This window comes from Bos grunniens, chromosome 27 (genome assembly GCF_055505025.1).
Source record: "Bos grunniens cultivar Pamir isolate PY7600 chromosome 27, Bosgru_T2T1.0, whole genome shotgun sequence".
NCBI classification, from domain to species: Eukaryota; Metazoa; Chordata; class Mammalia; order Artiodactyla; family Bovidae; genus Bos; species Bos grunniens.
This window is the reverse complement of record NC_141191.1, coordinates 34,718,389-34,837,261: the sequence shown is the minus strand read 5'-3', so window position 1 is coordinate 34,837,261 and position 118,873 is coordinate 34,718,389. Positions and strand designations below refer to the sequence as shown.

Here is a 118,873-nt window from a genome sequence, read left to right as displayed (position 1 = left end):
GGGAAACTAACAGCAATCCAAGATCCGGGTTCTGAGGATCTGGGAGAAGCAAGGGATGCAGCAGACACACTGGATGAGAGTCAGACACCCTGGGCTCTAGTCCTGGCTCTGTTGTAGGGCCTTGAACAAATCACTTCTCTGCTCCTCTGGGCCTTTCCTTAACTCTAAAATCTAAAAACCTTCCTCGACCTCTGCAATCTGATGCTCAATAGATACTTGAGCCCCCAGGATATTGGAAATGAAGGGAATCGCCAGTCTAAAGGAAACTGCGAACCAGGAAGTGCCTGATGGAGAGCCCAGAGTTAAAGAGCGAGGAGAGACTGCAGAGGGTCCAGCGAGGAGAAATGGGGAACTCCGAGGGTGGGGGTGGGGGGAGGGCCTCTGCTCCCGAGGAGGTCCGTTTGGCAATCCCATTTCCAGGTCCTCCTTTAGTCCCCTTCCCTGACTTAGCCTCTCAGCCTCACCTTATTTGGTGAGGGTGGGGCAAAGTAGAAAGCTCCCAAGCCACCACAGGTGCCCCCTGCTTGTGCCTTCACCTTTTCTGGCCTTCAAAACATCCTCATCAATTGCCACCTACCTGGCACCTTCCCCGAACCGACTTTCCTCCGGAGTAACGGCCCCAGCGGCCAAAGTAGGAAGAGCAACGAATTTGGGATCGCCTTCGCAGTCACTCGCATTGTTTTTGTTCTTTAGTCGCTAAGTCGTGTCCGACTCTTTTGCGACCCCTTGGACTGTAGCCCACCAGTCTCCTCTGTCCATAGGATTTCCCAGGCAGGAATACTGAGTGGGTTGCCATTTCCTTCTCCAGGGGATCTTCCCTACCCAGGGATCGAACCTGGTCTCCTGCATTGCACGCGGATACTTTACCACTCATCCTCATAGCTACCATTTATTGAGAACGCACCCTGTGCCAGGTAACATGACATTTTTTTTTTACAGCAGTCTCTGAGGTGGTTGCTCTCTCATTTTACATATAAAGAAACTGAGACCCAAAGGTAACTAAGGAATCTGTACAAAGCCAAACACCTGCCAGAGGGCAAGACCAGTCTGGAAATGAGGTCTGACTCCCCTAATCGCTGCTCCGGCCAGATCCGGTTGGGCTGGGCGACCTTTGGCCGTTGGGGACATCTTTTTAGCATTTAGCATCACCTCTTGGCATCACCGACTGCATGGACATGAGTTGAGTAAGCTCCGGGAGTTGGTGATAGACAGGGAAGCCCGGGCTGCTGCAGTCCATGGGGTCGCAGAATCGGACACGACTGAGAGAGTGAACTGAACAAAACTGACCACCCCTTAGGGTAGAAGTCTCCAAGGCCCGCCCCCTAAGGGGCGGAGTCGGACAGGTCCTGCAGGTGGGGGCGGTGGGCGGGGACTGTCTGGGGGCGGGGCACAGAGGGGCGTGACCGGAAGGCTTAAAGAGGCTGCGGAGACTGGGGCGGGCGGTAGGGGCCGCCGGTCGCGGCGATCACCTCTACTTTTCGTTTGGGTAGCAGAACCGCCACCATGTCCCTGGCAGCCTCGGCGGGCCGGGGCCCCGGGGCCGTGTGGTCCCCGACGCACGTGCAGGTGACGGTACTGCAGGCGCGAGGCTTGAGGGCCAAGGGTCCCGGGGGCACGAGCGACGCGTATGCGGTGATCCAGGTGGGCAAGGAGAAGTACGCCACCTCGGTGTCGGAGCGCAGCCTGGGCGCGCCCGTGTGGCGCGAAGAGGCCACCTTCGAGCTGCCGCCGCTGCTGTCGGCTGAGGCCGCGCCCGCCGCCGCCGCCACCCTGCAGCTCACCGTGCTGCACCGCGCGCTGCTCGGCCTCGACAAGTTCCTCGGCCGCGCGGAGGTGGACCTGCGGGGGCTGCACCAGAATCAGGGCCGCCGGAGGACCCAGTGAGTGTGCGGACGGGTGGCCAGCGCGGGGAGACGGGCGGTGCGAGCACGAAGCCTGGCAGGAGCGCCGAGACCCTTGGAGAATGTGTCTCTCCAAGGGGACGGCCGGGGCCACGCCTTTGCGGAGGGGGACCCTCCTCAATCCCCCCCTCGCTCGGCCGGTTCTAGTATTCTCGCCTAGCTTCTCCTTGGGCTGTACTGCCCCGGCTCTCCCAGTAGGTGGGTTCCGGTACCTGGGGATTTTTTTTTTTTAATCTACGGGACGGCGCTCAGCGCCTGGCATTTAGTAATCACTTCATGAATTTTTGATGAATTGAAACTATGTGTGGGCTGATGAATTCCTCTTATTCGCTGAGTAGCTGTGTATATTTGATGTAGGGTTCAGCTTACGTGTAAAGCCTCCTGGGTATTTCATTGTACTGGACATCGAGCTGTGAATGGCTGGGCCGGAGCGCTGGGAAAACCAACTGGAGCAGTTAGATCCACTGACACCAAAGCCCTAGAGGCTCGCTCAGGGGCCGAGCTAGGGGTGGGTGTGGGTGTGGGGTGGGGAAAGGGGAACGCGGGCTGCTCAGCGAAGGCTATCCCCTACCCCCATCTCACCAACGCCTTAGGGGTTGATCGGGAGAATTTGCCCCTCCCTCCTTCCTTTCCTCCTCTAGGAATGCTAGAACAGCTTGGTCTTAACTTTCAGACCAAAATACCCTAACCATGTTTGCCCTCGGCCCCAAATTACTGAGGATTTCCCAGGGATGGCTGGAACCAGGGCCTGCGGTTAGCCAGGCTAAACTGAAAAGTAGGCCCTGTTTTCGCTCTGGAGTTTGCAAAGTTCTCTCTGGTCCTACTGAGCCGGGGGTTGGGAGGGGCAGGATGGCTGCCCACCTGTAGCTCCCCTCCCTCCTTAAGATGTTTCTCTTAGGGTAACACACTCCTGCAGGGAAAGCAAAGCAAACTCCTGTGCATTCTGAAGTGTTACCGGTTTGTTTTCTCTCAGTGTTTGGAATGGAACATTTGATTATGCTCATCTGTTATACCCAGAGCTAGCCTCCTTTAGGGCTTCCTCTCTGGTTCAGCAGTAAAGAATTCACCTGCCAATGCAGGAGACGCAGGTTCCATCCCTGGGTGGGGAAGATCCCTAGAGAAGGAAATGGTAACCCACTCCAGTATTCTTGCCCAGAAATCCATGGACAGAGGAGCCTGGTGGGCTACAGTCCATGGGGTCCCACAAGAGTTGGACATGACTGAGCAGGTTCACACACACAGCCTCGCTTAGCTTAATTGGTTACCTTGCTGGACCTTAAATATGCTAGTCATGTTATCACCTAACTCCTGTGGTTTATGAAGCACTCTGATTCACGCTGTATGTTTTAGATATACATGGTATTTTAACTTTCACTTGGGAAGGAAGCAGGAAGAGCCAGAGGATTTGATGTTACCAGACTCTCTTTTCTGTAGGTTCTTGCAAATGTTATAACTGCTTCCTTTATCCAGCCAAAGATGAACAGGCATTTCTGAGCTCGAATCAGATAAAAAGGGAGAGCCTAGAGGTGAGGATGGATGGGGTATCTTTGTGGCATCAGCTTACAAGCTGTAAGGTGAGCAGCAGCATCTTTGCTGACCAGGGGCTGGAGCAGTCCTAACTTTCTGCTTGATTAAATGACATTTGGGGCCTTGGATGTACTGTCCTTTGCCTTGTCCCGTCCAAGATGTGTGGATATCATGTCTGTCTCTACCATCTGTTTCTTCTTATTCCCTTGAAAAGTAGATTGGATCTCCCTGCTAGAGATAGGGATTCCAGATCTCTGGGTCTGGTGCCCACTCTGGCCCTGGCTCACTGTTGGGCTTCAGGATGCTCTGTCTCTAAATACCCAAGTTTCCCCATGTACCGATGGAGCTTGTGGCCAGATTTAGCTGATATTTATAAGATGTTTCCGGGTTCCTGGATTAATGGAGCCCCATGTATTGATTCAAAAGGTCCTGTTACTGGTTTGGGAGGAACAAAAACCTCCTCAAGTTCCCCTATTTCAGGAAAGGTTCAGTCTCTGCACCTTCATTTTTCCCATCCTCTCTGATGTAATTCTAAACCTTGGTAATTACTCCTGTCCCTATTATATAAGCTTGTGACCACTTAGTTACAATATCAGCTTGTAGGAAAACCATGCTTAGTTGATTTTTTAATAACTACAAAGGAAGCCTTCTTCACTCCTCCAGCAGTAGGCAAAATCTCAAGCTTTCCATCTGTCACTTCCTGGGACTTTCCAAGATGCTAGGGGAACTCAGTTAAACCAGGCCTGTCTGATGTCCTGGTACTTCACTTGGGTGCCCAAGATAGCTGTAATTTGCAGCATGAGACATACACTTTTAGGTGGAAGTTTAACAGAAAGAATCTGGTTGGGCTAGGAGGATCATTTGAACTGGTTATTAAGGGTTTGACTCCACCTTAGACATTAAAACCAAAATCAAAAGAAAAGCTCACATCTTGGCCTATAGTTTAATGTGTGTGTGCATGCATGTATGTTAATCTTTACAGAAAATAGTTGTGGTCCAGAAGTTAAAACTCAAAGTGTTAAGAGATAAATTTGCTGATATTTTCATTTGTTCTCTTAATAAGACCCCACATATCAAACATTTGGAATCAAGAGAATATGCTTTTTGTAATGACTCAGATTTTGCCGACCTCAGACTAGAGTGATGATCAGTTCAGTTCAGTTCAGTCTCTCAGTTGTGTCTGACTCTTTGCGACCCCATGGACTGCAGCACGCCAGGCTTCCCTGACTGTCACCAACTCCCAGAGCTTACTCAAACTCATGTCCACAGAGTCGGTGATGCCATCCAACCATCTCATCCTCTGTCATCCCCTTCTCCTCCCTCCTTCAATCTTTCCCAGCATCAGGGTCTTTCCATTGAGTCAGTTCTTCGCATGAGGTGGCCAAAGTATTGGAGTTTCAGCTTCAGCATCAGTCCTTCCAATGAATATTTAGGACTGATTTCCTTTAGGATGGACTGGTTGGATCTCCTTGCAGTCCAAGGGACTCTCAAGAGTCTTCTCCAACACCACAGTTTAAAAACATCAATTCTTTGGCGCTCAGCTTTTTTATAGTCCAGCTCTCACATCCATACATGACTACTGGAAAAACCATAGCTTTGACTAGACGGATCTTTGTTGACAAAATAATGTCTCTGCTTTTTAATATGCTGTCTAGGTTGGTCATAGCTTTTCTTCCAAGGAGCAAGTGTCTTTTAATTTCATGGCTGCAGTGTGATGATACATATCTTTAAAACACTAAACAGAGACGGACGTATAGATAGGATCCATTTAATAGGGAAGAGTGTGTGGCCCCTTTAGGTAAGAAGAAATTGAAAGGAACTGATTTTGCACTGCTATTAATGCAATTGTCCCTCATATCCAAGGGTGATTGGTTCCAGCTTCCCTCCCCCCTCAATGCCACAATCTGCAGATGCTGAAGCCCCTTATATAAAATGGCTTCATCTTTGTGTATAACCTTTGTACATCCTTGGAGAAGGAAATGGCACCCCACTCCAGTATCCTTGCCTGGAAAATCTCATGGACAGAGGAGTCTGGTAGGCTGCAGTCCATGGGGTCGCAAAGAGTCGGGCACGACTGAGTGACTAACACTTTTTGTACATCCTCCTGTATACTTTAAATCATCTCTAGATTACTTATAATACCTAATATGATATATATGCCACGTTGTTGTTCTGTGGCTCAGTTGTGTCTAACTCTTTACGAACCTATGGACTGCAGCATGCCAGGCTTCTTGTAAGTAGTTGTAAATACCATGGAAATGCTATATAAATAGTTGCCCGTGCATGAATCCAAGTTTTGCTTTTTGGAGTTTTCTGGAGGTTTTTTTTTTTTCTTGAATATTTTTGAGATATTTATATTTTGGTTGAATCTGAGGACCTGTGGATACAGAGGGCAGACTCATCCATACTTCTCTGTGGTCTCAGCTGAGCTTTGGTTAAATGGAAGTCAGTTAAGTCCCGTGATCATGAAACAGACGTGAATCTGAGAGGCAGAGTAAGGGGACCAACATGCGGGCTTCTCTGCTGTCTAGTCTTGAGTAGCTAGGGGTCCTAGATTGGACAAAAAAAACCAAACTCAAAACCAAGCATCTTTTAAGAATACCAACAGCAATAAAAATGGGGGCAGTAATTGCTTAAAGACAGATTAAAATAAATATTCAGGCTGGTGACTGGAAGGCCGTTGTGTAACCAGATAGGATGAAATTTGATACAATAGCCTTTCAGATATGGAGAGAGAGTGAATGATGGAGGGTCATTTTCTCATCTTTCTTGAAGATTCAAGAGAGCATTTGGCTGCATAGAAAGGATTTGGATGCTGGTAAAGGTTAGACATTTTGAAGAACTGTAAGTGTAGTAAGATGGTGTAATATGTTGCCAAAGGAAATTCAGGTGATTAAGAAGAAGGGTGAGACCATTGTTTTTCTGGGAGAGTGGGAGGCAGAGAAGTCACAGATGAGCACAGAGATCTCAACTTCACAAATCTGAGCCGTCGGCATTTGCGCTTGTAGAACACCTCTGGGTTTCCTAAGCACTTCTCGGCTTTTTGTAACGGACTGGAAAATTTGAGCAATGCTGTTACTGGTTAAGTATTTGTGTTTTTTTGAGATTCCTCTTAAAGATGACATTGAGGCTTTACTGGAAACCCTCCCATCTCCAAACTGGCAGAGGCCCCCTCCACCCAGTATAGGAAACTGATGGCTCAGTGTCCAGGATTGGTGATCTATGGGCTCTGGAAGAAGTAACCCCAGCCTGTTCACAGTGGGGGAATGGAGTGATTCAGAGGGGAGGGTGCATCAAAGTCACGGTTCCTGTGATGTGAAAGGTGTGCTTTATGTGATATGATTTGATGGTGATTTCATTTACAAGGCATTCAGTTAGCAATGCAGAAAGTTCTCACTGCCTTTCCCCCCGCTTGTTTTTAAAGTTCATCCATACTTTTAGTAATTATTTTTTAACACCTACTATTTTTGAGGCACTGGGTAGACAGCATAAACAATGATCCTTGCTTTCAGGAAGCCCAGAGCCTTGTGGGGAGATAGACAGTAAACACCATGAATATTCATTGGAAGGACTGATGCTGAAGCTGAAGCTTTAATACTTTGGCCACCTGATGCGACAAGCTGACTCATTGGAAAAGACCCTGATGCAGGGAAAGATTGAGAGCAAGAAGGTAGGGGGTGACAGAGGATGAGATGGTTGGATGGCATCACCGACTCAATGGACATGAATCGGAGCAAACTCTGGGAGATAGTGAAAGACAGAGGAGTCTGGTGTGCTGCAGTCCACAGGGTCTCAAAGAGTCGGACACAACTTAGCGACTGAACACAGATGAACACAAAGATGAGTAATCTTGTGCTGCGATGAGTGTGGTGGAGGAAGAGAACAGGGTATCATAAGAGAAAGAGCAAAGATTGCAGATGGCCTCTCTTGAGGCAGAGGCCTGGAAGATAAAGAGGAATTTTTCCAGTGAAAAGTAGAGGAAGGGGAGCAGCCTGTGCAAGGCCCTGAGGCAGGAAGACCTGGGAAGCTGGAGAGGTTGCCTAGATTGAGGCTGAAGACGAAGGCCGGGCTTCCTTCAAGAGCAATGGAAACTGCTGAGTGTTGAAAGCAGAGGGGTGACGTGATCCAGTTTGTGAAAGTCTGGCTGTCTGATGGAGAGCAGATTTGGAGCAGGTTTAGCCTGGAACCCGACAGGTGGGCTGGGAGGCTCTGGCAGGAGGAGGGTGACAGGCGTGGGCATGGACAGTGGTGGGTGGGTTTCAGAAATATTTCCAAGGTTCATTTGGCCTTACTGGTGGTGGATTGGATGTGGGTGGGGGAGAGCGAGAGGAAGTGATAAGAATGAACAAATAAAATAAGGAGAACTTGCTGTTGAATGTGAACCAGGAAACGGTGATGGCTTGCTTTCCCCAGCAGTCACTGTGATACAAGAGTGAGGTCAACATGTCTTGGCAAAGACAACATGGGCCATGATGCCTGTGTGTCGAGTCTTCTGTTGGAGCAAATGAGTAGGAAACACCATCGAAACCAGGGTGTGTACCTGTGCGTCCCCAAATGTTTGCACTTTTAGCACAGGCCGAGTCTTTGTTCTGTAATAGCCTAACTGATGTGACCTCACCGGTTGCGCCAACACGGCAGGTGGAGTCACTGCCACAAGGAACACAGGACCGAGAAAAGGAAAAATGATACACAACACGAGGGGAAGTAAATCCGTCAGTGAAAAACACAACTCTGGAGGCAAGTCAGTCAACCATTCCAACCATGTAAAGGTTTTTCGCATCAGGGGAAGGTGAACGTACAAAAGAGCCTTGTTTGGCTCAACTTCCCTTTGGTTACAAAGACCTCTGTTGTATTTCTACAACCACCATCAGAGGAAGGCTTTTATAAATAGTATCTCTGTCATTTTAATTGTAGTTATTAATTTAAAAATGTTATGATTACATTAAAAACAATACATGTGCTTATTAAACTGTCATTAGCTCTAACCTGTATTTGCTGACATCATCCTTCCGTCCCCCTGGACAATAATCTTTGGTCTCCTTTTCCCTGCTCTGGTTTTTAATTGCTCTATGTCTGAGGAAGCTGCTTCTCACCCTGTACATTGGGAAGGATGCTGGCCGTGGTTTAGCTCTAGAGGGTTCGGATGTCCTCCGTGAACGGAGGGAGTGATTCGAAGGCATTTAAGGCCTTATTTCATCTCACAGCCAGGCCCTGGGTGGCCTTTGGTTCACAGCCTACTTGGATCTCTAAGCCTCAGAGCCTTTGAATTCCAACAGAATTAACAACCAGAACCTTGATCAGCCTTTGAAGAAAACCGGCATCGGTGTGGAAAGACTCGGTGAGCGGGTTGTGCTTCCCTGAAGGTGTCCTAGGTCGGACCTTGTGCCGCAGCTGGAGACCAGGCCAGCTGACACTCTTTCCCCTTGTCCAGGGCCCACTTCCGTCTCTTCATTTGCTGTGTGACCTAGCCCAGGTGTTCCAACATCTCTGAATGGGCAAGTAAGTGGTTACAGTCCCTGGAGACATAGGGCAGGCGGTCATTTGCCAGTGGGATGTGGAGAACTGTTTAATCTTTGTTAAACACTTCTACCCCACAGACTGGAGCCCTGCCAGGCTCCTCCGTCCATGGGATTCTCCAGGCAAGAATACTGGAGTGGGTTGCCATTCCCTTCTCCAGGGGATCTTCCCGACCCAGGGATTGAACCTGGGTCTCCCGCATTGCAGGCAGAATCTTTACTGTCTGAGCCACCAGGGAAGACTCTGCTTCTTGGTGGGGAAGCAGAGCATCTGACTCATCTGGTTATCAAGGTGAGTCCCAAGGAGGAAAAAAGAAAACCCATATACCGAGAGCATTTCAAAATCCTATTCTAACAACAAACTTCAGTAAGAATGAAGAGTTCCTTTCATGTAAGAGGAAACCCCACAGCCTGATGCTGTGGGAGGCGGCACTCTTGAAGAAACGGCCTGTCCCTCACACAGAACACGGTACTCTGGATCACAAGAGGCCTTTTCAGACCAGGCCTTCTGGAGGCCGTGGTGGTTCTCCCTGGGGTAGCCACGTCTCTTTTCATAAACAAGAAGTTTAAAATTAGTGTTCTAATTTCAAAAATTTGTTGTTGTTGTTCAGTCACTCAGTCATGCCTGACTCGTTGCAACCCCATGGACTGCAGCACCCTGGGCCTCCCTGTCCATCGTCAACTCCCGGACTTTGCTCAGTTGCATGTCCATTCAGTTGGTGATGCCATCCAACCATCTCATCCTCTGTCTCCTTCTCCTCCCGCCTTCAATCTTTCCCAGCATCAGGGTCTTTTCCAATGAGTCAGCTCTTCACATCAGATGGCCAGAGTATTGGAGTTTCACCTTTAGCATCAATCCTTTCAATGAATATTCAGGGTTGATTTCCTTTAGGATTGACAAGTTTGATCTCCTTGCAGTTCAAAGGGACTCTCAAGAGTCTTCTCCAACACCACAGTTTGAAAGCATCAATTCTTTGGCCCTCATCCTTCTTTATGGTCCAACTCTCATGTCCATCCATACATGACTACTGGAAAATCCATAGCTTTAGCTATTCGGACCTTTGTTGGCAAAGTGATATCTCTGCTTTGTAATATGCTGTCTGGGTTTCTCATAACTTTTCTTCCAGGGAGCAAGCATCTTTTAATTTCATGGCTGCAGTCACCATCTGCAGTGATTCTGGAACCCAAGAAAATAAAATCTGTCACTGTTTCCACTTTTTCCCCTTCTGTTTTGCCATGAAGTGATGGAACCAGATGCCATGATCTTAGGTTTTTGAAAGTTGAGTTTTAAGCCATCTTACATTTAGCCGAGTGGATTAGAGAGGAAGGGTGGCCTCGGTGTGAACTTGGGGTCTGGCTTGCCCATCAGCACTGCTGCTCAGCACCGGAGAAGCAGGTCACCTGCCGCTCGGGGGCTCGCTGTTGCCTTTGGCAAAGGAGCCGCTTTTAGGCACTAATGAGATGAGAAATTCCTTTCCTGCAGAGAGAGGCGTGTAGATAATCTGTTAGAGAGAAATCAAGGGCTTTCATCTCCAGGGTGTCCCTGAGGGACACATTTAGGAATGTGCCCATGGGGAGAAAAAGGGCAGCTGGAATTAAGTGTCTTTTCCTGAACACTGCCCTCCCTAGTGGAGCCAAAGGAAAACGTTTTATAAGAAATGCCAGAAAAACTTTATAGAGGTGCGACGGCTGCACGCTTCATTTTTAAACTTCTTGTTTATTAAAAGAGATGTGGCTAGCCCAGGGAGAGCCACCACAGCCTCCAGAAGGCCTGGTCTGAAAAGGCCTCTTGTGATCCGGAGTACCATGTCCTGTGTGAGGGACAGGCGGGCCCCAGGGCTGTTTCTTCAAGGGTACCGCCTCCCACAGCACTGGGCTGTGGGGTCTCTTCTTATACCAAAGGAGCTCTTCATTCTTACTGAAGTTTGTTGTTAGAATAGGATTTTGAAATGCTCTCGGTATGTGGTTTTTTTTTTTCCCTCTTCCTTGGGACTCACCTTGATAACCAGATGAGTCAGATGCTCTGCTTCCCCACCAAGAAGCAGTCTTCCCTGGTGGCTCAGACGGTAAAGATTCTGCCTGCAATGTGGGAGACCCAGGTTCAATCCCTGGGTCGGGAAGATCCCCTGGAGAAGGGAATGGCAACCCACTCCAGTATTCTTGCCTGGAGAATCCCGTGGACGGAGGGGCCTGGAAAGGCCCCAGTCCGTGGGGTCACAAAGAGTCGTTGGACACAACTGAGTGACTAACACACACCCCCCACCAGGGGTTCCCGAAGAAAGAAGTGTGAGTCTGTCTGGGGGGCTGAGAGAGGACCGAAAGCGCTGTGATGTCTACCGGGCTGGTTTGTTTCCTTTGTCCTGGCCAGGAGGTGGTGAACCAGAACATCTCATTTCCTTTCTCCATCCTTAAGGTCTCTGTGCCTGAGTGACAAAGGACCCCACGGAGACCCTTCTTTGGCAGATCACATAAAATACATTACCTTGAGGCAAAAGGCAAGATACCAGATCTGGTGTTAGAATATTAATTTTTGTGGCTTTTTGAGATATGGTCAAATAAAACATTGGTAACTAGATGATAGGAAGAGTGGCAGACTTCCATGTTTATAAATGTGTTAATATTTCTAATTCTTAGCAAATCTTAAAATACTGATGCTTGGTTATTTCCTGTAGTCTTTACCTACACGGAGTTGAGTATTGCTTTCAACTTAGAAAATATGCCTTGATCCTTACACTTCAGCCAGTTATGTCATCTTGGCGTGTGCCTGAAATCATTTGGGGACCCTCTGTTTCTTGTCTCTCCCACCTCTGTAGAAGTTCTGAAGAGTTCTGAGGGTCATTGCATCTCATGATAAATTACAGAATTACATACTGATCACTTCACTTCACAAAGGACAGGGAAGCCTGGCATGCTGCAGAGTCCATGGGCTTGCAAAGAGTAGAACCCGACTGAGCGACTGAACAACAACATGATATTTCAAAATATCGTATCTGCTTTTTAATTTTGGAAATTGTATCATACAAACTAATTTTATAATTGAGTTTTTTCCCCACTCCCTTCAAATGCAAATCATTGTTATTTGTGTTTGATGGTGTCAGTTTGGATCCCTAGGAATACCGTCAGTCTGAACTGTTGGTATCTTACATTCCCTTCTGAGAACGACATGCATGGCTGAACAGTGGTATAAATGCACTCACCGAATATCATGCAGCCATTAAAAGTAGTGGATACGGGGACTGTACGACAGCTATATTTAACACACTACAAAGAGAATTGCATGTGTTCTCTGGTTATTACCAAGTCATGATCATAGCTAACACCAGGTGTTTATTAAGTGCCAGGCACTGTTGTAAGCTCTTTACATATATTAAACCATTTAAGCTCAGGTGGTAAAGAATCCACCTGCAATGTGGGAGACCTGGGTTCGATCCCTGGGTTGGGAAGATCCCCTGGAGGAGGGCATGGCAACCCACTCCAGTATTATTCCCTGGAGAATCCCCATGGCCCGAGGAGCCTGGTGGGCTACAGTCCCTGGGGTTGCAAAGAGTCGGGCAGTTCTGAGCGACTAAGCACGCACAATCTTTGTAACATCCTTTGTAAGCACCTTATCGTAGGTGCTTTTAACCTTGTTTCAGAGGAGGAGCCAGAGAAGTCAAGTAACTTGTCTGAAGTCTCTCAGTTAAAACATGCAGGAAAAATACTTCAAGAAAATACATCAAAAGGGAATGGTTGAATTAGCATTAGAGAGAGTCAGTTAAAACTTTTTTCCTATAACCTGCTTTAATTACTTTCTAAGGGACTTTCCATAGAGCAAATAGTATGGGAAGATCAAAAGCATTTTCAACCTGCTTTTTATACGATCTTTCCTTTCCTGTATCATTTTCTAACTTTTTAGGATTGAATTTGATGGCTACAGACAGCCTTTCAGTGGTGCAGAATGGCTGTTTCAGGGATTGGGGTCAAAAAGGAACCATTGGCAATCTTCATAATTTACCACCAAGTAGCTGGTGATGGGCAGATGGGAAAGTCCACCTGGGGAGGGGAGTGGGGCGGCAAGAATGGCTGATCGGTGACTCTGTATTCAGAGTTAGGTAACGAGGACCAGTTACCTTGGTCAGTAACAAAACCTGTTAAACCACTTAGCTTCTGCCGGGTATACCCCACAAGCGTTTTATAGGTCTTAAACGTCTTTGTCCCCGTTTGCTATGCATTGCCTCTATACTGCCAAGAGAAGAATCTAGACACTTCACCCACGTGGAGTCACTCCTTCTCACAACCCCTTTTAGATAGCCTCCTCTGCTGACCCTGTGAGATTCTCAGCCTTATTTTTCTTCCCCGGGGAAGACAGTGAAGGAACTGATTTTTAAAATTTTTCCATCAAGTGCATCCTCATCTCAAACACATGAAACTCAGGTGCTGTTCTGTCCTTCCTGCTTCTCCCCTCACCGGAGGCCATGATCCCCTGTGTCTTGAAGTTCAGTTCCCATGGGGATAACTCACGCTACAAGTCAGGGTGGAGACTTTGCACCGGAAGGGAACTAGGCAGTCCGTCCTTGACCCTGGAGCCCATGTAGACAGCATCCCTTGAAATGAACACTAACACATTAAAACAAGGAGCTAGTGGTCGTCCTTGCCTTTGTGTTTCCTGGAGCTTCGTGTGTCTGATGGGAGGGTAGAGCCTTAATTCATTTTTCTGGGTCCTCAAGTAGGTGGTTCTTATAGCCCCATGGGATTTCACTTAGCTGAGAAACTTTTTTGTGTATAAGTAAGTGTAAGTGTTAGTCGCCCAGCCATGCCCGACTCTTTGCGACCCCATGGACTGCAGCCCACCAGGCTCTTCTGTCCATGAGATTTTCCAGGCAAGGATACTGGAGTGGATTGCCATTTCCTTCTCTTTGTGTATGACAGTCCTTACTTGTGGGATTCCCTGGTAGTTCAAAGGGTCAAGAGTCTGCCGGCAATGCAGGAGACCCGGGTTCAAACCCTGGGCCAGGAAGATTCCCTGGAGAAGGAAATGGCACCCCACTCCAGTATTCTTGCCTGGAAAATCCCATGGACAGAGGAGTCTGGCAGGCTACAGTCCATGGGGTCACAAAGAGTCAGACACAACTGAGTGATTTCACACATGTCCTTATCTGAAATTGTATACGCTAGCAGGAATTTCTTTTCGTGTTAAATTATTTTCTCACGCTTCATAATCAGAAAGAAAAAACAGCCATTGATTCAGTGTAACAGACACTCCATGACCGTCGGGTGAGCCGGTCCCGTCTCCCACTGTCTGGCCTCTTGGTTCTGTGTTTCCAGCGCCCGCTGTGCCAGAGCGGGCATGGACCACATCTTTGTAGCCATTATTTCCCTGTCTCCGCCTTGAATCTCTGAAGCTGTCATTTTTTTTTTTTCTTCGTCTACCCTGTGGAATGTTTTAAAGGAAAAAACATGTCTGCTTCAGCTACAGACAGATTATTTTGGAGGCGTACCGGCCTGTCCTTTACACAACCGTAAGCCCGCACGTCGGCTGGGATGCACTGCGAGACCTTTCATTTCCCCAGAGCAGGAACCACACTGCCCACATTCCGATGGAGGGCCCCTGGGATCAGCTTTCCTTGTCCTGAGAAACCTACATGCTGAGGGAAACCAGCCCTGGGAATTGCGCGTGGTTGGGTTGTTTTAGCTGTTTCAAAACTTGAGTGTTTAAAAACCCAGGAGATTTGACAATGTGTATCTGGACTCTAGTCCCCCAGTCAGGCCCCTCGGGAGGCAGACCCTGTGTCCTGCATTCTGTACCCTGTTCATTCTCTTTTTTTACATTCCCTTGTTGCTTTCTTCATAAGACATCTTTTTGAAAGGGTAAAAGCCTTAAATGAACTTTTCTGTATTTTTAGCTGTTTAGCCTTGTCGTATGTTTGACCAAGAAGACCCCAAACCAAAAAATCCCCAAACAGTTGGGCAGCCTGTTTGGATAATAGGCATTTTTTGCTTGAATGTTTATTCCCAAAACCCTCGCCTGACTGAGGGACATGGAGATTAAAGTTTTCATTTTAGACCATTTTGTATGATTGGAATTTTTACCCTATGCCTGTTATTATTTTTTCATTTGTTTGTTTACAGAGGTATACTTTTTCGATTTGTTGTAGGTCATAGCATAGGAGAAAAGGTTTTTCTGCGAAACAAAGATTAAAGTTAGTATAGTTTCCACAAAGTCATAAAGTTGTAAACCACACTCATCAGTTCGTTCAGTTCCATGTAATTGATTCCTGTTGATCTGGATGAAGTAAACAGGTTTTTCAGTCGAGTTTTGTCATTTATTGGGCTTCCCAGGTGGTACAGTGATAAAAAATCTGCCTGCCAATGTAGGAGACGAGAATTTGATCCCTAGGTCAGGAAGATCCCCTGGAGTAGGAAATGGCAACCCATTCCAGTATTCTTGCCTGGAAAATTCCAGGGACAGAGGAGCCTGGAGGGCCACAGTCCGTGGTGTTGCAAAGAGTCAGACATGACTGAGCACAGCACAGCAAAATTTTTGTCATTTGTTATTTGGTTTAGTGGTATTATCTAAAGGCTATCAGAAACTTACATTTGTTAAGAAAAGTTCTTTTTACGAGTCTTCTTGAAAATCTTCATTTTGTAAAAGCATCATTGTAAAATAACAGTTGCTGTTATTACTTTACAATATAGTTTATGTACGTGTCCTGTCTCTTGCTGTATATTCAAAGATCTTCTTAACTTTGGAAGAACTAAATTTTAATTATAAGTAAAGATGACTGTTTATAGAGGGGATCCTTTTACTTTTCACTTTTTTGATGGGTTGCAGGATTTTTTTAAGAATAGAGGCTTAAAAATAAACCTTCTGCATTAGAATTATGGCTTTCTGTCTGTACTCTGCCCTTTGTACTGGGAAAACCCAGCCCTAATTTCTGAGATAACTCAAACTTTCTGGGCTGATGTGAAGGGTGGTGCTGGGTCCTACCCAGGCTGACATCACATGCTGTGTGGCCACGCTGGGACCTGATTATTTATGAACTACTTCCGTGACATGCTGGAATTAAGTACACTGGACATCAAACTCACAGAAACACTGAAAAACTGAACCGATGCTTCAGTGTTGAAACCCACAAATATGTCCTGGTTTGAAATTTTTTAGGGTGAGACATTTCTGGATCATGGTTTTCATGAACTATCAAATTATGCTTGTGTCAAAGCTCCCTTGCTTCAGCTGTGTGGATTTAATGATCAGGGTAATGTTGCTGAAACAGTTCCTGTCTTCCCTTCCAGCTTTGATAAATCCAGCACAGATTGAGAGGGGGCTGCCTCCCTGCCTGGGATTCAGCCTGCCTTTCCCATCCTTAAATATCCCAGTGGTTGTTCTTGGCTACCTGGCCTTTGGTTTGGGGTTTGCTGGTGAAAATAAGCGACAGGAACAGTCGGAGTGCATGTTCACACCTCCTGGTGGTGTTGGAAATTTCCAAAACAAATCCCACTCTTGTGCCCAGGGACTGAACCCATGCATCAGGTGGTAATAGGCCCTCGGGGAGGATCCTGGGGTTGGCTGCAGCTTCACTCAGAATAAACAGGCTTTGATGTTGATTCTTTGGGGAAGGCAGCCCCATCCGGGGGAAAGGGCAAGTGGTATTCTTTGAAGGTCAGGAGTCTTTGCATCCCCTGGGAGGGTGAGCAGAGAGGCTGTGAAAGAGCTGGGAGGAGGCCCTGGTGGAGAGGTGAGGTCTCCCCTTGTGGTCTGTGTTGTCATTTGAGCCTCCGAGTTCAGCTCTCAGCAACTTCTCCTTTTCAGGTGCCTACCCTTGGTATTTACTAAGGCTAGCCACTCCTCATCACCAAGGCTACCACGTCAGCACATGACTGTCAGGAGAAAAAGATACAAATAATCCTCTCAACATCTAAATGACAGATATGCAAACTGTTCTCCGTGAGGCCCTGGACGTGTAATGGAAAGACACCAGGCTGGCAGGCGAGGCTGTCTGTAAAGACCGTGCATCTCCCTTCTCCTCCAGCTGTGAACTATAGTTTTGAAAATCCTAAATGCTTTCTTCTAAAGATCCAAAACTGCAGCTCCCACCATGTTCTCAGGCCTTGGTTGTATTTTGCCAACCCAGTGTAAGTCTGGACTTTCCGTACAGCCTTGAGACTTAAGGCTGAGGTCAGCGATAGGGGCTTTCCCCCTTCTCGTCTTTTGACTTAGAACATTTAAATTGGAAGCTTAAGCCTCCTTCATAAAGAATGTTAATTCCAGCCCTTTTTTTCCTGTATATCATAAGAGATGGCCCATCCAGGATGAGTTCAGAGAGAGAGTGCTAAGTTGGAATCTTGGTGTAGAGAAAGGAGCTTTAGGGAAACTGCAGAGCTGGCTCAGAGTCCTGGCTGTGCCTTTTAACAATTGCAAGACCTTGTACAAGTTACCTAACTTGTGAGCCTCAATTTTCCTTATCTGTAAAGTGGGTATACTGTCTACTTCATGCCATTCTCATGAGACTTAGAGGACATTTCTCAGTATGTTTCTGCTTCCCTCTGCCCCTTTAAGTGCAGAATGAGCTAAGACAGTGGGGGCAGCAATACGCCGGGTGAGTAAGACAAGCTGAAGGTGAAAGAGGAAATTGTGTTTATTTGGGCAAAACCATCATTTCCTTAAAGTCCATAGCCCTCAGCTCTTAAATAGGTCACCGAGAAGAACATGAGAGTGTGGCTCTCAGTGTGTGAACGTGACCCCGGGGGTGGCTGTGGGGAGGCCCTGTATTTGGAGTTGTTTGTTCAGTGGAAGTCGTGCCACTCACCGGGCTCACATTTTTGCAATTCACCCGATGGAACATGCCAAGGAGAGGTTTCCTTTCTCTGCAGTTTGTCTTTCCTGGGCTGATAGGATGTCATTTGCCGTATCGTGAGGTTGTTTGCAAAGGACCAAGTGAAATACTTGAATCATGCTTGAAACATTCCTTTTTCTGATCATTAAGCTGGAGATGGGCGTCTCCTCTCAGTTTCTTGTTTTTTCCCCTTGTGGTAAAATACGTGTAACAGAAGTGACCATTTTAACCGTGTTTCTTGTTCTGTGGCATTACTTACTTTTACACTGTTGTGCAACTGTCCCCACCACCCAGGTCCCAAACTTTTTATCCTCCAGCTGATGCTCTGTACCCGTTAAATGCTAACTCCTCATTCACCCCCACCCCCAGCGCCTGGCACCCACCATTCTCTTTCCTGTCTCTGAATTTGACTCGTCTAGGGGCCTTAAGCTACCCTGGTGTCTCAGATGGTAAAGAATCTGCTTGTAATGCAGGAGACCCGGGTTCGATCCCTGGGTTGGGAAGATCCCCTGGAGAAGGGAATGGCAACCCACTCCAGTATTCTTGCCTGGAGAATCCCATGGACAGAGGAGCCTGACAGGGTGTAGACCACGGAATCGCAAAGAGTCAGACACAACGGAGCGAGGAACACTTTCATGCAGGGAAAGCCTCACATCCCTGGAATCATACAGTATTTGTCACTTTGTTTCTGGCTTATTTCACTCTTTTTTTTTTTTTTAAATAGATATTTTTTACTCTGTTTTGCAGTTTCCATTACTCCCTGGAAGGGACTGTTCTACAAACCCTTGCTTTTCTCTGAGATACTCTTGTAAATTTGCACTTTATCTTTGTAGCTGTTTTACCCCTTTGAAGGAAAAAACCAGTCAGAGCCAGTCATAGGAAATGATTTGATGGAATGTGTATATTATTCTTAAAAATAACTCTCTACTGAATCAGGATTTTAGGTGACTATACACTAAGTACCGCTGGAGAAGGAAATGGCAGCCCTCTCCAGTATTCTTGCCTGGAGAATTCCATGGACAAAGGAGCCTGGCAGGCTACAGTCTGTGGGGTTGTAAAGAGTCGGACGTGACTTAGTGACTATGACTTGTACACTAAGTACAGAATCAGATCCTGTACTGCCTAGTGGGTGTCTTCCCAGAAATAAAACTATGAGTTCTGCCCTCCCCTCCCCTCCCCTCTCCCCACGTTCCCCAAAGAAGGGAGCATAGGATGTGTTTCTATATGAGGCTGGCAGTAGCAGAGAGGAGACGCCAGATAAAGGACTGTGAGCATTGTTTTAGGCTCTTAAATTCAAAGTTAACCTCTCAGCCTTTCTCCTCCTAGGTGGTACACCTTGAAATCCAAACCCGGGAAGAAGGATAAAGAGCGAGGAGAAATTGAGGTTGACATCCAGTTTATGAGAAACAACATGACTGCGAGCATGTTTGACCTTTCCATGAAAGACAAGTCTCGGAACCCGTTTGGGAAACTGAAGGACAAGATCAAGGGCAAGAATAAGGACAGCGCGTCCGATACGGTGTCAGCCATCGTCCCCCACGTGACGCCCTCGGCTGACAGCGATGACGAGGCTCCTTCCAAAGACAAGAAGAAGAAGTCAAAGATCAAGACCTTGTTTTCCAAGTCCAACCTGCAGAGAACGCCGCTTTCCCAGTCCATGTCCGTCCTGCCAACCTCAAAGTCAGACAAAGTGATGCTTCGTCCTGGGGACTTCGAGTCCCGGTGGGAGGATGATGACGAGGACGAGTCCTCCTCTGCCTCGGATGGTGAGTCTCCTCCTCCTTCTCACTTGGCTTCTCCCCCTCCTTTGCTTTGGGAGAGAAGAAACGAACAAATCTTGGTGGTGGGGGTGGGGATGGTGTAGATGGTGGTGGTTACAGTAATGGTGATGGGGATGGTGTTGGGGGATGGTGTTGATGGCAGTGGTTACTGTAGTGGTGATGATGGTGGGGATGGTGTAGATGGTGGTGGTTATAGTAGTAGTGATGATGATGATGGTGGTGGTGCTTTTACTGATGGTGCTGGAAATGCTGGTGCCAGTGGTCATCGTAGTGGTGATGATGGTGGGTACTTAAGAGTACTAACTAAGGTTAGGAAGTCTTCTCTATTTCTAAGTCCTCTAGTTTCTGCTGCTGCTGCTGCTAAGTCACTTCAGTCATGTCCAACTCTGTGCGACCCCATAGTCAGCAGCCCACCAGGCTCCCCTGTCCCTGGGATTCTCCAGGCAAGAACACTGGAGTGGGTTGCCATTTCCTTCTCCAGTGGATGAAAGTGAAAAGCGAAAGTGAATTCACTCAGTCGTGTCCGACTCTTAGCGACCCCATGGACTGCAGCCTACCAGGCTCCTTCATCTATGGGATTCTCCAGGCAAGAGTACTGGAGTGGGTTGCCATTGCCTTCTCCCCTCTAGTTTCTAGGAATATGTAAATTCCTTTCTCATAATGTCTGGCTCTAAAACTGATGAGCATTCGTACAAGCTTTTGGGGCTAGCATGCAAGGTTTTTGTTTGCTTTTTTGTTTTTAGATTAAGGATAAAACCATAGAACCTTACAATAATTCTGATAGTTCATTAATTCATCAGGTATTATATTGAGTTCCCTTGAAATACGTTCCTAATGAAAGCTGAGGAATCCAATTCCCTTAACTCTGAATTAACTGGGTATTTTGAAATTCAGTGACCAGTTCCCTACCACTGGCCAGATTCTGCAACCCAGCCAAGAGCACTGCCCTTCTCCCTGGTCCTTGCAGAGTTTCTTGACCTCGGCACCATTGACATTTGGGGTGGGTAGCTCTTTGTTACGGGAGCCTTCCTGTATTCTGTGGCATCTCTAGCAACATCCTGGCCTCCGCCTGCTGGATGCCAGTAAACACCCCGCTCAGCTGTGACAACCAAAATAAGGACTCAGATGCTGCTTTCTCTTAATTTCTAACCCCCTTGGTTCTTGGGTCTTCTCCCCGCAGTCTTGTCTCACAAGAGGACAGCAAGCGCAGATCCTAAGCAGCTGAACCAGGTCAACTTCAGTCTCCCCAAGAAGGAAGGCCTCTCCTTCCTGGGCGGCCTCCGGTCTAAGAACGATGCCCTCTCCCGCTCGAACGTCTGTATCAATGGGAACCACGTCTACGTGGAGCCGCCCGAGGCCAAGACCGAGACCAAGGACATCTCCCCGTCCCCCTCCCCATCCCCCCAAGACCTCAGGAAGAAGCGGTGGTTCTCATCTACGGAAAACCTGGCCTCTCGGCCTTGGAGGGAGCCTGGGGAAGCAGGCGCGGTGCCTCCCGAGTCTTCCACAAAGGACGCCCTCAAGTCTATGTCCCTGCCGTCCTACCAGCCGCAAGTCAGCAGGGACCTTCGGGAGAACGCGGCCCCGGCGACCTTGGAGGCTGCAAAGGAAACCAAAGAGAGCAAGAAACAGGAGAACAAGAAGCCAGCTCTGCCCTTCCTAGTGCCGGGAAAGAAGGACACGGCCAAGGGCAACGAGGGTGAAAGCCCTCCTGCTGCCGCCTCAGGGAAGGAGAGGGAGGGAGCGCCCACCGCGCTCAGGGCCGGGGAGCACCAGCCGGGGCCTGCCGACGACCTTGTGAAGAAATTGGACAAAGAGGCTGCGCCTGTTGCCGCTGGACCGGGCCGAGCACTGAACCCCTTTGAAGATGAGCAGCTCCCAGAACCAGAAGCTGACCCAGAGCCCAAGGCTGCGCCTGTCCCACCTGTTTTCTCGCCCAGGGCTCCCCAGACCAGAGCCGTGAAACCCCGGTGAGTCTCGGCCCTCCCTGCGGGGACCCTGGCAGTCAGGCCTACTGTAGAGCGGGCCTTGCTTGTTGGTCTATGGTGGTCCCTGTAGCAGCCGGGGGTTTACTAGTCTAAGTCGCTCTTAGCCAGCCCCTCCGTGTCCCAGCCCAGGGCCTCTGCCAGCAGGCGTGGTCTGTCCCTTGTCCGGCATATCCCCAGTAAGTATCTTTGCCCCAGATATCTTAGCCACAAATGTTTCCCCTGCAAATATTTTTTGCTTCTGGCAAAAGTAGGCAGGACTGGTCTGTCCATCTCAGTGAGATAAGCAGAGCATAGTGGAGCGCCCAGATTTTGTAGCAGATTCTGAGTGTCAGGGTCTGGGAAAAACAACAGGTTTGCATGGTGGTGGTACGTGCAGAATTGGGGATCAGTCTGTTCTTCCTGCGTATTTCGTTGGAGGCAGATGTATTCTCTCCTTGCACTTTGGTGTGGGTTTGCTGACACAAGAGCCCCTTGGTCCCCTGTTGAGTGTGCCTGGGCGGTCCTCTGTGTGTTCACTCTGCACCTTGTTGCAAGAGCCTCGGGGGTTCTGCTTTTTGGCATGACTCATATTCACCGTCATGGTATTCCTACTGGCTGGGGTGGGAGAGACTTTTTTTTGAGATTCTGCCTATTTTGATTTCACAGACACAGACACACACAGACAGAGACACACACACACACAGAGTTCCCCTTCAAAATCTGCCTCTTGCCCTGTGGTGTGCCTCGAATGGCTCTGAGTTTTTTCAGATGGTTTTTTTATCACCAGAAGAGACTGCAGGCTGTTGCTTTCCCGGGACCTTTCTGTTTCTATTGCAACAGACCTTTCTGTAGCAGATGTGCTTGATGATAAAAGCATGCCTTTTATGGGTTAAGTATTGGTGTTCCTTCTTTAACTTCTGAAGGTACTGCCCCAATATATAGTTAAAAAAATATATTGGTGTTGCTTCTTTAACTTCTGAAGGTACTGCCCCAATATATATTAAAAAAATATATTGGTGTTCCTTCTTTAACTTCTGAAGGTACTGCCCCAATATATATTAAAAAAAATATATTGGTGTAACTTCTGAAGGTACTGCCCCAATATATATTTAAAAAAAAAAAAAAAGAGTTCTCATCTTTGGAAAGACTATAGTTTTACATATCTCTTGCCTCTCATGTTGCATCTGCAACTGACCTGCAGGTTTTATTTTGTCCTTTTTGCAGGCCGGAAGTGTCTCCAGAGGCTCGGCCCGCACCCAGGCCCCCTCCTTCCACTAACTCCCCCCTCTTTCTTTCCACTCTCGCTTCCGGCTCTGGGCAGGTACCTGTCTCTTCTAAAACGGGGCATGACTCAGAGACACCATCCTCTGAGTCCCCTTCGGGCTCCTCCTCTATCTCCTCTCCCATAGCGGCCCCCATCTCCACATCCACCCCAATTAAGAACTGGCCCTCTGCAGACCCGGGCCAAGCCAGCTCTGAAGAACCGCCTTCGCTCCTGGAACTAGAGTTGGAAAAGGAGACTCAGACCCGAGTTCCAAATATTGATCTCCACGCTGTGGGCTTGCTTTCCAAGCAGACACCCGTTCCGCTGACTGGAGGGAGGGAAGACTATTCACCAGAGAAGACCAGTACTAACGACCTGGCACAGTCTCTCCGGACACAGCCTGAAGAGGGACAAGAAGGAGGGCTTCTGGGGTCTCCCTGGCAGGAACAACAAAGTGATATCGCTTCATCGGACGAGGCCCGAGAAGTAGCATCTGCCCTTGCGCCCGGGAGAGGCAGGAGGGGCAGCCCCGCTGGAAAGCCCCCAAGCAGGGAGGACCCAGACTCTGCGAAGGATGCAGGTGGGGGTGGCAGGCTGAGTCCTGCAGTTAAAGAAATGGCGCCCCGCCTCCACACGGGGGAGTCGGCCCCCACACCCGACTCCGCGATGACGCAGGGACATGAAGAGATGGATCCGGATGCCCGTGGTGGCGGAAAGGATACCAAGAAGCAGGCGCTGTTTTCCAAGAAGCTCTCCACAGAAGAGGCTGGGGAGGAGGCCCCCAGGCTGGTTCATGGGGACAGAGGGGTCCCACAGGAGCCAACGCCACCAGGGGCCACTCTCAGAAACGCGATGGACATGGGAGACTCCCAGGAGGGGGCGGCCGTGACCAGACCGCGGCTCCCGGCCCTGGCGACTCACACTCCCTGCCCCTCCTCCAAGGGGAGCTTCTCAGGGGGTCCCCAGCCGACGATCGGCTCAGGGAGGGCTGGTCCCCTCTTCAGGAGTCAGGGAGACAACACCCGGATGGCATGGAACCAGAGCAAAGCCAGTGACCATGAAGGTCTGCTGTCCGACCCCCTTCGGGGCCTCCAGGCCCCCTGCGAGGCCAAGCCCCCAGGCGTGGCCCATCTGGACCTGACCCTGCCCTCCATCCCGGAGGTCGAGTCGGAGGACGAGAGAGGCGATCAGCCTGAAGGTGGCGGAGGGGCGGCCCTGGTGGCAGGCTGGGGAGGAGGGGCTCTGTCCTCCAGCACGGGGCCTGTCCAGCTTGAGGGGGAGAGGACGCCCAGTGAGGAGGCTGGCGGGTCAGCAGCAGGAAGCCTGCATGACCCCACGCCGGGAGCAACCGCCCCGGCTTCCGCAGAACAGACCCCAGGACCTGGCAGCAATGGCGGGAAGGCAGGACCAGCCGGAGATGGGAGCCCGCCTCGGCCTCCAGCCACTGCCCTGGGGTCCCCTGTGTCCAGCTCCTCCACCCCTCCCCCGCTTCCTGCCACACACTCCTTTACCCCCTCTGCACACTCTGACACCCCCCACACCAATACAGCAGAATCTCAAAAAAAAGCAACAGCCGAGGGCTCCGCGGGTAACGTGGAAAATCCCGGCAAGAGGAAGCCGCTTCTTCAGGCCCGGGTCTCCCCCTCAGAGACACAGCCGAGCACTGGAAGCAGGCCGGCCAAGCACAGGTGAGAGCCGGTGTGGACCGGGGGGAACTGTCCTCGGGAGTGTAAGCCAGCCCCCCTGCCCCGACTCCCCACCCCTGCTTCTGTCTCCAGGCGTGAGGGCCTGCTCATGCACAGCTGTCCTGGCAGTGCGTGTCCCCCTGGTGTTGACAGCAGAGCGTCTTTGGCAAGGCCGTCTCCTGGGCTGGGAGCCCCCCAGAGACGACACCCCTGTGTCTTGGAGCAAGAACGTCGCAGCAGCGGCCATCCTGAGACAGAGTGGGGATTGTCCTGCCCTGTCTGATATGGAGCTCTCCTTGCAGAGAAGCATCAGGAGCCGAGTTTTCTTTCCTGGTCTCAGAGGCCAGCTGAGACTTGAGTGGGAAAAACCAGCCGGGTGGACAGCTTACTCTATGAAAACCCCGCCCGGTGGGAAGCTGGCTTGTCTGTTGGAGCTCGGCAGGGCTCCACGGCTCTGCGCGTGTCTCCAGGCTCCCCTGCTGCCTGCCTCGCTGGTTGCCACCCACCCCCCCGCCCCCGAGAGAGGTGGTCCCTCGGTGTTGTGGTTCCCTCAGGTCTAAGGGTCCTTTCCCCCTTCTCTTCCAGACTTCATCCCGTGAAGCCGATGAACACGACAGCCCCCAAGGTCGCTAACTCCACCTCGGGAACTACCGCGATCGTGAGTGAGAACTTGATCAACGAAGCCGGGATGAAGGTATGTCTTTTCTGGGAGCAGGCAGGTTAGTCTGAGTCTCCGCGGCATACAGCTCCGGGGGTGGTGGGGAACCCCGGATGACTCAACCGCACGTCTCTGTCTTTGGACGATCTTTGGAAGCCCCTACACCTCCCATGGCATACTCAATTTTTCCCCTCATAGTCATTTGGCTGTTGTTGGATTTGTGTGTGTGTGTGTGTGTGTGTGTGTGTGTGAAGCAACACGATTGGCAACCAGTACTTCTTTTTAATGAGAAGAAAATGTCACCTCCCACCCCCCCACCCCGGGTCATGCAAACAGACATTCTCCTTTTCCCCATGCGTCCTTTCGTATCTTTTGGCAAGAAGGTAAAATTCTTGTAGTTGTAACTGTGGCACAGATAGCCTTTTCTTGTAACTTTATTCTGAAGTGATTTCAAACTTGAGAAAAGTTGCAAGCGTAGCACAAAGAACTCCTGTACGCCTTTCACCCCAATCCACCAGCTTATTGGCATTTCACCAGATTTGCTTTATCACGCTCACCCTCTCCTTCTCCATTCTCTTTGTATGTACATACACTTTTTCCCCCCTGAATTATTTGAGAGTAACTTGCCCACGTCATGCTCCTTTTACCCCTAAATACTTAACTGTGTAATTCCTAAGAATAAGGGTACTTATCAAAATGAAGAAATTTAACAGGCATATCACACTGTTTTCTCATCCATTGTCCATATTTCAGCGTCACCAGTTTGTCCCAGTGGTGGCCTTTCTTCTTTGTTTCCCAGTCCAGGGTCACCAAGAGACCCTGATATCTTGTCTCGAGGATCTCCTTTACTCTGGAACGGTTCCTCAGCTTTTTTTGTCTTTGGAGACGTTGACCTTTTTCAAGAGTTTAGAACAGTTGTTTGGTAGAATTTTCCCATTTGGCTTTGCCTGACGTCTACTCGTGGTTTGGTGGAGGCTGGGTCTTCTCGGCAGGTATTAACTACAGGAAAAACACGCCCTTCCCAGTGCGTCGTGTAAAGGGCCCATGGCACCCTGTCCTCTTAGTGGGGTGTTAACTTGGTGACTTAGGTTAGGTGGTATCCACTGGGTTCTTCAGTGCAGAGTAGCTGTTTTTTCCCCTTCACAGTTAGTAGGAAATATGTGAGGAATTCATTTCAGGCCATGCAACCTCCTGCTCTTTATCAACTTCTGGTTCATAGGCCTCAATGTCCACTGATGAATGTAAGATAGTAGCAGAAGGATGGGTCTCCAGCCCCATTGCCTGTGTGGAAACTCTCTGAAATCGTCTTGTTGGCTTAGTTTTTATCATGCACACTTCTGCACGTTGCTACTTAATTATTCTTTGAAATGGTTATGCTCGTCTGTACTTGCCCACTCCCCAGTTGGGTAATTGGCTATTTAGCTTGTTCTCTGTTTTTCGATATGAATAACACTGTAGTCCGTAGTTTCTTGCATAGGACTTTCCCCTTCTTGTAGTTGATTTCCTTAAGCTGAATTTCCAGGAAGACTATTGCTTGATGAGAGGATCTCTGCCCTGTAAAAAGCTTGAGTGGCTACCACTGAAAAAAGCAGCTCCTCCCCCCGAAACCAAAACCACCCCCCACCTCCCTCCCCCATGAGTTCTGCTGGGGAGAGTGTCTCCATCCTGCCCTTTCCGGTTCTAGAACCAGAGGGATTGAGTCCTGCCTTGCTACCAACCTCTTTGTCTTTGGCTCATTGTCACAGGGACGGAGGAGAATGATCTACTGAGTGACAGGGGACTGTTAATGAGAGGAGATGTGTTGTGTTTCAGGCACGTGGAAACACGTTGTGTTTCCTAACCGACCCTGCAGACTACAGTTGGGAGACATAAACTTCATTTCTGTTTTAATGCAGATGTCTAGAAGTTTCACTCAATCATAGATTGTACAGTCCCACGGACTCCAGGATGTCAAATAGTTTTTGTGGGTTTTTTTTTCTGTTTTTGGGGGCAATTCGGGGGCACACCACTTAGCATACAGGATCTAAGTTCCCTGATTAGGGATCGAACCTGTGCCCCTTGCAGTGGAAGCACGGACTCTAAACCACTGGACCACCAGGGAAGTCCCAGTTTTTGTGTTTTTTAAAAACAAAACTTTTGCTCACATCTCCTTCACTCCTGCAGGTATTTTTAAGTGCGGGGTGATGGCTGATGCCTCTGGCTCTGTTGCACCTTTGCCTCTAGGAACTGGGCTGAAGGTTGTCCACTGAAAGCCAGAGATCTGAGTTCTGGGTCAAGAGGCAGAGTGGTGATAAGGAACTGTTGCTGAAAACCACTTAGCATTTTCCAGCCGTCTTGCCGTCTCCTCCCTGTAGTCCGTGCTAACAGGGCATCAGCCTGAAAATGATCAGCTGTATCCAGAATTGTGTACCTATGGTCTTTCAGCCCGAGCCTAAAGATGGACTGGCTGTAACTTCCCCAGCCCGGCTTGGCTGGCTTCTTTGGCTGTGTTAGGAGAAGCAGCCCTTGTCTTCCTGGCATGCATGATATTTACCAGGAAATGGGGCAAAAGAACAGGACGAAAGGGACGATAACGAAAACCAGGGTCATTTCGCAGCTCCCCACCCCTCTTCCTTTAACAGTGGAATGCAGCTTGGCTCCAAAGAGAAACAAACACCTAGCTTTCGGGAAGTCAGCAAGACCCTTGGTCCCCTGCTCTGTTTACTCGTCCAAGCTCACTTAATCAGGGGCTTATCTCCGGGCCCCGACTGACAGTAACTTGCCTTAAAACCAAGGCAACTGTTACTTATGTTGCTCATGATCTGTAAGCCCCACTGCTGCCCCTCTGCCTGGCTGTAACAGAGCTGTTGGTCCCGGACCAGACCTGGTAACTCCTCTGAGTAAATATGGAAAGGTTCCTGGAGACTGCCATTGGCCGGCCATAGAATAGGTGCTTTGTACCAAGGCATAAACAGTACTTATGAAAATAACTACTCTTTGGAATGTTGCAAAGTGAGAGAGAGGTTAGGGAAAGAAACTGCATGGCTAAAGTTATGAAAACCTAGCTGAATCGTTACTATAATGGCTTTTTTCTTTTCTTTTTTGGTTATTGTGTTAGGGCCACCATCTTTTATAGATGATTAATAACTAGGAATGTATTATTTATTCAGGTGGCTTTCACACTTCCATTTAAAAATAACACAGCCAACTAGAGCCAAAAAGTCTTCTGTTAAATTATATGGAGAGAGTGGGAGACCAGCGTGAATATACGTCATTCTTGGTAAAACGATGGGGGAAAAGTCCAATGTGAAAGTCCTGGAAGGAAACATGTGCCAATGGGCACTATCGTTTCCTGAGTTGATGGGTGTTTTCTTTGCACCTCTTCCTCTGCATGGCCCTTGCTTACTTTCTGTGACTGCTGGATTGCTTTTTAATTTTTTTAGTCGTCACATAAATAGGAATTTCTGATGATTTCAAAGTCCTGCATCATTTCTTCTTCAGATTACAGAATCCAAATGGAAGAGCTGTTTGACATTTTGTAGGAGGTCCCGCTAGTCTTCCCTGGCGGCTTAGATGGAAGAGAGTCTGCCTGCAGTGGAGGAGACCTGGGTTTGATCCTTGGGTCAGGAAGATCCCTTGGAGAAGGGAATGGCAACCCTCTCCAATATTCTTGCCTCGAAAATCCCATGGACAGAAGAGCCTAGTGGGCTATAGTCCATGGGGTCACAAAGAGTCGGACACGACTAAGCGACTAACACTCAGGAGGTATCTTAAGTGTGCATGCCACTTCAGTTCTGTGCCTTGGTCTTAGGGAAGTGTGTAGGGATATGACCAAAGATTTATGTTCACGCCTTTAAATGTGTTCTTATATAATTGTGAAAACTGAAACCAACTTAAATGACCAGCAACAGAGAAATGGTTAAAATACAATTAAGTTTAAAACATCCATTTAAAAAGCAATTTTTCTAGAATTTAATGATGGGAAAATGCTCACAAAATACCCAATTTTCAAAAGCCATAAAACTTGATTCTGTATGAGGCTAAAGTTATCACAAAGAACGCCCATTACCAATGAGACCCAAGTGTTAAGTGTTGGAGTTATGGGTGATAATTTTTTCCCTTCTTCTGGATTTGAGATTTTCTATGATAAATAAATATATTTTTTTTCACAGTTCAAAACACGATTCTGTTATTGCGGGCAAAATTAATTTTTTAAAAAATTAATTTTTAATCGAAGGATAATTGCCTCACAGAACTTTGTTGTTTTCTGTCAAACATGAACAGAAAATTAATGTTAATTCATCTTCAGAGTCTGGGGCAGAGGTTACTACTCCATCTTTGAAGCTTGCCCCCATCACCCAGGCAGCCACGGCCTCTGGTTTGTCCAGCTCCTGGAGCACGTCCTGTCCCCCTGGTCCCTGACGCCCTGCACCTCAGGTGAAGCCCTGGGTGTGTCAGACCCTGTGGGGACCTGGCGCCTCCTCTCGAGGAGCACTCTCCCTCCAGGTGTCAGCCTCTGCTTCTATCTCCCAGACGCTCCTGCGAACGTCTTCTGTAATCAGTATGTTTTTTTTTTTTTTTTAAGAGGAGGTTACTTATTTATTTTCGGCTGCCCTGGGTCTTCGTTGCTGCCCGAGGGCTCTCTCTAGTTGCGGCGAGCAGGGGCTGCTCTTCCCTGTGGCTTCTCACTGCGGCGGCTTCTCTAGTGGGAGCACAGGTCTGGGGCGTGTGGGCTCCGGTGGTCGTGCCTGGCGGGGCCTAGGCCACGGGCTCAGCAGTTGCGGTATGCAGGTTCAGTCGCTCCACGGCATGTGGGATCTTCCCCGACCAGGGGTGGGACCCATGTCTCTGCATTGCCTTCCTATCCACTGTGCCACCCGGGAAGTCCTGTAATCAATATTGTTGAACAGATAAAATCTTTCTGTGACAGAGGTATAATCTAAAACTCCTTGAGGATATATTCTTGGCTGTTGTTTTTACAAAGACTACTTATATTCTTGGTAGGATATGTAAACAGACATGCCACTTTGAAAAAAAAATTGTGATAAAATAAACATAAAATTTACCCCCTCAACTGTATTTAAAGTGTCCATTTTCAGCAGTGTTAAGGGCATTCCTATTGTTGCACAACCAATCTCCAGAGTTCTTTCCCAGAAATGCAACTTTTTTGAAAGGGTTGTTTTGAAAGTCACAAATAGGATGATGGAGGTCCAGAGAGGGGGATCCTGTGAGTGTCTGCCTTCAAGCTAAAAAAAAAAAAAAAAGATTAAAAATGAGACACAGTTTTTGACAAGTAACTCAGGGGCTTCCCTAGTGGCTCAGTGGTAAAGAACCCACCTGCAATGCAGAAGACATGGGTTCGATCCCTGGGTCAGAAAGATCCCCTGGAGGAGGAAATGGCAACCCACTCCGGTATTCTTGCCTGGGAAATTCCATGGACAGAAGAGCCTGGCGGGCTACAGTCCATGGGGTCGCAAAAGAGTAAGACTCGACTTAGCAACTAAACAAACACCACCATCTCACCTATTTCTAGGCCTCCTGCTGCGTGTGTGGAAGCGTCAGGAGTTTCTAAGTTAGTAGCCATCATTGTGCTGTAGCCAGGACAAGAGGCACAGAATTTCTCTGGGACTCTGGCTGGCGTGCGGGCAGTTTGCATCACTGAACCGAACAGGGCCTTCTCTCATGCTGTGTCGAGGTTCGCCTGCTCCTGCCGTGACTGCTTCTTGGAGCAGGTAGTTCTAGGCCTTTCTCAGTAAAACTGTTCAACCCGCACGGTGGTGAAACCATGATTACCTCGGAGCTCCACAGGCAAAACTGTCTTGAGGTTGCCCCACAACCTCGTCTCTTTCAACTTTCGAACCTGAGTCACAGACTTCAGGAAAAGTTAGTTTGGTTTTTTTTTTTTATTTCCCCCATCTCTCTGGAGACTTGGTACCACGTGTTAGTTTACATAACGCTCATCTTGTGTCTCCTTGTGGTTGGGGCCTGAGCAGTGTGCAGTCAGACTCCAGGCCTCCCAGGTGATGATCGCAATCCCTGGGGCTCCTACTCCGGTCAGGAGGGGGGCAGCTGCTCAGCCCCGGCTGCGGCCACTGGACCCCGAGGGGGCGCCACCAGTGGCTGTGTGGTGGCCCTTGACTTTGACTCTGCATAGGTTTTGAGAGTGAGATGACTTAGACTGGGGTCTCCCAGGCCGTCCTCCTAATCGCAGGTCTCCTGAGCCTAGTGGAGGCAGTAGCAGACTGTCTGGGATAAACGTTCACGTATTGTACTGGGAGGAGAGTGTTTCCTAGCGTCGTCTGCCACTAGCGTTTCTTCACGGGTCCCCTCAGCCTGGGGCTCGGGTCCGCTTGGATACCTGGTTGTGCCAGTTCTGGTGTTCACAGACCTCCAGTCGTGACATCTCTAAACCCCAGGCCTAGAGGCTGGTCCAGGGGTCTGCAGCCTGTGACTCAAGTATGATTTTCACACTTTGAATCGGTCGTTCCCCAGCGGTCCAGTGGTTAGGACTCTGCACTTTCACTGCCGAGGGCCCGGGTTCAATCCCTGGGTGGGGAAATAAGATCCCACCAACCCCAGTTCAGTTCAGTTCAGTTGCTCAGTTGTGTCCAACTCTTTGCGACGGCATGGACTGCAGCATGCCAGGCCTCCCTGTCCATCACCAACTCCTGGAGTTTACCCAAACTCATGTCCATTGAGTCAGTGATGCCATCCAACTATCTCATCCTCTGTCACCCCCTTCTGCCTTCAATCTTTCCCAGCATTGGGGTCTTTTCCAATGAATCAGTTCTTCATATCAGGTAGCCAAAGTATCGGAGCTTCAGCTTCAGCATCAGTCCTTCCAATGAATTTTCAGGACTAATCTCCTTTAGGATGGACTGGTTGGATCTTGCAGTCCAAGGGACTCTCAAGAATCTTCTCCAACACCACAGTTCAAAGGCATCAATTCTTCTGTGCTCAGCTTTCTTTATAGTCCAACTTTCACATCCATACATGACTACTGGAAAAACCATAGCTTTGACTAGACGGACTTTGTTGGCAAAATAATGTCTTTGCTTTTTAATATGCTGTCTAGGTTGGTCATAACTTTTCTTCCAAGGAGCAAGCATCTTTTAATTTCATGGCTGCAGTCACCATCTGCAGTGATTTTGGAGCCCAAGAAAATAAAGTCTGTCACTGTTTCCATTGTTTCCCCATCTATTTGCCATGAAGTGATGGGACTGGATGCCATGATCTTAATTTTCTGAATGTTGAGTTTTAAGCCAATTTTTTCACTCTCCTCTTTCACTTTCATCAGGAGGCTCTTTAGTTCTTCACTTTCTGCCATAAGAGTGGTGTCATCTGCATATCTGAGGTTATTGATATTTCTCCCAGCAATCTTGATTCCAGCTTCTGCTTCATCTAGCCCAGCATTTCTCATGATGTACTCTGCATATAAGTGAAATATAAGTTAAATGTACCAACCTCATGGTAGGACCAAAAGGAAAAAAAAAAAAAAGAAAGAAAAAGTAATGAAACAAAAAACCAAACCAAAAGACGAACGTGCAGCAAAGGCCATCTGTGGCCTGTGCAGCCTGAGATACTGACTCTCTGGCCCTTTACAGAAAGCTTCATTGGTCATAGGTTTCCACGGAAATTGAAAACGAATTCCCAGGAGACTCAGATCACAGACTCAATCACTAAAAGCTGCCTCTTCTGTATTTCTTTTATTTACGTATAAATAGTTATTTGTTCATAAATATCTGTTTATTTGGCTATGCCAGGTTTTAGCTGTGCCACACAGGATCTTAGTTGTGGCATGCGAACTCTTAGTTGCAGATGTGGGCTCTAGTTCCTTGGCTGGGGACTGAACCTGGGTCCCCTGCACTGGGAACGTGGAGTCTTAACTACTGGATCACCAAGGGAGTCCCGGTATTTCTCTGAGATGTTTGACTTCTTGGCTGACTTTGTCAATTTTCTTGTTGTCCCCGCTTCCCGCCCCCCACCAAAGAAATACAAGCCCTCGGACCCCGCATTTGCCTACGCGCAGCTGACCCACGACGAGCTCATTCAGCTGGTCCTCAAACAGAAGGAAACGATCAGCAAGAAGGAATGTCAGGTGCGCCAACTGGAAGACTACATCGACAACCTGCTGGTCAGGGTCATGGAGGAGACGCCGAACATCCTCCGGGTTCCCTCTCAGGTTGGCAAAAAAGCAGGAAAGATGTGATCTGCCAGCCTCCAGCATCGAGACTCTGCCGTGGGTCTGTCTCCACCAGCTCCCGAGGCCGAGGACTCGCTGTGCCCGAGAGCCGGGCACAGATTGCCATCTTCCTTCCAGGTTATCTGGCAGGAGTCCCTCCCACCCATGGAAGCCAGGTCAATGACTACAACGGATCTTTTCACTGTCCATTCCCAGGGTTTTATTTTTAAATGCCACTGTGCCTTTAACCACGTTGTAAATATTTTATGGCCTGACCGGAGACATGGTCATAAGATCTGATGCTGGCCCGGAGGTTCAGATGGCACTGGGGGGTATTACTTAATGTATTTTAAACATTGGGATTTTCTTTCTTTGATTTTGAGATTTTTAAAGTACGTCTCCCCCCGGTCTTTAAAGCTGCAGGTGAGATAACAAGGACCAGGCGATCGGGGCTGTGTTGCACATACCTTCTTGGCATTTGAATAGCTCAGGCATGGCATTTTGGCTGCAGATGCTAAATTTTTGATACCATGTAAACCTACTTGACTCCTCGGACTTGGTCTTTTGTTTCGACTGGAGCAGAGGAGTGCAGAGTGTGCCTTTGAGATTTATAACAAGCTGCCTTTTCCAGACATCAGCCTCTACACCACAGTAGCCTTTAAAATATGCTCTTTATCAATGGAGAGTGTGTGTCTATGGAGGGAAGCAGACCAGGGGACTTAGAGTCACTTTGCACTCAAGGGAATTGGTCAAAACCCCTCCTCTGGTGATCGCAGGATCCCTGTGACTGGAGTGGCCAAGGCAGTGCCTTGATTAGCATCAAGTGCCCCAGGTGCTTGCTAAAATGGTTCTACCAGGGGAGGGGGTGGGGGGTGGGTGGGTGGAGCCACAGCAGGGGGTCCCTTGGCCCTCTCCCCCCATGCCTTCGCTTGGCTCCCTGGTTTCCTTGGCAGCGCTTCCTGGCATTTTCCCCCCTTAGTATAACATTGTGAAGAGCAAGATGATATCTATTTTTAGATGGCTGTGTTTTTAAAACTAGATTAACACACTTTTTTTTTTTTTAAAACTAGGACCCCTTTTTAACTAATATCACCGGTTCAGATTCTTCGGGGCTTCCCTGGTGGTTCAGCGGCAAAGAATCCTGCCAATGCAGGAGATGGGGGTTCAATCGCTGGGTTGGGAAGATCCCCTGGAGAAGGAAATGGCAGCCCACTCCAGTGTTCTTGCCTAGAGAATCCCATGGACAGAGGAGCCTGATGAGCTACAGTCCACGGGGTCACAAAGAGTCGGACATGACTTAGCAACTAAACAACTCAGACTCTTCAGGTAATTTCATTGTTAGTAACCCGATATGAGAATGTTTTCTATATTACTCATTTTTTGTTGTTGTTCCAGTTGAGACAGAATCTCATCAAATCCCGACATCTCTCCTCGGGAGAGAATGTCATAGGCCAAGGGCATGGGTAGGGCTTGAGGAGAGAGCAGTTATAAACACAGATCTCTCTGTGTTCATTCTTGTGTTGAAGTTAAGAGGCAAGATGACTGGCAGTGGGATTCCTTCTCAGGATCACATCTGCTGCCACATTAGTTAATACCAGAGCACTTTAATCTGAAGGATGATACTGTAACTTGATTGAACTGATTCACTTTTAATTATCGATAGCTGTTTTATTTAATACCCTCCTACATACTGGGGACCACTGTAAACCTCTCAGACGACTTGTATTTTTGTAGCGCTACGAGATTTATTTACATCCCTATAAAGAGAACTGGATGTTCGCTTGAACTCTGGAGATATACGTGTATGTATTTGATATGCAATGTTTTGTACTTGATGTCAGTGTACTTGGACTGTGATTAGCCCCGTGTACTGGGTGGCAGGGGCGCTGAGTGGTTTCTCCTGAGAAGAGCTCACGTGGAGACCCGAGTTCTTCCCGAAAGCTTTTCGTTGTGGGAGATCTGCTGCTAGGACCTCGGGAATGGGTCCCGGTCCGTGTTTAAGAGAGCGAATTCCTCTGCTCTGAGATGCCACTCGAGAACTCTGGAGAATGAAGGACAATCAACTTCAAGAGTGTCTGGTTTCTACCAGCTGCTGGAACAGAATTCCATGGGTAGCATTCCTGCGCCTCTCAAGGATGCCGGTTAACACCTGTCCTTGAGGACTCTACTGTAAGGGAGCACTCAGTTGGGAAAGCTGGAGTCAGCTCTGGGCTGTTCACAGGGGCAGGTGGACTGGAGGGCTGGAGCTTCTGCAGCCGGTATGGGTCTGAGGGCTTACACCCAGCTGTGTGCACCAGGAGAGTCTGGTTTAGCCTCTGGCTGCTGAGAATGCTCACTGAACTGATGGGTCCTTGGAGGAGGCCATGCCCTGCAGAAGCAGGAGCAGCTCTTTCTTGGCCCTGCCTGGCTGCCCACCCCCCACCCCCAGAAGACCAGTCAGTACTTCAGGGAAGCATCCAGTGAAATACCAAACAGCTTGTGATGAACTTCCACTGGAGGTCAGCATCTGGGGAAAAAAAGTCAATCCTTTGCCCAGTTGTTTCATACCGTCTCTGTCGTTGGGCTTTGACAGATGTCCTGCCCATCTCTTTTATTTCCTGTGGGTCAGCCTCCCCGGGTAGTGGGATGGAAGAGCAAGAAAGTCTGCCCTTCGCCACACGAACAGCCATTGACCCAGAGTGGAGGGTGTGTGGGCAGTGACTGGCATACGTGTGTGGTTTCCAGCTCAGCTGACAGTGGGGGCTCAGAAGGGCACGGAGTGGGGAGGGTCCACGACCCTTAGCCACCTGCCAGACTGAAGGCCAGAGGCAACTTGTAAAATTAGGCGCGATCTTCACTCCTCATGCCTTTTCTCTTTTAGACCCATTCACTGGTGAATGGTCCCTCAAGGCTGAAGGATCTGTTGCCATTGCGGGGAGGGCAGAGAGCTTACCCTCTAGTTTCTACACCAATCTCAACCCTGTGGTTTTCTCAGTATCTATTGTGTGAGCTACTGACGTGACCTCTTCCTCCCTCTGATTGAAAGCTCATCCAGCATTTCTGGATTGTAGAATTCTTATTTCTTGCCTTGTTATTTTGGGAATTTTTAATTTCTTTGCTTTTGTTTTTGAGAAGTAACCTAAAAACTTCCTACAACACTAAATAAAATGGTACTGGTACTACCTTTCAAAGTTTTGTGTCTGTGGTTTTGTATGGGTGTGATAAGAATTTCTGGCTTCCTGCAGAATCTCTCATAGGGGGTGACCAATGTTTCTCAGCCCATGATGGTCTCTCGCCTGGGTTCCTGCTGCTGCCACTCTATCTGGTGCCCAGGGGACCCAGTGCCCTTTCTCCTGTGGGGGTTGGGACATCTCTGATGACCTCCTTATGACACAACCCATATTTTGGGCTGAAAGGGACTCTGGCGTTTATCAGCTGAACATCGTTTGAATTTCCTGTCCCTAGTGATACAAGCTGCCACCTTTTCCTTAAGCTGAGCAGAGGAACAAGACACTTTCTTGATTTGCTTCCACCCTGCACCACCTCCCCCACCCCCCACCACACACACACACACCTCTTCACCCCTGCCCCACTGATTTCCCAGAGAGTGAAAGCCTGCCTTTTGGAGCTTCATTTGAATTCACCCTGCATTCAGGACTGCCCAGATCTAGGAGCCAGGTCTCTGGTTCCACAAATGTAGCTCATTCATTTCTGAGTAGAGGGGATTATGGCTGTAAAAGACTCCTCCTGAGCTCAATCTACTAATCTCCAACCCTTCCCCAAAGAAGTGAGAGGTCTGCTTGCCTCAACCAAGGGTCCCAAGCTGTCCGGATGGCGGAGATGCTCTTAGGGGTGAAAGTCACACTGTAGAGGGACAGACGCAGGTGGGGTGGGGGAAGCTTCCCGAGGGCCTCCCCGGTTTGGGTGGAGGGGTCTGGTTATCCAACCGGATGTAGATGGTGGAACCACCGTGTAAAGTGATACAAAGGCGGTTTCTCTTAAAACATACAACCTTCCAGGTTTGGTCCAAACAACCAAAAAGCTCTCTGGAAAGGGTCTCCAAGGAAGGAATGTTTGTACAAATGACCCCCAACTCTCCCCTGAGATTCATCTCCCTTGCTTTTTTTGTGGGGGGGCACCCTGCCCACCTCCCCATGGAAAACATCACAGGGTACCGTTCCCACTCTGACTACAGCCAAAGCATCAGCACCATGCACATTCCCAGCCCTCAGACCCTGCCTCTAAGCCGATCGGGGGTGCCATCTTTTGGATTCTGCAGTCTCCCCGTCCTGAGAAGGTGGGAACAATCTCTTTGCATTCAAGTTCCAAGCTCTAAGCTAAGCTCTGTGGGGCCAGCGGTTCCCAAAGCCACAAAACCTTCCGAGGGAAGATGTCCTCATGTGGCCTTGTGATATGATGTCTGACTATCTTACACACACCTGTATCCTGAGCCCTAGAAACAGTCACGCTGGTGACACCGGCAGGCCCTGGGAACTGAGAGGAAGCTGCTCCATCCTTGCACATCAAGTGCTCACTTCAGGCTGAAACTTGACCACAAAAGGAAGGCCTGTTTATTGAGTTCCTGCATTTCACTCAGCACTGCTGAGTGCTGTTTCCAGTTCTCATCAAGGTAGATAATATCTCCATTATGCAGATGAGGAAACGGAGACTTTCAGAGGCATCAGAACTGGAGTTTGCCTGGGGTCCCACAGCAGGTAGTTAAGAAAGGATTTGAAATCACCTATCCAACCTGGGGTTCTAGAACAGGTGTCAAACTATGGCTTCACTCTTGTTCATGTGGCCCTCAAACCAAGGGTGATTTTTCCTGGCGGTGCTCTAGTAGTCCAGGGGAAGAAAACTGCACTTTTACTCCTATGGTCCTGGATTTAATCCCTCATCAAGGAACTAAGATCCCATAAGCCATGCAGTGCAGCAAAAAAAAAAAAAAAAAAAAACAACACACAACCCCAACAACAACAAAGAAACAAGGATGATTTCTCCTCTTTTTTTTTTTTCTTAATGTGGGATGAACAAGTCTAGAGATCAAATGGCCAGAATGACCATAGTCAACAGCATTGCACTGAATACTGGAGATTTTTACATTTTTTTAAACAATCAAAATAACAATAATTCATGACATTCAAATTTCAGTGTCTCCACAATTTTATTGGGATACAGCTGAGTTCATCGTCTATGTCTGAGTAATTGTCTATGGCTGTGTCCATGCTGCAAAAGCAGACTTGAGCGGTTAAAACAAAAACTTTCACATCCACCAAACCTAAATATTTGCTTTCGGGCCCTTTTCAGAAAATGTCTGTGGACACCCAGTCTAGGATTAGTTTGGGGGGGGGCAAAGGGATAATATTCTGAGTGACCTGGAATACTGGAGGATGGGAGCAGGCAGGGAAAGTGGAGCCCACGTAACTCAGCCCCACTCAAGACAAGGCCCTATAAGCCATGGCTCCCGAGGAGGGATGTTCCGGCTATGATTGAGCTCTAGGCCTGTGGCCACCTCCTCAGAGTTGCCAGGTGCCTTTCTTCCTGGGAGATCAAGAAACCCAACACAGTGATCCTTAGCCAGGGGGAGGGACAGAATAAACTACAGGAAAGGGGAAAGTGAATATGAGCGAGGGCCCTGGTGGTGCCCTGGACTGAGGCCGTCACCACTGCTGTCAGAGGAGAATCAGCATCTGCTGAAAAGCTGAGATGAAGGGGACCCAGGCAGAAAAGCTCCAAGGCCCAGGGTGGTGAGGAGAGTGGGTCCTCCAGGCTCAGAGTGAAACTGGGTTAGAGAGTCTTCTGAGTTGGAAGAAGCCCGGGGTTAGGCCTTGAGAGAAGCCCAACTCCACCTCCCCCCAGTTACTCACTCCAGATTAGAAATGATCCTGCCGCTGAGGAATTCCATCTATGTGTGGCCTCTGACAGGCCTACCCAGGATGGGTGTCCACAGGAGCTAACAGCCTTGTGGTGTAACAGGCGCTCCTGGGACACAGGAATGAGACAGCCAGGTCATTCCCAGGGAGACTTGCAACAAAGACAGGCAGACCACCGATGAATACACACATGTAACCAGAGATGACTGGCCAGGGGCCGTCCATGGGGACATCTTCCATCGGCCTTTCTGTCTGGCCTCCTCTAGAGAAAGAACTCTGGCCTCGAGGTCAGAATTTCACATCTGGACCACGTCTGAGGCATCTTTTCTAATGGCCTTCCTTCCTCAGTAGCTTTCTGCTCTAATCCAGCCCATCTGGGCACTCAGCATTCCAAAAGCCGATGTGCCAAGTACCCCGTGGGCTCTGGCCTTAGGGACAAGAAACATGGCTCCAGCTTCACAGGCTTGGGGAGGAGCTGGGGAGAGGGCTTTGAGAAGCATCTGTTAAACAGATCATCACTGTCACTGAAGGACACTTAGTTCTTAACCCGGGTCGCCTGCATTGCAGGCAGAGTCTTTACTGTTTGAGCCACCAGGGAAGCCCTAAATCTTCGTAGAGTTTGTATCGGAAGGAAAGGCACCAAGGATGATGTGTATGTCCTGATTTCCCAGAGGAAGACAAATGAATTTCCTAAATAAATGGTTTTCTTCGTGAGAACGTGAGCCTTAGTCTTGCATGTCTTAGGAGAGCACGCCATCTTCTGGCCTGGGTCCTGACTACCTCCCTGCTTGTTTGCGTCTGAGGATGAGGCTCTCTGAGACCATCACACACTTGTGGCTGGAGGAGAATTACCTCTCCACCCCTGGAGTTGCTAGCTGTGTGTGTGCTCAATCATGACTGACTCTTTAAGATCCCATGGACTATAAACCCACCAGGCGCCTCTGTCCATGGGATTTTCCAGGCAAGAATACTGGAGTGGGTTGCCATTTCCTCCTCCAGGGGATCTTCCTACCCAGGGATTGAACTCGAGTCTCCTGTGTCTCCTGCACTGCAGGTAGATCCTTTACCACTGTGCACCTGGGAAGCCCCAGCGTTGCCGGATCATAAAACGGCTCTTCCACTTTACTATGAGAAATGTCAGGGAAAGCAGAATCTCAAGGCTTCTGTCATGGGTAGATGACTCTGAAGTGAAATCCCACTTAAAAAAATAATGCTGTTAGGTTCATGATCTGCACAAAATTGGGATGACTGGCGTCGGATACTGTTCTTTTGGGGAATGTAAAGACATGCTCCCAGGGCCAGTTATGTTCCTTTTGCTGCTGCTGCTAAGTCACTTCAGTCGTGTCCGACCCTGTGCGACCCCATAGACGGCAGCCCACCAGGCTCCCCTGTCCCTGGGATTCTCCAGGCAAGAACGCTGGAGTGGGTTGCCATTTCCTTCTCCAACGCGTGAAAGTGAAAAGTGAAAGTGAAGTCGCTTAGTCGTGTCTGACCTTTAGCGACCCCATGGACTGCAGCCTACCAGGCTCCTCCATCCATGGGATTTTCCAGTACAAGAGTACTGGAGTGGGGTGCCATTGCCTTCTCCATGTTCCTTTTAGGGACCTGTTTACCCTCCCAGTGAGGATGTTGATTGCACAGTCTGAAACTAACATCTTCTAAAATCAGCTAATGCCAGAGACTGCCTGAAATTCTCCAAGATCAAACTGAGAAGCAGAAATTCCCCACATACTTTCAGCACTGGCTGTGATAACTCCCGTCTGTTTTCTTGGAGTCAGAGGGACTGGCCATGGTTCCTTGTAACTTTAACTCAATTGTCTTATTTTTCAAACACAATTGATTCTAAAACTTTCAAGTGTTAAAAAACATTTATTTATTTATGTATTTATGCCACACTGCATGGCTTGTGGAATCTTAGTTCCCTGACCAGGGATTGAACCTGGGCCCGCAGCAGTGAAGGCACAAAGTCCTAACTACTGGGCTACCAGGGAATTCCTGAAAACCTTTATTCTTGATGAGTGCAATTGGGATTTACTTATGAGAAAACACATCCTCTTTGCTGACACTTAAGTTATATTCAAACATGACAAACAAAATCTCTCGTCTGTGAGCTTGGTTTCTGGAACATTACTAGAGGCACACGTTTGCTTGCTTTTTTCATCTGTACTATACCACGCCAGGACCTTCGGAGCTAGACTCTTGGAGCATCTTAAAGCTTAAGGTTTTAAAACATCCCAATCTGCTTAAATTCTTCAGACTGCCAAGGGCCTCACTAACCTCCGTAGTCTTTCTCTCCAACTCCCTTAGACATTTCTTGCCTAGTCTCTGGAAGCCTCCCAGGTTGTCACTCTGGATTTTAATTCAACTTCCTCATTCTACAGGGGAGAAAAACAGACTGCAAAGAGAGGAAACAACGTGCTTGTAGGGAAGCTGCTCTGGAAAGAACACAATTTCCTGCTCTCTCAATACACTACCCTCCCTTTTAGGCCACAAATTTTATACTATGGCCAGAATCAACATTTATTACCAAAGAGAAAAAGGAGAGTCTGAGATACCCTTGGCGCTTTAGAAAGAAGAATTGTTTGTGGCTGGCAACAAATTTTAGTTTGTTACGCGCGTCCACGGCGGTAGAAAGCTCACTCAAGAGTAACCCCCCGAGCCTAGACAGCCAACCTCAAACTAAGTACAGATCGCGGGGAATTCGAAGATACAGTCCACATCAGGAACCTCCTTTCCTCGATCACGTTTCTACCCGAGTCCGCAGAGGAACGGACCGGAAGCCGCGGAGGCGGTACCTACAGTACGGCTGTTACTCTAGCCGGAAGAGGAAGGTGCAACCCTACAAGACTTCGCTCCTACTTCCTGTTTCGGCATAGTTGCTGTTGTGGAAGGTGGGGGCGGTTAGCTGCTTGGGCTCTGGACCGCTTGTGCGATGCCGGGTAGAGGCCGCTGTCCCGATTGTGGCTCCGCTGAGCTCGTGGAAGACTCGCACTATTCCCAGAACCAGCTGGTGTGCTCCGACTGCGGCTGCGTGGTCACCGAGGGCATTCTTACGACCACCTTCAGTGACGAGGGCAACCTCCGAGGTACCTGTGAGGGCTTTTCCAGGGCCATGGATACAGCCTGGGGCGATGGAGGGATTGACGTCAGATGCTTCTTATCTCTTGCCCTCTCCCTGTCTAGAGCACACTTAGATATGGGAGAAAACATGAAAGTGAACTAGTGAACTGCTGATCGGGAGCTGCCATTATCTTTTTTTTTTTTAGCACCATATCTGTTACATGTAGGTGTTAACGAATAAATTCAGTTCAGTTGAATAAATGAAACAGAGAGAAACAAAGTTCCACTCAATTTACCTAGTCTGCCTGTTTGGAAGCATTATATCAATAGGTCAGTGTTGTGCGAATGCGGGAAATATTACTACCCCGAAGCAGTTTTGAAAACTAATTGGCAAAAACTTTTTTTTTTTTTTTCCATTTGTGTTCCAAGTCCCTGACCAGTGCAGCCCTCAAAATCTACAGGCAGGAAAATTGCCTGAATTGAATGTACAGGAGGGGTGGCTGGAAATTTGGAACACTTGGAACTGCTTTAGTGCTAGTCCTAATCTTCTAAAGCCTTCTGTGTATTTGGTACTGCTTGTGGTCATAGAAAACCAGATGGACCTTTTACCTGCAAAGATGAGCACCTTCTGTGAGACGGGTAGTGGGTACCTGATGATTTGGATTCTGCTTCCTGGTTTTGTGTGGTAGGAGGGCAGGGGTCTGTGAATAGAGACTAAACAAGCTATTTGTTCATTATCTTACAGAAGTAACATATTCTCGAAGCACCGGGGAAAACGAACAAGTTAGTCGAAGCCAGCAACGAGGTGAGAATCAACCTTTGATGACACAGTGGCTTTAAAGAAAATTCTCCTTATGGTCCAGCTCATCTCTTGTCTTTTCTGTTTTCAGCATTACTATGTAAAGGTAGAGAAGAAGAGAATGGTAATTAGAAATAAAAGATGGAGGTGGTTCTAAGAGAGGAATAAATTAGGTGGAAGGTTTATGTCTGCTTGGGTATGTTTGAGGTAGATTCAAGGAACCCAGGTCAAAGCTTGGTCACAAATCAAACCAACCTCCAGAAGATGAGGCACTGAAGTGTTGACTTCTTTCCACAAATGTCTTTGTGCTTTTCAAATGGCCTTACCAAGTGTCACTCATCATTGTAGAAAGGTCCATTATTTGTGCATGTGGTATCTGAGGCGAGTTTAACAGAACTTGCTGGGAGCTCCTTTGACTCCTTCACGTATAATACCACGTCATCTGCAAACAGTGATGTTTTTACTTCCTTTATAATTTAGATTCCTTTTAGTTTTCCTCTCTGTTTGCTATGGCTAGACCTTCCAAAGCTATGTTGAATAAAAGTGACAAGCGTGGGCATCTTTGTCTTGTTCTTAATCTTACAGGAAATGCTTTCAGCTTTTCACCATTGAGTATAATGCTAGTGTGAGTTTGTCATATATGACCTTTATTATGTTGTTCCCTCTAGACCCACATTCTGGAGAGATTTTTTTTATTATTATTATCTTAAATGGATGTTGCATTTTATCAAAAGCTTTTCCTGCATCTATTGAAATGATCATATGGTTTTTATTCTGAGTTTATTCATGTGGTGTATCACACTGATTGAGTTATGGATATTGAAAAATCTTTGCATCCCTGGGATAAATCCCACTCAATCAAGTTGTCTGATCCTGTTAACGTATTGTTGGGAACCCCTACAACTCCTGCCATGGATTTTCCTAGGTCTTCGTCGAGTGAGAGACCTCTGTCGAGTGCTGCAGCTGCCGCCAACATTTGAGGACACGGCAGTTGCCTACTACCAACAGGCGCACCAGCTCGCTGGCATCCGCACGGCCAGGCTGCAGAAGAAGGAGGTGCTGGCTGGTTGCTGTGTCCTAATCACCTGCCGGCAGCGCAACTGGCCCCTGACCATGGGGACCATCTGCACCCTGCTGTATGCAGATTTGGATGTGTTTTCTGGAACCTACATGCAGATAGTGAAGCTCCTGGGGCTGGATGTGCCATCTCTGTGCTTGGTGGACCTGGTGAAGACCTACTGTAGCAGGTACCTGCCTGGTGGGAGACACGGGGGTGGGATGGCTTTAGACTCGAATCCTTTTACTTCCAACTGTCTCTTTTTGACCAAGTCCATTCTACGAGGATGGACTTCTCCTTCTCCTATGCCTGGTGCTGGTCGGGTGAATCCCAGTTTACGTTTCTAGAATGTTGTATCATTTTCAAACCCCTTCGCTGTCACAGCAGCTTGATGCTGTAGGAAGGTTAAGTATCAGCTTTGGCACGGGGCTTCTGGGTTCTGCCACTCAGGCCTGCTTGACTAAATGCCACAGCCCTGCCTCAGCAGAATCACGTTGTGTGTGACTAGAGCTGAAAGAGTATGAGCAAACTGACAGAGCTGGAGTTAGAAGCTAATTTTTCTCTTTAATAAGTAGCTGTGTTCTTTTCTTTTTCTGACAAATACGGTAGAAAGCAAAGGCTGTCAGTGTTGAATGACCTTGAGTTTGAAGCTTGGTCACTTCTAAGCTGGATGACTGTGGGCAAGTTTTTCGACTCTTAAATGCACATAACAGGGTGTTGAGTAGATTAAAGAACATTTTGTAAAGCACTCAGAATGATGGCTGATGGTGGGGGCGGCAGGATTGTCAATAGACGTTAGCGCCCTTCTGCACTCTCTTGCCCTTCACCTCTCCTGCAGGAGACTCGCCCTGATTTCTCTTGGTACCTGAATAAAGTTGCTACGCAGCAGGCTTGTGTGTTCCTGAAAGGATAGCATAGTTTGCCTATCTTCTGTGCTTTGGAAGAGCTGTCTCCCGGAGGTACCGAGACCAGACCCTTATTTTGGTTATTTCAGCTTCAAGCTGTTTGAAGCCTCCCCATCTGTGCCAGCCAAGTACGTGGAAGACAAGGAGAAGATGCTGTCGCGAACGCTGCAGTTGGTGGAGCTGGCCGATGAGACGTGGCTGGTGACCGGGCGGCACCCCTTGCCCGTCATCACCGCTGCCACTTTCCTGGCGTGGCAGTCCCTGCGGCCTTCAGATCGGCTGACCTGTTCCCTTGCCCGATTTTGTAAATTGGCGAACGTGGACCTGCCCTACCCCGCTTCCTCCCGCCTGCAGGAGCTGCTGGCTGTGCTGCTGCGGATGGCTGAGCAGCTGGCCTGGTTGCAGGTTCTGAAGCTTGACAAACGGTCTGTGGTCAAGCACATCGGCGACCTTCTCCAGCACCGCCACATGCTGGTCCGCAAGGCCTTTCGGGATGGAACAGCCGAGATGGGTGCCGGGGAGAAGGAGCTGCAGGGCCAGGGGCAGGGGCAAGGACTGGGAGACGAGGATGTGGGGAGTAGCTCTTTAGAGCTGCCTGCGGGCAAGCGGCCCTCCAGCCCCGCTCTCCTCCTCCCACCCTGCATGTTGAAGCCCCCAAAACGAGTCTGTCCCGCCCCCCCTGTCTCCATGGTCACTGGAGACGAGGACATTTCTGATAGTGAAATCGAGCAGTATTTGCGTACCCCTCAGGAAGTTAGGGACTTCCAGAAGGCCCAGGCAGCTAGACAGGCCGCCCAGGGTACTCCGAACCCTCCCTGATGCACACTGGGCGTTGAGGGCGCTTCCCCTCATCTGATGACTTGCTAACTGGCCTGACACAGCCAGAGGAATCACTGTCCACAAGCCCTCAGGTGTTTCCATTCTCGTTTAAGGGACCCAAGAGGGGTTGTGTAGTCCCAGAGGCGAAGTCAGAAGGAGCGTGGGGACGCCCAGGTTGGAGAGAGTCCCATCCCTTGGTCCAAGAGAGCGGCTTGCCTCCCTCCGGATTCTGTAGGCTTGCTTTCTCTCGGGCTGCTGGGGCAGTGACAGGGGCTCTCCGGCTCCCAGATGGGATTGGATACACGGCTGCCACGGGGCTGGTGGGCCTCTCCTGGTGTGGATCATGGGTATTCCCAGCGTTACCAGCTCTCAAAGGATGGGAACTGAGCAACCCTCGGCCCTGTGTTTGTTCACAGACCCTGTGGGCTCGTGTGTACAGTGTTAGAGATCCTCTTTCATCACAAAAGGACCGTGGGTGGAGGAGTAAGGTCATAGCTCAAAGGGCTTTGCAAAATTTTAATATATTAAAACAAGAGGCATCTGCTAGAAAACCTTCTATTGTATAAAACCCGAGCTTTTAAAAACATGTTTTCTTTGGCACTTTTCATCCCCTCCCTCCCCTTTCCCCAGCGTATTGCAAAAAGCTCTCCAGTGTGAAGGCATTGGCGGGGTATGTAAACAGCAGCCAGCATACGTGGAAGAATAATATGAAGCTTTTTTTTTGCCTTTTTTTTTTTTTCTGTCTAATATTGTCTGTGCAGCAAGCATAAATAACAGGATCCATCTCAGGGCGTGTGGGTTTTCTCCCTTTCCCCTGTCTGTCTGCTCTCGCCTTGGCGATCAGGCTGGAGTGATATGGAGACTGGGCTGAGTTTCCCTGTTGCTTTTCATGAGGCCCAAGGTTCCTTCCACTTTGATCGAGTGCTGTAATCAAAGGCTGGTGGTTGCTCTTTAGGTTGGGAAATATGAGTGCTGGTGTTTAGAAGTAGTGAAGGCACAGGTCCCAGGTGATTCACAGGGCCCCTACCCTTTGCCTTGGGGATTTGGTTTGGGCTTCGGTGGGGCAGGAAGCTGGTTTCATTTTTTTTGGAGGTTTCTAATATGGAGCTAGACACAAGATCATCGATAAGATTCTCCTGTCTGGCCTCATGGAGGTGGGGAGGCCTCTTAGTCCCTGGGCGGTGGAAGGTTGAGACTGGGGATATGGGCTGTGCCATTAACAGTGTTTTTCCAGCACCACGTGAAGCCCGGCAGTGGCGCCCCTCTTCAGAGCGTTTTCTTTCAGTAGGACTAGGTTTGAGGCAGGACTACCTTCAGCCCCAAATCGAAGTACTAGCTCTGCTATCTTCCCATCCTCCCCAGGTACCTGGCAGTCAGCGTCTTAGATGTAGGACCTTAGCTTTGTCCTGAAGTGCCCCCTCTGAGCCCTGCCATGTGGGTCTTGTCCCAGTCCCGTGGGAATGGCCTCCAGCCCTAATCCTGCACCCCTCCTTCCACCTCCCTCCCTCCCTCCCTTCCAGAGAGCTGGTTGATCCCAGCTGCCTTTCACGCGGCCCCCATTCTCCTCTTGCATAGTTAATTTCAAAAAGCAACACCTTGTTTCCTCCGGCTTGTCCTGGTCACCTGGCTCATCTGCTAGGCTCCCTAGTTAGCCAGAATCGGGTGAGAGAGAGGCTCTGGGGTGTGGGCACAGAGGGGAGACTTCAGAGGGCGGCTAGGCGAGAACGCCTCACTCAGACTCCATCACCAATGTTCCCAGTAACGCGGATGCCGCCAGTGAGGCAGGTGTACCTTAGAAGGGGCCCGCCCGAGCTGTCCCCGCCACTCTAGGTCGCACCGCAGACCGGCAGGACTTTAGGCCGCAAGCCTGGACGGCAGGTGCTGCCTGGGCCGGGACGGAAACCTACCCCTCCCGCGATCCAGGGATTGTCTGTCGCTACCCCGGGGAGACGGCCCGCTCTGCAGGGGCGGGTCTGCGCCTTTCCCTCTCCCGGCCTCCAGGACTACAGCTGGAGAGCCCAGGTGCAACGAGGCACCTCCACTACAACCTGGGGGCGTACCGATCGACGTCTCTGAGGCGCCCCCCGCCCCTCCGCGAGAAGCGGGGTCAAGACCCTGCACGGCCAGCTCGTGCCGAAGCGGCGCCCGCACCCACCCTAGACGGTGGTCTCACTTTTCCAGAGGCCAGTCTTCATGCAGCCGCCGCCGGCCGCCTCGGCGCCGCTCGAGGGAACGTCATCGTACTTGCCGCCCTTGGGGGCGCCGTTGAGGCTGGCCGAATTGAGCGGGTAGGAGCGGCGCTTGCTCTCCTTCTCCAGCACGCCGCCCCGGAGGTTGTCGCGGCTGGCGCTGCGGCGCTGGCTCGGCCGGCCGGCCTCGGGGGGCGGTGCGGCGCTTGTGTCGCTGCCCTCAGACGGCGTGAGAGCGGCCTCGCCCTCGAGCCGGGGACCGACGCCCGGGCTGTGGCGGCTGCTGCCCAGGTAGCTTTCGGAAGGGCTGTGGTGCGGGCTGCCACTCTCGCTTGACTGCAGCTCGGCCGTCCCGGCCGCGCCCCCTCGCAGCGCCCGGAGCCGGTTCTTGCCACCGGCCTCCCCCGCGCGGTGCCCCTTGGCGCGGCTCTTGTGGCCCCGACGGCCGTGGTGCAGGTTGTTGGGATGGCGCGGGCCGAGGCCGGCCCGGGGACCCGGGAGCTCAGGCTCCCCGTCCCCGCGGGCGGCCGCCCCCGCCTCGCACGCCTGGCTCTGCGCCAGCTGCAGGTTGGTGAGCTTGCAGGGCCCCGGGGGCTGCGCGTGGCCGCTGCTGCCGCTCGGGGACGACTTGAGAGACGGGGGTCCCTCTCCAAACACCGGGGACCCGTCTTCGGGGCCGGCAGGCGCGGCCCGCGGGGAGGCGCGGGATCCCGAGGCCGGGGGCCGGCAGGCGCGCCAGGAGGCCCTGACGTCCCTGCGCCTGGCACAGTGGTGGGTGAAGACGAAAAGACCCAGGGCAGAGGCCGCCACCCCGTACAGACAGCTGCACACCACTCGGGGCAGCCAACGCTGCGACACCGTCAGCGCCCCGCAGGCCCACGTGGCCAGGTAGAGGAAATGCGTGGTCACCAGCGCCCCCAGCTGGACTCCCGGAGAATAGAGGCCGTCGCCGTCCTCCGGGGGCCCGGGCGTCACCACCCCTGTGCTTCCAGCCGCCAGGAGGGAACCCGAGTCACTCAGGAGGGGGCCGCTGCTCCTGAGCCTGGTGGAACCCCTCAGCTCCTCCCCCGGCTCCAGGGAGACCCGGCCGGTGCCCCCCTTTGGGCTCTGTGCCAGGGGACCCCGTAAGCGCAGCCCTGCGCACAGGAAATAGATCCAGGTGATGAGCAGAATCAAAGCCACGGGGATGTAGAAGGCGCCTAGGCTCGGGCGCCACACCAGCCAGCAGCTGCGGGGAGATACGGGTGGCGTGTATGAGGTGGGGCCCCGAGGCCGGGTGGGTGGGGAGGTGGCTCGGGCCACATGCAGGGGTTGGGGCTGGGTGACTGGCTGGGCGGGTGGGTGGTGCCCCCCGTGGTGAGGAGGAGGAGGCACCCGCCAAGCCAGGAGGTCAGGGCGGGGGCAAGGCGCTCACTAGGGGCTGTGGTCCAGGTAGTTGTGGATGTTGACAGCGGCCGTGATGCCACAGATAATGAGTGGGATCCCTCCCGCGATCAGATAGAACCTGGAGAGAGGGGGTTTAGGGGTCAGAGAGATGGGGAGCAAGGAGGGGACCTGGTGCTCGGAACCCTCACCGAGGGGTCTCCTTGCCCGGGAAATCGTGTGCGAGTTTTGTTTTGTTTTTTTTCTAGGGATGTAAGGCCTCTCTAGGGCAGGTCATAGGTCCCTAGGGGATTTGGCCAAGACTGCTCTAAGGGACAGAAGCCAGAATTGCTTTCTGTCCCCCTAAACAGCGCGGAACTCGGTGCCGCTCTGGTTCCCAGGATCCCTGCCCGGTGCCCTGCAAAGTTGCTCACTTCCTTGCCGAGGTATGCCTGAAAACCCCAAGGAGGCACCCCCTCCATGGCACTGGGCAAACTTGGTGCCACCTAGGCCCTTGCCTCTTCTGTCTTTTTTTTTTTAATGGCCACAAGGTCTTAGTTCCCCGATCAGCAACCTCAGGGCACGGTAGTCAAAGCACCAAGTCCTAACTACTGGACCACCAGGGAAGCCCCCCGCCTCCTCTTGTGTCTTGGGAGTGTGATCTCCCAGGACCCTGGACCCACCCTGCATCCACCCTGGGAGAACAGCCTTTGATGTCTTTCCCCCACCCCCGGAGCCCTTCCCTACTGCAAAGCTGACAGATGGAAGTGCCTACCGCAGCATGGGTCGCGGGGCAGGCGGGGCAGCGTCCCCTTCTGGTGGAGGGGGCGCCCTCCAGGTGAGCTCCTTGTGGAGGACGCGGGCCTTCACACCCATCCAGAGGAGTGTAGACAGTGAAGAGTAGTGCAGGGTGATGCCCACCTGTGGGGTCAAGGGGTGAGGGCTGGGGGGCGGGCCACCCTGAAGCCTCCGCCCACAGTGTTCTCCCCTGCCTCCCACGTGCCCCGCCCCCAGCTCCACCCAGACCCTCCCCAGGGTTGTGTCCCTGCTGATACCCTGTCTACTTCCAGCCCAGGGCTCTCCTCCACATGCCAGGGCGGCTCCATGGCCCTGTCGTTGCTGCCGGCCTCGTCCCCGACTGCTCCTCCATTGCAGGCCCCCCCCCTTCACTTCACCCTGGCTCCTAGTGTCTCTGCTTCTCACCACCCCCCACCCCCAGCAAGGCTGGGCCCAGAACCATGGAGCTGGAGCCCATGACCCGCTCCCACTTCCGGCCTGTGTGCCTCCCTCCTCTGTGCCCAGGCTGCTGGCACCCATCCTGGAGACCCCAGCCCTTCCCCTGCTTACCGCCTGGCAGACCATCTGGTAGTTGGTGAGCGTGATGCCTCCCGCAAATACGGCGGAGGTCATGGCCATGTGGAAGCACAGGTTCAGCAGCATGTGCCAGCCCTTCCGGGACACGTGGATGGAGCTGCCATAGAAACAGTGTCTAGTTAGTGGACCGTGCACCCCAAGGTCGGGCCTTTGGGCTCTCAAGACCACCGGGAGAGTCGAAGAGAAGAAGGCAGACATCGGTGTGCGTGCGTGAAATGGGACAGGCACCTTAAGCCCCAGACGTGTTTTTCAACCTCAGAATGCTCGCAGGAAATGCTGGGCAGGAGCCTGGGGAAGGGACACTCGCCAGGGCTGAGCGATCTCCTTGGCCTTTCCTGCACACCCACTCCCCCTGCAGGAGCTCACCTGTGGTTGAGGATGTAGGTGATGATGGTGGAGAAGAGGCAGAGCAGCAGCAGGGCCGTGCAGGGGTACACGACGGGGTGCAGCCCTGCCCCAGAGCCCCCCGCCTCCCTGGGGAAGGCGCTCAGCTCCTGGAAAGACAGGACAGGGAGTGAGCAACAGGAAGCCAGGGGCCGCGAGGACCCCCTGTGGGGTCTGGGCTGGTCCCCCAGGCCGGTTCTCCCCTCCCAAGCCCAGTCAGCCTTGGGCCCCAACTTTGGCCCTTTGCTGTCCAGGTAGCAAAGATGGAAGCACCACCACATTTACGCTTAGAAAGTTGGTCTAGGTGGCATTTCTGACCTGGCTTTCTGGGAACTTTGCAGGTTCTCAGCCTGAAAATCGGAGATGAGGAAAGAGGAAGAAGGTACTATCTATGGTAGAGCCGGACACCTGCTCAGGATCTGGGAGTGCGGGCTATGACGTGTGGTGCAGGAGGTGAGGGGCTGGACAGTCCTGGGTGGGGAGGGGGACAGAGGGCAGACACGCCCAGGTTCATTTTTCACTTTAACAACCCGGGTGTCAGAGCGAAGGATGTGGAGACCTGGCCTGGTGGTTCCTTAGCCATCTCTCTCGACATGGGAATAGAGGACCTCCGTGTCTGTCTTTTTTTCCTTTTTTTCCCCCAAAAGCCTGTGGGGCTTTTTTCCTTCCCCCCTCCCCCCACCCCCAAAAGGGTCTGGGGCTTCCCTTGTGGCTCAGACAGTAAAGAATCCACCCACAATGCAGGAGACCCTGGGTTTGATCCCTGGGTGGGGAAGATCCCCTGGAGAAGGGAATGATGACCCACTCCAGTATTCTTGCCTGGAGAATCCCCATGGACAGGGGAGTCTGGCAGGCTACAATCCACAGGGTGGCAAAGAATCAAACACGAATTATCAATTAACACGTTCACTTTCCTGATAGAGGGCCTGAGGACCTCCCTGTCTCCTGCAAGATGGAGAGGTGTGGGGCAGACCAGAGGGCCAGGTCCCTGTGAGTCCTCCCCACTGCGAGGCCCAATCAGGCACCATTCTTTCCGTATTTCCCTGTGGCCCCAGGTGGTCAGGGGCTCTGCCGCCCTCCACACCCGGCGCCCACTCGGCTCACCATGAGCACGGCCACGTTGCCCAGGTGCTGGCAGTGCAGGGAGCTGACGTTGGGCTGGCTGGAGCGCAGCTGGCAGCCCTCGGAGCGCCAGCCCCCGGGCCCTCCTGGCCCCTCCTGGCTCCACCAGGCCGCCATGGGCTCGGCCCCCTCAGCCCAGTGCCGCAGTGAGACGGCCACCGGCTCGGTCAGGTTCCCCACGCCGCAGCCACCTAGGGTGGGAAAGGGAGGGGGGTCCACTCAGGCCCAGGCGGGTGTGCGGGGGCTTGGGGGGGCCTGGGGGATAGAGTTAGATGCCACATGCAGGCCCGCCCCCCCACCCCAGAGCCTCAGCCTAACTGGGGAGCTGCAAGGATGAATCAAAACAAAGGCATGGCGAGCTGGTGGCAAAGGGGTCACAGTGACGTGGCCAGGAAGGGAGGACTTGGGGGTTGAGGACAAGAAGGTGGAAGTAACACCGAGGGAGCAAAAGCCGGAGTGAAGGGAGGATACAGGAGGGCAGGCACCCCGGGCGGGGAGCTGGCACACCCCGGGGAGGAGAGGCAGGCCCACGTGGGTCTGTGCTTGGAGCCCTTCGGAAATGTGAGGAGTCTGGGATGTGAAACCCCGGGTCCGCGGAGCCTTTTCTCCACCCGTCCCTTCCTTCACGGGACGCCCCTGTCCAGCATCGTCCTCGGAAACAGGGTGGGGGGCCACCGTCCCCTGCCTCCAGGGGTGAGGGCAGGGCCAGGCAGGGCGGGGCAGAGGGCGGGGTCCCGGGCCGCCCCCAGAGTGGGGTAGGGCAGGGCGCAGGCCCTTACTGGTCCCCGCAAAGATGACAGGCGTGGCCACGCCGCGCCTCCTGCCAGGTCCTGTGGCTCCGGGGCGGGAGGTGTTGCCGAGAGTGCGGAAGAGGCGCCCATTGCGGAAGACGAGCAGCTGCAGGGTGCAGTCTGGGGGCGCCGGGGGGGCCAGGGCCGCCGGGGGCGTCGAGAACAGACTGGGCGGCAGCTGGATGGAGGCCAGGGCCACGCTGTTCTGGGGGGGACACGGGAGTTCCTCAGAGACGCCCGGGGTCCCTGGGACTCTGCTGGCCCCCAGGGCCACCTCCACATGTCTCCTCCCCTGCCTGCGTCCCCTCACGCCCCCGGCCCCACCCAGGCACCTTGCCTCCCACCCGCCCCCCACCTGCTCAGCACCCTGCCTCCCCGGCGCCCACCTTGATGTGGAAGGCCGACAGAGACACGTTGGGCCTGCCGGTGGTGCAGCGGAAGCGGAGCTGTTGGTCGGCCAGGGGCTCCGTCTCGGGCGACGGGCTCTGGCCGGGGCCCGCGTGCCGCGTGCCGGGCATGCCCGCCTCCCGCCTCTGGAAGGCCGTGCAGGTCAGGCCCACGTAGCTGTGTGGCTTGATGAGGTAGGCCTCCAAGGCCACGTTCCTCGAGTTCTAGGGACAGGGACCCTGTCACCCTCTCCTGGCCTGCTCCTGCTTGAGACCACAGACCTGCTCCGACTGACCCCTGGTCCCTTGCCTGTCGCCCAGGGCCCGGGAGCCCCGAGTCGGCTGTGGAGTCCCCCCAGTGCTGTTCCGCCCTCCCTCCCGCTCACTCACCCCTGACCTTGCAGCCAGCTCAGCTCCCCACACACCCTGGTCCTCCTGCCCCGGCTAAGCCGGAGAGCAGGGTCCATGTGCCCCCTCCTCGCATCTCCACCTGTGCCCGGAGGAGATGCGGTGGTCTCCTTGTTGACTGTTAGTATTTCACCACCCTTCACTGGAAATGTCCCCTCTTATTGGGGATCTGAAGTCTCCATCAGCCCCCACTCCATCCCAGTGCTGCCCTCTGCTTCCAAACCCTCCTCCTGTCCTTCTCCTCCTCCCTGCCCCTTCGTGTATTTCCGTCTGCCTAGCCCTTCAACTCAGGGCTTTCCCAGGTGGCTCAGTGGTAAAGAATCCTCCTGCCAGGCAGGAGAGGTGGGTTCAACCCCTGGGCAGGGAAGAGCCCCTGGAGAAAGAAATGGCAACCCCCTCCAGTGTTCTTGCCTGGAGAATCCCATGGACAGAGGAGCCCAGCGGGCTACGGTCCATGTGGTTGCAAAGAGTCAGACACACCTTAGTGACTAAACAACGACACAGCCTTTCAACTTGGTTCCTGGCACGAAGCCTTGGGTAACTTCTGTGGTGTCACTGGCCTCCCTGTGCTCTGCACTGCCCCTGACAAGCTGGAATTTGATGCCACATGACCGGGATGGGACCCTAGTCATGTTCGGGTTCTTGATAAATCGGGCACACGGCTGGCCCACACTTGGACTTGCTCCTGGATGATGAGGGCTGGGGCTGACCCTTGTCACCTCTAAGGCCCCTCCCTGTGCCTCCCTGGTTGGGGCAGCCTCCCAGCTGGCCCATGGTACCACAGAGATGTGCTGGGCGTGGGGGCTCAGGGCAGCTCCCCCAATGCGCTCCAGGGCGCCCACGATGCCGCTGCAGGCCTTGTCCTCGCGCTGGGCCAGCCACAGAAGGTGCTCGTCCACCAGCATCAGGTTGCTGGCCATGTCCACCATCACCTCCACCAGCTGGGGGCGGGAGGGGAGAGAGTCACAGCGGGCAGGAGCAGGGCTGGGGTGAGAGAGGCTTGAGTGGTTGAGGGGGAGCGGGTGATTTCCAAGGGACCCAGAGACCTGACTGAATCTCACCTCTTTGATCTGGTCGACATAACCCAGAAACTTCTGGATCATCTGAGCCACATAGACGACGTCCATCATGTCAGAGAAGCTGGCGGCCTCGGCCGTGTACACTCGAAGTTGGTGGGCCAGGGTCAGCGCGTTGGAGGCGTTGATGGGCATCTAGGTTGGAGACGGGAGGAAAGGGCACCATCCAATCTGGCTCCTTCTCCCCCAAAATGCCCCCCAGGAGCCCCCTTCTCTGTGCTGACACTCGGCGATGGGGCCTGGGGAGCAGGGTCCTGCCCACGTCTGAGTCTGATCCTGATGGGAGAGGCAGATGTAAAGAGCGAGGTCTGCACGACTCAGGCGCCATCCGGCTGCACCACCCCTAAGGACAACGGGACGACCTCACACTTTCCTCTTAAGACGGACCTTGCTGTACTGGGGGACAAAGATGATCGGGGTGGCCCTCCCGTCCCAAGTGTGGCCCTGGAGAGTCTGAAACCCCTGGAAGAGGAGACGAGCACGAGACACGGTGCTGGCCCCATGGCTCCTCACCGTGCCTCCCAAGGACGCAGGGGCCCCCAGCCCCGTGGGGCCAGCCAGCTTCTCCCCTTCCCCTTCCCCTTCCCCATGGCCTCCACCCCCGCCCCGGCCTCACCAGCACGAAGGTGTAGAGCACCCGGGTGATGTCGTTGGTGTACAGGCAGTGGGAGTAGTCCCCCGGCTCCCAGCGGCCGGCGCGGTCGCACCGGCGGGAGGCTCGGGTGCCAGGAGCTCCCCCGCTCAGGGGCACCGAGGTGAAGGGGTACTGCAGGCAGGACTGGTAGGCTGTGATGCCAGCCAGAGTTCGTGGCCACCTGGGGGCAGAGGTAGAGAGTTGCCGATGACCCAGGCTCCTCAGGACCAGGGTCCGTCCCTTCTCTGCCCTGAGAACTGTGAGGCCAGATCCCTTGGGAGCTGGAGGCAGGGTCCAGAAGAGGCTGTGTGGACTGGAGTTAAAGGGCTTCCCAAGCTCCCCCTGAGTTCTTAAGCTGTGTTTGTTGGGACAGTGCTGTCATTGCTACGGGGCTGGCCTTGGAGTTCTGAGTTCAGGTCACTTATACTTTCTGGGCCTCAGTCTTCTTAGCTGTAGGATGGGAGAATAACACCTTCCCTGACTAAGGGAGAGGCCCCTGGGATATTAAAATGTGACATCTGTCATGGGAGAGTTTTGTCAACTATGCATATAGGGAAGCGACTGCACCCCCCCCGCAAGAAAAACCCCAAACCCCTGTTTGTTCTGCACAGCACATCTTGAAGGGTGATTTTATACAAAAGGATATATGGTCTCTCTAAACACACCAACGAGACTTGGAGCTGAATGACAAGAGAAAGTGTTTTCTCCATCTTAGAGCAGGTCGGGGGACTGTTCACCCGCGTCTCAGAGGCTGGCTGCGGGGGCAGGGGATGGCCAGGGGTGTCCCAAACCTGAAGTCCCCGCGGTTGTTGGCGACACGCTCAGCGGGGCAGTAGGAAGCCGAGGTCTCCAGCACCACGATCTCCACCTTCTTGCTGGCGTTTCCCTGGACCGTGGACACGGAGCACTCCCATTCGCCTGAGGCCCACACGCCGATGTGAGACAGGGTCAGCTCGCTGCGGGCGGGCGGGCAGGCGGGCGAGGGCTGGCTGGAGGTGCTCCTGGCGGCCACGCCACCCTCCCCGAACGCCCGGGTGCCGGCTTCAGGCTCTTTTCTTTTTTTTTTTCGGTTGAGTCATGCAAGATCTTAGTTTCCCCACCAGAGATGGAACCTGGGCCCCCGGCAGTGGGCCACCAAGGAAGTCCCCCAGGCTCTGGGCCAAGGGTACAGGCTCATACTCCTGTAACGCTGGCCTTACGACAGTGTTTTTCTGGGCTTCAATCTCCCCACCCTCATCATGGAGGTAATAAAACCTCTCTTGCAAGACGTTTGCAGAGAGCAAGTCCAATAATACAAGTGAGACCCTCTGTATCCTTGTAAAGGTACTGAAGAAATGTCAGATTTAATCAGTTTTCTTCCTATCAGGCAAGCTGTAGGGCTTCCCAGGTGGCTCAGTGGTAAAGAATCCACTTGCCAATGTAGGAGACTCTGATTTGATCCCTGGGTCAGGAAGATCCCCTGGAGAAGAAAATGGTAACCCACTCCAGTATTCTTGTCTGGGAAATCCCATGGACAGAGCAGCCTGGCTGCTACAGTTTCTGTGAGGTTGCAGAAGAGTTGGACATGACTTAGTGACTAAAACAACAATTCAATTTGTATCCCTCACACAGACCATTTCTGACTTAGTTCTGGATCTGCATAAACGTGCCCACAGATATTCCCAGGAGCAGACCAGCTCCTGTCGGGGGTGGGTGGGTGAGGGTTCTGGCTTCCCCCGCCCATGCTCTGGGCTGAGAAGGGGCTGCGGGGCCTGTACCTGGTGATGAAGGTGCAGTCGTGGACCAGGCTGTCGGCCAGCAGGACGCCCGCCTGCTCGTCGCCCTCCACGGGGGCCCGGTTGTGGTACCAGCGGATGCGGGTGTCGTTGCCCAGGTAGCTGGCCGAGCACTGGAAGGGCAGCCGGTCACCCTGGAAGACCACTTGGCGGAGGGATGGGATGAGGTGGTGTGTGTGGAGCTCTAGGGCCCCCTCTGCGGGCGGGGACACGGGGAGTGAGCCTGAGTGTCAGGTGAGGACCAGGCCCCTCTGTCTGGAGCCCACTCTAGTTCAGAAGGAGGGGAGGGAGTGTCTCCAGAGATTAAAGCAGAGGAAAGGAGCAGGTGGGTTTTGAACAGTAAAAGTGCTTCTTTCCACAGCATGCTTTATCACCCCAAGAGGTGGGACCAGATGAAAAACATAAACCAAGCAGCACTCCCCAAGGAAGTTTAGAAAATCGGATGGAGGATGGGTCCCCAGTGGGGTCTAAGGGAGAGGACGCCCTGGAGACCAAGCCCACCGCCTCAGGAGCCTTGAGGGCTTGGGTCTGCTCACCGCAGCGCAGCTGGGCCTCTTGGAGGCCGGCCAGGGCCTGGGCGTGCAGGGCGCTGGGGTAAGCACAGAGCGTGCGCTCCGACAGCTGCAGGGAGCGGTTGCGGGCCCAGGGAAGCAGCCAGCGCAGGTGGCAATCGCAGGTCAGGAACTCGGTGCCGAAGTCCCTGCAGAGGGTGGAGGGACCCAGGGTAGAGCAGAGGGGTTCCCTGGGCTCCCGGGGTGGGGATGGAGCCCCAGGGAGAGACAGAGGCCGGAGAGGGCAAACTCCGTCCGGTGTGTGGGAGCACCCTGCGGTGCTCTGCGGCTTCGCCCAGCCCAGCGTCCGCCCCGCCTCCTCAGAAGGCTGGCCACGTGGTCGCAGTGCTTATGTGTCCCCCTCCTGGCTGAGGAAGGAAGCAGGGGCCTGGGGAAAGGGTACTCACACCGCCTTAAGGGCTGGCAGCTCATCAAAGACCCCAGGTTGCAGACTGGAGAAGATGTTTCCAGATATGTTTCTGCAGGGGAACAGGGAGACGGGATCTTAGGTTCTCCCTGGGCTGGGGGTGAGCCGTGAGAATGCAGAGCCCATGAGGGTCTGGGGAGCCTTCCCTCGAACCGCTCCCCGGCTCCCCGCCCCCCACACCACCCCCGGCCCCCCCCCCCACCCCACCTTCCCTGCCCCGCACTCACAGTCGGAGGAGCCTGGGGAGGCCCTGGAAGGTTCCGGAGGTGAGACAGCCGATCCGGTTGTTGGAGAGGTCCCTGGAGAGACACGCAGACCCTCAGCATGTCGGCCACGTGGCCGCACATGGGTCCACGCGTGAGGGACACGTGTGAGGCTGGGGCTTGTGTAGGGAGCGGAGAAAAAGGGGATGGGGTTGGGGCGTGAAGTGTCAGCCCCCCGACCCCATATGTGCGGTGAAGAGGGACGGTGGGTGACTGGGATCAATGGGACCTCCTCCAGGGATGTGGGGCCAGGGCAGGGGGTGGTCAGGACACGCCACTCACAAGCGCTTCAGCTCCCCCAGACCCAGGAAGGCGCCGGGCTGCACCGTGCTGATGACATTGTTTCTCAGGTCCCTGCAGGAGACAAGCGGGGGCCCTGACACCTCACCCACTCGGGGGGCACACGGCCCACCTGGGTGGGCAGCTCCTGCCCTAGTCGGGGCTGGGGTCTCTGTTGCCCTCTAAATCTCTGCTTTTTTCAGTGCCAGCCAGGAGGCCTCACGAAGGACCTGGCCCCTCAGAGGGGTGCCCGCGGCCTCCCCGGCTCCCTGGTTAGACCTGCGCAGGGAGGGTGCAGAAGGGCCTCGGACGGACAGACGAATGAGGCGGCAAACCCGGTGGAAATGGGAGGGGAGGGCCCAGACCCTGGTGTCAGGAGGCTCCAGCTGCTACGAGCTGCCCCGAGTTTCTCCATCTCTCAGGGCTGCCATGGCGTCGTTTGAAAACGGGCATGACGGTCCTCTGCGGACTGCCGTGCCGCGCTCAGTCCCCCAGTCGTGTCCGACTCTCTGTGACCCCATGGACTGTAGCCCGCCGGGCTCCTCCTCTGACCACGGGGATTTGCCACACAAAGGTACAGTCTCCTCGAGCCTGGCTACGGGAGGTATTCTGGAGTTAATCCTGTGGCCCTCCCCTCCTGGCAGGTGAGGAAGAGTCCCCGGCTGGCTGGCTGTTGCGGGATGCTGCCTGCTATCCATCACCTGGCTGCACCCCTCAGCCCTCAGATGGGGAAGCTGAGGCCATGGGGGCCACCAGCCACCTTCCGCCAGGTCTCCTCGGAGCCCCCAGTGCAGACAGAGGGCGGCAGGGGAACTGTCACCTCAGGTTGGCCTCCAGCAGGTCACAGATTGGACTGAAGGAAAGATGGTGACTGCCCCCTGGGCTCCCCAGGGCCAAGGAGCACCCCCCAGGAGTGACCTGCAGGGTGGCCGAGTCTGTGGCTCAGATTCAACCGCACAGCCAGAGTGTCACCCTCCCTCCCCTCTGTCACGTCCCAGAGGGGCGGCAGAGACTGAAGAGACCGTCCCTGGGGACCAGCCAGTGCCCACCTGGCCCCAGCACCCCCACCAGACCCGGCAGCCCTCTGGGACCACCAAGGTGAGGGCCGGACCCCGGCTTGCATCAGCGCCCCATCCTCTGTGTGGTCACAGCAGCAGGAGAGGGGCTGGCCGGACCAGCCTCTCGCCCATACTCCCCGGGGCCCACCTGGGTCTTTCCTGAACCAAACCAGCACAGGCTCAGCGCTCACAGAGACCCCACCAGGAGGCCTCACTGCCCACTGGGAGGGGGCTGCAGGCTCTCCACTCTGCTTCCTGCTTTCCAGCATCCTCTCAGGCCCCCCGGAGCGCCCAGGAGAGAGGCGAGCACGGCTGGGGGTGGGGGGGTGCGGTGGTGTTCCTGGAGTAACCCAGCTAGCTCGCTGGTGGGGCCCACCTGCTTTCCAAGGCCTGGCCATCCCCAGCCCCAGCCCCAGAAAGGGGCTCTTGGCTTTGCAGGCCAAAGCCTCGGGGGCACCTCTGGATTCTGGGCAGGAGGGGGTTAACTGACCAGCTCCCTGCTGGGGGAGAGGAAATGGGTGTCCAGGATGGGGAGGCGCCTTCCCACCAAGGGGCCTGTTTTCACACGGGCCAGCCCAGCTGGGGACAAAAACACCCAGAGAGACACAGAGAGACAGAGAGAGAAACAGAGACAGACAATAACAGAGAGAGAGAGAGAGACAGAGAGATGGAGAGATGGAGTCAGACAGACACAGAAAGAGACAGAGAGATGGAGACAGGCAATAACAGAGAGATCGAGAGACGGAGAGACAGACATAAACAGAAAGAGACAGAGACAGACAAACAGAGAGAGATGGACCATGTCCCCTGCCCAGCCCTGCCCCTGGGCCGGGGTCCTCACACCTCAGCGCCCTCTCCCACCGAGGAACTGGCCTCCATAACCCTGCGCCCCTTGAGAAAGAAGAGGAAGCCATCAGGGTGTGTCCCACGGGGTGACTTCCACCCCCAGGGTGCAGGCAGGGAATGTGCGAGAACGCAGCGCCCAGAAGGCTCCTTCAAGGGTGGAGTCTGGAGATGGGGACGGCCCCCACCCCGAGCTGCCCTTCCTGCCCGCTCCCCGCCCCCACTTGCTGCCCAGAGCCCCACCCGCGCAGCCCCCGCCTCCGATGCCTCTCCGGCCTGTGCCCCCTGGCCCCTCTGGGGGTCTGGCTGTTCTCAGGGCTCTGCCTCCCACCCCGCGCGGGGGAAACACATTCCTCATTGTGTCACTTCCCTTCATGGGCTGCCAAGGGGCCCGGGCTGCAGCCCCCCGCCCCTTCCCTCTCTGCTCACTGTATATTCTCATTTCCTCCCCGCCCCCCCCCCCCCGCAAGAACCCCCACCCAGCTGCCCCACTGATGCTCCACAGATGGGAGCAAGGCAGGCGGCTTGGGCCCAGCCCCTTCCTGCCCCGGGTTTCCTGCAGCCCCCGCCGGCCACCGGGGCCTTTGGAGAGGGGAGCTTCCAGCGAGTGTCTGCAGTCCTGACCCCCTAGTCTCACACCCGTAGAGCAGCTTCCGGGGTGGGCAAGGCAGCCCTTGGACAGAGTGTCCTCAGAGTTGGCCCGGATCTACCAGTCCCTGGTCCTCTCCAGGGGGAGAGGGGCACAGGCCAGGGGCAGCTCCCTGCGCTGAACTGATAGCCCGATGGGGGCTGCTCCCCCCCACCGCCCCTAGCAGCTCAGGCTTCCTGGTCCCCAAGGTGGGGGCGCAGCTCTGGGGCTGTACCCTCCCTTGTGGTAGGAGATGCTCACACAGAACCATGGGCCTCTGAGGCCCCTACCGGTTGGTTGGTGGTTCAGCACCTTCCTGGCTGAGCGGAATCCTTTTTTGAGTATCTGCTGCGGGCTATGGAGTCCCGCCCCAGAAGAATGCACTACCCCCCAGTACTCTGCACCTGATTTCAGAGGCCCGTGGAACCCAGGTTACAAACCCCTGCTCTGGTCTTTCTCATCTGATCCCTTCATCTCTTAGGTGAGGTCACAAGGACGCATGGATGCGTCCATGATGTGCGTCCTTCTGTAATCTCCCGCCCCCTGTCTGCTTCCACAGGGCCCTCCCTGGTCCTGGAACCTGGCGAAAAGGCAGCTTATGCGCGGAACCTCCCTCCCCACCCCCACCACGCCTAATCCAGACCAGGCTCCCCGACTCCAGACATATCCCTCTCCCTGTATCTGTGCCCACACGGAGGAGTAGGATCCCCCTATGGCAGAAGTTGGGGGGCAGGGGACTCCTGGGAGCAAATCTCACCCTATACCCTTCTTGGGGAAGAGGAGCTCAAGGAGCTGAGTGTGTAAGATTGAGTGTGTGAGTGCAAGGAGCTGAGTGTGTAAGACTGTGTGAGCACAAGCAATAAAACAGCAGATTGATTGATAGGTTGGACTTGAAAATTTTAAACCTTTGCTCTTGAAAGAATATCACCCAAGAAAGGGCAACCCATGGGATGAGAGAAGATATTTGCAAATCATATATCTGATAAGGGACTTTTATCTAGATTATATAAAGAACTTACAACTCAATGATAAAAAGACAAATTGTCCAGCTGAAAAAATGAGCAGGGGATGTGAACAGACATTTCTCCAAAGAGAATATACCAATGACCAATGAATGCATGAAGAGGTGCTCAACACCATTAGGGAAATACTTGTCCACTAAGATGGTTATAATTTAAAAAACAGAGACTGGAATCCTTATATGTTATTGATGGGAGCGTAAAATGGCGCAGCCACTTTGGAAAACAGCTTGGCAGTTAAAGCTACCATTGTTTGTTGTTGTTTTGTTGTTTAGATGCTAAGTTGTGTCTGACTCTTGTGTGACCCCATGGACTGGAACCTGCCAGAGTCCTCTCTGTCCATGGATTTCCCAGGCAAGAATACTGGAGTGGGTTGCACTTCCTTCTCCAGGGGATCTTCCCGACCCAGGGATTGAACCTGTGTCTCTTGCTTTAACAGGCGAATTCTTGACCACTGAGCCACCAGGGAAGCCCTACATGACCCAGCAATTCCACTCCTTGGTACATATCCAAGAGAAGTGAACACACACGCACACAAGAACATACACGGAATATCCATAGCAGCACTGTTCATAAGCCCCAAGTGGAAACACCCCAAATGCCTATCAACTTATGAATGAAGAAATAAAATATGCTCTCTTCATACGATGGAATAGTATTTGGTCATAAAAAAAGAATGATGTAGAGACTTCCCTAGTGGTCCAGTGGTTAAGAACCTGCCTGCCAATGCATGGGACACAGGTTCAGTCCTTGGTCAGGGAACTAAAATCCCACATGCCGTGGGTTAACTAAGCCCACGCACCACAGCAAAGATCCTGTGTGCCACAACTAAGACACAATGCAGCCAAAAATAATAATTAAAGAAATAAACAGGAAATGACGTGCTAATACATAGTATATGGACGAACTTGGAAAACACTGTGCTTCATGAAAGAATGCAGTTACCAAAGATCACATACAGCGTGGTCCTCTGTGTATCTGTCTCTGTAGGTTGGCCAGGCGAATCTACAGAGACAGAAAGTAGCTTAGTGGTTACTTGTGGTTGCTGTTTGAGTCACTAAGTTGTGTCTGACTCTTATGGGACCCCATGGACTGTAGCCCTCCAGGCTCCTCTGTCCATGGGATTTCCCAGGCAAGAATACTGGAGTGGGTTGCCATTTCCTTCTCCGGGGGATCTTCCTGACCCAGAGATCGAACCAGAGACTCTCCTGCATTAGCAGGCGGATTCTTTACCACTGAGCCACCTGGGAAGCCCAGCATTTGCTCAGGGCTGGGAAATACAGAGGGTGGAGGATGGGGGGAGTGATTGGTAACGATTCAAGGTTGGTTTAGGGGATGATGAAAATGTTCTAAAATTAGATGATGATGATGAATGCACAGCTGTAAGTGTACTCAAAAACCACTGGATCCTACCCTTTAAACGGGTGAACTTTATGGTATGTAAATTAGGTCTCACTAAACTATTGAGTGTGTGAGCTTGTATGACAGTACGTATTTGAGTGTGTGTGTGTGTATGTGTGTGAGTGTGTACCCACACTCGGACAGGGTGGGGCAGCACGAAGCTGGCTCCCTCTGGCCCCCACAGACCTCCCTGCTTGTGGGTTTGAAAACCAAATTATAGGTTTGGAGGCCGCAGAGCAGCTCCCTTGGGCCCTCCAGGACTTTCAGGGTTCCTTAGAAAGTGGGGGGGAGGGCTGGCTGCGGAGTGGGCACGACACCCCCGCAGGTACAGAGGTTGTCTAGGGGAGGCGGGAAAGGGAGAGGTCTTGGGGGCCAGGAGGAAAACCCAGACGGTCCGAGGCTCCCTCCCACCCGCATGCCCCGGGCCCCTCTTGTCTCTGACCTCATCCAATAGGTATTTATGCAGCACATACCCCGTGCCAGGCCTTGGGCCTACAGCAGCGAGCAGGAGGGCTGTCCCTGGACCCATTAGCCTCCCTGCCCGGGCCTTCGGGCAGCCTCTGCTCCGCGTTCCTCTCCGGCGGCGCGGGCCGGGAGGGCAGTGGGGGCGGGGGTGGGGTACGCCAGAGCCCGGCCCCCGGCCCCGCCCACAGATTAATGGAAGCCACCTGGCTGGGGAGCCTCAGTCCCCCGCCCGCCCCCCACCGTTCCCGTGAGCATCCGCGTCTAATGAGAGCCCCAGCGCCGCCGCATACCAGCCCCCGGGGCTCATTAATCTCATTAGGCAACGACAAATCATCCCGGGCCTCGGCTCCAGGCTCCCACCCCGGGCCCTCGGCTCCAGGCGTGCTCAGGCCACTGGGGGCGTGCGCGCGTCCACGCGGACCCACAAGCAGGCCCGCACGCCCAGTCCGGGGCTCCCTCGGCCTTCACCCCACCCCGCGAGGGGGCTGTCTGCGCCGTGGCCCGCTCGGGTCTGCGGGGAAAGTCCGGTGGCCGGGTCCCTGCTGAACGCACGGAGATGCGCGGGACCCGAGAGACGATCCGATCGCCGGCGAGACCTTTCCGCGCAGACACTTCGTCTCCACCACCGCATGCCCGGGGCTGGGGCCTGCGGATGAATCAAGCGATCAGGGGTGGCTGGTATGACATCTTGCCACTTAGAACTCTTTTGAGGAGCAGGGGACCGCCTGTACTGAGAGCCCGAAGTGTCCCCCTGCTGTCGTCCTGGGTGAGAGCCTCTTACCCCGGTGATCGCCCATCAGGGAGCTGCGCCTTGCCCTTTGATCCAGGCGAGAAGCCTGCAGCTTGCACAGGCACCCGGAAGGTGAAGGATGGAGGGGCAATTACATCCCAGTCTCTTTTCACTCCAGGGCGAAGTCCTGTGCCTTTTCATCACCAGTCCCTTCACCCAAAGGTCCTTCCCCTGGACAACAGGCTAGTCTGCGCTGAGGGGCGGTGGGCCACGGGGCTCAGAGGCAGGGGGTCGCAAGTCTGGGCTCTTCAGCCACAGGCCTGGACTATCCTTGAACCTTGCCAGGCTATTTCAGGTTCTCCTGTCCAGCCTGCCTAGCTGATAAAGGTGTGTCTCCCCACCCCACCCCACCCTACCCCTCCCGGGGCCACGGGTCCACCCATGGGATTGTCTCAGGCACGTTCCCTCGGGGGGCCCTTTTTGTGTCCTCTCCCCTATACCTCGGGGCTCTGCACTGCAAAACAGGGGCCCCTTACACCCCACCCATCTGCAGAGGCCAGAGGGGCACTCGGCATGGGCAGGCAATTCTGGCAGTTCCTGGAGCAGCCCAGACTGAGTTACGGGCGGGCTGATAACTCCCATGGGACTTGCTGCCTGGCCGTGGGATGTGAAGCTGCCACTGGCTCCACCGAGGCAGCCTGGACAGCCCAGTCCAAGAGGACAGAGAGATCAGTGTTTCCTGGCACCAACTGCACACCAGGCCATGGCGTCTCATTCGCGATGAATAGGCCCACAGTGTAGGGGTCATCTGGTCCGCTGGTTCCCAACCCCGACGGGCATGAGAATTGCCTGCCTACCTTGTCAGCGATTCCCAGGCCCTTGCTGACCTGATCATTAGCATCTCCAGGACCAGAGCCCAGGGCCTCTCTCCACCTCTGGGGAGTGACTGAGATGATCACTCTATGTGTCAGACTATAGCCGCGTTCCTTAACCCCGGGGCCACAGACTGGTACCGATCCCTAGCCCATAGGAACCAGGCTGCATAGGAGGAGGTGAGCAGCAGGTGAGCAACTGAGGCTCAATCTATGTTTATGGCCGCTCTCCATCACCTGCATTACTGCCTGAGCTCCGCTTCCTCTCGGATCAGCGGTGGCAGCATTAGATTCTCATAGGAGCACAAACCCTCACCCTAGAATCAAGGCAGAATATCATGAGATTGCCACTACATAGAAATAAAGTGCGCAATAAATGTAATGCACTAGAATCATACAGAAACCACCCCCCACCCTGTCCGTGGAAAATTTGTCTTCCACAAAACTGGTACCCAAAAAAGTTGGGGACTGCTGGACTATAGCACCCAGTGACTTAATCAGTCACTAATCTGGGTGCTGCTGTGGAGGTATTTTGAAGATGTGGTTTTAACATCTACTGATGAATCTATCAGTTGACTTTAAATAAAGGAGATGACTTTGCTAACATTGGTGGGCCTTGTCCAACCATTTGAAGGGCCTGAGAGTAAAAACCGAGGTTTTCCAGAGTAGTTCTGCCTTCAGACTGCAGCATCCATTCCTGCCTGACTCTCCAACCTGCTGACCGGTCCTACAGATTTTGGATTTTCCAGTCCCCACAATTCACACTACAGTCCATGGGATCACAAATAGTCAGACACAGCTGAGCGCATGCACACACACACACACACACACACACACACACACACACAATTACATGAGACATTTTCTTTTTTTTTTTTTTGAGACATTTTCTTAAAATAAATTTGTGTTGTTGTTTAGTCACTAAGTTGCGTCCAACTCTGAGATCCCATGGACTGTAGCCCGCCAGGATTCTCTGTCCCTGGGATTTTCCAGGCAAGAATACTGGAGTGAGTTGCCATTTCCTTCTCTAGGGGCTCTTCCTGACCAAGGGATCAAATCTACTTTGACAGAAGTCTCCTGCATTAGCAGGTGGATAAAGAAATAATTTCTTAGAATTCCCCTGCAGTCCAGTGGTTAGGACTTGGCACTTTTACTACCATGGGGCTGAGTTCAATCCCTGGTCAGGGAGCTAAGATCTAGAAAGCTTTGCTGTGTAGCTAAAATATTTAACTACTAACTAAATGTATGTTTATGTAAGGCTCAGACATATCTGACTCCTTGCAACCTCATGGACTGCAGCCTGCCAGGCTCCTCTGTCCACGGAATTTTTCAGGCAAGAATACTGGAGTGGGTTGCAATTTCTTTCTCCAGGGAGTCTTTGCAATCCAGGAATTGAGCCTGTGGCTCTTGCATCTCCTACATTGGCAGGTGAATTCTTTACCACTAGTGCCACCTGGGAAGCCCAACTGATTGACTAATTTCTTTGCCTATTTATATAAGGACACACACATTCATCTCCTTTCGGTGCTGTCTCCCTCTGCAGAAGGCTGACTGATATAGCGGTGCTCAGCCAGGCTCGAGGCCCTGGGCTCCTCCAGCCCCGCACTGCCTCTCCATCCTGGGGAAGTGCGGGCGCCTGCTGAACCCAGCATCCCCTTCTGCTTCCCCTCCTCTGAAAGCCCAGGTGGCCGTGTCACTGGGCTCTTTGATATTTTTTCCTTCTCCTGAAACACCGTGGGTATCGCCCACACCCAAGGATCATAGAGTTTAAAATCCAGAAGGCACTTTACAAACCACCCTGTCTCTCCACTTTTAACCAATAAGCAAACCTAAGGCTCCATCTGACCCCACCTCGCACCACTCCCCAGTCTTGCTGCCCTCTTTGGGCGCCTCAAACTTACCAGCCAGACTGGACCCCAGGGCTTTCCAACCTGCTGCTGCCTCTGCCTCCAGAAGGCTACCTGCCGGTCAGCTTCCTCCCTCCCAAGGGCTCGGGCTCCATCAACTCCAGCAAGGCCTTAACCTCACTACATCAAATAGCATCTCCACTCCAGAGCTTTCTGTCCCCCTTTCCCTGCTGGCTGTTTTTCTCTGCAGCATTCAGGGTCTCCTGATTTATTGTTCAGTTCTTGGCTATTGTCTGGGTCCTGTCCGTGGCAGGTGAGTTCCATGGGGCAGACACCTGGCCTGCTGTGTTCACTCTTGACGCCCAGCGTGCAGCCTGGCACACAGAGGGGGCTCAAGAAACATCTCGAGAGCGGACAACTAGGTGATTCCTAACATGGCAGGGGCATTTAGTCATTACCCCAACTCCAGTCCCACTGTTCTCTGCCTGCCTCCATGGTTTGACAGGGGCCCCTGGTGGCTCAAACGGTAAAGATTCTGCCTGCAGTGTGGGAGACCTGGGTTTGATCCCTGTGTCGGGAAGATCCCCTGGAGAAGGAAATGGCAACCAACTCCAGTATTCTTGCCTGGAGAATCCCACGGACAGAGGAGCCTGGCGGGCTACAGTCCATGGGGTCGCAAAGAGTCGGACACGACTGAGCGACTTCACTTTCACTTTCAGCGTGGTTTGAATGCACCTGCAGTGCAGTGATTCAGGTCCCCGTGGGTACTGTAGGTTTGCGTGGGGTGTCGGGGAGAGGGCCATCTTCTCATCTTCATCAGAAAATCTACCCTCCTGGGACTGAAGGATGACCCAGCAGACGCAGCAAGTGGGCAGACCCAGCATGTCTGGGGCTGATGAGGCAAGACGGAAAAGCTGGAAGCATGTCCTAGAGGCTTCCAGAGGCTTCTGCGGTTAGTCTTTCTCCAAAAGATCCCTGGAGGGAGCATCTGGTTTCTGGCATTTCAGCCCTCTAAGACCTGGGCTGAGTGCAGGAATTATAGCTCCCGAGTGCTTAGCTGCTCCTGAGAGAGAAAATCTTTCCCTTTTTGTTGGTACCTAACAAGTGTTTTTTTTTTTGCTTTTATACAAAGGTTTTTTTTTTTTTTAATTAATAAAACATTTTGTTTAAAAAAAATACTCCGTGAGAAAAAAATAACTATAAAATGCAAACTTGTTGTTATCTTTTAGTTGTTAAGTCATATCCAACTCTTTGAGACTCCCATGGACTCTATCTTGCCAGGCTCTTCTGTCCATGAGATTTCCCAGGCAAGAACAGAGGGATGGCTTTCCATTTTCATCTCCACGAGTGTTTTTTTAAACTTATTTAAAATTTTTGGCTGTGTCACTTGGCATTCGGGATCTTACTTCCCTGATCAGGGATCATATCTGTGCCCCCTGCAGTGGACACTCAGAGTCTCAACCACTTGGACTGCCAGGGAAGTCCCTAATGAGTCTTTTAAAAAGGAATTTGGTGGCAGCCCTTCCTCCCTGTTGGAGCAGACTGGTCATGGCTGTGTGTGTTCACGGCCAGCATCCCGGGACCCCTCCCAACTCCAAGATGCCCAGGTCACACGGAACACGCTCTGCCTTGCCACCCCCACGAACCCAGCCAGGCCACTAAGCTTTCCCCGAGCCCCAAGGGAACTGGGAGAGGGGCTTGCCCTTCTCTTGGGAAGTGGGCATCATGGAGACAACCTCATGAGATTATTGTCCCGGTTAAAGATCTCACATAGATACTGCTTCTCTACTACCCTTGAACTTTCTAGCCTTCCCTGAGCCCTCCTTTGGACTTCACAGAAACTCCGACCTGCTTCATTTTTCTATATATGGCATGGTCTGTGGGCTCACGAGACGGTAATCTCTTTGGCTCTTTGAAAGGAGGTGTCCGCCTTATCCTTGAGTAGCCTCCATCACTCTGATCTAAGCTTTTTAGGCAAAATGGTACTGGAGGGGACAGGGCCCTGCTGGAGGCCTTGGGAATGCCCAGGGGGTGGAAGCAGAGATGGGAGATGGCAGTGGGGGGCTTGGAGGTGGGGGAGCTAGAGAGGGTCCGGCTCCAGCAGGGACAGGAGGCCCAGGTGTCCCGTGGAGAAGACAGGACCCAAAGCTGTTGTACAGGCTGTGGATCAGAAGCTGCCAACTGAACGGGGAACTGAGAGAGGGCTCAATTCAATCCTCTCCTTTGGTACCGACTTTGCCCGTGATAGAGGCAGGTCCCCAACTCGGGGAAGGAGCTTCTCTCGGGCTAGCAGGACCCTTGCCAAGCGAAGGCCCCACCACCAGCTCCAGCCCCACAGGGCAGCTGATGCAACAGTAATCAGGGTGGTGGGGGAACAGTGAGTGGGAGAATTGGACGTGACCCGCTGTCCCCACCCTTGGCCAGGACTCTGGCCCCTGGGAGCTTTGTTTATTGCTTGTGTTTAGGGAAGCAGGAAAGAGGCCCCAGTCACACTAAACCCTCCCTCTGCCCGGTCTGCTGGGCCCCCAGCTGGGAGGGGGCGGTGGCTTCTGGCCAGTTAAGGGGTTTGGCCCTTGGAGCTAATTGCTCATTAAAGAGCGTTAATGAGCTTCCCACAGCCCCACCCCTGCCTGGACCAGCGAGGTGTCCCCAGGCCTCTCTGCTGTCCCCGGGGAGGGAGCGGGTCTCTCTTTCCCAGACCAGCCCCTCCGCCCTCCACTTGGTGGTCAAGTCCAACTGTGGGCCCTGCTCCGCCAGCAGGTTCTGGGTCGCGTTGCCCCTTGGCAGTTAGCACCCCTCATTCTCCCTGGCCCACCCCGCCTGAGCACTTACAGTTTCTCCAGCAGGGACAGTCCCAGGAAGGCTCCGCTCCGGAGGCCAGTGATCTTGTTGTTGCTCAAGAGCCTGGAGAACCGGGGAGAACACAGATGGGAGAAGAACACTTGCCTTCTGCGTAAGTGGCGCCCCCTGACGTTGTGCAAGGAGCAGCCCCACCCTGGGCTCTAGGAGACCACGGGGAGGAGCCAGCCAATAGCTCGGGCAGAATACAGTCAGCCCACTGAGCCCCAGCTCCGCCATGTCAACCTGCCCGGGATCCCGCAGCCTGGATCTGACTTGGGCTCCATATAAGCAGGCATGCTACTCTGTTTCCACCTGGGAATCACAGGCCCAAGCCCACAGCCCCACCTTTCTCCCCCACCCCGATAGCTCTGTCTTGCTCAAGCCGTCAGCCTTGACCTGAGGACAGTGATGGGCAGAAAGGTCTAGCAAGTAGAACAAGAAGCCCAGTAGGTGTGGGGGCAAGTGGAAGGGATTGCCCTTCCTTGGGGTCTCCATCACTCTGGGAGCTCAGGGCCTCACCAGAAGGGGACCCCTCCCTCCCTGCCCTCAAAGACCCCCAACTCAGAGGAACAGAGTGCCTGTGCGTCCCTAAGCCTGTCTACAACCTTGACAAGAAAGTGATGGAGTCCTGGGCGCCCCCCGCTCCAGGGAGCCCAAGCCTCAGGCTCTGCCTCTGAGTCTTTGTTTGTTTATTTGTTTGTACTGGTGGGAGGCGGAAAGGGGGCCCCAAGTTCCTGACGGAACCCACTCTGCCCACCCACTCGGTCTTTCTCTGCCAGGCTCCCCGCTGGGAGGAGAGAAATCCAGACCAGTCAAAGGGCTCATCCCTTGAGTTAATTGCTTATTAAAAAGCTTTAATGAGGGACTTCCCTGGTGGTCCAGAATTTAAGACTTATGCTTCCACTATAGGGGGCGTGGGTTCGATCCCTGGTTGGGGAACTAAGATCCTACATGCCATGTGAGACCAAAAAAAAAAGGCTTTAATGAGCCTCTCAGCCCAAGCTCTTGCAAAGGGTTTCCCATCTTTGCTCTGAGCAGTGGAGAGCAGACCTGGGAAGGCCAGAGGGGCAGGCCTCCGGCCTCCTCTCCAGTGGGCAGCCTCGGGGCTGGACAGTAAGAGAGAGGGCAGGGGGCAGGGACTGGGCATGATAGGGGCTGTCCGAGCTCTGTGCAAAGCCTCCTGGAAGTGGGTGGGTGCACATACCAGCCCAACAGTGAGAGGACCCCAGACATCTGCGCTACTCCAAGTTCAAGGGGCATGTGGAGGGCAGACCGTGGCCGGATGGAGGCACGGGCGGGAAGGGCTTTGTGGGTGAAGGGAAAGAGGTGCAGCTCATCTCCTTCCCTGCTTTCTCCGCTCTGCAGAGAGGCCCCCTCCTCCCCTCCTGGACCCCGCCTCACTGTCTCTCCACCTCATCATCCACAGTGACCATGTGGACGGGTTCCGGGGAAGTGCTATGTTTCCAAAGTGCTTCACACACACACACACACCTTGATATTTCAAAAAGCACATCACAGTAGTCATCATATGAATACTTAGAACTTTCTTGAACCCCTTTATTCTCATTTTATGCGTTTTGTTCTTGTTCCATTTAGTTGCCAAGTCGTGTCCGACTCTGCGATTCCATGGACTGTAGCCCGCCAGGCTCCTCTGTCCATGGGATTTCCCAGGCAAGAATACTGGAGTGGGTTGCCATTTCCTCCTCCAGGAGATCTTCCCAAGGATGGTTTTGTTTCCCATTACCTATGGTGGCTGATTGTAAATAATATTGTCAGTTCTTACAGCTCTAAGGGTCTGGTGGGGCTGGGGTTGCCCCCTTGGTGGTGACAGGCTCCTGATGGTGTGAGTTTTAAATCCAAACCTGCCCCTCGTCATCTGCACCTCATTTCTTCATATAGCCTCAGGGCCTGAGGCTCAGAGGCTGCATTAACTGTCAAAAAAAGGCGAGAGGACCCCTCAGTATCCTTATGTGGGGGAGAGATCCTAAAATACCAGGAGGAAGGGTGAGAAAGGGCATCTGTTTCAGCCTCCCCCACCCCAAGGTCTCTCCAGGGATGACTCCTGCCTGGGTCTTGGGAGGAAGACAGATTAGGATGCTGATGGGGGTGGGGAGCACAGGGAAGGGTCAGGGGTATGGAAGGACAGAGGAATGGGGGAGCCAGGTTATCACAGCCCAGAGCACCAAGGGGGAAGCCTGAGAACACTGCCAAACTTGAATGGCGTACGGACCTGTTAAAGGGAGCGGAAAGCTGTTTTATTTCCTGCAAATATATCTGTGGATCCCAGTTTGAGAAACATTGACCTTAGGAATGAAAATAAATACCTTCTAAGAAAAAATTATCTCAAAATTATCAGCAAAAGATTTTTGTTTACAGATCGCTGAATTAAAAACAGAAAATTAAAAAAGTCTCCAATTCCCAAATCCCTAATATTAAAACTCAGGATTGTAACTGGAGAACCCCATCCAGACACGTCTAGAGGTAGTGTTGGGGAGTAGGTACCCCACATTCCCCAGACTCTTCAGCCTTTAACCCTTGAACACCTTTCACATACCCCAAATTTAACCCAGAGTCGGTCAACAGAGGTAGAACGCCAGCTGCACATGTAATTCAGAACGTTCTAGCAGCCACACTTTTTAAAAGTTAAAAATTAAGTTAATCTTAATAATAGACTTTATCTCAGTGCATCCAAAATGTTATCATTTTAACATGTAATACATATGTTATTATGTATTATAAATATATAATTATATTATAAATAGAAAACATTACATATATATTATATATACTTATATATTATAAATACACAATATAAATTATATACATAACAAAAATTATGAATGAGCTATTTTCCTTCTTTTTGTACTGTCTTGGAATCTGGTGTGCAGTGTCCTCTTCCAGCACAACTTAATTTAGACCAGCCACATTGCAAGTACTCGGAGGCCACATGGGGCTGGTGACCTTAACCCTCATCCCTGATCTAGTCTGCTTGTAGCCAGCACCGCCCCCCACGAGGAAGTCTGGGCTGCCGGGGAGATCTCGAGGCAGCCGGGGTGCTGTGTGCGTAGGTGTGTGTGTGTCTGTGTGTGTCTGTGTGCGTGTGGCCTGGGAGCAGAGCAAAGGATGGGGCCTAGCACCCGAGACAGGTGAGGCTGAGCCTCTGGTCCAGGAGAGCTCCCTCCTGGCTCCCGCCCCCTCTGAAGTGGGCTCTGTGGGCCGGGGAGGAGAGGGCACAGCAGCGTGGGAGCAGGGTTGGCTGCAGCCCATGCAGCTGGCTGGGCCAGCCCAGTGCAAACTCCCAGCCTGGAGAGTCTTAAAATGAGATTTTTTTTTTTTCTTGTGTTCGAGAACATGCTCTCCCAATCCCCTACCCTCTAAGCCACTCACAGAAGTGGGGACCCCAGGCCAGCATCACTGCATCTTCCCCCTCCAATGGACCCTCTCTTGCCACATCTCCAGTTCTTGGAAAGACATCACTGATACCATTATGGTTTAGCCCCCAAGTAGCCAAAATTGGATCTTTTGGTCTTAACAACCTAGATCAGGCTGAGGAGATTTTATTTTCGTCCCAGAGTGTGGGGACTGAAATAATGGTGTCTGCGGGTTCAGTTCTTCGGAGGTGCCCCTTGTGTGTCTGGCCAGGAATTTGGGACCGCGTTTGGGGGAGGTAGGAAGCTGGCAGTCACAAGGCTGCTCATGGGGGTAAATGAAACACACACACACACACAGCCTCATCCATTAGGAAGCAAAATGTTCCCACCACACACGGCTCCCATGGGAGGCAAACAGGCAGGGCGGCCCCAAGCTTCTGTCCAGAGTCACAGACACGGTGCAGTCTTGACCCCTTCTTCCTAATACTCTCAGCCACCTCTCTCTCCCAACAACCTCAGCAGCAGCAGCCTTCCCAGCCCAAGTACAGTGTACCCGCCAGGAGGGTTTTCTTCCCAACCACGCCACTTGCCTCTCTGGCTGGCCCAGCCCAGCATCCTCAACATCTTCCTCCCTCCCCCCGCCCCCGACTACCACCCAGGGTCACATTTTCACAGGAAGGGGGGCCAGTCCCTGGAGGCCTCTGTTCACTACCCCAGAATCTGAAACCCGGCCAAAGAGAGGGGACACACGGCGTCCATTCCCGAACTCTGTCCGCGCCCGGGTCCTATTTTAGGGAAGAGGAGCAAGCAGCGTTACTGCTAACGACGAGGCTGGAGGCCACAGGAGCGAGTGGCTGGCGTCAGCTGGGGCCCTGTGGCCTCCAGGCAGCCGCAAGAACTCGCTAGGTCCCGGCCTGACATCCAAGATGACCCTTGTAGGGGTCCCGCAGGCCCCACTCAGTGGGGCGTGGGGCCAGCACATGCCTGCACCGAAGGGGTCTCACACGTGCTGGAAGAGTCGCACGTGTCACCCTCCCAGCCCCCACCTGGCCCAGCACACACACACGTCAGGGCCCCACGCTCTCCAGGAATTCTGAGCCTGGAATGCAGGCTGCTGCCAGGGTCCTCTGGGCTGGGAGGGCCCCGTCGCCAACACCTGCTGCTGGCACCTTGGCCGTGTCTTTGGGAGACTGTCAGTGTGGGGAGCAGGGTGGTCTGCTTGCTGATGCAAGAAGAGCCCCAGGCTCATAACCATCAATGTGAGACCGTTCTCCCCTAACCCTCCTCCCGTGGGCACAGTACCCAGGGCCTTGGAGCATTTCCAGGCCCATTAGGGCATCTGAAACCTAAAAAAAAAAAAAAAAAAACCACTACTGAATATAGGTGCTGCAAGTGTAAATTAATGAAGGTTTAACTACAGAACTACTAAATGTCATATTATTGCCAATTAGCAATCATCGTTCAGTTTCATGAAGGATGTGGGTGCAGTTTAGCATGACTGATGGGACAATGGGGCCTCCAAATGTGAGACTGCCTCTGGTCCACGGGCCTGGTTCTGACACATACCTTTGCCTAAAGGCTGTGCCCATTCCACTGAGCCTGACTGCGGGGCACAGAAATGCTGGAGAGGACACACGGCACTCCCATACCTCCTGCCATCCTTCCCTTGGCTGGAAGACTGTCCGGTCAGCCCTGAACACCTACTGGTTAGGAGGTCACCCTGGTGGGGCCTCTTCTCCCCAGGCTTTAGAGGGCCATGTCCTGCGACATGGAGAAGGAGAAGGCAATGGCACCCCACTCCAGTACTCTTGCCTGGAGAATCCCATGGATGGAGGAGCCTGGTAGGCTGTGGTCCATGGGGTCGCAAAGAGTCTGACACGACTGAGCGACTTCGCTTTCACTTTTCACTTTCACGCATTGGAGAAGGAAATGGCAACCCACTCCAGTGTTCTTGCTTGGAGAATCCCAGGGGCGGGAGAGCCTGGTGGGCTGCCATCTATGGGGTTGCACAGAGTCGGACACGACTGAAGTGACTTAGCAGTAGCAGCAGTCCTGCGACAGCCTCTGACCTCAGCCTTGAAACTGAGCTGTCCAGGCAGGGCCTGAGGTCAAGGTAAAGACGAAAATTGTCTTGCAGTGGCTCCTACACACAGGACCTTCCCGCGGTCCTCTTCTCTAACCTGCCCTCTCTGCAGGGGCACTGCATCTGGGCGATCAGCAGGCAGAAACCAAGAAACTGGAGAAGGCGAACCTACAGCTGTTCATGGTGGGTAGTTGATATGCCTTGACTGGGATGTGGGAGCCCCCAGCACTGGAATTGAGTCTGTTGTGAGCATTCACCCCTGGGCGTCCACTCACTCATTATTCAATCCTACAAGAACACTTATGGTGCGCTTGGCCCTGGGGAACACACCAATCCTACCTGAACACCTGCTGTGTGCTGGGCCCTGGGGAACACACCAGCACTGCAAACACAAATGAGACCGGGTGTCTACCATTTCCCACTCAGGGAAGGTGGAAGAACGTGTGTCGGATAGGGTGGACTATTTGTATAGCTGTGTCCACCCGGTTTCAGGAAGCTGGGAACTTACTCCCAATCACACTTCCTGCAGACACGGCCTAAAATCTCACCACGGGGGACTCAGACTTTTAGGCAAAGAAAGTGGGTTTTTAAAAAAATACAAATAAACCTGAAAGGATCTGTTATCAATCTTTTACACCTAAGCATAAATTAGCCCTTTACTCCTTCCATTCAAGAGATTTTCCTTAGGAACTTGGAGGCTCCACTTCTATCCTTTGTGAGCCTGTATCCAGCCTCCACCTTGAGCCTGCAAGGCCCCTGAGGGCAGAGACCAGCTCTCTATGGCCTCCTGGCAGCAGAGGCCAGACACACAACACAGGCAACTGGCGGACTGGGTGGGTGGGCGGGAGTCTGGTGGGGTACAGCTCCAGGGGAAGTGGGGGTGGTCCATGAACCCCCAGTTTTCCCAAGCCAGGAGGCAGTTTCCTCTTTGCCTCCACTTCCCCACCAAGTCTTCTGTGCAGTGATGTTGCACAGTGGTCCCCTAAGCACACGTGTATCAGTGCGGGTGGACGCCTCTCTTCCTGGCTCACTATGCACGTGGAGGAAGCAGATTGGTTATCTCCGTGCCCCCAGGGAGGATGGCTCTGATTGGTCAGTGTGGGAACAGGGTTGACCAGGAGCTGGAGTCAAGGGATCTGGCTGGGAGTTGGGTGACCTTGGGCAGGTCAGCCGCAATTGGGGTGCCTTCTTAGGAAAAGAAGGGTCTGAACTGGAAACGCCCACTCCTTAGTGTGATGGCTTTTCCCACCCTGAGTCTCCTGAAATCTAGAGTTTCTGCTCCAACTCACAGCTCCCAGCAGGCGAAGCGCCCTGGGGGCGGAGGGCGGAGCGGGAGGGAGAGAAGCGGGAGGTGGGGGCTCTCGACCTCCTCTTTGCTTTCCAGCTGGGAGACGTCTGGGCCCTCGAGCTCAGGCTGGAACTCCCTCCCGGGCTGCTCCCTCCAGCCGGTTCCCTGCTCCTCCGTGACAGACTGTCCCGTGCCCCTCACCTGGCCCCATCCATCTTGCACACCCGTCTCCCCCAGCCGGCCTCTCCCCACTCCCAGGGCTGGGAAAGCGGGGTCCTGGGAGGCCGCCGGGCGTTAGCTACACTCCGCAGCGTCTCTGCTCCCCCACCCCCATCACCCAGTCCTAAAAGCAAAGGAATGTTCTGGAGTTTGGGAAGGATGGGGGCCCCCCGGAGGAGGAGGAGGGAGGAAGGGGAGGAGGCAGCTTTGTCCTGTCAGTGTCTAAGCTCTAAATAGAACAGAGTGGCTGGGCTGGGGGAATGAAAATAAACAGCCCCTCTGAACAGCCCCGTCTTAGCCGTCAACCGGATTTTCCTTCTGGTTCCCCAGCCCAGGGCCATTTCCCTCCCCTCCCCTCCCCTGCTCTCCGTCTGGGCCCCTGGAGGCCAAGGCTCTACCTCGGGGGTGGGGGGGAGGGGTGGAATGGGGGAGTGAAGGGGGGGGTCTCAGTCCAGGCTGTGTGGCCTTGGGGAACTCGCCTCCCCTCTCTGGGCTTTGGGGATGACATGCTTGCCGGAATGGAAGGATGGAGATCAACTCAGAGGTGGCTGGAACTTTTTCTCCTTCAGGAAAGAGTTCTTACCCCAATGACTCCCATGTGGCATAAACTTAGGAACACTTGCTCCCTTTAAACACATGACCCCAAATTTAAGGGTCAATTTATGGTGAGGTTCAAATTACACTGGTTTGCCTGTGCCTTTGGGGGAAATTCTCAGACTCACCAGGACTAAGGATTGCATCCCAGGCCACCTCCCCACACCCCCGAAAGCCCAGCCCAGAGGGGTGAGCTGTAGTAGCAAAAACAGACTTCCTTGGGGGGTCAGGAGTGGCTGGGTTCTTGCATGGGTTCTGAATAATTCTGCAAATAACCCATTCTGGGTCCTGGCCCCACTCGGGATGAATGGGGGTTGAATTTTAGGTCCACTGTCTCAGGTGCAAGAAGGACTCAACCCAGGGAAGCATGGAGGGCTCTGCTGTCTGCCTGGTGCTTCTGAGATGAGACCCTGGGCCCTGTACCTATGGCCAGGGTTCCTAACACCTCCGGGAATGGCTGATGAGTCCTGGAACCTGGGCTCTGGTGGCCATCAGCAACTCCAGGAGGTGGTCGGGGGAGAGTCAGGGAGGCACATGGATTTCTTCAGGGCTCCTCACTTCAGACAAGCGGGGGGTCCCAGAGCCCCCCTAAAGGGAGAGTGTGTTGGAGTCCTGGGCCTCTTCCCTCTCCTTCCTTCCCTCTTTTCTCCTTGCTCCCTCCCCCACCCCCCTCCTCTCCCGCACAAAAGCTCTCTGTACACAGCCACTTCCTCTGGCTGCTGTCTCTGAGCCCAGACCTTATGAGAACCATATGGGGGAAAGAGGGTGGAAGGGAAGGGGGTGGGGAGGCCGCGTGGGCCCGCCCCTTCAGTCAGCATCTCTCCCCTCCCCTTGGGGCTCCTTGCAGGCCATTGGCACACTTTGCCCCCAGCTCCCCCAACTGGACCCCATGGCTGGGATGAGGGGTGCTTAAGGGAGGGCACAAGGGGGCTGTGGGGAGGGCTGGGAAGGGGCCTCCCTCCCCCATGGTGCTCTGAAGACCACCAAACTCACAGCAAAGGGGCCTAGCCACCGTCAGGCACATCTGCAGGGCCCAAGCTCCTTCTCTCCTGTGGGATCAACCTATGTGGTGGGCAACCCCCCAGACTGAGTGGATGAGGATTCCTCAACTGTCCCATGCCTGCCTCCCATCCCCACCCAGCCTTGGAATGTTCCCAGGTCAAAGGGGCCTGGGTCCTGCTGGGAAGGAACCAGGTTTTCTAAATCAGCCTTTGTGTCCATTGGCTCCCAAGTCCAGCCAGGTGAACACTGACTCTCTTACCTGAAAGGAACACGAGGGGAACCCCACCAGCTAATCCTGACGCTGGCATCAGCCAGCTAAACTGTGCGGCTCTGGGGCAAGATGTGGCCTTCTCCCCACCTGGCCTCAGTTTGCTCAGCTGTCAGATGTTCATGTAGGGGCTGGACCTGCTGGTCTCTTAGGTCTGTTTTGGCCCAGGGCGCCCAGAAACTTATGACATTGCCCAGTATCCTCTGAGGGCCTGCTCAGAGGTCCTGGGAGGTCCTCAGGAGAGATTTCCTTCTAGAGTTATCCATTATCAGTCTCTTCGTGGAATCCCTGAATATCCCCTCTCCACTTTCCCCATCTCCGTAACTCCCAGAGCCCAGAATCAGAGGACAGGCCCATCAGCTGCTGCCTAGGGGTGAGCAGGGGTCTCACAGTGGTCTGTGTCTGCATCCCCTGCCTGTGATAAGCCACTCTCCCCCATGAGAACTTGCCCCTCAAGGGAGGCCGGTAAAGGCTCCTGCTCTGGGCTGGGGGTGGGGTTGGCGGGGACATGCCCACAGCTGCCCCCTGGACCAGCTGTGAGACTAGGGGGTGGGGTGGGCAGACGGATCAGGAAGAAAGCCAAGAGTTCTACTTTCCTGGAAAAACTGCGAATGAAAATCCATTAGAGGAAAGAAAAAAAAAAAAAGCCAAGGGTGGAGAGAGGGGCCTGCAAAACAGAAGGCAGGACGCAGATAACAGGGTGGGGGCGGAAGGGTTTTCCCTGAGGTGAGCGGCTCTGTTGACAGGGTTGCCCCTGATCAGCCTGGAGGCTGGCTGCAGACGGGCACCTTATCTAGCACTTTCTCTGCCTGGAGAGTCTGCCAGGCTTCCCAAAGTGGAGGCCCGACTTTCCCCTGCCCGCCCAGGACCCACATGGGCAGGGCGGTGCGTGGAGGGGACTGAGAGCTGGCGGCCCATTCTGGAGGAAAACGGGAGGAGAGAGGGGAAAGCTATAATGCAAAGGTTACTGGCCCAAGTCCATTGTTTGCCCTAGGTCATGGGCAGAAAGGGGAAAGGAGAAATTTTGGGGGAAAAAAATAATAAAGGAGGGAAGGGTTTGGGAGGGTGTGAAGGTTTCCGCGCTCTCCGCCTCCATTTGCAGCCAGACTGGAGTGGCTGAAGCCCCTTCCCAGCCCTTCTTCCCTTGAGATGCATGCTGGCTAGGGATGGGTTTACTGGGGGCACTGAACCCCCAGAAAAGAATCCTTGCCCAACTTCTGCTGAAGGAGAATGTAGGCTCTTTTCCTTTAAAAGCCAGCTTGGGGGACGGGTTGCAGTCTGGATCCGGGTTAGGTGGAGTCCGTGGGGTAGTCTCTGAAGCAAATGTCCGTGGTGGGTCCCAGTCTCACCCCAGGGCAGGCTGACGGGCCAGCGGGCTCTCATGGGTGCTCCAGCTTGGCCTGCCCTGTCCGTTGTCCCTGCGGAGATGTCTAGCCAGGCTGAGGGGTGGGGGGCTGTTCTTTGGAAGGTATCTTGGCCCAGGTAGGTCAGTGGCCTGGGACAAAAGGGGGGCGGCCCTTCCTCTGGGGATGGTTAAGGATGGGAAGGTGAGCTAGGAGTCCTATTGGCTGCCACCCTATCCCCATATCTTTTCACCCAGCGTCTCTCTTGCTGAGAACGTATCTTCTCACCCCACGCTGTCTCCTTGGAGTGGCATCCATGGGAATTAGCCGTGGCTGGAAAGCATTAGTTGCCCAATCATTCTAAGATGTGCTGCAAAACCACCTTTAATGTTTTTCCCCTTCTTTCTGCCGTCAGTACGTTAGGATGCCCTAATGGCAGCACATGTGTGTGAGCAGGGCTGAAAGATCCAGGGCACACATGCACACACACCCCTCTCGGAGCTCAATTCTCATCACCCAGCAGGGACTCACACAGACACACTGGCCCAATCATTCCACACAGCAAGCATTTTTCTCCTCCAGAAGTGAGTGGGCTGGGGAATGCCCAGGCCTGTCTGGACACTTCCACACCAGTGGACTCTCAGGGGGACGGGAATCAGCTGCCACAGCTGTCTTCCCAGGCCATGGCCCTATCCCCTGAGTGGCGGGAACCCGGGAGAGAGCAGAGGGACACGGCTTCCACCCCGCTAATACACACAGGCACACACCCACCCCAGGCTGGGGAGAATGCAGGCCAGGCGGCCAACGTCAGAGGCTGACCAGTCGTGTCCTGTCAGGAAGCGCACAGCCTCTGAACTCACCCAACCAGAGTCGTTACTGTATTGTTCTGGACACAATCGGATAGACCCTGAGCCAGCTCCAACTCCAGGGCAAGGGGTGGTGGGGAAACGGTCGCCACCAGGGTCAGGAGGACAGGGAAGGGGAAGCGGCTTGGAGGCTGGGTCTAGGACAGGACAGGAAGGGGCCGCCGCCAGGGCCGGACCCCCCACTCCACGGCATGCGTGGAGCTCCGAGCACGTGGTCCGCGCAGGAAATCGCTGCGGTGGGGAGCGGTCGCTAATTCTCCTGCGGGCTGGCGGGATCTCGGACCCTCGTTGGGGAGGCTGGGGGTCGGGTTGTGGCGCAGCGGGCAGAGCCGGTTGCCAATGAGGGCTTAATAAGGCCCGGGCTGAGAAGGGAACGACGGGATGACGGAGGGAGTTTGGGAGGCAGCCTCCTTCCCCTCCGCCAGGTTTCTTTCTCTGCAATCTGCGCGAAGAAGTCAATCGCGAAACGGCCAAAGTTCGTCTTCACATCCGAGAAGGGAGGGAGGAGGAAGGGATGCAGGACTAGGAGCACAGGTCAATTCACAGATGCGCGCGGCGGGACAGGGGCCCAAGAGGAATCGGGACGCCGGGGGTTCTCGTTCACATTAGAAGCGCCTGCACCCCAAGGATAGACATTTTTCCGAACCCACCCTCCTGCCTGAGCTAGAGAGACGGGCTGCAAGCCGGGCTGGCAGGCCCCGGGGTCGGATGGAGCGCCCCCATCTGGAGGATCCAGGCCCGCGGGCTGAACCCGGGAAACTTCCCCAGTGCGTCCAGGGACGCGTCCGCGGTGGTGACGACCACAGGCACCTACTGGGCCGCAGGCGTCGATCTCCGCTGAGCCTTCCTCCCATCCCACCCACCTTAGGTCCCCGAAGTCCGCAACACCAGCCCCGGCTAGAAAGCCAAGGGGTCTGGGCGTCCCGCCAGCGCGCGTTCCCCTTCACCTGTACAGGTGAGTGGGCGCCCCGCGGTGCCTCTCTTTGGGGCGAATCCGTCCCCAGTGCTCCTTCCTCCCTCCTTCCACGCCTGGAGCCCTAATCTTTCCCCTGCTTCTCCCAAGCCTCCTTTCTCGGCTTCTGGACTCAGGCCCGAAGTCTCTGAAGTGGTGGAATCGTCTCTGTCCCCCATTCCCCAGCCCTCCCGTCTAGTCTCCTGTCGTGCCTTCGTCGGGACTGGGGCCCGGCCGGACCGAGTAGGGTACTCACAGGGTAACGGTGCTGTTCGGCAGAAGGCCGGGATCGGGAGGCTCCGGGAGGTCCCCGCCGCCGCACACCACCCTCCTGCGCGCCGGGTTGGGGGCGCCGCCGCTGAGCCCCTTCGGCCGCTCCCCCGAGCACTTGCAGCTGCGGATGGGGACCGGGCAGCCGGGTGCGCCCCGAGTCTCGGGCGTCAAAAGCAGCAGCCAAGGCAGCAGCAGCGGCAGCAGCAGGCGCGCGGGCGCCCCCCGCATCCTGCGTCCCGCGGCGCCCATCAGCCCATCGCCCCGCGGGGACCCACAGCGCCAGGGCTAGTCTGCGCGCCGGCCGGAGGGATCCGGGCGGGCGAGAGGCGTGCTCAGCGGGGGCCCGGGGCGCCCGAGGGCGGGGCGGGGGGCCCTGGGCGGAGGCGAGCCCCGGGGTCCCCGCCGCCGCGCCCCGGGGACATGTCCGGCGAGCGCCCCGGCGGGGAGGACGCGGGCGCGGCTGTCAGCGCGGCGCTGACGGCCCCCGGCGGCGCGGCCCGACTCTCGGCGCCGTGCGCCCGGGCCGGATGAGGCCGGGCCCCTCTGCGTCGCCTGCTCGCTCTGCGCGGGGCTGGGACCTAGCGGATCGCGCCGGGCTCCTGCCGCCGCCGCCGCCGCCGCCGCCGCCGCTCCGTGCCATGGATGGAGGCAGCTCGGCGCGGCGCCGCTGCCGCCGCCTCCAGCCCCCGCCCGCCCTCCCGAGAGGGCGCCCTCCCCTCGCCAGCTCGTCCGTCCGCGAGGCCCTAGCGCCTCCCGATGAGCGGTCAGGCCGCTGTCCTCCTCCTAGTCGCCGCCGGCCCGCCGGGGAGAGGCCCCGCGCGTCCCCCACGCCCGCCCTGACCCTGGACGTCTCCCGGCCGCCCCTCTCCCCGGAGCTGAGGTTCTTCCTCTCCACAACCACAGCCAACCGCTAGCACTTCCCACGGAATCCTGCCTCACTCTTGCCCGTCCAGCCTGCACCCCGATGCTTCTGGGGCTTTCATCGACCCGCGGGCTTGACCAGAGATGTCCCTGGGTGGGAATGAACTTTGTACCCCGCTCCAGGGTTGCTGAGACTCGGCTTCCCCTGACCCCTGACCTGGTGGGCCAGGCTGGAAGCCAGGCGCTCACTCTCGCAGCCCTGCTCCAGTCAGCGCAGGATATATACAAGCTGGAGACGAAGGAGGCTCTCGGATCCTCCGGGTGACCTCGCCCAGCGGGGGTTTCATGTCATTGGGCCAGGAGGGGTCAAAGGCCGAGACAGGTCAGATCTAGGGGCCTAGCTTTTCCACAACCCTGTGCGTGCGCAGGCGCGCGCGTGTGTGGAGGGCGGGGGGCGTGGGTGGGTGGGAATGAGCAGAACTGAGAAGGCAAAAGCAGGGATTCCCACTGGCTGTGGTAAGAGCACTGCAGTGAGTCAGGAGGGCCCGGTCTGGGCGGCTCTGACTAAGAACACAGCCCCTAACATCGTGGGGTGTCAAATCTCCGCAGTCCAAAGGGGCCCTTCCGCCCCCTAGTTTGTGACTGCAAGTTTTGGCCTGAGAATGAGTTAGTGGGCGGGGGCCACTCAGGTGGCTATGAAAACTCTCAGTGAGTCTTAGAGGGGCTGGAATGCAGGCTGGGAACCCGGCTGGGGACAGAGGGTAGCGTGAGGTGTGGCCCAGTGAGCCTACGTCCTCAGTTTCCCCACGAAGGCGGCCTTTTCTGCCACTTAATAGCAACTTTGCGGTGGAGATGCAGGCTGCTGGGGTTTGGGGGACCCCTGAGGCGAGCCCCCTTTCCCCCTCCTCCGTTGGGCCACCAAAGTGGTCTCTCTGATGACTGCCGCCTTCTCTGGTGCCATGGGTGTGTGTGGCACCTTTTCCAGCACGGTGGCCTGTCAGCGGGGTTCCCCCCACCCACCCCCTTTCCTGGGAAGGGTTTCTTTCCCTTGTGTGGGCGGCAGACGCTGAGCCCAGACACGGACTTCTTCTGGCTCCACAAGCCTCTCCCAGTTGCAGGCTCTGGTTCCTTCAACTTCCAAAGATAAATAAATAGTGATTGCAAATGGAGCAAGGGAGAAGGGGACGGCCCCCCTCCCCCCAGCAGGAGCCCTCCTCAGGGCGGCGCAGGAGCCAGGCCTGCATTCCTAGGAAGGGTCGTCACAGAGCCACGGCCCACAGGCAGGTCTGCCACCGGCCCTCCTGTTCCCAGGCCGGGGAACTTCTCAGAGAAGAGCAGGGGACGCCTCGGTCCGGGGTCACACAGCCCTCCTGTCATTTCTTCTTCTTTTTTTTTTTTTTGCTCAGCGGAGACACTCTAAGTCCGGAAAGGAATTCCACTGCAACAACCGCTCTCTGAGGCTGAATCGAGGCCAAATGACATTTAATGAGGCAGTGATTCCTCACAGGTGGGAATGAGGCGCGGGGTGGAAACAGTTGCAAAATGCTGTCCTGTCCTGCTGGTCATCCCTTTTGATCTCTCTTCCCGTCCAGAAAGGTGATGGATGAGCCGTAGAGACAGGGTTGGGGACTTATCCTCCGCTTCCTTTTTTTGCATACTGTTTTCTCTGAGCCACTCAAAGCTTTCCCCATGAGAAACCTTCCTGGTTATCTGTTCTCAGAGATACAGGCTGGAATGAATGAGTTGCCTGCATGTGCTGAAGTTTGTTTGGGATAGAAAGATGACTCAAGCTGAGCTCCCACCCTCATGACATCTGGTTAGGAAGCTGGGCCCTGGCCCTGATGGTGTGGGATAACCTCTTCATTGAACTCGGGATAAGGTAGTGTGATACAGGGAGAAGGCTGAATTAATCCTGCCTGAAACAAAATGGGGGGTGAGGAGGCCTGATCAAAAATGTTAGTCCAATCTGGGGCAGAAATGTAACTCACCACAACTCACCAGACCATTGTTGTCCCCTTAAGGGCCCTGGGGCTCGCACCCTCTAAGCCCTCTCTCAAGAAGCTTTCCTTGGGACTTTCTGGCCTGATCCCTGGTAGGGGAACTAGAATCCAACGTGCTTCGGAGCAACTAAATCTGAGTGCTGCAAATAAAGAGTCCGTGAGGCGCCACAAAGATTCTGCGTGCTGCCATGAAGACCCGACTCAACCAAATAAACAAATAGAGGAAAAAATGTCCAAAAAAAAAAAAAAAAAAAGACAGAGTTTGCCTTTGCTGGGTGCTAGCTGCTGGCTAGCCTCTCTCTTGCCTCCACCCGCAATGCTGATCCATTCCCCTTCGTCAGGCAGTGGCTGGGGGAGCTCTTCTCCCATGATTGACCAGACCCTCCATTGGGGGCAGCTGAGAGTGGAAGATGGGGGGTCACGATCTGTGTCCCCTTCCTCCAAGCCCAGAGCAGACCAGAGCTAGCACAGGGCAGCCAGCGTTTACTGAGGGCTTGTTATGTGTCGGGCACCTGCAACTACCTTTTAGGAGAATTAGCTCATTTTGTCCTCATACCAGGGTGAAGATGGCTGTTTTAGTGGACAGAAGGGGAAGAGGCACCCTGAATAGTAAACTTGCCCAAGGATACACAGCCCGGAAGTGATGGAAATCAGGATTTTTAAATATAAATGTATTTATTTGTTTTGGCTGTGCTGGTCTTCACTGCCATGTGGGCTTTTCTCTTTTTTTTTTTTTTTTAATTTTATTTTAATTTTAAACTTTACATAATTGTATTAGTTTTGCCAAATATCAAACTGAATCCGCCACAGGTATACATGTGTTCCCCATCCTGAACCCTCCTCCCTCCTCCCTGGGCTTTTCTCTAGTCACAGCAGGTGGGGACCACTCTCTAGTTGCGGTGCTCGGCTTCTCTCTGCGGTGGCTTCTCTTGTTGTGGAGGACGGGCTTTTGGCGCTTCAGTAGTTATGTTTCCAAGGCTCTAGAGCATGGGCTCAGTAGTTGTGGCACAGGGGTTTAGTTGCTCCGTGGCATGTGGAATCGTCCCAGACCAGGGATCAAATCCATGCCCCCAGCATTGGCAGGTGGATTCCTTTTTTTTTTTTTAACTATTTTTAATTAAAAAAATTTTTTTTATTTTATTTATTTGGCTGCACCAGGTCTTAGTTGTAGCTTGTTCCCTGACCAGGGGTTGAACTCGGGTCCCCTGCATTGGGAGCTCAGAGTCTTAGCCACTAGACCATGAGAGAAGTCCCGGCAGGTGGATTCTTAACCACTGGACCACCAGGGAAGTCCCAGAGTCCAGTTTTAACCACCGAGCTTTATAATTTCTGGGGTAGGAAGGTGCCCTCAGTAATCACTCCAAGAAATCCCCTTACTTCTGCTTAAGGTTGTCTCATTTTGATTTTCTGGCCCTCTCTGAGCTGAACCTTTACAGACATCCACCCCCCAAACCATAGCTAGTGGTGGAATGGGGATACCCAGTCCTTATTCTTCTAGCAGAGTCAAGGGAGACAGAAACTTTCCCAAGGAGCTCCACACCTCGGCTAGAAGAGAATAGTCTCTAAAGACTATGAGAGAGACTTCCCTGGTAGCCCAGTGGTTAAGACTCTGAGTTGCCCATGCAGGGGTCTTGGGTTTGATCTCTGATCAGGGAATCAAGATCCCACATGCCTCGTAGCCTGTCCAAAAGATAAAAATATATACATTTTAAAAAATAAAATAAAGGCTATGAGAGATTATAAACACATATAGAATCAGAGCTCACAATATCCAACACCTCCCAGTTCCAGGCCCTGGTCTCTTCTCCTGGCCGTCAGAGGCCCCACTCAGGATGTCTGAATTTAATTGTTAGTTTTTCCAGTTCCCTCTGTGCCTTCTCATGCCAGAGGCAGGATCCTAACAGAGACCCAGGATAACAGTGGATAAGGTCATGGCCCATAATTGGATCGATAATGCCAGCATGACTTTTCTCCAGGGCGCCATTAATTTAGAAAGACATGGAGGCTCAGAGCCTGTGAACACCACCCCTTTATCCCACCTCCCCACCAGGAAGGCTCTCTGGGGTGGTCCTCTGAGCTCTGTCCTCTCTTCCTTGTCCTGAACTTCCCCGTGGGGACTCTGCTAAGCCGCCCGTCCTGTTGAACTCTGACACTGAGGGTTCATGGCAGAGTGCTCATGCCTCAACCAGAAGGAATGAATAGGAACTATGGGAAGCTACCCAGATAAGTATTTGGACCTCTAAGGACTTCCCTTCAGAGATCGACCTCGCCCCTACGAGGTGCCTGTGTATACTTTAGACCCTCCTACAGGAGGGACTCATAATCTCTGTCTCCATGAAAATCTGACTCACCCTTTAAGTGAAATGATGGATGACTTTCTGCACCATGACTGTGTCATGCTTAAGAGCATGAGACTGAAGCTAGTTGCAAATCCCAGGCTCTCCATTTTATTGGTCTTGTGACTTTGGGCAACTCACTTAATCTGCCTTGGCCTCAGTTTTCTCATCTGTGCAATGGGGTGAAAAAATATTTACTTCAGAGGGCCTTGTTGATGATGTCAGTTACTTGTCAAAGGTGCCTGTGTGATATACTATAACAATAGGTTTGGTCTTTTAAACAATGAATGAATGGATTTTCTTTTCTTGCCTGTGCGGGGTCTTTGTTGCCGAGTGAGGGCTTTCTCTAGGTGCGGGGTCTACTCTCCAGTTGTGGTTCATGGGTTTCTCACGGCAGTGGCTTCTCTTGATGCAGAGCACAGGCTCTAGAGCGTGGACTCAGTTGTTGAGGCTCACGGGCCCGCTCCACGGCATGTGGGATCTTCCCAGACCAGCGATGGAACCCGTGTCCCCTGCGTTGGCAGGTGGATTCTTAACCACTGGACCACCAGTGAAGTACTGTATTTGGTCTTCATGTCCACCCATTCCTGACCCCCAGCTCCTAAAACCCTTGGCATTTACTGAGGGACAGCAGTATCTTCTGTTACTCGTCTGGGTTTATGCTCAGCTGAGTTTATGCTAATGAGGGTTGTACTCTTAGCCTCAGGATGGGGGCTGGTCAAGACATCTTGAACAATAAGATTCAGAGAGCGTCTGGGTTGGTGAACAGTCACGGTGGCGGGAGGGAGCCCACCCAGGATGGGCATGGAAGCTCCATGCCCCACCCCCCTGCCCACACCCTGCCCTACGAATTGCTTCCACCTGGCTGGAAGTGGAAGCGATGAGTTGTATCCTTTTTTTTATATATAATTAAATTTATTTATTTTTAATTGAGGGATAATTGCTCTATAATATTGTGTTGGTTTCTGCCATACATAAACATGAATCAGCCATAGGTATACTTATGAGTGATATCCTTTATAATAGACCAGCAAATGTGAATAAAGTGTTTTCTTGAGTTCCATGAGCTGTTCTAGCAAACTATAGACTTGAAGAGGGGGTCACAAGAATCTCTGATTTATAGTCAGTCAGTCAGAAGTATGGGCGCCCCAGGACATCTGAGGTAGAGGCAGTCTTGGGGAACTGAGCCCTTAGCTTGTGTGGTCTATGTAAGGTAGTCAGTGTCAAAGTTGAATGAAATTATAGAACTCCCAGTAGGGGCTGAAGAATTGGAGAGTCGACTGGAGTCAGAAAACACCCCAGGGACTTCCCTGGTGGCCCAGTGGCTAAGACTCCGTACTCCCAGTGCAGGGGACCTGGGTTCAATCCCTGGTCAGGGAACCAGATCCACAGGCCACAATTAAGAGTTTGCATGCTGTAACTAAAGATTCCACGTGCCACAAGGAAGGCTGAGGATCTCATGTGCTGCAATGAAGACCCAGTGCAGCCAAATAAATAATAGTAAATTAAAAATAAAACAAAACACCAAGCCTGACACATTCACATGCTCAGTCAATGTCAATAGGCCGGCTGCTGTGTTTCTTATTGGAACCTGCTTGGTTTTGTCCTGTTATAGTTCACTGTTTACCTATTTCACTCTCCCACTAGAACAGAAGGTCTAAGAGGAGGCTATTATTTTCTTTATTTCTAGGATTTCCAGCCTGTTTTAGTGACCAACGAATAGAAGAGACATTTAATTAACTTGCTCAGCAAAGTGTTCCTGAGTTTTTAGTTATTTAAACAACAGTTACTGGGCATTTACCATGTGCCAGACACTGTTTCGAGCACTGAATATACAGCAGTCAGTGCATAGACGATAAAGTCCATGGTTTCGTGGAGGTAATGTTATAGCAGAGGGAGCCAGATAATATGTAAGTAAACCAATGAATATGTTAATCTAGTGGGTGAGGAGAAGATCAATGAAGCAAAATTAAACAGGGTAAGGAAATGGGGGAATGGAAGCAACCTAAGTGTCCATCAAACGATGAGTATATAAAGAAGATGTATATATACAATGGAATACTACTCAGTTGTGAAAAAGAAGGAAGTTTTGCCACTTGTAACCGCAGAGTGAACTTGGAGAGAAGTACACTAAGCGAAATAAATCAGACTGAGAAAGACAAATACCATACAATAGCACACTTATATGTGGAATCTAAAAAATGTAACAGACTAGTGAATATAACAGAAAAGGTGCAGACTCACAGATAGAACAAACCAGGGGTTATCAGTAGTAGGGAGAGGGAAGGGAGGAGGGTCAATATAGGGGCAGAAGAGTAAGAGGTACAAACAGCTACATATAAAAGAAACTCTGAGGATATATTATGCAATGTAGGGAATATAGCTAATATTTGGTAATAACTATAAATGGAATATGGGCTTCCCTGGTGGCTCAGCAGTAAAGAATCTACCTGCAATGCAGAAGACGCAGGAGACCCAGGTTCGATCCCTGGATCAGGAAGATTCCCCCCCGCCCCCCGAAGGAGGGCATGGCAACCCACTCCAGTATCCTCGCCTGGAGAATCCCACGGACAGAGGAGGTAGGCCACAGTCCATAGGGTGGCAAAGAGTCAGACATGACTGAAGTGACTGAGCATGCGTGCATAAATGGAATATAACCTTTAAAATTGTGAATCACTATATTGTACACCTGTAACTTATATACTATTGTACATTAATTATACTTCAATTAAAAAAAAAAAGAGGTGAGGAAGACCTCTCTGACAAGGTGATCTTAGAGCAGAATTCTGAAGGAATGAGGGAAGAGGCCCAGGGATTTGGGGGGACAGGGCAGCACGGTGGGAGGTCCCCAGCTGTGACCCATCAAGGAAGAGCCAGCGACAAGTGTGGCTGCCCTGCCGGCAGTGAGAGGGAGGGAAAGAGGGTGGTGGACACGGTATCCTTGACCTCAGGTCTAGATCACATAGGGCGTTGAAGGTCACAGGAAGAATGTTGGATTTTATTCTGAACGAGAAGAGAAGTCTAGAGAGTTTGAAAGGAGGAATGACCTGATCTGAGCTGGGCTTTCACATCTCCTCTCTGCCTCCTGTGTGGAGGATGACTCTGCTGGGAGGACCACGGGGCCCGGAGACTGGCTCGGAGGTCGGAGTGACAATTCAGTGGGTGAAGGAGGTGGTGAGGGAGGTGGGGTGTGGGTGGAAAGTGCGTCCAGTGGGATCCCTGACACAGTGAGTGGAGTGAGAAAAATCTGTCCAGGAGGGCTTAGGCTGTGAGAATGGAATCCCGTTTATGAAGCTGGAGAAGACTCAGGAAGGGTCAGATTTAGGGAGAAAAATCAAGCGTTGGGTCCATCACTCTTTGGACCTGGGGGAGTCCAGCTTGGTGCCCTCATGGAGTCGATGGGCCAGTTAGGAGAGGCCGGGATGGACACGAATGGGTGTCCAATCACACACCGTGATGAGTGCTGGGAAGGGAAGGGGACCTTCAGGAGCCCCACGGGGGCGGAGGACCCTGAGGGGGTCAGCACAGGCCTCTGAGGAGGTGACAGTTCAGCGGCCTGGAGGATGATCAGGCCTGGGGCAGGGAGGAGCTTGGCGCCATGGGCTCAGGACAGATGCCTGTCCCTGTGGGGAGCAGGGGCAGGGAGGGTGGATGAGGGCCCCCTCCTGCTCCTGCCTCTCTCCGGCCAGCCCTCGAGCCCCCCGTGAGCTCCTGGGCGCCCCAGAGCTCGGGGACACTGTGTCTCTCTTGCCCGGGATCTCCCAGGGGGCCTCTCGTCAGGTCAAGGTTCGGGGGGCTTTCCTGGTGCCCATGACGCCTCACTTCCCGCCTGGTGCTGGGGCTCCTTGGGGCCCGTGATGGTTGTTTAGATCCTTCTCCCCCACCCCCCAGCCAGGGGCTGCTCCAGCCACAGCCTTTCTGCTCAGAAGCGCCGAGAGGATGGGGCCGGGACCCAGGCCCAGGCCGGCAATCCCTCCCGGAGCCCTACCAGGGTCAGAGTATTCAGGGTCTAGAGGGGTGGAAGCAGCTCTGGCCAGAAGAGTGTGTGTGAGTGTGTATGTGTGTGAGTGTATGTGTGTATGAGTGTATTGTGTGTGTGAATGTGAATGTGTATGTGTGTGTGAGTGTATGTGTGTGTGTGAGTATATGTGCGTGTGTGAGTGTATGTGTGTATGAATGTATTGTGTGTGTATGTGTGTGTGAGTGTGAGTATATGTGTGTGTGAGTGTATGTCTGTGTATGAGTACGTGTGAGTGTATGTGTGTGTGCAAGTGTGCGTGCGCGAGTGTGTGTGTGTATGTGTGTGTCTGAGAGACAGTGTGTGTGTGTGTATGTGTGTGTGTGTGAGGTATGTGTGTGTATGTGAGTGTGTGTGTATGTATGAGTGTGTGTTTGTGTGTATTGTGTGTGAATGTATGTGTGTGTGTACGTGAGTGCGAGTGTATGTGATGTGTGAGTGTATGTGTATGTGTGAGTGTGTATGTGTGTGAGTACATGTGAGTATGTGTGTGCAAGTGTGTATGTGTGAGTATGTGAGTGTATGTGTCTGTGTGTATGAGTGTGTGTGAGTATGTGTGTGTGTGCATGTGTGACTGGGTGTATGTGAGTGTGTATGTGTGAGTGTATGTGTCTGTGTGTATGAGTGTGTGTGAGTATATGTGTGTGCGTGTGTGACTGGGTGCGTGTGAGTGTGTATGTGTGAACGAGTGAGTGTGTGTGTGAGCGTGCGTGTGTGGTGGGGAGGGCTCACTGGCCACCCGCCTCTCCGTGCTGGGCGGGGGCGCTCCGTGGCGCCCCTGGGTGGGCCCGGCTCTCGGGACATCTCCCCCACGGCGGCCGCCCCGTGCCCTGTGGTGGGCAGTGTCAGTCCCCGGTCAGTCTCCGCACCCCAGGGCCGAGGCTCGCATGTCCGCCCCCGTTGTACCCCAGGGAGGCTGAGGCAAACAGAAGAGGAGCAGACAGCTGGTGGTGGAGGATGCGGTGTTATTCTGGGCAGGCGGGGAGGTGGAGGACGACCCAGGCTGGCCTGGCAATGTCTGGGGTCACCCCCCGGGGCTCCGGGCTGGGTGGGGGGTGATTCTTCCCCTTCAAAGCCTGTGGCAGGGAGGCCCAGGTTGAGGCAAACCTCAAACATTTGTCTAGAGCCGAGCCTGCTTCCAGCCCTCACCACTATTTACAAGAATTATTTTTATCAAAGGAATACACACATATGGTGAAGAAGTGGAACAGCGCGCAAGAGCTTGTAAAGAGAAGCAAGGCAGGGCCTCTTTCCAGTCCTCCTGCTAGCGGCGGCTGGCGGCAGCTGTGACCTGGTGGTCCTCCTTAGACCTCTCTGCTCTTTGTGGACGCAGCCTGGGAAGGAGGCCTCGGGGGTGGGGTGGCTTTCTGGAGCGGCCCCTCCCAGAGGCGGTCCTTAGATTCCCAAGCCCGATCCTCTGGGTCACTGTCACCTCTCCCAGCGCCACCGCCCCCTGCCCGTAGGTCACTTCCCGCCGCCTGCAGCGCGTGGGAAGCCCCTCCAGTCACAAGGGATCTCAGAGAAACGTCCTTACTCACACAGCCTGGCAGAGTAGACTTCTTTTTCTTTTTTTAACTTCCCTGACCAGGGATTGAACCCGGGGGCCCTTGGCTGTGTTAACCACTGGACCTCCAGGGAATTCCCTAGATGTCTAACTGGCTGGAAAAGTTGGGTTTTGCCTGGAACCTCGATTCCCGGCAGCAGCTGTCCTCTTGGTGCCTGGTGGGCCCGTGGGGCTGGGGTTGGGGAGGCTCTGGAACTGGCCCTTTGGTGTTTGTCTTGTCACCTCCCTCTGCTTCTTTGTTCCTCTCTGTACTCTTCTTCCTTCCTTCCTTCCTTTCTTCTTCTTCTTTTTTTTTTTTTTAGTATTTATTTGGCTGCCCTGGGTCTTAGCTGCAGCGCACGAGATCTGAGATTTTCGTTGCAGTCTGTGGGACATTTGGCATGTGGGATCTTCATTCCCTGACCAGGGATTGAACCCGGGGCCCCCTGCCTTGGGACCCAGGGGTCCTAGACACTGAGCCACCAGGGAGGCCCCCTTCTGTGTGCTTTTCTCTCTCCTTTCCTCTCCTGTGAGACGGTGTGGAGTTTTGGTTTCACTCTGGGCAGCTTTTGCTGTTTTTGCGCCCCAGTCTCCAGCCGGCTCTTTCATTTCAAGCTAGGGGAACAGGAAGGGGAGGCTTGGGTGTCTATCCTGGGCTGGCTTCAGAAGGGGAACCTGGCCTTAGCATGGCCGCCATGACCCTCCCAGTGTCAGACCCCTGAGGGGAGCCTGTCGGGCTCTCAGGGCTTTAATTGCCTCTTGGAGGGTCCCCTTCCTCAGCCTCAGAGGCTCCTGTTTCATTTCTGAAGGAAGGTGGCAGTTTCCCCCGCCTCGATTCCCCCCCACTTCCATAGTTATCTGCTCCGTCCATCAGCGCTCCGCTCACCCCATTGCTCTGCAGAGATTCTAGCAGACTGCAAAGCCGAGCCAGGCTGGGTCCACTGCCGGTCCCTGATGCTTAATGAGCACTTACTATGTGCAGAGCACGTGACGGGCTTTATCACATTTAAACGTCACAAGGACACCATGAGGCCCGATTTACAGGTTGGGGGGACGGAGGCACCACAGGGGCTTAGTCTCTGGCTCGAGGGAATGTGGCTGGCAGGGAGCAGATTGGGAATTTGGACCCAGACAGACGGGTGTCAGAGTCTTGGAATGAGCTTCGTGGGCATGAGTGCGCCTGTGTGTGTGTGAGTACGTGTGCACGCACACAGCTCCCCTCCCCCAGTGCAGTCCCTTTACACCTACGCCTGCAGCTCCTCTCCCTGGGAGCTGGTTCCCAAGCTCACTCCATAAAACCCTTTTGATGCCCTGTGTTCCTCGCAGTGGACACAGTGAGAGGCCTGTTCCCTGCTCCCCACCTCCTGCTCTAGGGAGGCTCCGGGCCTCAGCTCAGAGCGCCAAACAGCACGGAGGCTGCCAAAAAGGGCCCGGGCGTCCCAGGTGAGCAGAGCGCTCCGGGAGTGGGCTGGGGGCGGAACGAGGCGGGCAGGGACCCATCACACAGACACAGAGACGCTGTGAGCCTTGGGAGGGTGGGGTAAAGGTGGCTCTCTGTGGACCTCCTGGCCCCCAACCTGGACTGGGAAGAGGGCCATACCAGGGCAGAGGCTCTTTCCTCGCAGAGGGCTGCCCTCCACCATCAGCACACACCCCAAAATCCTGGCACCCCTAGAAGCAAGCTCCCCTCCGTGGAGGGATCAATCTGCAAAGACACTTAGAGCCCTCCATTTCGGGGCCCCTCCTGTCACCTGTGGTTTGCAGGGGGAAGGGTGATGAGGGAGAGTCCCAGGGAAAGCCAGCTGTCAGGTGCAGAGAGGGTAAAAGGTGAGCTGGGTGGGCTCACCCAGAGGCCTCCAAATGGAGGTGCACCCCCCTCTTTCTCCAGGGGGGGAGATGCCCTTTTGGGAATCCAGAGAAAGGCAGGAAGCCTGTGCCCAAGGGTAGATTGGGCAGGCCGGGGCTCCAGCCCCCAAACAGCTGCTGTCTGGGCAGGAAGGTGTCTGTGGGGAGCCCGGGGAGGGGGCAGGGGTCGGCAGCAGCCCCTGGAGCCTATGGCCCAGCTGGGCACCCCCCTCCCCAGAGCCCGCTGGCCCAGCTGAGGAGGGCCATGGGCAGGGCCTGCCTTTGCAGATCTGGCTTTATCTTCCACACACATTGAAACCATCAGGCCTGGCCCTCCGAGCAGCCCGCCTAGCCCCGTCAGCTAGAGACACTGAGCTTTCATCCAAACCAGACCTTCCCTCCTCCAGGTCCCTGCTCGGGGGAAGGGGGGCAGAGAGCTCAGCCCTGGAGCCAATTCCTGAATTTTTTAATTGTTTGTCCCTTCTTCTACTTTCCTCTCTGAAATATCCACGAGGCCACCTCCCACTCTGGGCCCCCTCGCTCCCCGCCTCATCCTCCAAGGGGCATTTAGAGGATGCTAAGGAAAACAGGGAGTCCGGGGGCCCCCAAAGGACAGAGCTGCACCATCAAAGCAGCGAGGGCGCTTCTGTCCTTCCAGGTTTGGGGAAACCAATTCAAAGGCAAACCCCGAATGCCTCTTGCTTGGGGCCAATAAAAATCTTGCTTCAGTGCCGGCTTCCTCCGCTGAAATCAGATATCCTAGCAATAAACAAGTTTGAAAGGCAGGGAAAAGCTCTTACTTTCTTCTTCTGATTAGTTTTTCTTCCAATACCCTCTCCTTTCACAGGATCCCTGCCCCAGAAACTTGAGTGCAGAACTGCACCCTGACTCCAAAGTCCTAACCTCCCCCCCAGGCTCCTGCAGGCATGGAGCTGGCTTTGCTCAAAGGCAGGTCGAAGGGGGCTGGGGGAACAGGCCTTGCAGCTTGGGGAGCTGGCTGCCAGCTTATAGTTCTCAGCCTTTGGCTGCTGGCGGCAGTCAGAAACAAGAAGTGGAGTTAGGACAAACTGGGAGCACTTTTTTCTCAGGTAATCCTTCTGAAGTCCCCTCCATGCATTGCGGGCTGTGAAAAGCCTAGCACCATGGGGTTTTGTGTTGAGCGCACAGTTGGGAAAGCCAGCCAAGGTAGGTTTTGAGGCGTCAGAGAGGCTCGGAGGGCAGAGGATTTGGGGTTTTGCTTCCTTGCCTGGCCCACCAGCCCTCTCTCGGGGGTACCCCTCCTTGTGTCTGTCCCAGGGGAGAGGTCCTCCACGGGCAGCCTGCTGTGAGGGGCAGCCTGCTGTGAGGGGCACCCTCTAGGAGCTGACTCCTACCGCCCTCCCCTACCGTCTCCACTCCCCCGGATAGCTTTTTAAGTGACTTTACTGTCCGAGATGCCATTCTGTTTGTTTTTCCTTCTGACACTATCTCTCCGGAGAGTTTCTGGTCAAGAGAATTATGTCGAGGCTGCAGATTGCAAGAGAATCGAGCCTAATGGGGAACAGACAGACAAGACACCTTTCATGTCCAGCCAAGTTTTCCTCTCCCCCAACCCCCGTTCTTTCTCTCTCTCTCTCTCGCAACTTCTCATCTTCCCTTTTTGGCTTCAAAGTTGGCCCTGGTTTGCACTAGTTTCTTCGGTACAGCTGGTGAATAAGGTCACACATTGATTTTATTTTGGAGATTGGCAGCTGGGTCAAGCCTAGCTCTGAAGCTAGGGAGCTCCAGGCAGGAGCGCAGCCAGCCAGCTCGCGGAGAGAACCTTCCAGAAGGCCATCGGCACTCGGAGGGTGGCTTCTGCTCCTTTGGGGTCTCAAAGCTCAGGAGCTGGACAGTGTATTGATTTTTAAATACAAAAAATGGTGCCTAGAGTAACCCCGTCCACCGTCGCCCCGTACCCCCTCTCCGTCCCCACCGTGTGCCATGTCAGCCCCCTGTGTCCCCCTCTCCGTCCCCACCGTGTGCCATGTCAGCCCCCTGTGTTGGAGCTGACAGAAGACAGTGTCAGCTCTGAGGTCCCTTTTGGGACCCTGAAATGATTTTTTTTTCAGAGAGGGACTTGACCTTGCGAATGAAGACTCAGCCACAGGCGGCCTGAGATACCTACAAACCGGTATGAAGCCGGGCGCGACTGGGTGTGGTTGAGGCAAAGTGCGTAGAAAAAAAAAGAGAGACCCTTTCCCTACCTACGTGCTGCTTGAGGGGAGGGCAGATTAGCAAAAACTGGCTCGTGGACGGTTGGATGCTTTCGCCCTTAGTCACGAGGCTGATGTAATAGCATTCAACTGATTTCATGGTAAAGACAGCCACGGCTCCCAGCGCAGATCAGCTCAATTGCACCGCTGCACTTCTAGTCTCATCGAAGCCCTCTAGGAACAGGGGGGTGAGGCATCCACCCTCGGTGCTTTGGGGCCACTTCTCGTCTCAAGGACAAGGATGTCCTGGATTTTCCGAATGCCCCGTTTGACCTCCTTCCTCCTGGCCCAGCCTTGGGGAACAGAATTCAGCGCCTGTCTGGCCATGGGGGCTAAAGGGCACTATGCACACACTCTGAGCCCTGCAGCCTGTGACACAGTTTGCATCTACGTGAGGGAAACAGGGTAAAAGAAAGCAAAGGGTGAGTCCAGTCAGGCTGGGTTTAATTCTCTCCCTCCCTCCCATCCCCTCTACTTGGGGTTCCAAAGTTTGTTCTGCATTAAGACTTGTCAGTTCTCAACAATGACTGCAGGCTGGAAAACATCTATGTCTTTCATGGTAAGAATTTTCTTTTATATGATGTTTATAGGGAGGCCCTTGTGGTTAGGACTCGGAGCTTTCATTGCCGTAGGCATCGGTTCGATCCCTGGTTGGGGAACTAAGATCCCACAAGCTGAGCGGTGCAGCCAAAGAAATCAAAACAATAATAAACTAAATGAAGCTTATAAATCTAAGGATATGCCGCTCACTAATTATTAAAGGCTGAGACAGCAGAGCAGGCCAGGGTGGTGTGGTGATCAAGCTCTGGACAGGAATCAAAGGTCTTGAGTTTCTTTCTTGTCCTGCCACCAACCCACTCTGACCTCAGGGAAGGAGCACACAGAACCTCCTCTGGGTCTTGGTGCCCCATGCACAGAGGGACATCGCCCAGCAGCCTAAATCACCCTGCTGGCTGCCGTGAGGGCAGAATCAGAGGATGTAGTCATGGTAATTTGTGTGTCATAAACGATTATAAAAGGGGATGGAGGAGGACCATTTGAATATTAAGAGGTTGCTTTGTTAAGAGATGCGGTGAATCTGTGAGGAACTTCCCCAAGACAAAACCTTGAAGGATTCACTGGGGAATTTCTGCGTGTCCAGACTTTCTGGGGCTGGGTACCAGGCCCACCAGGGTCCAGGGGCTGGACAGCATCGTCAGAGACAGGCTGCACAGGTGGGTGGGATCCAGGATGGCGTGCGGTTGTCACTCAGGAAACTTGCCGTGGACGCTGTCAGGGTTTTGGCGGAAATCTGAATACTCATGCTTGGCCCACGTAACAAGACAAAGTCACAACTGGCTCTCTCTGCGAAAGGTCCTAGCCTGTGGTGGGCATATTGGACTTTGGTTTCCTTTAGTGATCTGGGTTTGAGTCAGCCTCCCAGAGTTCCCCGCCCAGATCCCCTCCTTAGTTCTTCTTGATCTGCAGACACGCACAAGCTTGAGGGGTCTCTTGTTCCAACTACGTCTCTCCCAAAGTTTCCACGGAACCCTCAGAACCCTCAGCCGAGTTTGCAGAGAAGTGAGGTATCTGAAAGAACCTTGTGACTCTGCAGAAGTCAGCCACGTCGCTTGGGAAAACCGTGTCTTTCCTGGCTTCTGTTTTGACTTAAAAAGAATGGGTGAGGGGTGACTGGAGAACCCCGGAGGGCAGCCAGGGGGAGGTGGCAGATGCTGTGAAGGTGGTGGGCGGGGTGCCCTCCCTGATCCCGGCCCCTCTCTCACATCTGTACCCTCTCAGATGAAGTTGAAAAAGAGAAGGGGTGGGACTTTCTCTGGTGGTCCAGTGGCTGAGACTCCACACTCCTAATTTAGGGGGACCAGGTTCAATCCCTGGTCAAAGAACTAAATCCCCCATGCCACGCAGCCAAATAAGTAAACAATCTCCATTAGAAACCATTCTCCTGATAGATAAATACATTTATTAAAAACAGGGTGATGCTAGATGACAGTCTCTCCCAGGGTAATTTGCCGACAGTGGCACCCCAATGCTTGCCCCTCAGGTAGGCCAATGTCGCCACCTAGAGGTAGCTCTGAGTCTCTTAACAGCAAGAGGCCACATCTTTTCATAATTCCTGAAATGCAAACATTTAACTTTCTGGCCTTTAGAATTTACAGTAATCAGTTCAGTTCAGTCGCTCAGTCATGTCCAACTCTTTGTGACCCCATGAACCGCAGCACGCCAGGCCTCCCTGTCCATCACCAACTCCCGGAGTCCACCTAAACCCATGTCCATCGAGTTGGTGATGCCATCCAACCATCTCATCCTCTGTCGTCCCCTTCTCCTCCTGCCCTCAATCTTTCCCAGCATCAGGGTCTTTTCAAATGAGTCAGCTCTTCGTATCAGGTGGCCAAAGTATTGGACTTTCAGCTTCATCAGTCCTTCCAATGAACACCCAGGACTGATCTTCTTTAGGATGGACTGGTTGGATCTCCTTGCAGTCCAAGGGACTCTCAAGAGTCTTCTCCAACACCACAGTTCAAAAGCATCAATTCTTCAGCACTCAGCTTTCTTTATAGTCCAACTCTCACATCCATACATGACCACTGGAAAAACCATAGCCTTGACTAGATGGACCTTTGTTGACAAAGTAATGTCTCTGCTTTTTAACATGCTGTCTAGGTTGGTCATAACTTTCCTTCCAAGGAGTAAGCATCTTTTAATTTCATGGCTGCAATCACCATCGGCAGTGATTTTGGAACCCAGAAAAATAAAGTCAGCCACTGTTTCCACTGCTTCCCCATCTGTTTGCCATGAAGTGATGGGACCAGATGCCATGATCTTAGTTTTCTCAATGTTGAGCTTTAAGCCAACTTTTTCACTCTCCTCTTTCACTTTCATCAAGAGGCTTTTTAGTTCCTCTTCACTTATTGCTTCACTAAGGGTGGTATCATCTGCATATCTGAGGTTATTGATATTTCTCCCTGCAATCTTGATTCCAGCTTGTGCTTCTTCCAGCCCAGTGTTTCTCATGATGTACTCTGCATATAAGTTAAATAAGCAGGGTGACAATATACAGCCTTGACGTACTCCTTTTCCTATTTGGAACCAGTCTGTTGTTCCATGTCCAGTTCTAACTGTTGCTTCCTGACCTGCATACAGGTTTCTCAAGAGGCAGGTCAGGTGGTCTGGTATTCCCAGCTCTTTCAGAATTTTCCAGTTTATTGTGATCCACACAGTCAAAGGCTTTGAACTTCAGAATCCCTCCTTTTATCTGCAGTGTGGCTTTGGCTGCATCTGACTCTCGAGAGTCCCTTGGACTTCAAGGAGATCCAACCAGTCAATCCTAAAGGAAATTAGTCCTGAATATTTATTGGAAAGACTGACGCTGAAGCTGAAGCTCCAATACTTTGGCCACCTGATGAGAAGAACCGACTCATTGGAAAAGACCCTGATGCTGGGAAAGATTGAGGGCAGGAGGAGAAGGGGACGACAAAGGATGAGATGGTTGGATGGTATCACCAACTCAATAAACTTGAGTTTGAGCAAGCTCTGTGAGTTGGTTATGGACAGGGAAGCCTGGTGTGCTGCAGTCCATGGGGTTGCAGAGTCGGACACGACTGAGTGACTGAACTGTGGCCTAAGGCGCACCATTCTCGTAAGCTGTGCAATGCCAGGATGGGTGTGGTGGCTTCCAGTTGGGTCCAGTGCCCTCTCCTGTTAGACTCACTCACTACACCAGATCGTAGAAAATAAATCTTTTAATTGCTTTGTAATTAGCACAGAAGGTGTAATTCAAACTCACATTTTTATTTAATAGATGCTGAATTATCACACGAGAGCTTTGATTGAAACAGTATAGGAATCGTAATGGTTTAAGTTTCACAAAACTGCATTCAGCAGCATTATCATGGGAGTTGTTTTCATACAATTAAAAGACTGGGGTTTGAATAAATAAGAAAAATCCACCTAGAAACAAACGATGACCCAGACCACAGCCGTCTGTCGTGACTGCCCGAGAATTGTGCTTTCTGGGTTTTGAAGAGCTAGCTACACAATTGACAATCTAGAGTTGCAAAATCCTGGCTTATAAATACAGTCGGGAGGGGAAGCTATAAATGCGCCTAAAAAGAACTCCCAGGAATAGGGCCCTCAAAGCCAAGTCTTGTTGAAACTGTGAGCCTGAACTGGCTTTGGGGGAAATCTTTAATTTCTGGGGAGCTACTGGAGATCCACTGGTGGTTGATATGAAATTACCACAGCGAGGACTGCGGTGGGGGGAAAAATTGTATCACTGGACTCTCATCACCACAGAGCCCTGGGTAAAAGCTCAAAGTCCTGTGTTTGGAAGGGATGGGAGGAAGGCCCGAGGCCTGCTCATGGTAGTCACCCTGTAATTTTCAGGGTCATAGGGTGGTTGATGGATGATACAACTCTCATCGGCCACAATATGGGCGTGCAGGATTAACTCGAGCTGGGTCCTGAAGTTACCCAAACTGCCATCTGGAGTGGAGACCGATGCTAACTGGGTGGGATGGAAAGTGGGGGGGACAGAGACCATGCTGCTCCAGCCTGGCAGAGGCGACTGCTCTGTGGGGTCTGTACGGAGCTGGCAACAGGGATTTTCTATCCAAGTAGATGACGAGTAGGAATCCCTCCAACTGTGGCAATTACAGGCAACACCTGGGAAACACATTCCTGGGCAAAGTTCAAGCCTGAACTCAACTCCTGGCCCTGACCTAGGCATCTGATCTGCAGAAACGTCTGGATTCCTCAAATCCAGTCCAAAGCCACTGCTTGCAGTGAGCTTCCTGTGTCAGACACTAGGTAAGACGCTTCCCAACCACACACATCGCCCCGGGCATGCTTTTGTCAGGTCCCAGGAGGGCGTGGTGGTGCGGTGACTGGGGGCCCCTGGAAGGCGGAGGCCCAGGTGAGCGCACGGTGAGTCTTCTGGATCTGGCTTCGGGTCAGTGTGCCTGGGCCACCTCCTCCGGGGCCTGCAGCTCTGCTGGGGGTTTGTCCGTTTTCTTGGAGTAATCTCGCTCTCCAAAAATGGTGCTTCCGATGCGGACGTTGGTAGATCCCACTTCAATCTGTGGGGAAGAAGAAGGGGCTAAGTTTAAAAAAATAACGAGATGCAGCAGATGCAGCTGAAGGACTGTGGGGCAGTGGTGGTAAACACCAAAGGGGTGTTTACGAAGTACGTAAGGAGAGACTGCAGAGACTGGGGAAGGCGACTGGCACTTAGTGGGGTGGGCAACAGGGGTGGCAGCCGTGCGGGACACAGCAGCATGACAGAGAGCCGTCTTGTGGCCCACACGCCCTTCTCATATGCTGGGGTTTCAGAGGTGAGCAGCCCTCCCTGTGAGTGAGCACAGGATCGAATTCCATTTTATGTAGAAATACCAACCTTATGGCAGAGAGTGAAGAGGAACTAAAAAGCCTCTTGATGAAAGTGAAAGTGGAGTGAAAAAGTTGGCTTAAAGCTCAACATTCAGAAAACGAAGATCATGGCATCCGGTCCCATCACTTCATGGGAAATAGATGGGGAAACAATGGAATCAGTGTCAGACTTTATTTTTTTGGCCTCCAAAATCACTGCAGATGGTGACTGCAGCCATGAAATTAAAAGACGCTTACTCCTTGGAAGGAAAGTTATGACCAACCTAGATAGCATATTGAAAAGCAGAGCTATTACTTTGCCAACAAAGGTCCATCTAGTCAAGGCTATGGTTCTTCCTATGGTCATGTATGGATGTGAGAGTTGGACTGTGAAGAAGGCTGAGTGCCAAAGAATTGATGCTTTTGAACTGTGGTGTTGGAGAAGGCTCTTCAGAGTCCCTTGGACTGCAAGGAGATCCAACCAGTTCATTCTGAAGGAGATCAGCCCTGAGATTTCTTTGGAAGGAATGATGCTAAAGCTGAAATTCCAGTACTTTGGCCACCTCATGCGAAGAGTTGACTCACTGGAAAAGACTCTGATGCTGGGAGGGATTGGGGGCAGAAGGAGAAGGGGCCAACAGAGGATGAGATGGCTGGATGGCATCACCGACTCGATGGATGTGAGTCTGGGTGAACTCCGGGAGTTGATGATGGACAGGGAGGCCTGGCGTGCTGCGATTCATGGGGTCGCAGAGAGTTGGACATGACTGAGTGACTGAACTGAACTGAATATACTCTTATCTTCCAATCCTGCAACTACTGTAGATCCAGAGGAAAGTTTTACAGTGTGGTTCTTGGAACTTGATCAAATTAGCCTCCGCTCTGGAAGATCGTGTATGTGAGTTGCTAACACAGCACGTCTATCAGTGTGTGCTCAGAGCCGCTGCATCCTGGGGGATCTCTGCGTACGATCAGACACTTCGTCAGGACTCAGTGTCATATGACCACGCCCAAGCATGAACACAGGGAAACGTCTTTTTAAAAAGCTGCAGTGTAAATTCTTTCGATTTTCCTTTAGATCCCACTTAGGGAATTAAACTGAGTTGTAATTTTTTTTTTAAATGAGGTGTCAAGCTATAATTTTTATACAGTTCATTTGAAAAAAAAGAAGGGGCCGGGGACATCAGCGTAGGTGAGAGACACTGCCGCGTGGCGCCTCGATGCGACGGCCGGGGACATCAGCGTAGGTGAGAGACACTGCCGCGTGTGCCTCGGTGCGACGGCCGGGGACATCAGCGTAGGTGAGAGACACTGCCGCGTGGCGCCTCGATGCGACGGCCGGGGACATCAGCGTAGGTGAGAGACACTGCCGCGTGGCGCCTCGATGCGACGGCCGGGGACATCAGCGTAGGTGAGAGACACTGCCGCGTGTGCCTCGATGCGACGGCGAGGCGCTGCCTTTGGACCCGTCCTGCAGGCACCCGAGGGCGCCCGGGAGATACTCACCGCGTGCTGGAAGTCCACGGACATGCCCATGCTCAGCTCCACCTGCTCGGGGGGGGCACCCAGCTTCCTGCACAGCTCCTCCCGGAGGGACAGCAACACCTGACGGGGAGACAAGTGTGACGCCATCTTACCCCGAGGGTGGCTGAGAGGGGCCGAATCTTAACACCTCTGACAGAAAACTACTTCTTTATTCCTCATGGCTTCAAGGCCTGTCAAAATCACCACAAATCACTGGAAGGGTTTGTAGAGAACTCTCCTACTTTCAAGAAAACTGTCACTCATTGGAGAGGAAGCCGGAGCTCCTTTTCTCTGAAGACCATGTGTCAGGCAGGTTCAGACTGAGTGGAGAAGGGTCTGTGGGGGTTTGGGGGACCTGTTCCCATTTTCCGTATGAGGAGAGTTTAAGAGGTGGGTTATCAAGTAACATGACAAGAGATGTGTGGAAAGTCTGTGGAGCTGACGGCAGCAGCCAGCCCCGGATACCCTCAGCGGATGTGAGCAGCGCCCTCAACCCAGGCCCGAGTACCTGGAAGTCTGGGTTCGGTCCTTGACTAAGATTGTGCCCGAAGCTCCCAATGGTCATCAGCCCCACGAACTCCAGGCTGGGGCACCTGGCGTTGATGTGTTCCACCAGGGCCACCGTCTCTGCAGGGGGCAGGCCGTGTTTGCCTTCACAAAAGAGACAGAAGACCCACAGGTTCTAGGAAGCCAGAGGAACACCGTTCCCTAGGACAGGGGAGGCGACTCTCAGGCAAGAGGACTTCTTGGGAGAACTTGTCCTCAAGACTGAACTGGTGACTGAAATGGTGAGGTGTCTGTCTGTGTTGCTCCCCTTCTGACCCGGTCCTGAGTATCTCAAGGAAAGAGCTAAAAACTGGATTCTCTTTATTCTGCCTCAGCATCTGAAGACAGCTAGAGTAGAAGGAAAAGGAAAAAAATACCCAAAACACTGCTTTTCTTCAAATAGAAAAAAAAATTAATCTAAAAAAAAAAAAAAATCTGAACTTTCCTGGCGGTTCAGTGGTTAAGATTATGGGCTTCCTGTGTGAGGGTGGGGGGGAAGCCATCGGGTTTGATATCCCAGGTCAGGGAACTAAGATCCTGCGTGTTGGGTGTGCAGTGGAGCCAAAACATTTAAAAAGAAAAACAAAAAAACACCAAGAAGACGCACATTGCCCAAACGCCAGATTAACCAGAGAATTATTTTTCCAAATCTGGTACTTTCACAGTTTCATTAATTTATTAGTGGAATTGTAAAAACAAATAAAAATGAAGTATATATCATACAGTTTTGACTAGAACTTCGCAAAATTTACCCGATCTTGCTCATTAAAAACCAGAGAAGGAATCTGTGGGAAAACATTACTTGTTATGCAGGTATGAGGACAGATTCTGTCCTTCCCTCATTTAACAAAGAGAGATGCTAGTAACACTCCAATCTTTAAGGCATTTTAGGGCAAATGATAGCCATTGATCAAGAAATGCTGTAATGGACTCCATCTGGAATCTGTTTCAGGTTTACGTATCAGGATAAAGTAACGTATAATCTTGGAGAAGGCAATGGCAACCCACTCCAGTACTCTTGCCTGGAAAATCCCATGGACAGAGGAGCCTGGTAGGCTGCAGTCCATGGGGTCGCTAAGAGTCAGACACGACTGACTGACTTCACTTTCACGCATTGGAGGAGGAAATGGCAACCCACTCCAGTGTTCTTGCCTGGAGAATCCCAGGGATGACAGGGCCTGGTGGGCTGCCATCTATGGGGTCGCACAGAGTCAGACACGACTGTAGCGACTTAGCAGCAGCAGCAGCAACGTATAATCTAGGTGCACGTACAGATAATGCTGATTGTTAAGCAACCAACTCCAGTGTTCTTGCCTGGAGAATCCCAGGGATGGGGGAGCCTGGTGGCTGCCATCTGTGGGGTCACACAAAGTCGGACACGACTGAAGTGACTTAGCAAAGCATAGCATAGTGAATGCTTATGTACCAGGCACACACGCCAAGTCCCTACGGTTTTTTATTTAATGCAGGAGCTCTGTGAAATAAGTGTTCTCACTCTCTCCATTCTAAAAAAAGAGGAGACTGAAGCTCTGGGAGGCTAAGGGCCTTTCTCAAGGCCACAGGGCCAGGAAGTGTGGAACTGGGACGTGGATCCTGGCAGCCTGACTCCGGCCCCAGGCTTGTTCCTTCAACCTAAGCTCTATCAGCAAACGACTGGTCTGTAAACACGGATTCTTAGCAAACAGCTAACAAGTAAGATGCATAGGGTCCTGTACCAACAGCTTTACCTCCATCTCCACACTCAAGCCTCGCAGCACCCTCGGAACTACCGCTCTGCTATCGCTGGCAGGTAAGGAAAACGAAGGGTTGGAAGGCCAGGCACGTCACTCAAGGTTCCAGCGCTGGGGCGTGGTAGAGCTCAAACCCCAGGTCTGCCTGTTCCAGGCCCAGGCTCTGACTTCTGTGCTATACTGCTAACCCAAGCCTTGTCAAGATATTCCCTGACTGGTGCCCACAGTGGGTTTTGTTCGATTTTCTCCCAATAATGGAAACATGATTTGTTAAGGTTTGAGAAGTATTACACATGTAAATTCGCAATCTCTTTTGGGAGGGAGGGTGACCTCCGGGAATTTTCAGGATCAAAGTCACACAAGCCCCTTCTTGAGTCTCCTTGCCGGCCTCTTCAGAAACTAAGAACGCATTAAAGAATTAGACGTGGACTGGTTTGGAGGTCCTTGTGCCACCGAGACCCTACACACGACAGCTTATTTAACGGCCCTGCGAGCTCCTTCTGTGACCTACTGCATCGGGTGTTCAGGCCTGCCATCTGTCCTGCGCTCCACCATATCCTAAGGGGAAAAAGTCTGCCACCCCCGTCTGCTCACTTACTCGCCTCTCCGCTGGTGTTTATCTGGACCATAACCTTTAACCTTTCAGGGGAACCTTTTTTCTGCCACGCACTGTTCACTTTGTCCGCCAGCTTCACAGAATCGACCGTCTCCAGCATGGAGAGGTTGGGGACAGCTGTAACGAGAGGCAGGTGAGGTTATAGTAGCCACAACTGCTGAGCCTGTACGCCACACCAGGAGAAGCCACTGCAGCGAGAAGGCCATACAACAGAATGAAGAGTGGCCTCCACCTGCAGTGACGAAGGCCCAGCACAGCCAAGATAAAAAAGAAAATTATGTTCGTTACACAATAAAATGAACCTCAAACAAAAAAAAGGAAAGGGCAAAAGTGTTTCCTGTGCTAGCCAAAAAATTTTTATGGGCTTCAATTCCTTCTCGTTTATTTCAAAAACCGCCCAAAAAATACATAATGTGTGCTAGGGTAGGTTTCCAAGTATATAATACCCAGCCAACTGTGAGTTCATTTTGTTCTTATCATGATGTTTCCCTTTAATCAAGAACTAAGATTTCTTTCCCAAAAGAATCCCTGAAGCATAAATGATGACTGAGGGATAATCTAAAATATTTCCTCTTCCACAGAAGGGACTGTATGTGATACAATGACGAAAAAAACTGTGTCTTCATATTTAGAGTTTTATCTTACCCATCAGTTTGTTGACATTCTGTTTCTGTAGATGGCCAATGAAGTGCCATTTGATCTCAGGACACGAAGACAGAATCTGAAGAGAAAGAGGTGGTTGCGTTTAACTCAGAGTCTGTGGAGGGCTTGCCAGCTCACACACTTCGCACATCCCCGTCTCACCTTTCCGGTCTAAGCGATAAACCACTATTGCATCTTCAGTCAGGCCCTTAAAGACACTTAGAGAAAAACTGAAGGCTTCTATTTCTCTTCCTTGTTCCTGTCAACTCTCCCCTTCTTTCAGATACTTCCCCTTGAGAAGAAACTGATTAAAGCTTTTAAATCTCAAAAGGATTCAAGGTTACAGCAAGCTTCTAAAATCACCATCTTCAAAAAAGCTACAAAGAAGAAAATGACGGTGTTGAGAGAGAAAATCTAGATGAGAAATATTTGGGGCTCACGGCGAACGCAGGCACTTCTACCATCAGCCTGACCTCCTGCTCTGAAACTCAACTACCAAGGTGGGTCTAATTTCCAACTGAACAGTCAAGATTTAGATACAAAGAATTCAGATTCCACTTACTTGAGGATTTGATGCTTTTTCAAGCAGTTCCTGAACCTACAGGGTAAAAAACAGAGTAAGTCAGAAGCCTGGCACATTCGACTCTTCTGAGAGCAGCTTATGGGCAGGAAAAGGGCCCTCACGTACATAGTTCTCCCCGAAAGTGCGTTGCCCGTGACTGTAGGCCTCTATCACCATGTCCGCAGGTTTCGTTTTGCTGACTGCTACTAGCCGGGGCTGGATGGCTGGGAGATCCTGCCAAGAGGAAAAGAGCCAGATGAGTCAATGTTTGGACTTATTATCCTGATAAGTCCTGTAGGACATCCTGTAGGATGGATCGGCAGAGATCTTTACTTGGCATTTGATAAGATCCACTTTTCCAAGACAGCAGGGCTATCAGTATCAAATAATGTTGATGAAATGTCTTTTGTATGCATGGCATCTAAATCTAATATGTTAGCCACCTTAATATCTAGCAGAGCAGAAGGGACCACCCTGGTGGTCCAGGGGTTAAGAGTCTGTGCTTTCAGGGGGCATGGGTTTGATCCCTGGTTGGGGAACTTAGATCTCACATGCTGCATTGCATGGCCAAAAAATAAATACATGTAAAAACTAAATTAAAAAAAAATCTAGCAGAACACCTTTCTCTCTCACGAGAGCTGGGCAGGTAAGTAAAAACTTTATTTGCTAGGAGTGTGGTCTTTAACCAATATTACCAGTATCATCTGGGTCCCCTCCTGACCCACTGGGTGCGAATCTCAGACTGGAGTCTGAGAATCTGCTTTAAAACAAACTCTTCAGCTGACTCTCTTGCATGGCAAGGTTGGAGGTTTAAGAATCACTTAGTTAAGAAAAGGCATCAATCTCTGACTAGAAGGGAGGCCACTTCCAGTTCCTAAAACCCCAAGGTCAACAGTTTTGGAAACTCATTGTGATCCTGGGGTAGTTATCAATACTGCCTACAATACCGCCTCTCAGAAGCAGCCTTAGGGTAACTCTGTAATTTACGTGGCAGAACCAGTGGCAGAGGGGTGTCCCTGGTGATCCAGTGGTTAAGAATCCGCCTTCCAATGAAGTTCCATCTCTGATCAGGGAACTAAGATCCCACATGCCTTGGGGCAATTAAGCCCACCTCACAACTAGAGACAAGGGGGCGTGCCACAATGAAGATCCTGGGTGGTGCAACTCAGACCTGATGCAGCCAAATAAAATATTGAAAAAGAAAAGAAAAGAAACAGTGGCAAAACTGAAGCTTCCCTCCCTTAGTCGGTAAAGAATCCGCCTACAATGAAGGAGACCCGGGTTCGATTCCTGGGTTGGGAAGATCCCTTGGAGAAGGAAATGCCAACCCACTCCAGTATTCTTGCCTGGAAAATCCCACAGACAGAGGAGTCTGGCGGGCTACAGTCCGTGGAGTCACAGAGACTCAGACCCGTCTTAGCGACTTCACTTTCTTTCAAGGTTAACATCTATTTAACAGCCAAGCAAAGGCTATGCTAATGCAGGTCTCTGAGCTCTGATAACCATATACCATAAATGCTTGAACTAAGAACTTTGACTTCTCTCCATTCAAGCCTGGCTCACTCCACACCATTCAAAATAAAACTTGCACTTGAGGGAGGCAGGTACTGACCTTCAGTCTAAATAAATTCCAAGAGAAGACTAAATATAAACAAGGGAGGAAAAAACTCCCCCATAAACTGCTTGGGACTGGATGTCAGTTCCCTGCTGCCTCAAACGTGCAAAAGCAGCTCTGGGTGCTCCTCAAGTCGGGTCAATTCACCCTCTCCTTCGCTGGCGGAGGCGCTGACATTTACTTTATGAGCAATCTACTGGCTGAGACGCTGCCACACACGTGACCCCCAGCAGACCTGGCCTCCTTTGGGTGCACCTGTAGTGGGCGTCTTCTGCAGTCTCTGGATACAGGCCTGGCCCCTCTCCCCTCCGCCAAGGCTGCTGACCCCTACCACGAAGCAGGCTGGACAATGGTCGCGCTGCCTAGAGACTGGTCATTTTCCTGGGATCGCTAACCTTCAGAAAATCTGACAGGAGCTGGGGAATCCCCTTAGCCTTCGCTAGCTTTTCAGTGCCAAGGCAGCGGGCAGGTCCCGCCCCTCCAGGAGACCCCTCTGCGTCACTGTGACGACCCGTTCCCACGCAGGTGTCCCCCTTTCTCGGCGCGGCCGCCCACAGTCCCCGCGCGGTCCCCTTCCTCACCCGCGGCCGCCGCGCCACCGCCTGCTGCACGCGCTCGTTCACGGCTCGCAGAGCGAAGCCAATCCCCAGCTCCGCCGACATGCTGCCAGCTTTCCACATCCCCCAGGGACCAACGTGGAGCCACGGGCCCACGCACCCCGGGCAGAGACCCCTTCCGGTCCCGCCCAGCGCGGGTTTCCGTGAGGCCCAATCACCACTAAGCACCGAGTCGTTTTAGCCAATCGCCAGCGCAGGGTGGGACGGAGGCGGTGTGGCGGACAGCCCCGCCCCCCGGCGACGCCATCTTGGGGAGGTCGCCTCGGAGGCCCTGCGAGGCTCTTGGGTGCCGCTGGCGTCCTTCCGGGTGCCGCTGCCCCCGCCGCCCCGCCGCCCCCGCGGAAGCCGAGAGGTGCAGAGAACCTAGTGTGCTACCGAGGTCTTACTCCTCTAGCGGGGAGACGTGACTTTTATCTCAGATATTCTTGGGAGGAACCGTTAAGAGAGAGAAAGCTGTTACTAAAGAACTTGCAGGATTTACATGCATGGCTGTTTTCCTTTCGTTATCCTTCAACTCAGTGCTGCCCACTGTAAGCCACATACGTAATTTAAATTTTTCGAATAGGCACACAAAAAATACATTTGTCCTCTAAAGATGTACAAGTTGAGAGTTGCATATTTATTTGGGGCAAGATGAGGTGCCCAGGAGGCGGCAGCTCAGCTGAGCTGCTGCTGCTGCGAAGTCGCTTCAGTCGTGTCCGACTCTGCGACCCCATAGAGGGCAGCCCACCAGGCTCCCCGGTCCCTGGGATTCTCCAGGCAAGGACACAGGAGTGGGTTGCCATTGCCTTCTCCCCGATAGCTGAGGGACTGCTCCAAAGAGGTAGTGGGGGAAGGTCAATATATAAGATTTTGGTGCAGGGGAAATTCAATGCAATCACTTTGTGAGAGTTTTCCCCCCTAGTCAGGAGGATCTGATGCCACCATGAAGAGATTTTGTGCTTTACTAGATAAGAGGAGATCCAAGGATCAGGATCATAAAACCTGTTCCTGAAATATCCACCTATATAAAGACCTGTGCCATCAGATTCCCTGGAGCACAGAGTACCTCACTCCACCCTGAACTCCCTCAGGGGGTGCTGAAGGTCAACAGCTGCTTGCATCTCATCATATCTAGAAGAGCACTAAATCCCTTCATGATGACAACAGACACTGGCTGAATATCTTTTGTAAAATGAGCGCTTAATTGTATTGAACTCCACCTTCGACAAAATCTTATATATTGAGCTTCCCCCACTGCCTCTTGGGAGCAGTCTCTCAGAGCTATCGGGGGTACTGCTTCCCAGGCTGCAGTCCTCAATTTGCCCCAAATAAAACTCAACTTGTAGCTCTAAAGTTGTGCATGTCTTTTAGTTGACAATCACAACCCTTAGAAAGTCAAGTTACCCTAATCTGGAGCGACTGTATTAGACAGACATTCCTAAAGCATAATTATTCTTAATAGAGTTTATCTAACAGCTCATTGTTGCTGTTCAGTTGTTAAGTCCTTAAGTATCCGACTCTTTGCCACCTTATGGACTGCAGCACACTAGGCTTTCTCTGGAGTCTAAAGAATATTGTGACCACACTGTCAAAAATCATCTTTTTTTTGGCCACCTGATGCGAAGAGTCACCTGATGACTCATTGGGCAAGACCCTGATGCTGGGAAAGATTGAAGGCAGGAGAAGGGGACGACAGAGGATGAGATGGTTGGATGGCATCGCTGACTCAATGGACATGAGTTTGAGCAAGCTCCCTACTCTGTGGTCATAGTTTTATAGCCAAAATTTAGACCAGAGAGTGCTCAAATTGGCTCTGATAACAAGGGCAGATTGGTCCCAGCAGGGATTGTCCTTCTCGGGAAGTGGGGTTCTTAGTTTGATCAGCCCCAGGCTTTTGATTATAGGAGAAAACTCTGGAAATAAGGGAACTTGGGTCCATTTTCCTAGCCTGTGTCAATAAAGAGCTAATATTTTTAGGCCATTTTTCTTGTCATTGAATCATAGCTAGGGTGACCACTCATTAAAAATTTTTTTTCCCAAGGGGTTCCCAGGTGGAGTGTGGAACCTTAGAGGAAGTGCTTCCCACATTAGCTCAAGAAGTTTGTGTTGCACGCTCAAACCAAACCAAACCAGAACCTCACCTTCCAGGGATCACACTCTAAATAAAACAAAAGGCAAAGAGATGCCCAGAAATCAAAAGCCAAGTGACAAGAGTGTTCCCAAAAGATGGTAAAGTGATGACCAGAAATCAGAAGTTAAATGGCATAAATGCCGAACGTGACTTTCCAGTCTCACTAGATCTGCGACCTGGCAGAGTCAGTGCTAGCAGCCCTAATTTTTAGTTCTGATACAGTTTCAAGCAATTTCTTGTGGTTCGTGCATTCTCAGTCATGTGTGACTCTGTGATCCTATGGACTGTAGCCCACCGGGCTCCTCTTGTCCATGGAATTCTCCAGGCAAGAATATTGGAGTCAGTGGCCATGCACCTGTCAACTACAAATTGGCACCTACCAAGAGCATTGCCAGAGAAGGCAATGGCACCCCACTCCAGTACTCTTGCCTGGAAAATCCCATGGACGGAGGAGCCTGGTAGGCTGCAGTCCATGGGGTCACTAAGAGTCAGACACAATTGGGCAACTTCACTTTCACTTTCATGCATTGGTGAAGGAAATGGCAACCCACTCCAGTGTTCTTGCCTGGAGAATCCCAGGGACAGAGGAGCCTGGTGGGCTGCCATCTTAGGGGTCGCACAGAGTTGGACACGACTGAAGTGACTTAGCAGCAGCAGCAGCAGCAAGAGCATTGCCAACGAGTGAAAAAAGGTGTTTGCCATCTGCTTCTAAGGAGATTGAACCTCATGCTGCTACAGCTGTTGACCTTCAACAACCCTGGAGGGAGTTCAGGGTGGAGTTTAGGCACTCTGTGCTCCAGGGAATCTGGTGGGACAGGTCTTTAAATAGTTGCCTGTTTTTCGTAACAGATTTTATGATCTCAATCCTTTCATCGTCTCATATCTAGAGAAGCACTGAATTCCTTCATAGTGACATCAGACCCTCATGACTAAAAAAAAAAAACCTTTCGTAAAATGAGTGCTTCATGGTATTAAACTCCCCCTTCACCAAAACCTTATATAATTGACTTTCCCCCATTGCCACTTTGGAGCAGTCTCTCAGAGCTATCTGAGCTGCTGCTTCTCCAGCTGCAGTCCTCATTTTGCCCCAAATAAAACTTAACTTGTAACTCTCAAGTTGTACATCTTTTTTTTTTTTGTCAATAACCTCCTCCAGGGGATCTTCTTGATGTGGAGATCGAACCCATGACTTCTGGATCGCCTGCATTGCAGGCCAAGCCTTTTCTGCTGAGCTACAGGGGAAGTTGGTTTCCTTCAAAAATGTTACTCTATCATTTCCTCTTAGCAACTTCTAGATATCAGTCAAGGTAAGCAGGGCCAGCCGTTTCTAATTGTGTGCACTAAAGTATCAATTTTGAGATATCAAAAGAGCCCCAATTTAGCCATTTTAGGTTGAGATCTCTTTTAGGTATAATTTCCCTGGTTAACTAGGTACTTGCAAGTATGCACACCATATGTATTGCATGTGAATCTGGTTGGAGTGTTAGTCAGTGGTTGGTTTTCTGATGCCCCTCGTTTCTGTTTTTGAGAGATCCTGTTTCCCACTTTAAGTTGATCGGGATAAAAGTCACTAATGAAATTGTGTAGTGGGCCTGTGTGCTTCTTGTGAGCTTAACTCCCCCAGGAGTCACTCCAGAGTCGTTTCTGCCGTCTTACATGTCTCGATTCTGCCTCCAGCAGTCTAAGACCACTGTGGCTGCTCAGATGGCTGGATGATCAGTTCTTATGTGTCACCCCTGGACGAGCAAGTAGTTTAGTGAGTGGGTTTCCTTATGGGACCACTGCATGATATGAGGACTAGGCCTCCACCATCCCCATAAATTTCTCAGTCTCCTGAGAAAAGCGCAACCAGCCAAGAGGAGCCTTGTTCCTTTTTTTCACAGCAAAGCTCTCATACATTCTCATTTGTATCCCGACAGATTCTATAAAGGCAGTCGAATTGAGGTAATCAGATCAGCTTCTTATCTCACTACTCAGCCAAGACCAGTTAGTCCCCTACAAAGGAGTGACCTCAGCATCTTTCAGCTGAGCCCTGGGTATTCCTCGATTTTTTTTTCAGTCGAGCAACCCCCTCCCCCATACACACACCCAGTACTTTTCCACTGGGTGGGTAATTCACCTGGCATCTTTCAGCCACCTCCCAAGCAGTACCTTTCCACTGGGTGGGAATTTCTCGGTATCTTTCAACCGAGCCTCACTCATGTCTAGACCATGAGTGGGTAAGCCCCGGATGTTTCACCGGCTCCCCGCTCCCCCATATCTTTCCAACTGGGAGGGGGCGGTAACCTGCTTCACTGCCAAATGAAACTCAGCATCTCAACCGATATGTGAGATTTGAGAACCAGGAGAGACTTCCCCAAATTTGTACGGATTCCCTGAGGAGGCGGATGGGCGCAAGGGGCCGCTGCTGGAACCAAAGCTCCAGTTCCTTGTGGAGTCCAGGCCAAGGAAGGAAGTCCACTCTGGGTCGCTTTGTCGGTTGCCCTAACTGTTGACTTAAAAAAAGATGCACAACGTGAGAGTTGCGAGTTAAGTTTTGTTTGGGGCAAAATGTGGACTGTAGTCCGGGAGGCAGCACTTCAGATACCTCTCTAGAGCAGTCTCGCAGAGCTAATGCCTCCCATTTTGCCTCAAACAAAACTTAACTGGCAACTCTCACTCTGTGCATCTTTTTAAGTCGATACATTTTACATAGTCCAGTAAATCCAAAGTAAGGTTTCAATATGTAATCAATAGAAAATGAGATGTTTGTATTCTTTCTTACTGTACTTGATTTACAAATCGCAGTGTGTAGTTAGGACTTTATGGCTCAGAGCTGACTGTCCACACCGCAGTCTCCCCAGTGGCAGGAGCCAGCTTCTGGGAGGAGGGCCCAGACAGCTTCAGACAGTCCAGCCTGGGCCCCACACACATTCAGCCTGTTCTTAGGTCTGTGTGTCCACATCTGGGCCATATGAAAGTCACAGACAGGATGAGGCACCAAGTAACACAGAAGTTGACTCCATAAAATACTAAGTTTAGTAGTTGGATGATGAAACGCTAGGTGCTTTGGGCAAGTAGAAAGAGATGGATTTTGTTAAGGAAAATACTCTTGGCTGTATGGCTGGACTGTTGAAAGATTCTCAAATGTTAATTCAGCTTAATGAATGAGATGCTATTTTGTTGGAGAAGGGTCTAAAATTTGCTCTCCAGGTTGTCTTGTGACTGGGCTTACTTTGAGCCTTCTGGAAAGAAAGGGCAATGTTCATTCTTCTCTCACTGTCTTCCTGGACCCTGGGAGACTAAGATAGTTTCACGTCTGCTCTGGGAAAATTACTTTGAACAAAACCCAGGGTCCTTGTCATCAAGGACTTCTTTTGGGGAAGTTTCCATTTACCAGGTACACAAAACTGGGTTTTCTGTAAACTGAGGTTGCAGTAATTGTGTTCAAGTAACATGTCTCTGGACTTAATAATTTCTCCTCCTGCCAGAGTGATAAAAATTAAAACATGACTAGCCTTTCACGGTGTGAATATACTCATAGATGCTTGTTGTAGAGATGCAAAGTTGGAAGGTGCTAGCCAGCAGTCAGTGGTGGGAGGAGCAAGATTAAACAGTGATGAGGGTTATGGTGAAGGGTTGTATGGAGGAAGGATTGGGTGAGCATAACACACTAAAATGGATATGCTTTTTATTACAAAATTTTGGGGGGATGTTCTGGGTCTTCATGGTGGTCTGTGAGCTTAGTTGGCATGCACCATGTGGGATCTTTGTTCCCTGACTGGGGATTGAACCACCCTGCGTAGCAAAGTGGATTCTTAACCACTGCACCACCATGGAAGTTGAAGATATGCTTTTTAGAAAACATTTTAAAAACCATAAATACTCAACAGACCGGGTGAGAGGTCATTATGACAATAAGTAGAAGAATCTTCAGTTAATAGGTCGGGTCTTTGAACTGCAAGGTCAGCCTCCCCACCTCAATGATGTATGTGAATGTGGCTCCCCCAAAAGTATCAGAAGAGTGATTTAAACTTTGGAGTTAATGAGGAGAGTGGTGGCGAGACTGGGTGGCAGCGGCACAAGGCTGACCCAAGTTGAATCTTGGTTTCATCACTAAACTGTGATCTTGGGTAAGCAACTGAACTTCTCAGTTTTTTGTGGATAAAACAGAGTCCGTCTCGTCTTCAGAGCTGCTGTCAGGACCAGTCAAGGTGACCCATGACACAAGCTTAGCAGAGTGCCCCTCCAAGCGAGTGCTCAATGAACACGTGTCTCGCCCCTACACCTTATCCATTAGACAACCTTTACTGAGACATGTTCTCTGTAGAGAAACTGGAGGAGACCAAGGTGAGTAGGGCAGGATTTCTTGCAGATTCATTTCTAAGGGACTTTTCATCTCTAACATTTTGTGACCTTATAAAAACAGAAGTAAAGACAAAAAAAGATTGTAAAGACAAACGAGGATTCCAGTCTCATTATCGTTTCCTTAAAAAAAAAAAAAAACCAGCTGTACTTTTGAGTGAATTTTATTCCAACTTTTCCTCCTTTTTTTTTTCCATTTCTTCTCTTCCTCTTTTTGGGACATCGACCATCTAATTTAACCTTTCATCTTTCCCTACTATGTGATCCTTGAAAGTCACCTCATCACCAGTAACTGTCTTTAAATCACTCCAGCGGTTTGCAAGGACAAAGAGGAAAAGAGATCAGAAAATCAAATACCCAGAGAAACAGGTTTTATAAACAACTTTCTAAAAATCTAGTACACGTTCTCACCATAAATGCCATCAAGCTTTTAAAACATTCACCTCTGTAGTCTAAGGCCCTGAATTGTGGGGGAAAAAACACTTATGGATTTTTAAATTGTTTCCCTTTGAGTTTACTGTGGTTCTTTTGGGAGGATTTAAAAAAAAAGATAACATAATAAAAAAAGTTGTTGCCTGGTTACTTGACACTGAAGAGAAATGGACAAATAATGCCCGTGTTCCAGTTTAAATGAATTCAGTGAGAGAAGCCGTGACAGCAACCCCTCAGCAAACACATTGTCACACTTGGCTTTTGAAATGGCAATACAGACTCTAGAACCCGAGGCGTGGGGAGGACCTTGAGAGACCATGTGGTCTTTCCTATGGCGAGGTGGACATTTAAACCATCCCAAACAGCAGAGAATGGCCCCAGTTTCTCAGGCCATCAGAGAAGACAACGCTGTCCGTGTTAATCTCTGGACTTGATTCCTATGTGCAGATGACTGCTTCTCCGTTTCACATTTTGTTGTTGTTCAGTTGCTAAGTTGTGTGTCTGACACTTTCCAATTTTAGCCAGTCTTCAGTAAAATCTTTTAAAATGCTCTATTCTGTGAGCCAATTTCCTCTTCTTTGGTCTCTGAGGAGCTAGAGAATACCAACTGACCATGATGCAACCTTTTTTTTTTGGACTCTCAGCATGTCATGTGGGATCTTAGTTCCCTGACCAGGAATTCAACCCAGGCCCCCTGCAGTGGGAACTTGGGGAGTTCTCACCACTGGACCACCAGGGAAGTTACCGCTGCAACTTGTAGTTGTTGGCCAGTGTTACTTGCCACAGGTGTGTAGGATAAGTGATTCACAATTTTCAAAGGCTATGCTCCATTCACATTCATTTAAAAATACTGGTTGTTCTCCTGTGTTGTACAATGACGCCATTTTCATAAATGAGCTGTGTTTATTATTTCTACATTGATAATGGGAATAGATATTCATCAGAATATATTTTGGGGTCATGACTTAACTCACTAGGCAGAGATGCTTTATCTCTGTATCTCCTAGCCTAATACCTGCTACTGCTAAATTTCACTGTAATAAAAGAAAAATAAATACAAAGACTCGTTTTATTTAGCAAGACTGAAAATAAAACTAACACATAAAATCACAGCTTTAGGGTTGTCCAAAAGAGTTCCTCCATCTATCAACCCAGGGCAAATGAATCCAGCATATTGTTTGT

General features: G+C 52.2%; 4 protein-coding genes across 9 annotated transcripts; 2 read left to right on the top strand and 2 right to left on the bottom strand.

Moving 5' to 3' along the window:
* The first annotated feature begins 1,331 nt into the window (after nt 1–1,331).
* Nucleotides 1,332–36,443, top strand: RAB11FIP1 (RAB11 family interacting protein 1). Of its 2 annotated transcripts, XM_086380209.1 has the most exons (6): nt 1,332–1,880; nt 19,084–19,523; nt 20,719–21,508; nt 22,730–24,457; nt 25,040–25,148; nt 33,082–36,443. In XM_086380209.1, exons 1-6 carry the CDS (start codon nt 1,504–1,506, stop codon nt 33,298–33,300), a joined length of 3,663 nt encoding a protein of 1,220 aa, XP_086236335.1. In that variant the 5' UTR covers nt 1,332–1,503; the 3' UTR covers nt 33,301–36,443. The 2 variants fall into 2 exon arrangements, with proteins under 2 accessions (XP_086236335.1, XP_086236336.1); XM_086380210.1 differs by lacking the exon at nt 22,730–24,457.
* A 5,551-nt stretch (nt 36,444–41,994) lies between these two features.
* BRF2 (BRF2 general transcription factor IIIB subunit) lies at nt 41,995–46,482 on the top strand. The gene is made up of 4 exons (XM_086380208.1): nt 41,995–42,211; nt 42,931–42,990; nt 43,910–44,231; nt 45,036–46,482. Exons 1-4 carry the CDS (start codon nt 42,058–42,060, stop codon nt 45,763–45,765), a joined length of 1,266 nt encoding a protein of 421 aa, XP_086236334.1. The 5' UTR covers nt 41,995–42,057; the 3' UTR covers nt 45,766–46,482.
* ADGRA2 (adhesion G protein-coupled receptor A2) lies at nt 46,268–83,140 on the bottom strand. 2 transcript variants are annotated; one of them, XM_086380205.1, is made up of 19 exons: nt 82,733–83,140; nt 70,482–70,553; nt 58,790–58,861; nt 58,472–58,543; nt 58,225–58,296; nt 57,803–57,966; nt 57,249–57,462; nt 56,283–56,447; nt 55,474–55,672; nt 54,843–54,992; nt 54,561–54,722; nt 53,374–53,598; nt 52,976–53,192; nt 52,179–52,387; nt 51,057–51,184; nt 50,664–50,787; nt 50,092–50,237; nt 49,369–49,458; nt 46,268–49,182 (listed from the first exon to the last, which is right to left on the bottom strand). In XM_086380205.1, exons 1-19 carry the CDS (start codon nt 82,996–82,998, stop codon nt 47,922–47,924), a joined length of 4,008 nt encoding a protein of 1,335 aa, XP_086236331.1. In that variant the 5' UTR covers nt 82,999–83,140; the 3' UTR covers nt 46,268–47,921. The 2 variants fall into 2 exon arrangements, with proteins under 2 accessions (XP_086236331.1, XP_086236333.1); XM_086380207.1 differs by lacking the exon at nt 70,482–70,553.
* Nucleotides 83,141–101,308: 18,168 nt separating this feature from the next.
* On the bottom strand, nt 101,309–110,932 carry PLPBP (pyridoxal phosphate binding protein). 4 transcript variants are annotated; one of them, XR_015156197.1, is made up of 8 exons: nt 110,767–110,932; nt 108,697–108,804; nt 108,571–108,606; nt 108,012–108,087; nt 107,349–107,483; nt 104,983–105,125; nt 102,979–104,555; nt 101,309–102,661 (listed from the first exon to the last, which is right to left on the bottom strand). XR_015156197.1 is itself a non-coding variant. In XM_086380202.1 (8 exons), the coding sequence occupies exons 1-8, from the start codon at nt 110,863–110,865 to the stop codon at nt 102,536–102,538; spliced, it is 822 nt and encodes a 273-aa protein (XP_086236328.1). In that variant the 5' UTR covers nt 110,866–110,932; the 3' UTR covers nt 101,309–102,535. The 4 variants fall into 4 exon arrangements, 3 of the variants coding, with proteins under 3 accessions (XP_086236328.1, XP_086236330.1, XP_086236329.1); XM_086380202.1 differs by having other exon boundaries at nt 104,457–104,555; XM_086380204.1 differs by lacking the exon at nt 107,349–107,483 and having other exon boundaries at nt 104,457–104,555.
* Nucleotides 110,933–118,873: the final 7,941 nt, after the last annotated feature.

Coding starts and splice junctions, on each gene's coding strand:
- BRF2 (XM_086380208.1), top strand. CDS start 42,058: ATGCCGGGTAGAGGCCGCTGTCCCGATTGTGGCTCCGCTGAGCTCGTG. Junction 42,991..43,909: donor TAGTCGAAGCCAGCAACGAG/GTGAGAATCAAC, acceptor GGATTTTCCTAG/GTCTTCGTCGAGTGAGAGAC. Junction 44,232..45,035: donor GTGAAGACCTACTGTAGCAG/GTACCTGCCTGG, acceptor TGGTTATTTCAG/CTTCAAGCTGTTTGAAGCCT.
- RAB11FIP1 (XM_086380209.1), top strand. CDS start 1,504: ATGTCCCTGGCAGCCTCGGCGGGCCGGGGCCCCGGGGCCGTGTGGTCC. Junction 1,881..19,083: donor CAGGGCCGCCGGAGGACCCA/GTGAGTGTGCGG, acceptor TTCTCCTCCTAG/GTGGTACACCTTGAAATCCA. Junction 19,524..20,718: donor GTCCTCCTCTGCCTCGGATG/GTGAGTCTCCTC, acceptor TTCTCCCCGCAG/TCTTGTCTCACAAGAGGACA.
- PLPBP (XM_086380202.1), bottom strand. CDS start 110,865: ATGTGGAAAGCTGGCAGCATGTCGGCGGAGCTGGGGATTGGCTTCGCT. Junction 108,805..110,766: donor CGGTGGCGCGGCGGCCGCGG/GTGAGGAAGGGG, acceptor TCCTCTTGGCAG/GATCTCCCAGCCATCCAGCC. Junction 108,607..108,696: donor GCACTTTCGGGGAGAACTAT/GTACGTGAGGGC, acceptor TTTACCCTGTAG/GTTCAGGAACTGCTTGAAAA.
- ADGRA2 (XM_086380205.1), bottom strand. CDS start 82,998: ATGGGCGCCGCGGGACGCAGGATGCGGGGGGCGCCCGCGCGCCTGCTG. Junction 58,297..58,471: donor CTCCCCAGGCTCCTCCGACT/GTGAGTGCGGGG, acceptor GTTCCCCTGCAG/AAACATATCTGGAAACATCT. Junction 56,448..57,248: donor GACTGCACCTTCATCACCAG/GTACAGGCCCCG, acceptor GCCCGCCCGCAG/CGAGCTGACCCTGTCTCACA.